Here is a 141,084-nt window from a genome sequence, read left to right as displayed (position 1 = left end):
TCCTGCTCCATAATAACCTCACAATGATAATGTTAACATATTGTATGTGCCATACAATAATCATTCTGAAAATACACAGCAGGGGGAAAGCAAAGACAATGTCTTTTAGCACTGATGCTCGCTTGCTGGTGAAAGGCCACACAATAGCAATTTTGTTTGCGTGATTGTACACGAGTGGAGCTTTGGAGCGGTGAGATTTCGGAGAGCCGCCGAGTCTCATTCTCACAGCCGGCAGGACTGCTGCTGCTGCTGCTCGCACACGTCCACCTCAACACCAGTGACCGTGTGGAACAACACGCTGAGCTCACGTCTGCTCTGTAACGATGCTATCAGGTCACTCCGTGAGCGTCGGACTGAAGGGATTTCTTTGGGGACTCAAAATTCAATTATGATTTGAGAGGTTTTATAGAATTAATTACTGGCCTTGAAAATATCATTTTTGTTAAATAAAAGAACCTGAGTTCATTAGTATATTTAAGGGGTCTGGCCTGCTCTCCATCCATCAACACTATGATAGAGATAATACCACTGCAGTTTGAAAATTAGTCTGTTTGTTTTGAAACGATTGTAGGCTACAACATACGTAACGTCTACCAATATGTAATCTGAAGCAATATGTACATTTTAGAAAAGGTTCGGAGGAAAGAAAGTCAGCATTGACTTTGTTTGCAATCAAGTTCCATGCGATTTCATTGTCTACACTTGTCATTTCTCTAATGTAGGCTAACACCTCTACCAGCAGCAACCCCCTGATTTTAATTCAGCAAATCTTATTTATAATTTGACATATCAGTATGTTAAGTTATTGTGTTCCTGGAAATACAACTTGCACAGTTTTGCAAAGAGGTTCAATTCTTCACTGTTTCTGTAGTTACTGCTGTCTGTCTTTTTAAGGCAGTATTATTTCAATTATTTAAAGTAATTGTATTTGTGTGAAATTCTTTGGGTTTGGACAAAAAAACAACACATCTAACAAAATAAGTTATTGTTGTTTCTTCAGCTCTTCCGTCCAGTTGAGTTGTTTTGATAAATTGATCTTAAAGCCACTAAAAAATATATAAAATATGTGATTTAAAGGAAGCTTACAACATTAAATCACACAAATTCCACTAAAGCAAAGGACTATTATGCTAAGATCAGCTAGTTAGCTTTTAGCAGGACTGGTTTATCTGGTACTTTGCTTCTCCATCAGGATTAGATTTTGTTTTTGTTTTGTCTTATTATATAATTTCTTTTTTGGAGTATTTAATACAGGAAAGAAGAAAACGTGACTAAATTAGCGTTCGGGTATCTCAGTCACTCTGTTTTCTAGTTCTTTAAAAATCGACATGCTGTTTTCGTGGTATTTTTGTCTTTTGAAAAATGACACTATGCAGAATAGTAGGCTGTTGCCTCTCAGACTGGCCATTCTCAGAGCATACGTGCTAAATCATGTGATCATCTGTTAGTTAGAGTAAGTCTCTTCATAAATGCCTCTTATTCTTCAATGTGTCTTTGATTGTGATGTTAGAATGAAGCTGTTAGCAAGTATCCCACTGCTGGACTGTTACCTGCCTCATGACGGGCATCACTGAATCAGGCTCATGTTCTGTTGATGCATTGGCTTCCCTGTTTGACTTACGTTATATCATTGACAGCGCATTGTCTTGTGTGGTATTGGTGTTTGGCTGATTGGCCTTTCAGTCTTTTCAGTTCCAGCTCTGTCCTCTGGCCCAGGATGTGATTACCCGTCGCAGAAGAACTGCGGTTTATCTGTTGGCGTAAGCCGAGCAGAATACTGTTTAAACCGGAATTCATGTGCAGCACTGTATCCTGATGTGGCAAACCGTGTGTGTGAGTGTGTGTGTGTGTGTGTGAGGTGGATGAGGGGGTTTGTGCAGGGTGGTGGACGGGTTGGGCCATGTGGTTGAGCTGTCATGGTCCCCCCCCACCCCTCAAGCATGGAGTTGATTATTATCTTCCTTTCCTGAGGTATAGTAAAGATGCAGAGTGTGTTCTTGCTTTATCTGCCAGAAAAATAATGAATATGCAAAAAGAATGTGGAGTCAAACTACGTATCAGTTGAAGGGGTAATCCACAAACCCCAGGCCTTGTGACGTGGTGGTGATTGATTACATTGAGGGCTCACCTGCAGTACTCTCCCTCTTAATCTTTCTTGCTCTGAAATACACACACACACACACACACACACACACACACACACACACACACACATACACAAAGAGAGAGGCAGAAGTCACCAGTCAGGGAACAATATCCTGCTCAGAAGACCCTTCACAGCACACTCTCATAAATCACTGAGACAGAGCCACCACCCTCACTGTCAGTGTGTTATTATGCACACACACACACCCACTGAGGTCCACGTTCCTCACGATATACATTCATTCAATTTCAGTCAATCCTGCTACCCAGCCATAAAAGGATGTCATCGAAAAGAAGAAATATGACTCGAATCTAAAGTCAAAACTTGCCCTCAAACACGCCTCACCTGCGCTGATTCCCTCTGGCTCTGCTTAAAACACACATCTTCACAACAGCAGCTCTGTGTCCCGCTCTGCCCCTTGGCCCTCTGCACCGGCCATTCCTCAGTGACAGGGTGCCGGGATGAGGGGATGAGAGGCTCTGAAGGGCGAGGTGAGGGATGGATGAAAGCCCCGCGGCTAAGGTCCCGGGGCCCTGCGTCCCGTGCAGGTGGCAGGTGTGATCTGGCCGGGTGCAGAAGCGTGAGGGCAAGGAAGAGAGGGACAATGAAGGCGTCTGTGGCCCTCGTCGCAGCTGCAGCGGACGGAGGGGGGGGAGCGGGGATGACAGATCAGACAGTCAGACGGACAGAAAGATGGAGGAAGGGAAGGACAGCGTAGGACGCGCAAAGATGGAGATGGGACTTCAAACGGAGGATTGGGCCCTGGGTGCAGAGAGATGCATTCTTGTCTGGCATGGAGGAGGTGGGGATGGAGGCAGAGCGGGGAAGATGGACGGCTCAGAAAAGGGCGAGCATCAAAGTCCACAGTCGTCCTCCTCTCGTGCAGATGTTTACATCGCGCACACTTTTGCTCAAAGCCCCCGTGCTCTGCCTATATCTGTGTGCATATTGATGTCAACCTCCCTCTCTGTATGGATTTGTATCGATGAGACAGTAATCCTCTTCCCTTGCCGCCCTTGTGTGCAACTGTCCACAGCTCCCACTAAGACCCACTGATCTCTGCCACATGGCGCTCCATCAAAGCACCGATGGTCATGCCTATCAGGGCAAGTTTTGCCAAAAAAATGCACCCGCATGGCTCATACATGTCCCTCCGTGCAGGGGATGAGTGGCAAATGAAGGTTTTTTTTAGACTTTGTATCGTCTTGGATCACATGAAGGCGAGTGAAACAAAGCTGCTCTCTGTTTTAAAAAAAGCACTCTTGTCTGAGCGTGTGCACGGACACTCGCACACGTTTCCTACTTTCTCTATCGGAGCTGATTAGAGTGACAGGGGCACTTCCCATTGGCTGTGAGAGTGGCCCTCTCCTTCCCAGGGCAGCCAATTTCCCCTACTCCAGAGCTGATAGGAAACTTTGATTGTCCACTGAGCTCAGGAGAGACAAAGAGATTTTTCCTCTTGCAATCCACATATCGCTCCATCACATCTCTACCTACAATCTCCCCACTTGCTCTCTCCTCCACCATCTCTCCCTCTTGAATGTTTCTTGCCTTAGTTCCATGATCACCACTGTTGTGGGCTGCTGAATGCGAGTCCATTAAACTGGCACCGACTGCTTTGATGGGCAGGAAGTTTCACTTCATACGGTGACATCTGCATCCTGTGACACAATCCTACCCTGCGTAGACGATCGGCTGTCCTGGCTCACCACTGTCCTCTAATAGCATTCCTATTATTTTATTCTGTGAGCAAATAAAGATGCTGCTGATCTATTTGCATACTGGTATGTACTCATGTTGGGTGTGAAGAGGATCAAGAAAGAGAGGGCGGGGGACAAAATAAGCAAGGCGTCTAAACATGTGGAGAGAGCCAACAGGAAACGGTTCTCCCTCTCTTTCTCTCTCTCCACCCCGGTGCTGGCCCTCCCTGAGAACACACTTCCTGTCAGAGCTCCTCTGACTTCCTGTCCAGCCACCAGGAATCCCAGCTGGAACATTCCAGCTGTGCAATAGTCTCCCTCCCTCTCCGGGCTGCTTGATTATTACAATGTCTTTCTTGCTCAATCCCTCAGAGTCACTCGTGCAAATATACAGTGAGCAGCGGCGCGCACGCGCGCACACACACACACACACACACACACACACACACACACAGAGAGGATTCAGAGGCTCTTGTAGCGCTACTGCATCCCCTCGTCGCCAGGGGTCGCTACATAACAGCACATTCTCTCCTGCGTGACTTCACTGCGTCTCTCTCCTGCAGTGTGCACGTCTCCGCCTCAGTGCTGGGGGAGACTGGGCTCTTCTATCTCCTCAGAAAGGCTCTGATTTATATTACTAGTTTTTGTGTGTGTGTGTGTGTGTGTGTGTGTGTGTGTGTGTGTGTGTGTGTGTGTGTGTGTGTGTGTGTTTTTAGCGCATAAAAATGCGCAGTGCCATTAGTCTAATGGCATTACATGAAATGACGCATGCATGTTTATAAATGTGCCTTCACGTGGGGATGGGGTGGAAAAAAAAAAAAGCAGGTTTGGTGACTTTGTGTATGACCTTTTGGGAGAGAGAGCTAATCCCGAGCTATAATAGACTCCGGGACCGATATGGAAAACTGCTGCACCGTTATCTCGGTTGTCTAGGAGACCATCAGAGCACCGGGGCCGGTGGAGATGCCACGGTATTAAAAGGGGAGTGTGTGTGTGTGTGTGTGTGTGCTGGAAAATGTTTTCTTTTTTTTCGTCATAAGTGTCACTCATAAATACTGCATTATAGACGCACGGATGATTTTTTTTTTTGCCACATGTGGCCAGCAGCATTATTATTGTTCGCATGTTGAAATTATAAATGAAATGTGAACACATATAGGAAAAGGTCAGTCGTGGAAAAAGTGTCTCGTTATTCGCTAAATTAAACTGCTCTCGCCTGACATTATAAAATGTAGCCCGGTGGGTCTTCTGTTTTCCAAATTATGGCAAACAAAGACTAACCAAACGCCACGGCAGTTTATTTAACCGATAACACGGGCCTAATGTGAGGCCCGTTTGCTCTGGAGACAAGTAGGCCCACTGACCAGACCAAACGAAATCAGAGAAAACCAACGGTGCATGTTAAGCGGCTTAGCTTGTTGTGAAACTGAATATAATGCTATCACGTTGCGATGTGTTTATTAGGAGGGAATCATTTCTCACAAGTATAATCATAGTTGGAAATTGAGCTCATCGCATTATCTGCATTGTATGCTGTTATCTAGGGACAGCCTAAAAATATCAAAATATTTAGCCTACATCTGAATCCACTGTGAGTTTTCTAAGATGGTAAATGTGTGACAAAATAGTCTTATTTTGTAAAAACTGATGAGCTGTAAATAGCTGAATTTCCAAAAGGTGGACTAAAATAAAAAAAATAAAAAAATAAAAGCTCCACATCCTCGAGCAGTAATGGGACTAATCAGACAGATAGGCATCATATCACAGTGATGTATGTTTAATACATGCTCGCATTGATATGTAAAGTGCCGTGTGTGTACCAATGGTCTCGCCAATAAACTCCCTCTAAAGCTATACAGAGCCTATATTGGCTGTACCGCTGCTGCGCGTAAATATGTCTCGCCTATCTGTCTCTATCAACCTGCGGGACCCCCCCCCCCCCCCCCACACACACACACACACACGCACACACACACTCTCTCTCTCGCTCTCTTTCACACACACACGCACGCACACAAATGATGCATTAGATGCATTGAATGTATTTGTTGTGCAAGTTTGAAAAGGCGGCGATAATCTGGGAGTGAGAGATAAGGAACACCAATTTATTCAGCAGCACTTTGGACCCCGCTTCCAGCCTCGGTCGGTGCTGACACCCCCAGCAGTTTGCTGATAACGATTAGGCCATTTATTATCTTCACAGAGAACAAAGATTGCGTGGTGCCGATGAAATATTACCCCTGGTAATAATCAGAAGGAGAAGGGCCCTGGCATCTAATGCAGTGTGCATATAATATCGTCCCTGACGAAAAACGCACGCACACGCACGCACACACACACACACGCACACAGGCGGTGTCTCGTGCAGAACATGCAGAAAATTGATTAACAATACAAGTGCAAGTACACACAAATATAACATTAGGCTATAATGTTGTGAAGTCGATTATTGATACAGATAATCGGTCTATTTTGAACGTGTAATAATAATAACAACAACAATAATAATAAGCCCAAATTTGGTGGTTATCATTTCAGGAGGGAATTCTTTTCTGACAGCGCTTAAAAAAATAGTTTATTTAACACTTGTATAAACTTTTAGTTCTCTATTTGACCATCTGCTTTAAACCTGACTGATAGCTCTTCATGGTGAATTGTTGTCTGAAAGATTCTATTGTAACAATTCTCAACTAATTCAATTCGAATTAGGCTAACTACAAACACTAAAAGGCATAATGTTGACTCAATTATATTGTTTGTATCGCCTAATTATATTACTATTGAATATAGACTATAGTCTACATGTTACAACAACACAATGTAGCTCATAAATATACCAAATAATCAAAAGTCAAACTAATAATGTTGTTTTTCAATATATATTTCTATCACAGTACAGATAATAACAATATACAGACACACTTTAAAAAGAGAGATTTTCATCTAAAGCCTCATAGGTTTTATGAGTCAAACATTTTGAGAAACCATGACGATCTTTATTATTGAACAAAGTTATATTTCTGTGGACGTCCATTGTGCCAAAACTGGATATTTGGAGTTCTCGTATCTTTGCTCTGGTGATTTTAAACATAGAAACAAATGTTATTTATTCAGTCAGACTTCACATTTCTTTTTCTTTTTTTTTTGTCTTTTCTTTTTGTGTGCGTGTGCACTCTTGGGAGCACGAGCCCCGAGTTGCAGAGGTCCTCGCGCCCCTTGCACCTGCCTGGCTCCAGCGCCGCGCACGAGCCCAGGTCGCGTGCAGGAGATTTCAGAGGCTTTGCATGTTTTACAAAGTTGTTGTTACTGTGTGGGATTTATAGCACAAAAAAAAAGAAAGGGGGGGGGGGGGGGTATCTTTCTTCTTTAACACATTTAACGGGGCGGGGGGGTCATGAAGCAGAATCTCAGTAAGTCAGACCAGCGAGGCTGTCAGTTTTAGTGACAACAAACATAAGAGTGACATATTAACAACATGTAGCCTTGCCTTATATTTTTACTGACGTACACGTGAACTACTGGACATTTAACAGCGCACATTTCGCATTCACGCGCAGTTGACCAAATTCACAGAAAACCTTTTTTTCTATTGGCTACAAGCTGCGAGAGTTGGTCGTTAACAACTTACTTCCTAACTCACAGAGATTGAGCACGTGTATCGTGTTGCACCTGGCTGGCACAGATGGGGGCCAGGGACATCCATTGGCCCTTGAAAGACCAAGGGAGTCCTCACCCAAATGCATTTATTCAGTTTAGAAGTGAAATAGCCTACTGTTCTTACGTCCCCACTTATATATCAGACCTGGGGTCCTTGAGATAAAACGATAAAATGCTGGGATCCCGAAAAAGGGGCAAGTTCAACGCTATTGATCGCCTCTTGGGAACAGGTATTGCTGCCAGTTTCTGTATTTAACCGGGACCCGGAAGACGGGGCTGCTGGCTGACGTGCCATTACGTTGCTGTTGCTCATACGGCCGCTGAAGTTTTTTGCTCATATTCAGAAAGGTTTGGATACAGCGAGAGAGGAGGGAGGGACTGAGCGCAGACACACACACACACACACACACACACACACACACACACCGCTCTCTGCCGGGTTGATGAGACAGCGAGCAGCGGCTCCAGGCCACCGGTTGTTCCATGTTGTCTCGACAGCGTCTTTAAAAAAGCAGGGTTCGCCCGGACAACCTTTCCTGGTCGGTCGGTTATTTTGCACATGTTATGTTGGAGTGAATCGGATAGACCCACTTTCTCTGGTTTGACTCCGAAAGCGCAGCCACTCTGCTCCCAGAAGACTGAATCGGTAAGTAAATTGCAAATATTTTTTTTTAATCTGGCATTTTTATTTCCTCTTTTAGGAAATGTTATTTCCATTTATATATTAAAATAGGCATATGCGTACGCAAATATATGGCTATAGAGGCTCGAAAAATTGGTAGAAATAAATGAATAAAAAAAACATCTCGTCGATCTTTATTAACATTATTGTAGCAAAAAAACAAACAGCTTATTTTTCTGCAGCATTGCTTGAGATGTAGCTTTAATGACTTTAGGGATGATTCTACTTTCACGCTTTGTGCAAAGGCCCTAATTCCAGTTTATATTTACCTTCACATTCAGCCTTAGTTTGTCACGGCTTTTAGCCGGTAAACCTCCATAACGTCTGAGAAGAAAGCAGCACAATATTGGATTAAACGCGTAAAGAATATAGACGTATGTATTACTACTTTTGTTATATTCACTAGTCTGCTTTCTTCCTCTTTTTTAGACAAGTAGCTCTATTATTTGTCTAAATGAGTGGACAATAAAAAAGAAAAGCAATGAGCCCAAACTGATAATTAATGCACCTATACCAATAATAATATTCCACCTAGCAGGTCGCGTAAATACTATCAATAATTCATTCTATTGTCGCCCACTTTATGTTGCCGTGGGCAAGGTGTTCTATTCCTGCAGGCAAAAAAAAAAAAAAAAACTCGATCACGAAATGGATTAGTGCATCATCAGCATGATGTTAGTGACCACAAAGGTATTCAATTGTCACGCTTTAAAATGCGTAATGACTGGAGCACTCATCTCTCATCAGCAGAGAGAGCAATCACATCCCTACAATGGTGGAGCAGAGACAGGGGCGGGCTGGGGTCTCCACAGGCATGCAGGAGCTGCACAATACATGGCACCTTTTACACCAACCAACCTCTCTCTCTCTCCACCCCCCTCCCCTCTCTCTCTCCCTCTTACCTGTGCTGTTGTGTGCATGATGCTTAATGGGCTTTTTGTGCATGAAAAAGAAAAAGAAAAGTTACTGTCTGAAGCTCTTTTATTGAGAACAGACTGTGTCGATTTGTAAGAAAGAAACCTCTTGTTATTTCTGAATGAATGAGTGACTGAATGAATGTTCATGATTATAGCACTGGTGTTGAGGAGCTGCATCTCTGACTCTTATTTTTATCAAACAGTTTCTACAAAACATCCCAGTAATGAGCTGTGGAGAACTTTTCCCAGAAAGAATTAAAGCTCCAGTAAGGGATGTCATTGACAAACCTAAGATTCATCTTCTGCTCCATAATCCCTTTTGTTACATGAGCAGTCTGTGTGTCGTGTCCTGCCCTATTCTGAAATGTTATTATTCTCTGCTCAAACTGCTTAAATGGGAGTGAGTGTGGCTCTCTTAGCAGCGTCCAGGCCCCTCTCCCAGCAGTTATATGGCCCTGTGTCCTGGTGCTTGTGTCCATAAAGCCCCCTAGTGCCCCAGCTCGATCTAATTAGCCGTGAGTAAAGGGGACAATAATGCTTCAGCTGGTTTGTGTCATTCTCTTCTCCCTGGCTCTGCTTATCTTCACAAGCACCACTGTGGCTCTTCACACTCCTCCCCCCTCCCCCCCACCCAAACACACACACATTCGCACAGTCACACACCTCCGCTCTGGATAATGATGGATGACCGTGCCCAATGGGAACAAACAGGTAGATAAAGCCAATCCCATTTAATAACAGCATGGATCGGAATGATAATCTTGTTGTTCATTAGCCGCTGTGGCTGCACAGCGACACAGTTGTTGCACCACACAGTTCTCACCCAGGAGGTGTTGTGGGAGGGATAGTGTTCTCCGGTCTAGGATAGCATCCCTGATGGGTGAAACAATACTGCTGTGTCCTTGAGAACGACAGAGGGAAAGCAAGAGCACCCCCCCACACACACACGCACACACACACCCTCTCACTAACCCTTCGTCACCCTCTCCCATCTTTTGTTCCAGCACAGATACAAATGGGATTAATGAAGGTATAAATTACAGAGGGCTAAATCCTGCTGAGTAATCCATTTGGCAAACATGAAAACAACAATGGGCATGCTGCAGCAGCTAGAGCCTTATAGCCGGACCAAGAATCCAGAAGCACAGTCTGACCACTGCAGGCTATAGTGACATGTTACAGTGCTCAGGGAAAAAAAGTGCTTTCACTATACTATAGCCTCAAGAACAAGAGCATCGCTGGTCATCCATTCATGCTTGAACAGAGGGAGTCGTTGTTGCTTCGGGTTCAAGCAGTGTGACAGCAATTATTCAATAGCAGCATAAAATAGCTTCTCTATTAGACACACACATTGTGTATATTTGATGATTGATCTTGTGTTGTGTGTATTATAGTACAATATCTATAAGCCGACTATGAATAACCATACAAAAGGTAAGTTCTCACTCCACCTGCCCACTTTTCACTGGAATGTCAGTTATTCAGGTAGCAGGCCCTCTGCTGCCCAACATGCACTAATTTGTTGATTTTAGGAGTTGACAAGCTCAAAGGGCTGAGCTCGTCAACTCACTGCCCCTGGCAACATGCCACTGATTTAACGACTGACGACTGACACACACGCACGCACACACACGCACACACACACACACACAGCAGGTATAGCAGCAGATCAGAGCATGATTGTAACCCTAATGACCTGCATCGTGGATACCGTGTCATCGGGGTTATGAGGGGTCTTTTACTCGGAGAATTTGTCCAGGTATCACAAGCTTCACGTGACTCTCCCGCAAACTCTGTGACGTCAGGGCCAGGCGTCAGCGTGGCGGCCAGTCTAGGCTCCGAGAACCCTCCAATTATTCCCTGTCAATCACACAAACACGCGCGCAGACGCAGACGCGCGCGCGCGCGCACACACACACACACACACACACACACACACACACACACACACACACACACACACACACACACACACACACACACACACACACACACACACACAGCAAGTAGGCCTATATCTTTATGGAAACAGGCATGGATCTGTGCGCACGTACTAATCATTTTACGCGCGCACCGTAATTCTAAAATTAGAATGGAATAGAATAACTTTGTGTTCGTAGTTTTATTTGGCCTATACAATCTTCACCATCATTTTCTCCCCTTAATTCAGACTGGCAGAAACTTGCTTGTGTATCTTAAAGGCAGCAAATAATAATAATAATGACGATACTGAAAATGAATGAATTAACACGCCTGTGTTTGCGGGTTTGATTTCGGTTTTGATTTGTATTGTTGAGTTCTGCATGACGGTGTCAAGAGACGCTGATGGTGACCAACTGGTTTTCGTAGGTGAGGCCTTACGCCCATCCCTGGTGCCATCAAGAGAAAAGAGGCGCCATTCGTATGCAAACTGCATCGTTTGATTGCTCTGTCCTCGAGACAAAAAACACTGTTTTCACAGGAGGAATGCCCTGCTACTAATTAAAGACAATTAGGCGCTCCCAACAATGGGGGCAATTTCGGGGTCATAAATCGACTGTGTTGCTTTTAGAGGTGCTGAAAACTCTGTTTATTTACATAACAGCAGCATGGAAAAACCAACTCCTACAATTATTGTCGGTGATGCGAGGCTCAATCAGCAACATTTTACAAGTGGGTGTGAAAAGTTAACGTCAGTCAAAAGTCTTCAAATATATTCAGATATTAATATATTTTATGAAGGCGATTTACATCCGATTACGCTTTCTGCACTATTATAATAGGCCTTGTAAGCCATATATTGTGCAGACTGAATTTCCCCTCATGTTAGATGTCTGTCTTTAGGCTTATAACTGGCGCTAAAAAAAAGCAGATTATCGGGGACCGATTGCTCATTCAGTGTGAGCTTCATGAGAGAGAAAGACCCCCGAGAAATTACACTGCTGATTGATAAGTCTTTTAGTTTTGTCGGAGCAGGGACATGGAAATTGAAAGGAGAGCAGAGCAGGGATGCAGCGAGCCAATTGTGGCAGGGCTGGTTGTGATTGGCTCAGACCGAAGCCCCGCCCCATGTGGCTTGATATGGGAATTTACTGGCGCCAGCCGCATCAGTCTGCGACACATCTCATTAATGAGCCCGAGCGCTGCATGGATCAAGAGGTTTACACAAGCTGTATTCGCAGTCAGCTGATCGGAATTGCAACAGGTATCTAAAGGAAACATTTGTGATTTTTTAAACTTTGTGCGGGGACGGGATGCAATGCTTCGACATTGAGACTGACGTTCTTTTTAGCCTTTAATCATTAGGAACCTAAAATGTGCAACGTTTATTTCACGTGTCAACTGCTATGATTCGATAAGAAACATGTATTTATAAAGGACGCCTCCTATTTGCATGGAAGGAGAGGTGGAGCGGCCACGGTGTTCATTGGCTAAATTAACATTTTGTTTTCGTCTCATTGCAGGTTAAACGGAGGAGAACGGAGACCGGGTTATTTAAGGATTCTATTTCTGAAGTAAATAAACACACAGCCGAGACTTTCACAGCTCAGGAACTATATTGTGAGGAGGATTTAACTTCCACTTGGAGGTAAACATAGCCTAAAAGTAGCCCGACGCACAGACCGACGCCTTCAAAGGAGAGGACCATGGAGGTCGCAGCGGCCGATCAGTCTCGGTGGATGGCGCATCATCACGCAGTGCTGAACGGCCAGCACCCGGACTCTCACCACCACAGTCTGAGCCACAACTACATGGAGCCCATGGCGCCTTTACTGCCCCAGGACGAAGTTGACATGTTTCTGAACCACTTGGACTCTCAAGGGAACCCCTACTACACCAACTCCCGGGCAAGGGTCACTTACAGCCAAGCACACGGTAAGATGCGCACAAGTTTACAATTAAGCTGACGAGTGTGATGAGAAAATAGGACTGGTTTGAAAAATGTACATGTTATTAATGCCTTATTTAAATGTTAGTATAATCCATCAAAGACTAAATAGAGCTTTATACATTATATGCTCATATGTGTGTGTGTGGCTCTGGAATATGTATATTAATTTAGTACGGAAACTTTAAATTGAACAATGCATGCAATGTGCAGTAATTTGCTTTAAAAAAAAAATCCATCTAGACTTCACGGGCCAATTCACCAACATAAAAGGAATTTCTAGCAAATGACAGCCAGAGGAAAGGGAAGTATGTCATTTAACCCCTCTCTGTTGGGGCAGGGGTTTCTGGAGGTAGAGAGAGAGAAAAAGAGAGAGAGGCACTTCCTGGATATAAAATAAAAACCGCAAATTTACTTATAACAATCTTTAGTCCGGGAGCTGCAGGCGATAAGATACAGTCCTGGCGAGAAGCTACTTGTATGTGTTGTCTGGTGTAAATAGGTATTTATCGATTCAATCTAAGATACGACGTGCAAGGCAACTGGAAACTAATTTTAATTGTGAGGGGGAAAAAAATCTAATTTCAAATTAACAAAAATATTTTTTTTATCTTCATCTGGATCTAAATGTCGGACTCAAGTAATTCTGTGTATTTAGCAGGTAAGATAAAGGTCTTTCTGTTTTGCAAACTAGTGACAAGAGTGTGTCAAAGAGGCGTTTTAAAAAAAAAAATCACATTAAATACTATATTTGGATTTCAGCTCGCCTCACTGGGAACCAGGTTTGTCGACCACACCTTATCCACAGCCCCGGTATTCCCTGGCTAGACCCCGGGAAAGCTGCCCTTTCCGCGGCCCACCACCACAACGCATGGGCGGTCAGCCACTTCAGCAAACCCGGCCTGCACCCCGCCAGCTCCGGCTACCCCTGCAGCAGCAGCACCGGCACGGCACCGGTCTCGTCGCTCACGGTGTCCCACTCCAACGCGCACCTCTACAGCTTCCCCCCTACCCCTCCGAAAGACGTGTCCCCGGACCCCGGCCCTACCTCTCCGACCTCCAGCTCGACCAGAATGGACGAGAAGGAGTCGATCAAGTACCAAGTGCAGCTGACGGACGGCATGAAGATGGAAAGCTGTAGTCCGCTCCGCAGCGGCCTGGCCTCGATGAACGGCCAGGGCCTTGCCACGCACCACCCGATCCCGACCTACCCTGCGTACCCTCTGCATACGCCCCACGAGTACAGCGGCAGTCTCTTCCACCCCGGCAGCCTGCTCGGCGGTTCCTCCTCCAGCTTTACGCCCAAATGCAAGAGCAAGGCTCGGTCGAGCTCAGGTGAGTCTCGTGCGTTTCTCCCTCGCGTCAGATGGCAGATCGAACTGATAAGGCCTAATTAAATGGTTATGGTGGATTCAGCCGAGCAGTGAAGCATTAGGCTACACACTATAGTTTACCCGATCAATCATCAGCAGATACGTGTTTGTCACCATGTAATAGGTATTCTGCTACTGTTGTACATTTCGTTTATATATACGTATGGGCCCCATATTGGAATATATGCGAGTGTTTAAAAAAAAAACTGTATTCATTTCATAATTATTATTGTTAATGCTGAAGCCACTTTAGACACCACTTGTTGATCCAGTGGGTCACTGACACAAAGAGAGATAATTTCCATATCGGACCCGTCTGTCCGTTTTAGAAACCGTCCTGGCAAGTCTTATCTTTTGTTCCATCGCACTCCTCGCCACTTACAAAGCCGCATCCACTTAAAAGGCGTCTCCTTAGTGGGGAATCAACCTCAAATGAAACTCATCAGATTAATCGGGGTCAACTATTTACCAGGCTACATGCTCAATATAGGGTCCTTGTGCGCATGATTAAAAGTTTCTGTGGGCAACTTCAAAGAAAGGAAAGTGGGATTACAGCTAATTAAATTAACCAATTATTCATATATATGTCTGACGTATAAAATAAAACGGAATGATTGTAGTTTCACCAGAGATTATACAATAACCCTTTCTTTATATGTATCGTTCACGAAGACTTTACATCGATTTAAATAGTTTTACGTTCATGTTCAGCAGTCGAATTGTCTTCTTCTTCGTGCCATAGACTTGTTTTCTTTTAAACGTGGCCTTTATTGCACTTAAAAAACGAAGGAGTCACGACGCCCTGGCTCCTGCCATATCCTGTATACCTCCAAGTGAACAAATCACGACCTCCACCCCCCGCCCACAGCTCTCATAGTCCTAACAAAGCACAGGCGACAGAGCCCTGCTGTTTGTGTTTTTAAGCATGGCCTTGGCCCAGAGCACCGACATGAAGTGGAGGCAACATGTCCACAGTAGACCTGTTTAGATAAAAGTGTAACTTAACAACACTTATATGCATAACTTCACAATTTGGAGAATATAGTGCATTGAGTATGCTGATTAAAATGTACATCATCAAAAAAAATATATATATATATATATAATTAATGCACCTGGTTCAATAGACTGCATGTGTTATTAATAGTAATATTAGATAGATAGAGGAATATTTAGACATTAGACATTAATGTGCAGACATTTTAAAAAACAAACTCAGTCTGGTAATGACTCTGTGATTTTCCTACATTGTTCCAGCTGTTGAAATAATGGACCAAAAAAATAATAATGGAGAAACATCATAGATTGTTTTAGGCTAACACGTCGCTCCAAATGTAGCTGTGTAATAATCGATATTGTCATCTCTTGCTTTTTAATACACCTGGGCGATGCTCGCCGGCTGATAATCTGAGTGAACGTGAGCTGTTGTAGCAAGAGAAACGTAACACTGTGACATTTAAAAGAAGCTGGCCAGACTGCGCCTGAATCGGCAACACAAACATTTCAGCTACGGCATTAAAAAGGCTCTTATCTATCAAAGTCGATGTCCATGTGCCAGTAATGGTGATGGATTGTTGCGCAAAATGCCACAATGACATTTCAGTAGTGTGGCTCTCTCTACACTACCTTTTCACACAGAGCTTCTCTTTTTTGCTTCTTATTTCAACACTAAACATTGCATAACACATAAATACATCAGTCATTGCTGATGCATATTTTAAGCGTTAATGAACCCGCTTTAATGTGGTTGCCTAACCTGCGAAACGCTTTAAGAGGAAGAGAAGGGAGGTACAAAACTAAAAGAAAGCGGCGAGATGCATTTCAAAAGGAACATAGCTTTTTGCTCAGGTCAGATTCCATTGTAGAGCGAGGGTGGGACTGTGGGTGTCGCTGGCATTATAACAGGAATAATGAGATGATGCTCTAGGGAGAGAGGGATACTTGAATTAAATGAATCGGTCGGTTTAGCAACAGGCTGTTTGAAGTCAGTCAAACCTGAAAGGGAGAGGAGAGCACGAGGGAATAACTAAAAAAACAGCTTTTTTATATAAAACCCAAGTATGCACAGGAGATCTAGTTCACATCCAGTCACTTTTTAAGAATAATAGAAACTTCATCAAAATGTTGGACTGAAAACAATTTCTATGTTATTAATTGCAGCCAACTGGTCCAAGTTTGCAACACTGCCCGCCACATCTAATACCATCACCACACACGTATGTTTCCTCTCATGGGTGCCCACTGAGCTCATGAATAACGTAGTCCTAATTTGATGGCGTTTCTCATTCTTCGTGTCGGACACCTCTGGACATGTTCTGGCGGTTTCTGGCCTCCCCACTCTGGATCGGTTTACATAGAGGTGTCTGTGTCCATGACAGCCGCGCACACTTGGTACACCTGCATATGGACATTGTCACCATCATGAGACAGATTTTGACTTCATATTACAGGGCCATCTAGGGTCCCACGGCACCATATTGTTGCCTGATTGGGTCTGGACAGCTGCTATGTGTTGCTTCTAATGGACAGTGAATTTTTTAATTATATAAAATTTCTTCTTTTCTCCTCCTTCTGAACTATATCCAGAGGGCCGTGAATGTGTAAACTGCGGTGCCACCTCCACCCCTCTGTGGCGAAGAGACGGCACCGGCCACTACCTGTGCAACGCCTGCGGACTGTACCACAAGATGAACGGCCAGAACCGACCACTCATCAAGCCCAAACGTAGACTGGTGAGTCCTATACTCCCCACGCCATCGCTTCACTCTGAGAGAGGGCACCCAAATATGAGGACAAAGCCGATGCCGGTAGCACAATTCCAGGAAAGTTATATTTTCCCTATGATCTTCCTGGAATTGTTTGTCCCTCTCGCCCCCCAATGATCCGCCTTCATGGCCTGTTACAATACTGCTACTATTGCATTGTTCCTGCTATCATTATTGCTGGTACTTCTGATACTGTTACTGATACCATTGCCCATGCTGCTTTAGTTAACACCAAGCTTGAGTAAATGAAAAGCAGCATGGACACATAACATTCTTGTAGTGGATGTACCACTGCACAGCCACTTCTGGCATTAACCCTACTGAAGCTGGACACATTTCTTTGCACCATAGTCAATTCATTTCGTGGCTTTCAATTCTCAATTTATAAACCCATGTATTTTAAATATCTTTTAAAACATTTACTCTCAAACAAGAGTGCACCATGGCTAAATATTTTAATAGGCTGTATTCTTATTTTACAGTAACTCCTGAATCCTTTATTGTTCAGCAGAATTTTCTTTTCTTTTATACTTAAGTGGTCGGTGCTTATTCAGTTGGTGTCTAAAAAATACAATAACAATACGTTTTTTACATTTTTAAACTGGCTCGTAGAAAAAAAGATACACATGCCATTTTTACATTTATAAGTATTGGTAAATAATATAAATTATCTGCAACATAGTCACAAATAATACTAAATCCCACTAATAATAATAATGGCTAAATTAGTAAAAATGAATTACTGGCTCTAAAATTGATATTTAAAATATAAATACAAACTTTACAGCTGGAACAACCTATAAACATTCATAAAAAGTGGTCTGGGCTAAGATTGCGTCTACGATAACGATCAGCAGATCATTTGACTCGCCAATAAATTGTCTACTTTTAAAACCTTATTATGGATCTAATATATATTTATATATTTCTTCGTGTTGTCCCCTTGACCAGCTCCATGTCGTTCCTGCTAATGTAAAAAAAGCCCATTACATTTTCCACTGGCTCGGCCCATATGGTTGTAGCTTTTGCATTTTCAGCTCAAGTGTTTTTCAGAGTTTGTGTTCAAAGGGGCATCCAGTTGTTTCCTATCCGGATATCTGTCCGGCCCAGATAAGGAAGTCAGGCTCCCGGCTGTTTCCGCCCTCAACCAGCGCGCTGCATTCTCTGTGGCCAGACTGACATATACTGTAAAGAGATTATCACAACACTGGAGGAGCCGCTTATGTGTGAAGAGACAGACCGTGAGGGGCGGGGATTGGAAAATAAATGGATTTATGTTCTTCCCTTGTTGATCATTCTCGATGCGCATGTGGAACGGTCTTAAAAGCGCAGCGGCTTTTTATTTAAAAAGATATAGGTTACATATTTTATTTCGCCTAAGAAAGACCAGGGGTTGTTGTTGCTGCTCTCCAGGTCAATAGCAACGAGTCCACCTGAAATTAATTAACAGGAAAAACCTGGATGCTGCCTGCAAAGCGAAGAGCCGGAGGCTGCTTGCATGTAAAGCTAATGTTTCTTATTATGTGTGAAGAATTGATCCGCAATGGACGCAGGAGCGCATTGCCAGGCAGGACACGGGTCTTATGCGACTTGTAGCCCAGTTTCCCTGGATCAGGATAGAGGGTTTACGCAAGTGCTTAATTTGAACCTGTTAATACCAGCATATTTATTTGTAATTTATTAGAAAATGATAATCAGCGGCAGGCGTGTACAGAATCAGGCATTCTGTTGGCCAACCAAAACTGTCCCCATGACTTATAGCGCAAATTAGAAAACGTGATCATGGTGTAGCGGTCTGCATACATGCAATTGATTCAACGGGAATTATGTGTTTTCGGTCTGCGTGTCGCTTCTTTTGATGCTATTTCTGCACATGGTTCTGCGGTCTCACGGAAACCCACAGTTTGATTTAAGAAAAAAACTTTCCGTCTCTTATTGATTTTGTGCTGAGGCAGAAAACACTAAATGCACTGCATGCGATTTCAGTGCAGTGGCTTTAATAACAATACATGTTAAATGATTCAACTTGTATGGGTGTCTAAAGAGCCGTGACATTTGGGCACCTACGTGTTGTTTGTGCTGCTCGGTGTCCGCGCTGACCTCCACGTGTGAATGGGTCAGTATTCACGATGTATATTTTTCTCTCTGCTTCCCTCAGTCCGCCGCTAGACGTGCAGGCACCTGCTGTGCAAACTGCCAGACCACCATCACCACCCTGTGGAGGCGCAACGGGAACGGCGACCCGGTGTGTAACGCCTGCGGCCTTTACTATAAACTGCACAATGTAAGTAGCCTTTAAAAAAAAAAAAACTTGCACTCAAGTGCAGGGTTTCGGGGGGGAGGAGGAGGAGGAAGAATAGGCCCGCTGGTCGTTAACTGGTCAAGTGGGCGGACAGCTCGTATCGATTTAGGAGCAGAGAAACTGTGAGAGTGTCGAGGCAAAGCCTGCTCACCCCGTGGAGCAGAACCCACCGGTTGTCTTTTTTTTTTTATTAATCCGTTGTTGTTTCAATGGGGGGCGTTACTCCCCGGAGAGGCTGCAGGGTGGGACTGTCATTCAGTGTAACGGCGTCGGTTACACTGATGAGGATTTGTCTGAGGCTGCTCCTTTCAGCTCCAGCCAGGCCCTCATCCCCATGTATTCATATTGACCAGGACTGTTCTGTTTGAAATTAGACAAAAGCCCCCAAGAAACGCCCCAGACTTGCAGCTATATATGCAAAACAGATGCTCATTATTAATAGCAGTTATTTAACACATGGTGTACTTCTTAGTATTGGGCTACTGTGAAACAAAGGCATGCAAATCCTAACAGGAAATGCAGTATGTGACATATTTTTCTGGTGACATTTTAAATTATGAGCCAGAGTTGGGCTGCAAAATAAACCTCCACCACTATAATGTATAGTATTCACACTGTCAGTGAGGCTTTTGTCTGGCGTGCCCTGAGCTAATGTGCGGTTCTCCACAGGTCAACAGACCCCTGACCATGAAGAAAGAAGGCATCCAGACACGCAACCGCAAGATGTCCAGCAAGTCCAAGCGGAACAAGCGAGCAGGGGACGGCTTTGACGAGCTATCGAAGTGCATGCAGGACAAGGTTTCCCACTTCGGCGGAGCACCCGGCCTCACCAGCCACATGACCCACATGGGTCACCTGCCCCCCTTCAGCCACACGGGACACATGCTGCCCACTCCCACGCCCATTCATCCTTCATTCGGTCACCCCCACCACTCCAATCGCTCGCCGGTCTGGGCTGAGCCCCTGAGTCACTGAGGCCCCTTCCAGGCCCCAAAACTCCTCCGCCTGTAGGAGCCACCACGCCGCCATTAACACTAAATGGCCTTCCACATCACGTCGTAAGCTGAGCAGACTACGTTGCATCGTGTACAGCGGTTGGAGGGGAGAGACTTTCAGTTGGACTTGATGACTGAATGTCGCGTCATTCCTGAGCTCACTGATGGGACGCTGCGAAGCAGGAATTTAGCGAACTCTGTGAAGAAGCTAATATGATGAGGGGTTTCTTGGTCCCTTGGTGACTGAAGCTTGCAGGAATGGAGTGAATGGAGACGCTTGTCATTCTATTTGCTTATTTTTACTAAGTCACTTTGGTACCCACCTCTCCATGACCCTGTAACAGGAGACTCACGAGAGGTCCTAAAAAGAAACGCTGTTTTCACCTCACGGCCTCATCTCATTATACACTGAGATACGTGCACCCTGTCCATCCCCAGGCTGTCGTCCATAACTGCCGTGAACAGACAAACCCTTCAGCGCTGGAGGTCCAGAGACTGGCTGACAGCGACAGCACCCGTGCACCTCTGTTACGGAACCAGTCAGACGCAGACTACAGTACCCACAAACCAGTGCTCCCCTCACATGCTGGATTGTACACCACCACATCGCTCACCACCTGTTTTTAATAATGGACTTTTATGGAAAAAATACACAGTAAATAGAGTGTTTATAAATGCTTGATTGCTATTATTGTTGTTATATTTGATGTTATAATTATTGCTACGATAATTTATTTTCCCTCTTTAAGCTTTCGTCAAAGACACATGGAAAACGATGATTTAAAAAGGTCCAGTGTGTCGGATTTCCGGGGATCATTTGGCCGAAATGGAATATCATATTCATAACTATGTTTTCATTAGTGTACAACTACCTGAAAGTAAGAATCGTTATTTTTTTCCTTGGCTTAGAATGAAGCATTTATATCTACATAGGGAGCAGGTCCTCTTCAAGGAGTCCGGCATGTTTCTACAGTAGCCCAGAACGGACAAACCGAACACTGGCTCTAGCATGAGCCTCTCATGTTTTTTTACCTAAAAGGTCACCGTAGCGTTCCGACACACTTGTAAAAGGAGGCGTGGGCGGAGGACGGGTATTCAGTTGGTTGCAGTCTGTGACCTCACCGCTAGATGCCACTTAATCCGACACACTGGTCCTTTAAATGTCATAGTTATTACGTAAAGAAAAACACTGACCTATCTTAGATGAAAAGTCCCTAAGCTGTACGTTTTTATCATTTTTTTCCATCTTACAAAAGTAAAGGAAATAAAGGAAAATAAAGTTTAATACTAAAGTAAGATCTGTCACTGCCTCGTAAGTTCAGTCTGTCTCCATCATTCTTCTACACACAAACATACAGGCATAAGACTAAACGCTGCTTTTAATGAAGAGTGCTTGATTATTAAAATCACAAGGGGATATCAGATGCATCAAGGGAAGCTCTGTGATCCCTTGAGCGTGGTAATGCTTTGGTCAGGCTCCTCCTCTATCTGTGATGGCGTGTTAAGAGAAGGCCTCTTTGTGGAGCTGAGGCCCCGGGCTGGACCATTGTACCCAGACAGCAGACTCCAGCGGAGTCACACACAGTCATACATATGCACACACCCACATGCTCATGCACACACACACACACACACACACACACACACACACACACACACTGGGGGAATAAAACAAACACAAACCCCAATTCACCAATTTTTAACCAATATATCCCATGCACGGTCTCTTTTTTGAAAAACATCTCTAACAGCCAATTTTTATTTTTGAATTTGTATGTGACAAACACTGAGTCATGAGTGCAGTCCTCGCCCTCGCTCCCTGTGTCTGCTGGAGTAGCCCTCTCTCTCTCTCTCTCTCTTGGCTGTGGTGATTGGAGTGAGAGGAAGGACAGCGGGTCTTTAGTGGGAGAGAGAGAGAGAGAGAGAGAGGAGGAAGGAAAGGCAATCAGGCGACCTGAGCAAACACGTGGGGGTCTGCTCAGACCCTTCTCACACAGATGTGCACGCAGCTGAGGCTGCCAGGAAGCAGGCTCTGTTACTCCCTCATCTCGTACTCTTTCGTTCTCCTTCCCTTTGTTTATCTTTTTTTTTTCTCTCTTTCTGATCTCCCATTTGTTCTGTTTGTCTTTCACTCTCCATTTTTCTCTCTCCACATTGCTCCATCTGTCTCGCCCTACCATTTGGACGATTACAGTAAAATAAAAAAAAGGGGCTGAAGAAACTTTGAACAGAGCCAGCCACTAATGAGTCTGCTCGATTAGGGCCAATTGGAGGTCATCATCACTGAGTTCGGCATACCCTCACACACCCACAACACAAACCATCCCATTAAAAAACGGTCCAAGCTAAAAGCGACAGCTACCCCTCCCTGAACTTTCCACCCTGCTCACATCTGCTGGACTGCTGTGGAGGTTCATCTGCTGGGGTTTCCCAGGGGTTGATCAAATTAGAAATAATATTTATCCAGGGACCTATATAGGTGCTGTTTTGTTATCCAGTGTAGCACTGCCTCGTCAGCTTATGCTACATCGTAGCACCCACAAAACTAACTGGCTGCACACACATGGAGACAGGACTGAGTGTCTGTTTTCAGAGAGAGGGGGTGGGATCCCCCCTGATCCACTTGCTGAACACCAGTGAAAATGTAACGCTTGACTGCCAATAAGCAGTCTAGCCATCTGTGTGCAGCACAGTGCTTGTGGGTGCTGGGCCGTGAGCTTCAGCGGGTTGCGTGCTGCTGCAGCCAGCAAGCCTGCTCGGCCCGGGCTTGGCCGGACTCCCGGAGCCTGAGAGGGGGAGACGGAGAGCGCCAGCGCTCTTCAATGAGGCCCTCCAGAGGGAAGGAGCAGGCCTCCCAAAAATAATACAGCAGTCTGCCAGACCAGCGACTCCCAGCGCTGCCCTCGCCTGAATACACACCCAAACACACAGACATGTACATGCATGTGTACAAACATACAAGGGGATGGTGCGTGGCGGCGTTTGTGGAAGGCAGGGTGACATTTGCTCTCCTAGGCCTGACCAGACATTTGGTAGCAGGCACATGACATGCTCTTGAAATGAATGCTTGGCTGTGTTTTGGTCTTCAGCATGAGCCACCGTTTTACCGCTTTCTTCATGGCTACATTTTTACAGACTTCGTCATGTGAGGGTTTTCCCAAACTGTTTACTCACCGAGTCTCACCAGACCAACGGCTACATTCAACAGGACATCCACCTCCTAACTCACATCATGAGTTATGTGACACGAAAAAGAGCAATAAAATAGGATGTTACTTATCTTCACTATCAAAGTGGCGTTCCATAGAGGAGATGAGGAGGAGAGATCTCGGATGCGTCGGCGGGGTGAACATGGTGGCCACCTAGATCAGAGCACGGAGAGGTTTACGACTTCAACCTGGAACTGGATGTTTCAACTCATCTCGACTCCCTACCTCCTTGTCTTTCTCCCCTCCGCTCTTCCGTTTGTCCTCACCAACCTCCCCCCCCCACCAACGCCGCCGCCACCACCACCGCTCATTCCCTCTGAGCTCCATGTAACTCTCCATTTCTTCATATTCCCCTTTCTCCATCCCCCTACAAACTCCCACTCTTTTCTCGTCTCCCACTCCCCCAGTGTATTTGTTTTTCCATCAAATTGAATTAGCGGAATCAAAAGGTATCTCGACCATCCCCTCGCAAAGTTGAGTTAGGGAGAGAGAGACACAGAAGATGAAAGGAAGTGGAGCACAGTTCAGATGCAGGTCTCTTAGTGTGTGTGTTGAAGTGGGGGTTGACCTTTGCCTGGGTCTAGCTAAAAAAGCATCCCTCCATCCTCAGACCCCTAGAAGGATATTAAGGCTGCAAGACGGGACAGTATTTAGATAATACAAACATGGGACATTTATTCCTGCTTGTATTTGCCGTAAAGTTCAGACACTGTGTGAGATGCTTGTTTGTCGATCTTGAGCAATAAGAGAACTTTCTTAAGTCACGATGGAGCATTGACTAAGCTCTAAACTGTAATGGCTACTGAGCCACAGTGATGTGTGCTATGATCAGACCCACACATGAACTTCCTCTTTTAATGCATCAAGAGAAATTCATAGAACTACCCTTCTGACAGGAAAAAGGTGGGTGCATTCAGTAAAACACCTGGTGAACACTATTTATGGGAACCGCCGCAGATAAACCATTTGACACTTGAACGGCTCTCACCACTTCTAAAATTAATCAACCGTACATCGTAACGATGATGTGATCCGCAAAGCTTCGACAGTAATAACCGTCACTCAGAGAGAGGCAGCGCTGACGGCAGATAAACACGGATGACCTCTGACGACAGGCAACAGCCGCAGCATCCTGACCCGTCAAATCTCACTGATGATATCTCCAAATGTCTTGAATTAGTCAGAAAAAGTCAAAAGTTTTTCGGTATTGCATCATTTTGTATGTCTCCTGCATGACCCACAGGGCCTTTCACGTCTTTCTTTTTGTTTTCACTTCAGGCCCAACATAGAAATGCTGCTATACTTGCTACAGCTGCATACCAAGCTTGACTGAGAAAACAGCTTTTCAAAGCAGTGAAAAAAAACAGGGAGTGAGAAGTTCAAACAGGAAATACTTACGTCGTACGATTAGGACCTATTAAGACCATAGAGGTCCGACAGAGACAGTGAAAAAGAGATTGATTACGAGGGGGACTATTTAAGTGTAATTCTCTGCAAGGTTTCATTCTGCAGGGTAACATCCTGTACAAGAGCACTCAATACTAAAAACACTGGCTTTGTTAATTTGTTCATTCTTTTTCCTTTATAAAAAGACTATGCTCGGACACATTAGCTAACAAAATAACAAAACGGACTGTGTTCAATGTATTTTTAGGCTTACTTGAGATGCATGGTTTACATGTTTGGTGCCTACGTGAAGCAAGCAAGCAAAAAAAAGAAAAAGAAAAAGGTTTATTAACAATCAATAGTCAAAACAAAATAATTTGTAAATGTCAAATAAAATGGCGACTTCCTTTGAAAACACCCCCATAACCCCCGAACCCATAGAAAGGTTGCGCTCTGAATTTTTCACCAGCATGTGATTTTGATATTAGAGAAGTGAAAGTGGGGAAAGACACAGGGAAAGTGTTTCATATCATTCATGGGTGGCTGGCTAGACCTTATTGCCACAGCTTGTGGTTTTGAAAAGGTTTCTGCATACAGCGTACTAATAATGAACGAGGTTTATGAGTGTACAGAGTTACAGGTCTTTGTGGCTGCTATGTCGTAGTCCCAGAGGACTATCCCACTTGGTATCCAGCTGCTGAGGGAGATGTTACTGCTATGCTAATGTGTCTGGTTCTTGTGTTTGCACACGATCCCAGCTGAAAATGAGGCGGATACAAAATTACCGGCACCATTATGAATTAGCATCAGTAATCTGACCGTTTTCCCATTCTGGTCACCTCACGCATTCTTTTCTGCGGCAGTCGAGTGTGTAATCTGCTCAAAAAGTAGCTGTCAGAAGCAGGGTGTGGACACGTAGAGCACCCCTCCCTGGACTCACCCTGAAAATGAGGTCAGTCTCCTCTCACCTGGGACAGGGCGCATTCAGGATGTTCACCTGGGACAGGTAGTGTTCGACTCTCATTCATGTCGTGTTCTGCTGCGCTGAGGCCCTCCTGCTCACCTGCTCCGACAGACAAATTCATCCCCACTGTCTGAGGACAAATGAGCCCATTCATCTGGAGGCTCCCATTGACAAACCGGGGGGCAAGTACAGTACTAATGCCTGGGAGGGCTCGGGGGAATGTGCGTCTGGACCTGCCATCCTCTTCCTCGCCCATATAATGTCCCCCGCCGTTCCCGCCCCCTGCCCCACTCCACTCGCTTTCACTAGCAGGTAACTGGAGAAAGGCGTGAGTGGGGGAGTCCGGGGCCACCTTGGCCCACAGCCAGGAGCGAGAGGACGGGACCCATGGTGCCTACCCCTGGATGGATCCTCTGGACACTCCCACAGGGACTGATGACCAGACAGAGAACAGGAGGACTGTGGAGGACAGTAGAAGCCCACAGAGACCTGCCGTGCCCTGCTCAGAATCCCAAGCTGTTCAGCTCGCTATTGTAGACTAACGATGGCTGCTTGTGTGGTGGATTAAGTGACAGAGCTGCTCTGTGGCTGCCCTGAATTTACCTCAAGCCTTCATTCTCATGGACCAAGTTGTCTTCACAACAAAGCACGGCTTCTTGCAATGTATTGAGGTGCCTCCAGACTGCTCATGACAGGTTTGCCTGCATACAGAGTTACACCAGAGAAACATAACATTTGTCCTCTAGGGGAAACTCTTCTTTTTCATCCTGTTGTTATATTATTAATTTACAGACACACAAGCACAGGCATCATTGTGGAGAGAATGATGAGTCATGCTTTCGGCACAGAGCCTCAAGCAGTTGGTGCCTTGCTCAAAGGTACCTCGGCAGTGCCCAGGAGGTAAACTGGCCCGTCTCCAGCTACCAGCGCCGCCACCACACTCCCGTTTTTGGTCCGGCTACCCTCCGGTTCCCAAGCCAAGTCCCCAAAATTGAGCTACTGCCAGACGCTGACACGATCGCTGAATCCCACGGAAGGAGACGGCCGGCCGGGTCTCATTTCAGTGCTGCTCATCTTGTCACTCATGCACGAACACTGCATGAGCTGAGGGCATTCCGAGACGACTGTTGTCAATGTTTATCTCAGTACGAGATTTTGTTGTGTCTATGGCTTTGTCTACCCAATACTTGTCAGATTAATACTGATAGACAACCACCAACGACACACTCACAGGCCAGTTTCTGCAAGCCTGTCTTTAGAAGATGGAACAATCAAAGAAACACTGTGTGCTTCATTTATGAAAAGCATGATCTGATTGAACTACTGAAGAGCCACAGGGATATTTTGGACAGAGATGAAAAAGATGTAAGTGTTATTTCTTAGTATGTATAAAGCTCTATTAGATCCAGCAGATAAAAAAGGAAGAAAGGAAGTTTTTGATATTTTTTTAATTTAAAGTTTTGCATTTTCTTATGGACGCCTATTTCATAAGCAAGGTCAGTAAGTCCACATCTGTAGCATCTCGATAACCTTAACATTCATGAATTGGACCGAACACCTGCTCTTCAGGACAGGAGACATGTGCAGACCTGAGACCATTAAACAGTGCATGCCGGAATTTATCAGTGGCATCACACGCACATAAAATCATACACACACACACACACACACACACACACACACACTGCAGGCCTATCTGCTGGAGATCGGTATGAAAAAGGCGGTGTGCTCACTCATTGGCGCAGTGGGATGTTGCAACCCCAGCGCCTAACTGGTCCTTATCTCCCCTGAGCAGACTGCACAGCTTGATATGCATCTGTCATATTTGTCGGAAAGAAAAGACACCGCGGCGAGAGCGCGATGAGTCAAATAAAACGGGCCAGCGACATTAAACTCACTTCCCTGCGGTTTCTGCATGACGGTGATCATTCGCTTGTCTGTGTCGACTCCCTGGTTGAAGAAGACAAACAAGTCCAACACAGTTCCGGCGTCACGGTAGTGAGCTCTTGTAATTACAAGTTTTCATGCATGTGGATATCGTAGTACAACATGGTCATGAGCCGCGCCCACATGCCTGCGCGGACGTACATTTTGGCAGTCATGCTGCGCCGTCAGAAAACACGAAGCCCAGAGCAGATTGTCATCATTCCATCATGGCCATTACCATGACGACAGATAAGGCCCTGTCCTCTTGTCGTCATAGCCGCCTTGCATCAGCTCCATCTGCTGCTGTGGCTAGCTGAGCCGCAAACTGTGCGGGTATGAGTGTCTATCGGAGGGCTATCTGGCCCGATAAGAGCTGGGAGAGAGACAGCAGAGCGTCACGTTTACAACCGAGCCGCTCACAGCACTCGAGGCCGCAAAGAATACAGACAGAAGTGATGGTGAGAGGGTTTGTGTGCACGCTGTTCCCGACACGAACACATCTGCATACAGGCGTGTATACAAGGGAACGACAAGAGATGCTCAAATTGATCCTCTCTTGGCATTTCACACATTCCATCTCCTCCCTCTGGGGGGGGGGTCAGGTTGTTGAAGGGGTCAGAAGGTCGTGTATGCAGGTATGATCCCTGTTCTCTTGCAAGTCCATTTCTCTGTGCCAGGTTTAGGCCTCCGGTTGCCTTTTAGCCTGTCAAGCCATCATTAATTGGCATCACACACATACAAACACATTATACACACACACACACACGGGCGCACTGATGCATGCACATGAATACAGAGCATCTAATCCAGCTAATCCACCCTGCCAGTTGAACAACTGGTAACATGGTTAATCGCCCATGTACAAAAATAAAGACAAGACCAAATTGAGTGATAGAATTATTCCATTTACCCGTCTGATTAAAACATTTCACCACTGCCATGGTTCACTGGAGATCATCTGGAGAAAAGAAGAAGAAGAAGAAAACAACACATGAAAATTAATTAGAAGTCAGTGATGTAAACGGCTTCATTCAATTATTATTATACAAGCTCTGTTGCATGATAACCGACACGTACAGACACATCGAATTAGCTTAGAAGAAAAATAGGGAATCGCGGGGGAACACTTTGAAACTCTCTAAAAAGGGCAGGAGAGACGTGAAACAGGAGACACTTTCTACAAACAAGGGAAGCACTCTCCTGAAAGGGAAGAAGGAGCAGTTTACGACTTTTAGATGGCAGAAATGCTCGCTGGACACGAGCTCGTTCAACCTCGGGTCACTTCCCAACAGCCCTTGCTCCTGGTGTGACATCATAGGCCACCGGGGGGATAGGGGGGGTCAAAGTGAAGTGTGCTGAGACAGTATGGGCGCAGACCGGACTGGAGGAGTGAGACAAAGGAAAAGTGTGGCGACTCAGAGAGGGCTCTCTGATTCGTTTCCTTGGCAGGATGACAAAACTGTGCGGAATGTGGCGGAGAGGGGAAAGAGAAGTGATCAAGAGCTCAAGAACGAAAAAGAGGGGAAAGAAATAGACGACAGACGAGGGGAAAGAGGCCTGCCGAATAAGCCAGGATGGCAGGGCCTTCCATTGATTCATTTCCCCTTTCCCACCCTATTACCATTCTCCATTTCTCTCTCCCACCCTCTTCTGGAACTACACAAACCATTAGCTTCACGGCCGCTGTTCCTTTCTGTATCAAAACGCCATTTTTCTGGCCTGGCGGGAGGAATAAAAGGAAAGTGAGTGGTTGCTCTCTTTACATCGACACATAAAGATACAGATCTTTATGTGTCAATGTAATGTATGTACATTAAAGACCGAAACTATCTGTAACTGTAACAATTAAAGTCAATGAAAACTATAATCAATACACACACATAAGCATGCATGCTCATGCACAGAGACAGCAGACTATATATACACACACACACACACACACACACACACAATTACAGTGGAGAGGGCAAAAGGCTGCCTTTGTCAGCCACATTTCACAGTGGCCTATCATGGCAGGGTGTACCAGGCCTGCGGCCAACCACTGCTTATGCACTGGGTAAACACTACCACCTCTGCCCCACGGAGTCTAGCAGACCGCCATCCAACATGCAACCCCAGTCACACATACAGGCATGTGATTAATGGAGTGCGAGCATTAGATATGACAGCATCCTTAAGCCCCTGTTAAAAAGAGCCACACACAACCTCTCTGTTTCTTTTTGGCTGGTATATTTGTGCCCATCGCTCGTGTCCGCGCTTTATCCGCTGCCTCTGGACTCCTGTCAAGGCATTTTGCTCAGAAAATACCACCTTGGCAAAAAATGTTTCGTTCTTAATTTGACAGTGATGAAATGCTCTGCCTTCGGTATAAAGTGTTCTTAATACCGCCATTATATATACAGGCTCTATACCGAATACTGGCAGCAGATCCAAGTTTCGAGGACACAGTGTTAAAGGACAGTGAGGATACTAACAAAGTCTGTGTCCAAGCTTCTCGGCGGACATTGAATCTTTACCGGGTGTAAATGTTAAGCTCACATCACCGTATTCTGTTCTCAGCGCTGACAGAAGCGCACCATGATGCGGCGGTTTATTCAGAAGACTGAACTTGAAGCCCCGTGTTTACACAGTGTTAAGTCAGGTCATGAGTCGTTTGCGCAGTCTTCCCCGGTTTGAATGTATTTTGGCTTCATTATATGCCCATCATGTGACAGTAGTCAGCCAGAGTGCCCCCCCCCCTCCCCCCTCCATGGCTCCATAGCTCCTCTTCCCTCCTCTGCTTCTTCTCATGCCCGTCTCTCCCCCCCCTCCCCACCTTCTACTGGCGCCTGCACGGTTAGTTAGGGATTGCCACAGGACATGTGACAAACAAGCAAACACACACATAAACACACTGCCGCTTGTGAGAGCGCGCACACACACACACACCAGCAGACGTACAAACATGTAAACCACAAGCACCAACACATTCATTGGTCACTCTCCCTTCCATTGACTTCTTTCATGTGGGCTGAGTTGAATGAGCGGTAGAGCTTCCAACAACAGAGTCCATTCTACTGCCAGTGTAGAGGCTGTGTGTCCATTCGCGTTAGTCCCGGCAGTGTCCAGACACACCTTGAGGCAAAATGTTATCTATCACTTACTGTAGTCGCTGCCCTGCCCAATCTGGGATTTGTTACTTGTTTTTTTACATGACAAATTCAGTTAAGCTCGTCGTGAATCAGATTATTTACATGGTTTGTCCTGAACGGCTCTGTTGCCATTAATATTTCTGAGAAAGAAGAGAGTTCAGGCTTCAAGCGCTGTAATTTATGAGGGGGGGATTTCTCCAGTTTGGGACTTATGGATGTCAGAACAACAGGAAATATTAATATCTTGAAAGGAAGCCATTATTAGGATAACACCCCGTTGATCCCCATACTCATTACTCGACCGCCCCCCCCCCCCTTACCTACAGCATCCAACCCGGCCTCGGCTCGCTTCAATCCCCCCTACTACCCCTCCTCACTTTCCCTCCTTGTCTGGCAGACCTCCAACGTCTGAAACTCTAGACAGCGCTGGTTCTGCCCTTTCCACAAAATTTAGGAAGCCATTAGCAAACATCAAATCATTACTTCAGGAAAAGGGAGAGAGAACGATGCGTGTGTGGGGGGGGGGGGGGGGGGGGGGGGGGGGGGGGTTGAAGCGACGACGAAAGAGAGGAAAAGAACAAGTGAAAGAACAAGACATAGAAAACAGAGAGAGGTATCAGATTTCTGCTGCTCTCAGTCACTCCATTACAATAATGTGCAGGGACCCATTTTACTAATACATAATGGAATGATACCCATAACAAACAGGCCGAGAAGGACACACACTCCCTGAAGGTAGGCCTTCAAAAATACAAGCCTCAAAGCTCAGAAATTGTATTTTTATGAGAGAAACTGCAGGAACAACATCCACAGCTTATGTCAGCACAACATAGATTAACTGAAATTAAAATAAACAAAAGACAAACTGGCACTACCAGATGTTACATTCACACTAATGGTGATTGATTCCTCTTTGCGCTCCAATACTTTCCCCGACTCTCACCCTCACTCTCTCGTTACTGCACTGTCACCCCAACACTAATCCAGTTCAAATGTAAACAGGCTTAGGTCTTCATTCCTCGCTTAGACCGTATCAAATGTATCAAAGCAGAGGCTCAGTGGTGTCCTTGGCTACAGAGGGGTCAGAGCGGGGCCACACGGGGCCACAAACTCTACTCAATTAGCTGAAGAGCCAGTTAGTCTGTCTGACCAACTCCGTGTGCGTTTCTGCCTGTGTCTGTGTGTGTGTGTGTGTGGCAGACGGGAACAGTGTGTGCACGTCATAGCACAATATGTGTCCCAGAGTGTGCGTGTGACTGAATGTACATGGGGCTGTGTACTGGGTTAATAGGTCAGTTCACGGTTGTAAGGGGCATGAGTGGATATAATCGAGTGTGTGTGTCTGTGTACATGCGTCTAGCAGAGACATGAAGTCTCAAAGCGCCACCAACCAGAAGGGGAAATATGTGGAAGGTTGTCTACAGGCTAAGGACAATAATACAGTCTGTGTCTGCAGCAACATTATTTCTCTGGCTCAGTCAGAAGCCCTGGAGGAGTCCTCGGTGGAATTGAGAGCGCATCGACCCCTTCTTCTGACAACCTTAAATACCGTTTTATTTACTTTTATATTTAACACAGAACACAATCCCCTCTTAGATGAGATACACATGAACTCTTGCAAGTTAATTAGAAAAAACCTTTCCAACCGGGGGGAACTTTAATTACAATCATTTTTTCCTTGTCAAGCTCCAATCTCATCAGTTACTAATATAGTATTGGTCACTTTCACAAGCTTGAAGCCGATTGGACACAATCAAACTAATTAGCAAAAGTTAAAGCATGAGTTCGGCTCCACAGTCAGGTAGAGAATCGGCGAGACACTGAAAGAATAATAATAATAATGTCTATTGTTTGTTTTTTTGTTGAAGTGTCACCGTTGATTTCTTTTTTACCCAGTCAAGCAATCTGTATCATTACGGTCAACATATTTTGTGGGCTCTTTGTGGTCCCTTAGGGGCCCTCCAGTATAAGGGATCCTCCTCCAAATCTCAATCCAAGCCCATCACTCTTCCTCAGGCACTCAACTGTCAATCTGACCCTGATCTGGGAACCAGGTCTTATCTGATCCCCCAGGGCTCCCTGGAGGGGTTGGAGGGGTAGAGGTGGGGCGTCCCAGCCAAGCCAAGCCAAGCCAAGCCATGTCTATACATACCGAAAACTCCCCATAAACAGATACCGCAACACTTAACACCCACTGACGTGCAACCCAACCGTGAGAATGTATGTTTTCATAGTTGGTATAGAAAAAAACCAATTGGGCCCAGGGTCCATAATAAGTAATGCATAAATTGATTTAACTGATGTAGAAACTCTATTGGCCATTTGCCAGTTATGTCTACTAATTATAGAATACCATAACAAACCTGTTTTAAGATTGCTCATACCATGAAGAGAAAAGAAGAATCAAAAGTGTATTTTCCAGTGGTCGAGTAAGTATACTTGTAATATAGTGTGAAGGAGAGGTACCGCAGGTCCTTCCTTCCTGCCGCTGTCAGGCTGCACAGCCAGCTCTGCTCCCAGTAGACCACCCAACACTACAAATCTGTCCAATATAAATACACTGTGCTACACTACAATTATTCTGTCTGTATATATAATATTGCAACACTACAATTGTTCTGTCTGTATGTATAATATTTGAGTTATTGTGGACTTTTTACTTATTTAATATTCTTTACTGTTTTATTACTTACTTATTCATAATACTTGTTTGTTCTTGTTTTTTTACTGTCTCTTGTTTGCACTATCCGCTATGCTGCTGTACTCCTGTAAATGTCCCCACTGCGGTACTAATAAAGGATTATCTTATCTTAGAGTACAAGTAAAAGTAAAATTGTACTCCATATAAATATTATTAGTAAGCATTGGTAAAGGCACTCATTCGGTCTCAAATTTTTTTTATTATTACTGATGAATGAGCGTGTGTGACTGAATGGCTAGATTTAATAAAATGATCAGACTGAATCCTTTGTACGTAAAACATTAATCTTAAGTACAACATAGACTGTCACTGATCAAATGATCCTGGTCTTATTTAAATTATATACATGGTTGATGAGAAGAGTTAAGACCATCTTTCAAGTCCTCATGTCTATAAACATCGACTCTAAAGCGGGTTCTAACACAAGGACCGGCATTTATCTGCTGCTACACAAGTAGAAATCTCAACGGTAAGAATAATTGTAACGATAAATGAAAAATATTCAATGACATTATGAAACAGGAAGTGCTGCGTCATTGCAGCAGTTATGTCTTATCTCGGCTGTCAGCTGCCAAATGAAGGAAAAAATGACCAAAAAAAGAATCATCTTAAACAAGGTGCACCGTCGTGTAACTAGCCCTGACCTTTGAAGTGACTGGAGATTATCTTTACAAATGTGATATCAGGAATCCTTTATAGCATTTAGTGTTTAAGTGAATGCTTCGTCAGTGTGTATGACATTGTATCGGTGTGTTGACTTTCTGTTATCGACAGATTCAATCATGCAGAAATAAGCTCCGTCAGGTCTTGTAGCCGGTCGTCCCGAGGCTCGTCCATCAGACACAGATTCAATTGGAGCCTTTTAATTAATAATGCCGTTTATCGGGGGGGAGGGGACACTGGGAGCTCGTCTTTGTAATTGGGACGCCTGATTAGGCTCCGGAGGAAGCTTTTAAGCCAGCAAGGTTATCAGTTCTCCTCCCTCCGCCTGTCATCATCTCCTCAATGTGGGCTCTCGTCTTCCTTGTCTGATCACTTCTGTTTTATTATCTTCCCCTGCTGGTTCCTCTGTCCTTCCCTTTTTGAATCTTCCCTTTGCTGCCTTCAACAGGTGTCTGGCATGCAATTCCTCCAGTGAGCTGCATTGCACAGTGTATTATTCATGTCAGGACTTCACATTTTTAAACATCTTTTCATCAACTCCCGGCAGTCTCAGTCTGAATCAGGCTTAATGCTGCAGAAAGTGAGGCTCAGCACTCAGAGAGCTGGACAGCTCCTGTCCAGCCCGATATGAAAGGGGACATATTGATCCCGGCAGGCCTCGTTTAAGGGGCCCTAATGCATTTACACCCTGCTGTAGTCCCTCTACACATTCCGTTTGTCCCTCTTAATTACAGCTACAGCATAACAGATCCATACAACTCCCCTGATACTCAGTGACTTTCTCTTGGCTCTCCTATTCTTCCCCCATTTTCTCCCCCACCTTCAGAGCCACTCCTCTGGGATCCCTGGGGCATTATCTCCAACGGCAGTGTTTGTCAGGCCAGTCTGGTGTTGGCATGGCTGATGTGTTTTTTTTTGTGTTCTTTCAAATTGATTCAAACTGACCAATAGCGCACGGCAACAATGAGGAAGCGCCCACAACTGAGGCTCCATGTTGTCATGGGCTGAGTTGCTCTTTACTTGGAAATATAGCAACAGCGTTAGATAATATAATACATATCATGGGATCTGATTCTGAGAACATCACACACATTACTGATTTTACCTGCTAAATAACCACAATGTAAGTGCAAGATAAGCTCAAGGGCACGGGGAGATTCATTTAGGTATCAAACTAGAATAAAAAGTCAGGGGAAGGAGATGAAACAGCATTTAATTTCATTGTTATGAATTACTGCGTCTCACAGATCAAACAACATTTTTGCTAGTGTTAGGACTATAACGTGTCTTCCTTCCTCCCTTCCTCCATCTTTGTCTTCCTCTCTCTTGGTATGCTGTGATCTCTGAGGAACATCCCGCCCCGTCTCAGTCTCAAACTCTTAACCCCACCTTTACTCCCTCAAAACGTTGTCTTATAAACTGCATTATTACATTTCTGTACAGCCCTGACCTTGTTTTAACTCCTTCCGTCTCATTCACTCAAAAAAGGACAATCAGAGGACTGTAGTGTAAAGCATCAAGTTCACTTAGTGGTCTGATAGTTTAAATGAGTTCTTCCTAAGAACCCTGCAGCACACGTTCAGATGACTAACAGCAATAACAAATGATTCACTGTGGATAAAAAAACAAATTTCTTTCCATGCAATAAAACATTTTAATGTCCCATGTGACTAATATCTAACAGGGAGATAATGGTGCTAGGGGTTGTTCTGGGGAGATCTGGGATTTTTGTCTGCCTGTTTAGAAAAGACATGTAAATCATCCGAGAACAGTCTTAAAACGTGACACAAGAGAGAGCCAGATAAGAGAGGTAGAGATGGGGGGGGGGGCTGCAGCGATGAGAAGAGTCTGTTTATGACAGTGATCATCCAAACACTTAACCCAACACTTTCAAACAGCAGCATTCCTGTGTAACAACTAAGTACATTATGTATTAATGTGATTTTCGTTACACGCTAAAACTGAATTATTTTGGACATAGAAATTTGATGAACAGAATGATCACTGTTGGAAACCTTAATTTAATTGAGTCAACATTGTGTTACTGTGTGTCGATGAGGGAGAACAATGTGAAGGAAAAAAATAGTACCGTGTAAGTCTTGTGTGGGGCAGGTGCTCATTTTGTGTTGAAGTGTGTGGTACTGTGTTCTTCATCTGTTCAGTCAGTAGATCAGACACTATATAAACCAACCCCCCCCCCCCCCCCCCCCAAAAAACAAACAAAAACGAAACAAAACTTAAAACGCTTGAGAAAATATGTCTGGAAACGGGGGGGTCGTCTGTGAATGTACAATGTTCTGCCAGATTTGGACCAGTTCTGTCTAATTCATATTTTCTTTATTTGTGTTTTTCTTTCTGTGCTCTTCTCGCTGGTTGGAAGTGGGCGGGCCCCAGTGGGAATGATGTCACATACGTTTGTGCAGCAATCAGCATTTAGCAACATTTACATCTAAATATGATGATGGTTGTGGGGTGTAGATAACATTTTATCAAACCAAACCCAGTCTAAATAAAGCAAATATGTATTCAGTGTCAAACTCTAAATCATAACTACAGAGATGAACTTTAATTATGCAGCATATTCAGTCATGAATATATATTGTAATGGAGAATATCTAAGAATCGAGAACACATTTTTTAGGAGGATCTACATTTTCTCCTTTATTAGTCAGTATGTATTCCTTAACATAGTTTCAGCTAATACAGATAACCATAGGACCGTAGTTTTTCTAACAGTAGCATTAATGGTATATTCTGTATTCAGTGGCTCATCCACTAACGTATCTATGAAATCTGAGAACCCCAGATATTACAACATTATCTGGCTTTTCTTTTCAGGTTGTACACAATCTTTTAACTCGGCAAACAAGCAGCCTTTTCTGATATCCACCTGACCCTCGTTGGCGGTCGTTCATCCTTCCAACACTGCACAATGCATTTGTTAGCTGTCGCAAGAGCTATTCTAATAAAAGTCTGACTGCAATAACACAGTAACACCCACCGTGGTTCAGCGGGGATGGTAAGTGAGATCACTAACGGCTTTAATTACACAATTCCAAAAGGACTTCAGGTATGGACAGGACCAAAACATAAGAATGTATTCTATGTAATATGTATGGGGTATAACAGACTCTGTAAATTAAATTGTATTGCATAAGAATATGTGTGCTACTGCGAGAAAAATCATGGCCATTAACGCAAATAGTGGCCCACTCTTCCTCATTCCTATTTTGACCAAAGTCTTCCTCACATTTTTCCTTAAATTTAAGGTCCTATGAACTTATAATCGGGTGGATACCAGAATATGTGCTATGAAGCCACAACCTTTTATTTTAAATTGAGAATAAATGATTGTATATAGCTTTTGACTGTAAGCCAGAGGAATTTTTACAAAAAGTCCTAGAAGATACCATTTCCATAAACTCCAGGGTGATGTTGGCGGTAACGTATTGTACAATACGGACTCACTTTCTTTTATGGAAATGAGTTACCAGTCCACCCACTGCTGCCCACTGGTCCCACTGCTCTGGGAGTTCTGTCCCGCGGCCCATCCGTTGGCTGGGCCCTAATCCAGTTAGGGCTGAGGAGGTCTGGCGTTTCCCGTTCGGCTGAGCAGGCCGCGCTAAATGTGTTTTTACTTGCCCCGGGGAGCCCAACTTTAATGGACCCTGGCAAATTAATGCATGAAGAAGAGAGTCAGGCCAGTGCAGGGAAGGGTGCTCGGACCAGAGGAGAAGGAAGGACAGTGACAGTAATTAACAGGTAAAGTGATCAGTCGATCCACTCATCAATGTGAATCGGTCCCTCGGATAATCAATGACGAAGTAGCATCACAAGGACACGAAACAAAAACAAATGTACTGATGTCTACCGGCAGCTACGGAGATCAAGCGAGTTAAATAAGGCAGTGGTAATGCCGCCAAGCTCTTAGCGACTCAACATGGAGGCGGCAGCGGTCTATACACTGCTCAGTGCACTTCCTCTCTCCCACTATTGGAAAGAAACTATTGTGTGAATGTATTTATAAGCTGTTGGAGCCCTTTGGTACAGTTAGAAAATAGCTCCATCTATGCCCCTGCACTCGTTGTCCCTCATGCATACGCAGACTCGCAAACAAACAGCCCTCCACCCTTTCCCACTGGGTCCATGGGATGGGCACTGGACTCAGGGGAAATGAGGTAACACACACACACACACACACACACACACACACACACGGAAAACATTGGCAGTGTGTAGCGCCATCCAGGCCTCTGCTCTGCTTTGTCCATCAAAGCTGTCAATCTCAGGGCATTTCTTATCCCCCCCCCCACCCCCCACAGACCTCAACGCACCTTTTAAGGCCTAGAATATTTGGTCCTGCCGGTTGCCATGGCAACCATCCAGATGTTGGCCTCTGATTAGCTGGCGACGGTCAAATGAAATCAGAAGAGGTGTGATAAGATCTCGGGGCGACAGAGACTGGGAGAGTGGTGGCCGCAAGCAGGAGAGGAGAGGGGGGGGGGGGGGGGGGGTAGGAAGTCATAGAAAAGGTGGGGAGGTGGTGCATTCACACACATTCACACACTTTTTTTTGCGATTCACTGGAGAGTGCTATTTTTCCACCCAAACACTTCCATTTTCAATCTGTGTAATCTTTTTGTCTTTCACGTAAAAATGGCAGCAATTTTCACTCGCTCAGAACCAAACAATCACGCTTCTCTGTTTGTTCTCTGAATGAGAATGTGGCAAGAACGTTTGTACAGAGTGACAACGGAGCACCTTTGACTCTTCCCCTTTCTCCTGAGAGAGTCAAAATAGAAGCAAACGGATGTAGCGGAGCAGCCCGTTAATCCCGCAGAGAGTTTGACGTTAAGTGACCTATGTGACTTTGAATTCCCAGTCAACGCCGCGCTTTCTCTCCGGCGAGGCCGATTCCGACGAGTGATACGAGGGCTACGAGCTGCACAATCAAATGGCTTTTATACAAACTCCAAACAGCACTTCTCTTCTCCCCTACCTGTCCCGCAAGTACCTAATCGCATCCAAAGTCCCATTTCCTGTCAATGAAATTACATTAAACATCTCCCTCTAGGTCCTTGTCCAAAGTGACCCCAAACTCACAGAGACTGATAAGGGTGCTAACTAGGTAAAGGCTGAGGCACTTCCCAGTGTTCGGCCAGTGAAAAGAGCCACAGCGGAGAGACCGCCGGGGAACTCGGCCCTGCCCCTGCTCACTCCATTTTCCAATAAACTCCGGCAATCAGATCAGCGCTGCTTTAAATGGACGACTTGATGGCAGCAGGCTGCATTAGCCGCTGGTGTTCTCCCAATTTGATTAGACGGAGACAGTGACAGTTTCCAGCCAAAAGAGGCAGGTAACGCACACACGCACGCACGCACGCACGCACGCACGCACGCACACGCACACACACACACAGCAAAGGCAACATTTACTGCTATTTACATACACAGATATGGATTTAAGTTTGCATAAAAAAAAGAAGGGCATGAACATGAATGGGGATCTCTCTCACACACACACACACACACACACACACACACATGCGCAGGACCTCTTGTGGCCATTTGTGGTGCTAATTGGATGGTCTGAGGCAGATGTCATTATTGTTGATCAGTCAGCCCCTTGACGTTTCCAAGTTGTTGGGCAGTCATTTGGGTGTATTAGCAGCTCCTTTAGGGCAGAGGTCGTGCCCCTAAGGCTATGTTATGTGTCTTTATGTTTACATGTGTGCGCTTGTTCAGATGTGTGTGTGCTTGTTTGTTTACGGGTGATTTATGAACGTGAAAACGACTCTCTCTCTCTCTCTCGGTCTCTAATGGCTCTGCTGCTTTGAGGGCCCGCCTTTTACGGTCCTATAATTACCCCAGATTGTTTTTATGTACGCAACGGGGTACTTTTCTGCCGTGCGCATGCTTGACATGAGAACCTGGTGACAAGCTGCTAAGTGCAACAAGGCAGTGTCATAAAAATGGTTTCCATACCTCAGATAGCTACGACCTCTTTTCTGGGCAGCAGCTCCTCCTGGGGACTTACGGCGGAGAGAATGGTCCCTCAGTGTTCTTATCAGGTAAAGCAAACCTCAATGATGCAAAGTAATGGCCGGGTCATATGAGACCGCACGTGTGAGGTGGAGACTGGAAAACTGGGCTCCTTATCACTGGGCTAGACAGAGAGGAGTGAGACTGTACTTAACAGATTTAGACGGTCAGTGAAGCCCAGCACCTGGACAGAGAGAAAGACGGGAGGAGAGTCGTATCTCAGGTTACAGTGCAGCCAGCCCAGCCTGAATCTTAAGAGATACAGAGGAAACCCGGACAGGTCAAGAGTGGGAAAACTTTCAGCGAGAAGGCGGACCGAACAAGCCGTTTTTACGATTCAGACAATTTATATGCTCCCTTTGCAATCTACAACTTAAGCAGTTCCACAGTTTTTGTAAAAGAAGTGCCGAATGGCAAAAAAAAAAAAAAAAAAAAAGGCTGGATGTAGATGGAAAGATTTTAAATGAGTTTACTCGTGCATAACTCTGTGAGCAGATAAAAGCCCACCAGCGGCTGTTTTTTAGTGTTTTATGTTGGAAACACATTTGTGCCGCGCTGCGCTACCTGACGCCTTCCGATCCCGTAGCTGATGACGGACTGCGGATCAGCCAGTTAATTTAGGCCAGATAAAAGCCTCTCATCTCTGCCGAGGTAGATTACTGTAATAGCAGCCATTCTCATCTTTTGATCTTTTTTTTTTTTTTACTGCTGCGTCGGTTCATTTGCATGTGTCAGAGATACAGCTTTATTTAGGGCGCTTATTAAATGGGAACAGGAGGGATTCTAGATACTAAAACCTGAGGCAGATTAGCACTGACCCCCCTGGATCTCACACGCCGTTTCTTCACTTACATTTTACGAGCATATCATCTGTGTGTGCAGGTACACGCTCACAACCTACAATACACACGTATGAGTAAGATGTAGACAGACACATGTGATCCAATAGCGCTGTGTGCGCACAAACAGCATGCGGAAAAGAACACAAATTCACAGAGTGATGCACAAACACAGAGACACACGCACACACACTTTAGACAAACACAAATATTCCTTCATGTCTGCCCCTCACTGACAGCTTGTTGGACTTCTAAGCGTTCTCTCAGGCCTCGGTCTGTCATCTTCCTGTCTCTCCCCGCCTGCTTCGCTCCAGCAGATATGGTCGATGTGGACGTGTACTTTGTCCAGATCAGCCGTGAGATGAGATGAGAGGAAGTGGGAGGTATTGTTCTTCCTGTGGCGCTAAGCCCCTGGGCGATTACCCTGTCAGGAGGGAGAACTCAGCGCCGGCGCCGACTGCCACGAACCAGCGCTAAATCCCAACTGATCGCAAAAGAGGCCGATTTTACACTTTAGATTCCTCCCATCTCTTAATGCGGCCGATGAGGCAGAGGATCTTCGCCTCTCCCTCATCTTATCCGCTGCCGCTATCCTCCGCAGACGGTGGCGTCAACCCCTAAGCTTGCGCTGCGGGGATAAGACTCAACGCCTTGTCAGGCCAGATCAATGTGATTTTACAATGCAGTCCGAGAGAGAGAGAGAGAGAGAGAGAGAGAGAGAGAGAGAGAGAGAGAGAGAGAGAGAGAGAGAGAGAGAGAGAGAGAGAGGGAGAGAGAGAGAGAGAGAGAGAGAGAGAGAGAGAGAGAGAGAGAGAGAGAGAGAGAGAGAGAGGCCCGTATAGCCGAGAGTGGCAAAACAACAGCACACAGCCCCTTCCACATGCTCAGGCACTGCCTCCAGAGTGACTCTTACCACCTCGGTGTATCTATAGCGTGCTCAAATAAGATAGCATAATCTCACAACAATGTTGTACACAAAAATCTGCCAACTGCATCTCCTAAATCTGACTACCTCACACATACCTGCACCCCCCCTCCCCCCTCCCCCCCTTTCCTCACACTATCGTTAAGTTTATCAGATGGGTTGATCTCTCTCAATGCCTCATTGAACTCCCCCATCGGTTTATCTTATCTATTTTCTCAGAAACACTCCTCGGGACAGTTCTTCAAATTCCACTTCAAGTCGTCAAAGCATTTCTTTAGCGAGATCACTCGAGGATACTTCCCTTAAAAATGACACGGCGACGCGTGAATGTGTGTGTGTGTGTGTGTGTGACAGAGGATGTGTATGTTAAAGAGAAAGGTTTTCCTCTAAGGTTTTTTTTTCTAATTAGGGGCAGGGGCAGATTGACTGAAGGTGAAACGAGAAATAACAGAAATATTGTTCCGCATCAAAGCATCCAGCTGCACGATGACATCCTCCTCTCTTCCAAGTCCTCCGACTGATTTCCTGTTTGGGTTTGATTATCATATAGGGCCGCGCCAGTATATCATCCCCTCCCTCTCTTCTCCTCTCCTCTCCTTTAGTTTTACGAGTGACAGTTGGGAATAAAGTAGAGCGTAAATCTCTGGCAGTAATAAAGCTGCTCAGGCCAATGTTCCTTCCTAATGCTGGTTCATCTCTCCCTCATCACAAATTTGTACTTTTAAAAAGACAAGCCCCGACTGCCTTTCATTGCTCCCACTAAGTCATCCTCCAAGTGTCAGCTCTCAATCCAGGTTTAAGAGCATTGGGAGATCCACAGTGGAGCACAAACACATCCTGGTGAGTAGCAACACAAATTATAAACACACATATATAAAGTCAAAGCGCGCTCACATGCTAAGCCCTACACACAAACTACTTGTAACAACTTTTGAACACACACACACACACACACACACACACACACACACACACACACACACACACACACACACACACACACACACACACACACACACACACACACACACACACACACACACACACACACACACTTCCCTCTGCCTGACCACATTCCTGTAAAGGGCGGTCATGAATCTTGGCCAGGAATCTGTGTCCTCTGCTGGTAACGCAGCCTGTGGCAGCACTCCTCCTATCCCCATTAAAGTCATCCCTGGGTGGGCAGGAGAGCCCCACACCACACTGACCTCCATCCATCAGCCAGGAGGGAGTGCTCCCCTCTGCTCCTAAATCCATCTCTCGAGCATGCCGTGCACACACACACACACACACACACGCACGCCCTTTAGCAGCATCTTACCTGTCCATTGCCCACAGGTGTCAAAACATGCACTAACAGCTCCAAACACACAAAGCCCACAACCATCTAATCAGTCAACCGTTAGATAACAGTGTCAAGTGGTCAGATATTCAACTTATCACTTACAAATCCATTTTCTACTCCTGCTTTGTAGCAACAAGAAGGACAGAATGCCATTAATTCAGGAAAGCTTGAGAATGATCACATGAGCTACATGTGACTTTATATAGCATGCACAACACGCACATTTATCACAGAAGGTCTGAATCTAGGCCCAAACGCCCGGGCGTGCTTCTGCATTCAGAAGCAGTTTCGGTTGGTCGACAACAAGAGATGTGGGTGAGTGCCCTCAGGTGGGCGTCAGGAGGCTAAAATAATTCCCCAAATCAATGCAGCATGTAATTCACAGAATACCACAGACAGATGGGTGCTAAACTGACTCACTGTGCTCAAGACACTTGATCTCTGTCACAGAAAACCTCAGTTTTATTAAACTAATCTCAAAGTGACGCTGCCAGAAAGCTAACCCAGTCAGATTTTGTGGTTTTCAGAATTCTGTTGATCAGTATGTTATGAATAAAATGTAGCTCAAGAAAAAGTGCACAAAAACGTACACATCTGTGTGTTTCATTCTGTGCTGCGGTGGCACAAAGTGAACTACTTTTGAAACACAACTTCTTGATATGACAAGTTACGCTACATCCACACTAAGCCATCTTAATCTGAAAATAATCGGAAGCTGCTTTTAAAAAACGGTCTCTAGGTCGGATAAATGAGGAAACTCTGTTTTTAAATGTGGACAGGGCAAATTTAGCTTTTGGTAAATGATCGCGGAAGCCTGGTCAAGGACCAAAGTTAGGAAGACAACTTCCTGTCGCCTCTTACAAACATTGTGATCATTAGAGCAGGCGATACTGTGCTCCTGAACAACAGACACTATCAAACTTGTCTGGCAAAAGAAAATGATATGAATGAGAACAGCTTATACTGTGAGTTCGGCAGTATTGAACAGACTATAAGGTGATCACAGAGAGAAGGAGGAGACAGAACGGAGGTTAAACCAGCTGAGAGTCAGCAGACTAACCAGGCTGTCTTCACCAGATGTTGAATGGGATGCACAATTGCGAAGTTTGGCTACCATTTAAAGAGGAAGAATAAGAGATATTTTAGATATTTCTATCATTAAGGCGTTCTAATTCCCTTCTTCATAGGCTCTAAAAGATGCTCCCACATTACCAAATCAACTGATGGACAGAGAAGTACCTCATTTCTGGCAGAACCCCTAAAAAGTATTTTTGTCAGTAAGTATTTCACTGACTATTTTTCTGACAGGAGCCTTTCAGTGAAAAATGAATCCCTGGAGTGTAAGCTTGAAAAATAAAGAGTCAGACGGCTATTTGGCCAGTTAGAGCATGTCAGGTCAGACAAACACAGACCCTGAGGCTGCCACAATGTCAGAGGCCAAAGGCTGAGAGCCTCAGCGGTGTGCAGGAAAACCCTCCCGCGTATAGTAAAAATGCAGTCTGTAAACAACAGATTAGTTCAGTAACGGGGAGGCATTTATTAGATATGGATGCGGATACCCAACGCACACATGAACACAGAGATGTCAGCACTCCCCCAGTCCATCGGTCCGCTTCTCACCGGGGTGGGACTGTGGGAACCATGCTGTCACTTCCTGTGCCCGCGGGCCTCAGCCAATCGCCATCAGATAAGAGCCACGGCTCTGCCAATCAGAGCTGTGGCCACAGCTTCACATGGTGGGACAGGGGACGCGATAAGGACATAACTTGCCAGGGAAAAACGTCTTGATCTCAATTGTACCCCCCTTCAGTCCGACCCTCTCCCCCCCCCCCCCACCCTTCCCACCAAAATAGTTGTTTGGAGACAAGGTTTCTTTTTGTCTTTTGCCCATAATTACGCTCCCTTTCATCTGCCCCCCTGTTCCCCTTGACCCCTACTCTGGGGTCAGTGGCCAGGATATCCCACTCTCCTCGGGGCCAATAATGTGCCTTTTAGGGTGGATGAAGAGGGGCATTCATGCCAGGCAGACAGGAGAGCAGCGCGGAGAGTAATCACTCCATCACACTCTGCCCCCGTCTGTCCCAGCTCCTGCCCAAAACACCCAAACAGCTCGCCTCGCTGCTCACATCAAAGAACTGGACCCGGACTGCAGGCCGAGCTTCAGCACTGCGCAGCACAGAAGGCGACTGTGTCACCAGCCAGGGGAAGAAAAAAAATCAAAAAATCATAGTGGTTCACCAATCCAGCTGTGATCACCGTGGAAAACCCCCCGCGAGAGTTTTCGCAATCTCATTTGATGATACAGCGAGGGAGATCGCTGAGATTTGAAGTCACACTCGCTTATAGGTGGAAGTAGCACGCACATACTGAGAGACAAACACGCAGACTGTGATCAAACAGACCTTTAATGAAGAGGGTCTGAACAGCCAGAGACCTGCGGAGTGAGTCATCAAGGAAGTGTGTGAATCTTGGGGAATTTTCCATTCGCCGGACCTTGGGCAGACACACAGACCGTACATGCATTAGCATTGTTCCTGAGCAGCTTTCACAGGAGGTGGTCTGGCTTGTAGTGAACTAGTCCCTGGACGCTGTCTGAGCAACACCAACTGTAGTCAGGTCACATTAACATTGTGGATGTATTTCAAAAAGTGGAGTATGTGAAAAGGAGTGTCACGGTAAATCTACAGCACGTCCATGTGTATCTTATGGTTTGACTTTAATGTAAAATGTTGGAGGGCCTCTCTTGACCCCGCATGCAAAGAACAATAAGCAAAGTGTGGAGCAGTATCTTAAAACATTCCACAAAAAAAAAAGAGTTTGAAGAATGACTGGAATTCTGCCAAAATCCTCCACACTGTGAAAAAGCCCCGCGTCCTCGCTGAACAGCAAACCCAACTCTCAGGTCTGACAAGTATACTGCAGGGCACCTGTACTAGCTGTAGCAGAGGACAAAGAAGTAGAGGGCTCGTCAGGAATAGGTCTGCAAGTTGTTTGTTTATTGGATTAAATCCAAAGCACTCGCACCATCGCCTTGTTCTCCGGCTGCCGGGAGTAGAGCTACCCCGGCACCGTGGGTCTGATCCGATAGAGACTGCTGGAGTTTGTGATGGCTGAATTTCAGTTGCTGTGGCTGCTGACTGGGCGTCCGTCTCCCGGAGCCGTTTGCAAGGTCAGGAAGTAGAGATGAAGATGCGGGTCATTCTTTTCGTTTTCTACCAAAGATTGTGCAGCCCGTACAGTCCGGGTTAGTGGCACAGAAACACCTAAACTAAAAAGGCCTATGCAACACACTTATTTAGATTGTGTGAAGCCTGTAGGTGAGGGGAAATGCTGAACCCTATTTGTTTGGAGCATGTGGCTGCATCTTACACATTGCACCTAAGAACGTCGGAAGTTTAAATAAAATATAACAGTGCAGTGAAGGCTGTGATGCTGTGGCTTCATCAGCAGCCACTGGCCTGAATAGACCTTAACCAGTCAGCCTGCAGCCTTTAGAGTTTCACTGTGATCAATAGCTGGATTAATTGCTGAAAGGGAAGGGGGAGGAGCAGAGCGAGGAGAGGGAGGAGGTCGTCAGAGCCTGGGGCAGGGGAGGGTTTCAGAAGGTGGGGGTTAAGATGGTGCTGACAGGCAGGGAAAGCCGAAGGGATTTAAAAGGCGAGGAGAGGGGAGCTGGAGTTGGAGCAGTAAGAACCGAAAGAACGCGCTTCAACCCCCTCCTCCACCCTCCACCCTACCCCACCCCAGGTCACCTGGCAGCGTGCGGGGCGGCGGGCCGTCAGATTAGGATCTGAGAGAGGGAGATAACGAGTTTATTGCCCCCTGGACGGGGCTGCTGGAGCCAGGGGAGGAGGAGGAGGAGGAGGAGGGCAGGCCAAGCAGGCCGGGGCAGGAGGCTGAATGGTGGTGGGCGTTTGTGTTTGTTTTAACCTGGGGAGCTAGATGCAGCCATGGAGTGTCTTTATAGAACAGCACCTCTGGCAGGGCAGTAAAACACACAGGCAGCAGGGTTAGAATACCAGCAACACCACACAGCAGCTCATCCATCACCCTAAAACACAAACACACACACAGAAACACACACACACACACACACACACACACACGTTTGATTGTACACAAACATACACAACCTTATCATCTCTGCGTGTAAGTCTGTGTTTCCACGGCTTCAGTAGCTACACAAATTGATCGTCAAGTGTTAAGTGAATAACCGACTGCAAATAATTACGACAGTTGCCATTTCTACCGCCCGCGTTTGTTGTGGAGGAAATTCATATCCCCGCATATCCTTTTAGGAATTCCACTTTCTCATTGATCAACAATGCGCACTTTCATGTTATCTCCTGAGTTATTGGAAATGGGATAAGGCCTGATCCTATTACAAGCAAACACAGAATAACGTATGAAATCTATATGTATTTCACACCGCTGTGATCTCTGCTCGCTGAATTCTGTGCACGTATCGGGGAGCCGGTATTAGCTTTGCGTGTCTGGCCCAGGCGCTGCAGGAGAGATAAGGGGAGCGGATATGAGAAATATGAAAAATAGCACTGTGATAGGATGATCAGTGAGAATGAGCAATACGGGCCGCGGTGACAAATGGGACAAGGGAGCCAAAGAGGAGAGCGATGCAAAATGGCATTAGAGCCAAGGACAGAATGATTTTCCAAGAGGAGCGGAAGCAAAACATACTTTCTTAGAACGAACAGGTCAATAATACCCTCCTGATATCAGTCATTTATTCTATTTTTTCAGTTTCTAGCCATCTGTGAGAGTCTATTTAACACTGAAACAGAAACACACTCACAAGCTCAGGTGCTGTGATGTCGCTGCGTGGACTACACCATACTCAGTAAGGACATTAACGGTCTACGATGTAATTTAGTTCTCACATTAGCAGAATATAAGCTACAAATACTGGCAGCATTCAGGAAAGACCTGCTTCAACTCTTGCTCTCGGTACATCTCGTCTTTACAGAGATAAGATTATATGACATGATATGTTTGGGTGTTTTTCAAAGAAACAATTCAACCAAACAATTGAAAAATGGACAGACATCCGCAGCATCAAGAGAAATAGGATGAATAGCACAGATCCTCCTCAAAACACACAAAACCCCCCCCCCACACTTTCTCTTCAACACTCACTCTCATACACACACTCAAAAGGGATTTTGGGGCCCTGTGGAGCGGCACGTGAGCAGCCCTCTGTCAGCTGTGTTTGCAGTGAGGCAGGCGAGGGGCGCCCTGCACCTCCGAAAGAAGAGTAGCGACCCGGGGAAATGGCAGAAAGGAGGGGTGCTGTGTGGAGAGGCCAAAGCCCAGAGTGGAGAGAAAAGATGGTCCACAAAACAGCTTTCCTCCAGAGAGAGAGAGGGAGACAGAGAGAGAGGAGGGGGCTGTTGGAACAATGCCCCCTGAGCTGCAGGTGCAATGGCTAAGACCGTGTGTATGTGTGTGTGTGTGTGTGTGTGTGTGTGTGTGGGTAGAGAGAGAGAGCACTTTCTTTTTTGTGTTAATTGAGCTGATCTGTTGTCTTTTCTCTGCTGCAAGTTTAAAGCACAGCTGATTAACATGTGGCTTTGTAGAGCTCCTGTGTGTGTGCAGAGTGTGTGTGTGTGTGTGTGTGTGTGTGCGCGTGTGCGTGCAGAATTACAGAGTGAGCTCCGCTGCCAGTGTGAGCAGAGTAATGACACAGGCACATGGTTTGTAGACACAGGCGGCCAGAGAGTGTTAACTTGATTTGCACTTGTATGGAGCGCAGAGCAATGGTTAACACATCTGAATAAAGGCTTTATGCGCAACATGTCGCACAATTGGAAGTGCACAGAGGCGTCACTCAGCCACTAGATTAAATAGCATAATCAGACGATTAAAGGCTTTATGCCTAAGAACAGTGTAACGGGGGCATTCAGCTCACCTACTGTATTTACTACCACAAAGTCATATCACTATCATAACACTGCGTCACTGCCAACACGGCGGAGTGACTTTGCACTTTTCTTCACACAAGCATCAACACTGTATCTTCGGGGACAGTTGTTGTGACCGCAGTAGGTTAAACAAAGAACACTTGAATATTGCTGAGTTTCACATCAAAACACTTTGGCGACTGAACTCATTAAAAAGGTCCGGGCTCCTGACGCCGACGGTCTGTCCCTGACAGCAGCCCCCATGGGGAGAGATCCTGATATTCAGACCCCACCAGACTGGACGGCCCTGTTTGGACAACTGGTTCCTATCCCCACACTCGCATGCGGCACCGCGGCCACAGGAGGACGGCCCTGCAGCCCGAGGCCACACCGTGGGACGGGCCTCAGCGCTAGCATGCTGGTAGAAAGGTACCTGTGTACCACCCACCGGCTTTAGAGGTGGTCCTCGCTTGTGGGAATGAACAGTGGATGTGTGCATGTCAGCTCTAACTCGCACACAAACTTAATGCACCTCAAAGGGAGAGCCCCAGGGCCATCGGCGGGGCGCTCAGACAGCCCCAGCGAGGCAGAAACACAGAAACATGTGTCAGGCCTTAAAAGAAGACACTCGCCTCGCTGAGGAGTGTGTCCCCCGTTCCTCCCCCATCCCACACCTCGGCCCGTCCCTTTCATAGGAGATTATTGGGAGAGAGAGAGGAGCAGAGGGTAAAGATGAGGAACCGTGATATGGAAGAGAGCGAGCGAGAAAGGATGAAGACAGAAACAGAGAGATTTTTGCTCTCTCCACCCCTCTCTGCAGATATTACTGCTTAATTAAAAGGGCAGCATGTGCTAAGTATTATTCCAGCTGAGATCTTTATCTTCAGCCTATGTAATAAGATCTTCAGCAGGCTTACAGCTACATTTTCGAGCAAATTTCCTTCCTATTCTTTGCCCTTATTTCCTCTTGGCCTACGTGTGTTTTGTGCCGTCGCTGCAATCTTTTTGCGTGCCTGCATTGTGTGTGTGTGTGTGTGTGTGTGTGTGTGTGTGTGCGTGCCTGAGCCGAGCAGGACTGTTTTGCATGTTAATTAATGTAATATTTTGTACACCACTCGGGAGCGTGTAAGTGTTCTCTTGAATGTGTTCCAATTAAGAAACAGCCCCGAGGCACAAATTGGTTTGGACACACTGAAAATGTTCCCTTATTTTTACATATTTGGGAGACGATGAAGAACGTGAACAAAATGCAGAGTTTACATGCAGTGCAAGTGTTAAAAAATGTTACTGTGGAGTCTTACAGAGTTCTTCCCAACTGTCTGACCCAAAGCAAGCTCTCCTCGTCTCCATCTGCTCAACATCTCGACAATGTTTCACGTCTGCTGCTTAACGCTGCAGCTACAGAGATGGTGGCTGGCTTGGGTGTCAGGCTGCGTGCCTTTAAATGAACATCTCCAAAACCTTAACAGTACAACAACCTTTTGAAGTATTAATAAAAAAAACATGTGCCCAACACTGCTGAACTACAACATGATGAGATACACCATGGATTCTGTCCACACAGACATCCCCTTCCAATCAGTTCATCAAGGAAAGCTGCAGATTTACATACAACACACACTCACATGTACACACACACACACACACACACACACAGTAGGCATGATTGCCAAGTCATTCATGTATCATGGCTACTGGAGGGGTGGCCGTGAGCCCCCTTTGCATTTTTTCCAAAAGAGTGGCTTTGGACTCACATTCAATCATCTGGTAAATTAGTTTAATCCTGCAGCAAATCTGTCCCTCTCCTGGGACGCTTCCAGAGGTGTCAATCGGAGATAAGGCCTGTGTGACAATAAAGCCACCAAAACCAGGGGGTGTGGGGGGGGGGGGGGGGGGGCACTGCTCTTTTACTCTTCCATACATTCGAAGCTATTTGATTTATGGGAGCAGAAAGAAAGAGAGACGTTTCCTTTGTCATTAAACTGTTCAACATATTGAAAGAAATGACGTGGACAGTCACTGTGCTGGACTGAAGTGTTACTTTTAAAAATATCACGATTGTGTAGCTTCTGCGTGCCAGATGAGGAAAAACACAGAATAAAACAGTTTATTAAAATCACTGTAATAGTGCTAGAATATACCTTCAGAAACATCTAGAGGGTCTTCACATGTATTTAATAATTGGTTTATAGGGGTCTTGATGTGCTTTTTCTTGCTGTTAATCTCTGACGGTAGAGCCACAGGGTGTTATATTTATATGACATCATTGTGTGTTAAGGGATCTTGAAACATTACCATCCACAGCAGCTGGACCAGTGATATACAGACATTCATCAAAGGCATAAACAAGCACACACACACACACACGTTACACATACATACAAACAGTCTCTGTATGTCTCTGTCTCCCTTCATATTGAGTCAAGCCCCTGCAGATCACTTCTGCCCTCTATTGACTATGAATGGGACGGCAGCTGCAGAGAGAGAGAGAGGGTGGAATTAAACAAGATGTGGGGATTAAGTTTTGATTTAGCGTGGCGTTATATATAGAATCCAGACAGTCAAAGTACGTTATTAGCTGCTTAATTAGTAATGGACAGCTGGCATTGGAAGCATTTGTAAAAGAGGAAGAGGAAGAGGAACATTGAAGCCCTCTGTTACTGTAAACAATAGGCATAAACTATGATTTATAGTATATTAAAACATGTACAATTATGCTTTTCTAAATTAACTGTCATCTTCATTTTATTTGATATATTTGTATTCGGACAACCAAATAATAAACTTGGAAACAACGACAGAGGGGCACTTTATAATTATCACAAATTAAATGTTTCTGACTACCAGGTTTTACATTAATTACAATAAAGATGTGAAATTTGAAGGACTCAATGACAAGCTCTAAATCCACTTTGGTTTTCCATCAGCACAAGAAATAACAATTTTCGTAGCAATGAAAAATACTGAGAGAAAAATATTCAAGTGATCCATCAGCCACTGCATTGTTTTTGTTTCTTGTAAAAAAAGAATTCAAATTTTAGGAAATTAGTATTCCTATTTTTCTGGGTAATCAAAAGGTGGATCCCATCAACTGATCTTTTATGTTACTCTATCTGCACAGTAAAAATATTCTAAACCTATAAAAGTTTCCAGAAACAGTGAGCAGAGATTAACGCGCTGCTGAATGGCAGAGCGGAGCGGGGGGGAAGGAGAGGCCGGGTGATTTAATGTGAGTCATTTTGAAATTAAAACAAGTGGGACACAGAGGAAACAAAAAGAGCAGAAGAGGAAAGGAAACTTCAAAATGCTCTTTGAGGAAAATGAGATCACAGGCTGCAATTATATAATTCTTGTCAAGTGATGGTGGCGATAGCCTAAGAGGAATGCATGCACGCGTGCACACACACACACACACACACACACACACACACAAACAGAAATAAACTCCAGCGGGATAATGGCCTCCTTGACTGCATTTTTAAATGTTGGAAAATGATGGGGGTCACATGGGGGTCAGGTACAGGAAGAGTACGTGTACATGTGTGTGAGGCCCGGAACACTTGGCCCCTAATAAAAGCACTTCTTCTGATTTCCTCTTTTGTTTTTTGTTTTTGTCCATTTGGTCCCTCTCTTTCTAGTTATGATGAAAGTCAAAAAAGCCAAGCGTTCCCAAGTGTTCCCTGATGCCAAGTGCAGATTTGAAGCGGGAGCATGACTTATGAAGTGTGTGTGTGTGTCTCAGGGCTTTGAGAAGCAGTCAATCTTGATATGGCTCCTTCACATGGACTACAACACGACCGCATGAATACAAACATACATAATGAAGAGTCAGTAATAGTATGGCGCGCGGCTTCCAGATGAACGCTCAGAATAAACCGAGCATTCATGCTGTAGCCTACATATCATGGACGCTACACATCTCTACATCTCCCAGTTTACAAAACCCATTTACAACACCGGGAGGGACTGGAACACAAAAGGTTCCAGTCTGAGCCCTCGTCATCCATCTCCACACACACACAAACACACACACACACACACACACACACACACACACAGGCCAATGGTGGGGCCAGTGGGTCTGCTGCTAGGTTCCCAGGGAGCCTCACTGGTCTGATGGAGGCACTTTGTCTGAAGCTGGGGCAGACTACAGCAGACTCCAGAGGAGATGCCTATCAGCTACTGGCTATGCTACGGCCTGGAGGAGAGAGAGGGAGGGAGAGAGAGCGAGAGGAGACTACAATACAAGATGCTGAATGAAAAAATAGTCAGCATCAACATAGAAATCAGAAAAAGGGAAGAAAAAAAAAAATCAGCCTGCACTTTTGAAAGCCATATGAGGCTACGGTAACTCAGGAAATAAACATTTCCTATGAGTCGTGTGTGCCAGATATTGACATCAGTGTTTTACTACGACGGTCGAATGATCGGGGCAAATCCCTCAACGGGTGAGTCAAGTTAAAGGAGGCCAATTGCTCTCCATTGCAGATAACAGTAGCGGTGGAGGCCATAGGCAAGTGTTGACATGCAGAGTGATGTATAGTGAAACTGAGGGGGAGTCAGGTCGGTGACACACTAAAAGGTCAACAAGGAGCGCGACCTCTCCAGGTGTGGCCTCCTCTCTCAGCTCCAACACAGCAGGCACTCGTCCATCTCTGACAGGTTTAAAATGATATGCAATGTACAGTTCATCTTTCCCCCTGGCAGGTATTGTAAGGTGCTGAGCAATGATAGGAACAACAAAAGGCGGATACGGGGATAAATGTAATTCCTTTCTGCTGTCCTGTTCTCTAATCTCTCTCTCTCTCTCTCTCTCTCTCTCTCATTTCTGAGGCAGTGCCGGGTTATGGATCGGGTGGGTTAGCCGATGTAGTGGTAGACAGATCTAATGTGTGCTGTCTGCTGCATGGCGACTTCTTAGTTAGAGCGTGAGGGCGCGGGGGGGGGGGGGGGGATGCCTGGAGGGACTCGCACCGTGACCCAAGGATCTCCACGGCCTCTGTCAGCGGAAAATTAGATTACAACAGTCGGACTAAGGGGGGGACTGAAGAGAGGGGCGTCAAGCAGTCTAAATATGGAGGGCTCAGTATGTCTATAATCACTTTATACAAGTTACATGAACCAACAGACTTATCGCCTCCTCGCTGTCCAGATTGCCAATGCTGGTGTTGAGCGTATGTGTGTGCGCGTGTGCGTGTGCGTGTGTGTGTGTGTGTGTGTGTGTGTGTGTGTGTGTGTGTGTGTGTGTGTGTGTGTGTGTTGTGAAACCTCTATGACACAAATCCTCTGCAGTCGTCGTACCTCTGCGGTGTCCGTTTACAGTGAATCAGACAAAAAGAAGTGTACAGTGCAGCAGGGATATGTCTGAATGGATGGTTTTGACACGGGAGCAGCCAAAACAGGCCAATTCAGCTGGTGCCATTCAGAATGTAGCCAGAAACGGGCACAAAGTACGTTCGCTTGACTAACACTCAACATAACAGCATGATCAACCCAAGGTGGAACATTTTTTACTTTTTTCATGAGATCTCAAAAGTCTTTTAAAACGTTTCTTTTTTCACACTAAGTCAGTTTATAGGACACACGCAATGTGACCGCTCATGTGTAGAAAGACAACTGACTTTTATCGGCAGTCAGGAGACAGACAGAGAAAAGGGAGAAAAAAAAGCAACAGGAAGGAGCAGTCTGGTGGACAGACGCTTGCAGCGACTGGATGGTGGCAACAGACGGCCGTGGTGACAAGAAAGGGGAGGAAAGGAGCGGGAGGGAGGGGAGGGGGGGGGGGGGGGGGGGGGTGACGGACAGAGACAGAGCAGAAAATTGAAGTACATGTAACATGACACAAATGGACAAAAGTATTTAGCTAATGATTTATTATTAAACAGAGCAGGCTGCCCTCCCCGGCCCGATCCCCCGGCCTATAGCCCAGGCCCCGGCCCTATTGTAGGGAGATGGAGAGGCAGATAAGCAGGGCTGTAATGGTAGTCAGATGGCAGGTGGGCCGGCCGAATCCGGGGTTAATCACTGCTAAGTGCTGTGGAGAGGGGAGGACACGGGGCCTGGCTGAAACACTGTATCCTGGGGGGCATTGGGAGGACAGGTAAGTCGGCCCAGGTAACTCACCTCGGTGGCTCAGAGAGACAGCTGGACTCTCGCACTGGCTGCCTAATGGTGTTAACTCAAGAGAGTCGCCACAATGATACGTTACATCGACGCACTCCCCTCCGTCTCACTCTCTTGTCTTGCTCTTTCAAACCATGTTAGGCTCTTTTGTGTGCGCGCTCCATCCAGCCTTATTGCTCCGAGCATTTCCGAGTAACACAAGTGATTTAATCTGCCTGAGAGGAAGGAGAGAACACTGTGTAACTGCAACAAAATGGAGAGCTCTCTGGACCTTTAGGTGGAACTCTTCTCAAGCAAAACAAAACTTTAAGTCATTTTAATCTCACAGTTGAAATGAAATGAAAGGCTAACGTAATGTGTGTTATAACATGATTATAATGAAGGTCTAAGATTTCAAATACTGTGAACCGACCAAAAACAACAACAAAACTGATATTACTATGAATCTCTAGTTTCAGTTCATTCACATTTCTATATAAGTAGCCCCCTATCGGTGGCTGATTTCCACACTCTGAGCTGCATTCGCCTGCAGGGGATATCCGACTACATCACTTAAAAAAAGAACAAGCGGCCTCTCCTGCCACAGCATGAAATGCGGGCCGCCGTGCGTTTCAACAGCGGATGACAAACCCATAATGAAAGCAGTAATTGGAACAACATTTCAGGTTGGCGGTGCACGTCCTGCTCTGGTATCCCTGCCGCCAACCCAAATCATTCCCAAACGTCCTGCAAATCAAAACAAAACACGGGGAAAGGAACACAACTTTACAGAGCAGTGACTTCTGATGGGCCATTTCTGCTGGAGACTCCAGTCTGCGAGGAGGCGGGCCTTTTTACTCAGCCCCTAACATGAAACAGCCCGCTACTCTGGGCTACATTCTGCTGGGGACAACGAAGGGTTCGGTGCACTGTTACTCCAAACACACATGAGCTGCTGTTGTGTTTGGAAATAAAAAAGCTGCACAAAAGGAGTCTGCACTGCACGCACTCTGCATTGCAATAACAGAAAATAAATGCACAGATACATGGACCTCCACTTAACACACACACACACACACACACACACACTCAGAAACACAACCACCAACCGTATAGCTAGTTTATTTCTCTGCCTGCTCCTATAAAATGGAGTCTTTGTAAACAACGGATGAAGTCATCTCGTTTTAGAAGACGAGGAGAGGTCAAGTTGAGCAGAGAGCCTTAGTTAAATCATCTGCTTGTAGTAAACAGTTGAGAGGAACATCCATCAGCCGGGCACGTGCCGCTGACAGTATAATAATAAGGTTGTGAGAGCCGGAGCGTTCCACTGAAAACAGATGAAGAGAGCCTCTCCAGAGACGGAGGGAGAGAGAGGGAGAGAGAGAGAGAGAACGAGGAAGGAGAGGACAAATAGAAATCGAAAAGTAGCTCATCACCTTTTCCATCAGCGTGGCGGGCGGCGCTGGTGTGACTGAACACAGTAACACTGTGGACCCTGTTCATAATCACAAGGTTACTGTTCATTGTTGGACGTGACCCGGCGGACATGAGTGACAAGGTGGGCAGCCGGGCTCTGTGCTACTGTGCGGATAATTACCTCATGACGACAAAGTGAACTTTGATGTACAGTCTCTCCCGCTGCAGCGCTTTAATGACCTTAGAGCTGGTATTTGTGCACGCCTGTGTATGTTTGTGCAGAAAATGCCTGCACACAGACACTTAAAAGAGCACACTCTCTCAAACACACACACACACACACACACACACACACACACACACACACACACACACACTCGGGCTGCAGCCAGCCAGTAAGCTTGATGTCAATCAAGCGGGTGTCTAATTAAAAGGAACAGGAGGAAGCTGCTAGGGACAGCAATCGCTATCGGACTCACATTTTCATATGAATGGCCTTTTTTAATTAAACTGAACAGCTAATAAGCCTCAGTATCCAGACCATGTAGCAGTTTAACAGACAAAGAGTCACAAAGAAAACACACACACACACACACACACACACACATGCATGCATGGAAAATAATGGGGGATGAGAGGTAAAGACAGAAGGATGAATAATGAAGAGTCAGAAGCAGAGTGATGCATTGCCTTTGAACCTGTTGGCTCTCCTTTGTTTGTGGAGGCGCTTTGCCAGAAGCTATTGTCAACAAAGTTTGTTTAGCGTTGATGGCATTAAAGAACACAGTCCAACAGAATTTGCCTTTGCCATGAGACAGGGGGAGAAATGAAAGAGAGGTAAAAGAAAGAGCACAGAGCGCTATCTCTTCCTCAGATGAAAAGGAGAGTCTACAAACCATTTTGGGCACGCGTGCGCTGGTTATTGTGTCCCACAGCTAAAAGGGAAATTATAAATGTGTTCGAGTTAGGGTGACTGGATCAAACACAAAACAACAATAAAATGAAACCAGCTGTCTTTATTTAGGCAAAGAAAGGCCACACAATAGGAGTATTCTCCACATGATTTGGGGTATCGTAGAATTAAACAGAAAAGTCAGTGTCAGTGTAAAATTCAATCTTATTTCCACCAATGGATTTAGCAGCTATTGAAATCTTTCATAAAAAGCATGACAGCATAATTCAGTCACATGAATTTAATGCTTAGCGGCACAGTTATGGGATGATCAGAGTTGTACTGCCAAGCTTTAACAATGACATTTAGCAGTTCCAAAAAAAAAAAAGAGCTTTGTTCGTGAGCCAGACATAATTAATGTGTTGATCCTCTTCTATGTGAAATTAGCAAGCCTCTCAAATCCCGAATATATGAAGAAAAAAAATTAAGAAAAAAGGAGAGATTTTCCTTCATCAACACCCCTTACTTCTCATATCAACAGTATGTCGGCACACAGACACGATCACACCAGGTTGTTAAGATGTGTGTGGAGAGAGAATGGGGACAAAAGGCTAATAAATAAAAGGGGACATTTGATTCCCATACTGCTAAGATTTCTCTGTGGAGGAGATTATGGTTCCGTTCTAACAAACACGACAAATCTCCATTTTCCCCCAACCTTTTACAGCAGATAAAGGGCCTTGGATCATTTTCCTACACTAAATCCCAGATCAACTTCTCCTTAGCTATTCAAACCACCCAGCAGGTTGTTTCTAAATGGCTTGAAAGTGAGCCTGGAGATAGCCGGCGCTGCCGTCTCAAATGAGCTCTCCGCGCCGCCGTGAACGCTCGCTCGACGCGCTAATTCTCCCCCTGTCTTACTTCTTCGGGAAACTTTTAACATCATGACCCAGAGAAACATTTGCAAAACTATAACAATAAAATTAACTTGTAATGAGCAAAATAATTGCACTTCAAACGCCGCTCGATGGTGGAGCGCGAGCTCGGAAGAAAGGGCCCAATTTACAGATTACATGGCTCATGACTACCGAAGTTCAAAACACAGAGAAATTGGTTGTGAAGTGAGAAAAAAGGGCCCTTCCAAAACGACTCCGAAGCGTACTTTAAACTTGTGTAATGGATACGCTGCGGGCAACTGGGCAAATTCACCATGCAAAGAATCTCCATTCTGCACGCAGCACTTCAAAGGCGAAAGCAACCGAGTTTCAGGGAGCCAGTGGGCACAGGGAGAGGGGGGGGGGGTGAACTCGAGATGCACATTTGTCTCCTGGAGTGACAGAAATTTGCGAGGGGGGGGGGGGGCGGGGGGTGTTCAAAATGAGAGATTTAGTTGATCTAGGGCAGAGTAGCAGTTCAGTCAACACCACAGTGCTTCCTCAATCTTCAAAAACAGAAGAAGAGCGTAATGTAGAGAGGAGAAATGCTGAGAAAGTTACATTTGGAAGACGAGACGCACATCAGAACTCGGAGAGGACTGGAGACGTTTTTCTCTCCTCTGCTGAGGAGCAACAGAAAGAAAGAGAGATATGAGATATGAGAGAGACGGCTGGAGCGACTAGTTGTTGTGTTACATGGTTCTGTATCAGGCAGCGGCCTTTTATGTCGTGCTGGTGGAGGAAGTAGAGAGGAGATTACATTAGCAATGATAAAGTGACCAGTGCCATGCCGTGTACCATCAGATACACACACACACACACACAAACACAGTAGATTACGCCAAAAAACACCTAAAACTTAGATACACTCTGGACTGCAGAGGACAGCTGATATCACAATGTGGGGGAAAATAAAAACCTGGTGTGACGGGCTCATGCTACATGGTCCTCTTTCTGTTCAGCAAGCAAATGGAGTCAAATGTATGATTTTCTTTTTTTATTCCTATATAACGCCTGTATTTTGTAAAGTTTTCCCTAAAGTTGCTATCAGTCGTAGGTAAAATACTGAAACAAGGTCATAGAATTTTTATGCTAAAACGGTCAAATAAAAAAGCCACAAAGTTTCCTCAGACAAATGTGTTGCTATTTCTTTAGCCGGCTCAAAATATTCAAAAGAGACATTTTGTTGGCCATGATGTTTTTAAGCTCATTTCTCAAATTGCCGCTGCTCCCCCCCCCCTCTCTCCCTCACTCTGCCTCTCTCTCCCCCTCTGTCTCTCACCCCTCTCTCCCTCACTAGGCAGTCTCCTTCTCCTGTTCTGGAGTCTTATCTGATGGGAGCTCTGCCACTGTTTGTATAAAACACTGTTTATAAGGAGTTGCATATGTTAAAACATTAAAACACACATTAGAGTGTGCACACACACACACACACACACACACACACACGCACACCAATGATGCATACACTGACAAGTTGAGCTGTTCTGACCTTGCTAAAAAGCTGTGTGCAGTGGATTTGTTTGAATAAGGTTTTTCCTTTTATATTGTCAAGAAAAAAGTATACCACAGACACATGCACAACATTTACATTGTTTAACTACAGTTAAACAACATGGCAGACACATTAATAACATTCATCCTAATACTTTAAAGGTTTTAAGTTGATTTACTCATTTATTTTAGAAAGAATAACACAACACTGTTTGTAATTAATGTAGGTCTGATGTACTTACAAGATAAAAGAATCAGCACAGCATTACAGTGACAGACGGACTTATGTGTCTGCTTTTTAAGTCCAATGAGCTTTGCAAGACAAAAGGCAAAAAAAGTCAATAAATGGTTGAAAAACACCCGTCACATGTTTCTACAGCTTAAAATGACGTCTTCAAATTTCCAAAGAAAATCGTCAAATCCTCACATTTGAGGATGTTTTGCTATTTTGCTTTATAAATGAATGAGAAGTGATTGGATGGTTTTCATAATAGTTATTTTTCCCTCGATCAACTAACTGGTTAATTATCATAGTTTCAACATCTGCCATTTCACTAAATGTTTTCAAACTGTAGCTTATTAACAGGCTCAGGACACACGCTACGGCGCTACGTCGCTACGTCGCTACGTTTTTGTATTTGCATATGCTTTCAAACATTAGTTTTAAGACACTTATCTAAAGCACACTACACAAGACCATTTTATTGAGTTTACTCTGCCCTCTCTTACAAAGTAAAGGGCAGTGATAATTGCTGTGGCAGCAGCCATTAGTCTTTCCATCAGTCTCGCTTCATTTTCCCCACTCTGCCTGGTGAGTTGACCGCTATTGTGCTCAATTAACATTCCGCCATTTGTTTTCTCAGACAATTAGGTTACCTCCGCAAATTTGCACTAATTCACTAAAGTTACGCAAACCTCAGGCTCCAGCCGCTGAAAAGGCCCCGTTGTTTGTTTAACATGCAACTTGAACTCTGTGACTTTTACGTCAACTCTTGCTCCACCCGTTGCCTCCCCTTCTCCGTCCCTCTCTATTCTTAGACCCTCAAATATTAATCAATGGTCCACGGGGTTCAAGCCAGAGACACCTATACCTGTCTGAGATAAAAATCTGTGCGATACATCAAGATGTGGTTTCGATTAGTCGACCGCAGCACTTCCTGGGGGAAGTTTTCCTCTCGGCTCACGCCCGTGGAATACGGCTCCTTCATATCCTAAACTGCCAACAATGGCTCTCTGTGCTCCGGTCGGTCACGTCAACGTGTCTTTTCCTGTGTGGACAGAGGCCTTTAAACCGAGCAGCCGGGGAGTACGGTTCCCAGGAGGTTGAGGAGTGAGAGTTGTGTATAGTTTGGAAAAGGGTGCTGTCAACAGAGACGAGCCTTCTTGCCCCCGACACATGACCCGACTACTTCCGGGTCATGTCGTGATAGCCTTCACGAAGGTTACGCAGAGTGCCAGCCGTGTTTCACATGACCTCCAACACATCGCATTCCTCAGCGCTAATATCATGTAGCCCTTTTTTGCTTTGCTCTCTCCATCTCCCACACACTTTCAGACACCGCGTGCCCACTCACGGTCTACTTATGTCACATCCGATCACGTCGGTCTAACCACACAGACCGCGAGTGTCGATCACGGCCGTTTGATGTGTGAACATTAGACCGGGGCGGGGGTTTTAGTGTCAACAGCTGAGTCATGGGGGTTAATGGAGACGATTGCGAGTGCAGGGTTCTTAAACGCAGCACCCTTTCTTCGGCCACGCGTGACTGAAGATCATCATCATTAGCGCCGAGGGGATGCGGCGATGAGCTCATCGTGAGGAGATGATGGTGCTCATTTGTCATGTCTATGAGGGGGAATAACTCATCCGCTCAAGCAAAAGTGTGAAATGCAGCATGCAGGCTGTACACATATTCTGTGTTTATTGCGTACATTATTTAGTTTGACAGAGAAAAGTTGAAATCTTAACGATGCAAGAAATGTCGGTTTCTTGTACATGCAAAGACAGAGGGGGGGGGGGGGGGGGGGGGCGGGTAATAATCTTAATCATGGTCTTTGTCATTTTGTATTAAAAATAGGAGTGTACGATATATCGGTAGTGATGATTACCGAGATATTAAGAAAATTAAATAGTGATATCATGTTAAAAATACACATATGATATATTGTAAATAATTCAGTGCCTCTTAAATATTTTTTATGGTTAAAGACACTTTCTACACCTCTCTACATATAGCACAATGCGAGTGTAATTAATTTGCCAAAAAAGAGACAAATTCCACAATAAACAACGTTTGACTGATAGTGGGGTTATAGATATCACGATAATATGGGAACATCTACTTTTGGCTAATTCTTTGAATTACATGGAAAGCACGATACTTCAGAACAATGATGCAAAATCCCTTTAAATACATTGCTAACCAACTAACCTATTAAAAAGTGCTAATTGATTTTTTCAACATTACCTGAATGGTCTAATCCATCCAAAAATAGAAAAACATAAAAATGGATATTAATCAATCAAGAGCTAAAACAATTAAGTGATTAATCTCTCAGTTGATTAGTCGATCTTTCTGTTTTTTTCCTTTCTGTTAATTTACAGTTTATGAAGTAATATTTGATCATATTACATTATATTATGGAACTCTTTCTGGCAACATGTGACAACACTGCGTCCAGCAAAGTGCCCGATCTCTGATAGTTTCAAACATTCGTTCAGAGCCTTTAAACCTCTGAATGAACCGCGACTCAATGCCCAACTCTTAGCGGATACACAGAGAGTTGTGTCGGGGTCCATTAAGGCCGGCTAGCGGAGCACCGAGGTCACGTGACGGGTTCCCACAGCTCAGAAAGCTCTGCTTCCCTAAAGCTACAACAGGAAGCAGAGTTTAGGGACAGACTAATGGACAATCATTATGCTTTCTGGCTCCGTTCACTCGCATTTGTTCGACTAGTGTGAGAACATAGAGCGTCCAGCCCCCCCGGCACAGAAAGGCAGTGGTATCTGCACTTTGTTCATTATGCTGCACAAGTGATAGCCCATTTTCCCATTTCTTGGCTTTTATTCATTTTAATTCATCCTCTAGTTGAGCCATTTCCCCGGCCGCCCTGCTCTGCTCAGTCTCCAGGTCTCTTCTCTATCTCTTCAATCCCCTCTGAAGGAAACACTGAAGAAATGAAAAAAAAACAGAACTGGTTCTACAAAGTTTCCTCTTTGAAGCATCACCCCCCCCCTGTCTTCCCTGTGTTTAAAAAGCGAACATGTGCAGAGGTGGCATTGATGGAGGCGGCTAATCAAAGCACAAGCCAACTTCTACTTCCTGTGTTCTCTTCAAAACTTAGATAACCCAATATTGTTTGTTAAAAACGTCTGACAGCATTCTGTCCTCCCGTCTCAGCACCTGTCCAGTCCAACTCAAACGGACCAGAATGGAAGGAAGAAAGGATGGACTCGAGGCAATATGGCGACAATTGTTAAAGTATGCTTGAGAGACAGCCAAAAGACACGGACCCACCAATGTGGGCCAAAAGAGAGCTCGCTGAATGGTGTGTGTGCATGATGTGTGTGTATTTAGGGGGCAGCGAGGATGGGCGATGTCAACATTTTGTCTCCGGAGTGCCCATCGCCATTTGCATAATTTCCATTCCCCACGAGCAACAAAGAAAAGGAAGGAGATGCTCGTACAAAAACCAAATTGACGAGGGAACAATGGTGGCCTGAAGGGTCACTTTGAGGGGGGCTAAAATTTCCTCAATCACGGTTTAATATTTTGTCAGGCTAGTTTTGGGAAAATGCTATTTTGCCAAAGCTCAGTCAGACTCCCGCTTTGTCTGATTTGACGAGCAAAATACATTCAACCTGAATAGTTCTCACATAATAAAAAAAAAAAGAAATAAAAAGAAAACAATGCCTTTCACTTCACTTGTCAGTACCCGTTGACTTTGCAGCAAACCAGAAATGAGCAGCAGCCGCAGATAAAAAGGCACAGAGGATGGTGGACACATCAGTGATTAATGCTCATCCTTCCAAAGTGGAGTTTGAGATGCATAATTCACTAAAGACCCGTGTCACATCAAAAGAGTGGAACAACTGCTAACAATCCAAGGAACTACGGCTCGGGTGGACGGTTGAATGAAAAGCACACACGCACTGTTTGAGTTAACGGGAAAAGTTTACAAACTAGGTCAATATATCTAGAGGGGTGATGAGAAACAGAAATGCAGATAGTGGCTGCTGTATTAAAAGTTTGGTGAGAGCTGTGAGGGGTAAAGGGACACACACACACACACACACACACACACACAGCTGGCAGAGAGGCAGGTGTGAGGAGTGAGAGGGCTGATGTAAGGGCGAATGAGCGGGCGAGCAGGCAAAGATGGATGATGGATGGTGTTGATACAGGAGGCAGCAGCCCTGCTTTATCTAGGCAGCACAAGCCAGACCTGCCGGGGTGATGGGTGGGCTGTCAGCCCTTTGTTTATGGACCACCGCCCATCTCCCATCTCCTATATGCCCCAAAAACCCCTAGATCACTCAAAAATAGCTCCTACCTCACCACTCTTTTGTCTCTCCATCTCCGACTGTCTTCGTTTTTCATTTTCTTTTGCTAACAAATGGCATTTTGTCTTCCCAAAAGTTTGTTTCAAATGTACAGTAGCAACGGAAGCACTCTATAAAAGTGCCCATTCAATAGTCCTCCATTGGTTTGCAAATATTACATTAATTGTAATAACTTCCAAGTGTTGATAATGAAGTGTGTCTTTGAGACATTTAGGTCCACAGAGGAGGAAGGAGGAGAAAGAGAGGATGGGAAGAAGTGAACCTAATCCAACCGTATCCCCACAAGTTGCACGCTTCCAATTAACGACTGGTTGGTTTATCAGTCCGCGACGGGTGATTGCTGTTTTTAATCATTTTCTTTCTCTACACGGTTTCTTCCACTCTATCAGTTCTTCCCACTCTTATCATCTAACCCCTCCTCGCGCCGTCTCGCTTCCCACCCCTTCTCTGTTCAACGCTGCCTCCGTTTCATCGGCTTTCTCATGGAGCCGCAGTCTCACGCTGTGTCCAGCGCTGGAGCTCGGTCTGTATGTTAAATTAAAAAAAAAAAAAAACTTTGATGTGCAAGTTTAAAATCTGACTACGGTTGTTCTTCGACCACCTTCCACAACGCATTATCCAGTTCAACGTACCATCGGAATGAAAACTCCAAACCGACTCTATGATCAAGCCTGAATAATAGAGACAAGAAATGGAATAATGGGACAAGAGATCAATGCATTGCCCCAGAGTGTTGGAAGTTAGATAAACTTTGAGTCTTTGGCTCAGGACAACAGAGGGTATTTTTAAGGCCTTTTCTCCTGACTCATCCAGACACAGAGCGGTAGTCCTCTGACAGAAATCAACAACCACCTCCTCTTTCACTTGCCTTTGTTAGTGTGATTGATTTGGAGGCCTGAAATGTGCCTGTCACGTTGATCGATCTGTCCACTTGACGGGGTTCTCCCCCCTCCCCGCCCGCCCGCCCTTGGCACGGTAATAAATGAGGGGCCCGGCGGTCCGTTGACGGCGCAGCAGTTATGGCTTCTCTAATTTACCCGACGCCTCACACTGACAGAGACTCATAACAAGGTGACACGGCGCTGTAATGGTTACGCTCAGTCACCTCTTTGTCGAGCGGAGAGAGGGAGCAGAGGTGGTAGTGCATGATGATGTGTGTGTGGCACAGAGCTTGTGTGTGTGCGTGTGTGTGTGTATATATATAGCGGCTCACTGATTCGAGGTTGCCTCTCCTCCCTCTGGTCAAGGTGTTATTGAGAGTGGGACCGTTATCTCTGTCCATGAAGATGCCTCACTAACGCGAGTACACCATCCCTACCAATCCCGGCGAGCCGAGCAGCAGCGTGTCCGGGTGGGTCGTTGCTAGCCACATCCTTCTGGGTGGGCTATAACTCATCTCCAGACGGGGATGGGGGGGGGGGGCCCTTATCTCGGTCCCACCCCTCCACAGGCCCGGTCCTCGCCTTCTCCGTCTTAGGGAAAAGATTTCCCGGTGCCCCGGTGTGTGAGTTATAGTCGGGGTTAAGGTGACTGAATAGGCTTGTCTGTTTGAGTTGTCTTCGTGAATTTATGTCTGTGTGGGCAGAGGAATGTGAAGGTGTACGTGTGTGTGTGTGTGTGCATTTATACAGTGTGTGCACATCTGTATTCACCACGTGAACAAGTTGCGCGTCTTCATGCATCCGATCCCATGAGGTGAAACACTATTGTCAGAGGTTATATATTACAGTGAAGGGCATCATTACAGTTGCATCCCCCCCCCCCCTCCTTCTTCCACACGCATAAACCCCCACCCCACCCATCCACCCATCCACCCAATCCACCTACCCAATCCACGCCGCCTTTCTCTGTCATCTCAGCCTATCAATCAAAAATGTATTAAGTCCGGAGTCGTGGCCGATCAAAGGCAGAATTCCTGGGAGGAGAGCAGATAAGGCCTATCTCATTAATAAGTGCTTTACCATCGTAGGGGCCCGCGCGCCTCGCCACACCCTGCCTGCCTCCCTTTGATATCTAATTATCCATCCGTTTCATTCTGTCAGAGAGGGAGGAGAGGGACGACTCAAAGTGTCATCGCAACCAAATACTGTTGCATGTGTGTCTGTGTGTATCAGGATCTGGGCAAAAGGGCTGCACCAAGACATCGTGACATGCGGCGAATCCAAATGTGCAGAGAGTGGCACGTGTAAACAAATGCAAATAAGATGTTCTCGCGAAGAGGCAAGCGGGCCCCGCGTTTGTATGGCACCCCTCCTGAAAAGCTGTCATGCATATAGTGTGAGCCTGAGATGGAGAGAGGGATCTATTTTACAGAGTGTAACACTAACAGTCAACTGCTGCCGAGGCTCGCAGGCGGCTTACAAATCCACCTTTTAACAATCTGTAGCAGCAATGAGCTCTAAGAGGGCTCCAAAGAGCTGACGACGGATAAGATAGCAGCGGGCGAGGAAAGAAACAAGATATTAAAACATCAAGTAAGATATTGAGGAAAGGGGGGGGGGGGACAATGGAGGGAGTGCAAGGGTTAAGAGGATTTTTAAGAAACGCCGGGTAAAGACTGATGGACAAAAGAAGAAGAAGAAATGAAGAGGGAAGGGAGAGGCAGACAGGAGAAATGAGAGAATGGGAAATGGGAGGCAGAGAAAGAGCAGGGCATTCTTTTCCCTTCTCTCCTTGGTTTTCTGTAAGAGTAGCTCAGGAAGATAAGGCTAAAAGGTCCGTCAGTCTGTTGTGGAACAATCCGTTCTGTGTCTCTCCCCCTTTTTCTCCCTCTCTCCCTCAAGATACTGCCTTTCTCTCCGTCTAATGGCACAACTCAGATTTCTAGTGATGCCTCTTGTGATATGGCTCATCTCTGGTGGCATGGTTTACTGACATCACTTGTCCAATACAATATACTCTCATCCCATAAAGAGCAAACCAGCCACAAGTCTATCACAACAGTAACATTCGGTGAACACTTTGGGCTATTTCTCTTTAAAGAACAAACTTTAAAATGTAGCTAATATTCAAACCAGTGTCACTTATTGATATAAAGAAAGACTATTCAAAGCCACAATAAAAAAAAAGGGCTGAAATGACGTCTTCATTTAACTGAGCTGTTCAAACCCTCGCCCCTAATCGCTCAAAGCAGAGCTGGGAGACAAACACAGACCGAGGAGGATTTAGAAGAACAAAACGGAGACAAAACACAGGCGCGCGTGCTTAACAAAGACTCCAAAGTCTTCCTCCCCGTCCCATGTCCTCTTTTAAAGACCTTCATCTCTTGGCGTTCCTGTTATGCAGAGACTTTCTCAAAGAGGAGAGAGGAGGTGTGTCAAAGACTTGGGTCACAATGTTTACAAAGACGACTTTTAATCCAATCACAGCATCCCCCTGCTTTTATTTCCTGTTTCATGGGATTAAAATTACATGAAACATATTAAAAAACAAAATTAATTTATGGCTGAATAACATTTTTTTCTGTTTTAAATGGATGGGTTTAAAGACTGAAAGGGAATCTACAAAGGGCAATAATTAAAGTCAAAGAAGCAAATTAGTTGCTTTGACTTTAAAATTCTATTTTGTATTTATACATTTCTAAAGGAAATGTAGATGTAAATCCAGCAAACAATGCGGTCTCTCTCTGTGTTTCTCTCTCTGACCTGTTGTGAAGCTGCCTGAGGGCTTGAATAACTGTCTGGTGCCATGCTGCCTCACCCCAAGGCCTTATGGGAGATGAAGAAGAGGTCAGAAGAGGTGTGTGTGTGCGTGTGCGTGTGCGTGTGCGTGTGCGTGTGCGTGTGCGTGTGCGTGTGCGTCCATGTGAAGGTGTACGCCCATGGCTGTTTATCGAGCCTGGACCGACGGATACACGGAAAGGCAGAGAAATGGGAAGAGTGTGTCAACGGAAAGACATGAGAATAAGTGGAAAGAGAAACGCGTGTATCGCAATCATGGGACCCAGAGCGCTACACAACAGAGCACAAACAGTAGCAGAAAGCCATGTGATAAACACACCAAATTAGCTATATTCAAGCCAATGGCAGATTCACAATAACAGAACTTATTTTAATCAAATCTGGACTCCATCCATACTGCTACCTCCTTAAATTCAAAAGTAGATATGATGATGATGATGATTACATAACACACACACACACACACACACACACACACACACACACACACACACACACACACACACACACACACACACACACACACACACACACACACACACACACACACACACACACACACACACACACACACAGGAGCGTAGCTGAAGTGGCCGTCAGCCAACCTCCAAGCTTAGCCAACACCTTTCTCTTGAAGCGGTACTGGGTGTGAGGGAACACATCAGACCCACGAGCAGATGAAAGAGAGGTCAACCCGCTGAGGTGAACCTCTTCTCGGGCTGACCAGGGCTGGAGGCGCCCGCCCGCCTGGGTGGCACTGCCGGCACCCCTTAGATCAACGGGTCTGGTTGTGATTTGGTGCTGCGGAACGCTAAGACACAGCAGAGGCTTCCTGCGTTTTCTTTTTTTATTTTTTCGTTCCCAGGATGGCTTGGCTAACGTGGGTGAGGAAGGGGTGATGGAGAGGTCAGGGGGGCTCCAGTCAACTGTGCCCTGAGGGGGAATCCTGGGGAGGGATAGCAGAGTGGTAGCTGAGAGGGGGGGGGGGGGGTATCCCTCAGGAGCCTGGCCCCTCCCAAATCAAAACAAACAAACAGAGTGGTCCTCTGATCTAATCTGGCTGGACTAAAGCCCTCCAAACAGACCGCCTGGAGCAGCTACTACACAGCAGCTTGTCCCGTCCCATCCAGCAACTTAGAAGTACTGTAACTACTATAACATCTTTTTATCAAGAGTTACCAGGTACAAAAGGAACGAAACTCATTTACATTAATACATTGGACGCATTAGGGGCTAGTTGCAATATTCTCCGCTTTGAACTGGAAGTAAGCGCTCACTTCTGAAGATTGAAGACACAGGGCGGGTTCAACTTATTTACAGATATTAACAATTACTTGAAGCGCTGCACTGAAACACTGCAGGGGAACAGTATTTCATCAGCTACTCGCCTGGGAAAGCCCAAGTGTTTCTGGCTCTTTGAATACCTAAACATTCCTCCTGTTTTTGTGTTTCGAAGCTTTGCTATGGTTTAGACAGTAGACTAAACTTCTCAGTGGCTAACTGTTACCACAACACAATGCTAAACAAATTCCTCTTCCCCGGCAGTGCACCCACCAATTGCAGCGCAGCGTTCCGTCAGCTGACCAGCGAGAGCAGATGAGGGTGAGATTAGCCCAATCAGGGGTCAGGCTGAGGTTATCACAACCACTCCAAAACTAAAACAGATGGAGAGCGGAGTGCAGCACGACTCAACATCTACTGTCGGCCTCATATCTTTGGGCCGTGTATCCTCCTGCTCCACTGGACTGGAAGAATGTCAAGACTTAGCTTTGGTTTTGGATTCTGGGTCAAGTTGCTTTAACAAAAATATAGTGCGGATCAGCAAGTCTGAGGCGTAAGATACGACTCGTGATAACACGAGACGCGTAAATCTCACACAGTGGTTAATGCTCTCTGTCCCTCAAGAGGGACAAACACAACATGGCAACAACAAAAGACGCCCGCACGCAAACACCTCTTTCTGGATATTCATGGTCACATAGAAACCTTTTTATATCATGAAGTGTATTATCACAAACACACACCTAAAATAAGTTCCTTTCGGGGAGCAGGGGCGGAGATCAGCCCACATTGGTGTTCGAAATATATAAAATACTGCCAAACAGAAAAACAAAGAGAAAAAGAAGAGAGAAAAAGTATTTTAAAGTATTTACTGTGGTTCTGAGGGTTTATGATAATAACAACAGGTATCCAGCTTTTTATGTATCAGTAGAATAGAGACCTGTACAATGCAGACTTGTCTTGAACTGGCCTCTTGGAAGTACAAATAAAAACGTGTCTAGTTTGTCCCAAACGTCATTCCCGTCGTCTGTCAGTCTGCTCGGGCTTTTCCCCCCCCCCACTTTGTCTATTTTTGCATAATTGTTTGCTTGTTCTTTTCATTATCTCTCCATCTGGAATTCAACTCCCTGCAGTGATAAACATAAGGCCCCTATCAGTCCACTTCTCCTTCTTTCTCTCTCCAACTCCTTGCACCTAGATGAGATGCAATTGTGATTAACAGCGCCATGACAAGACGACACAAGACTTTTGTCACGATGGAAAAAAACAAACAAACAAACAAAAACCGACGAGATAAAATGATGGAAATATGTACAACGTCTTATCACGGATGCTAATTGTTTCCGTGTGGGAGGGGAGGCCGGCCGTGGAGACGAGCGGTGCGCGTGAGGGAGGGAAAGAGGAACTTGAGAATATCCTCCCTGTGCGTTTGGCCTGCGCCTGACTTCAGAGCTAAGCCCTCTCTCAAGAGAAGGTCAACACCAGGTTCAACTTTTCACCTCGGCAGCCTGAGAGAACACACTAAATACCAAGGATTACGCCACGGTGCGCTGCAATATCGCCTGGCCTTCGCCGCATTTCAATTAGGTTGAAATCATTGTAGGTTCAATCTTTTGAGTTAGATTACTTCCAAACTGCATTTTGATGACATTTTGGTTATAAACATGAACTCACAAAGTCAACAGAACATCAAAGAGGACACTAAAGCCCCTAGCCAACCTTCTGTACTGTGGACTACAGTGGCGGAGAGTCGATGATGCGTCATTTAACTTTTGGGCACCATGTCAGGTGCAATGTATATGTGAGCGTGTGTGTGCACATTCTCTTACGTGTGTGTGTGTGTGTGTGTGTGTGTGTGTGTGTGTGTGTGTGTGTGTGTGTGTGTGTGTGTGTGTGTGTGTGTGTGGGCATGGCGATGTCAGCTTCGGTCAGGTGTAACTGAACAGACAGACAGACAGACAGGCAGGCGGCCGGCTGGCGTCAGCGGCCACACGCCTGTCACGACACACCACACGCCGAGGAGCCGCATACCGCAGCACCCACACTGCGTGCACACAATGAGCGCTCAGTCCCCCGCATCACGCACCAGCGGCAGCAGCAATGTGAAATATTCACACAAGGACAAAAGGTAGAGAGACGGGAGGGGGAGGGGGGGGGGGGACCTAGGAGGTGAGGACGGAGGAAAGGGTTGAAAAAGTGCAGTTGAAATGAAATAATATCACTTGAGACAAACTTGAGCGTTCAGACAAACGTGCACTGCACAGCTGTTTGAGAGTGGGCATGTTTGCATTTTCAAGTTTTGTACACAACAAGAATAAAGTTTATTTGGGATAGCTGGTTTTAAAATTACATTAATTTTTAGGTTTACTTTGACAAGAAAAAGTTGTTAAAATACTAGTAAAGGAGGATGTCCTTGGTAGTAAACCGCGTTTATTTTAGAATGATTATACAACTACTTTTACTTTCATTTAAACTATTGCAAAAATCATAACTAGGACTGAAACAATGAATAATTTGCACAATTACCCAAATGACAGTTATCACCAACAATTGTATTAATCAAATAATTGTTTAAGTCCTATATAAAAGCTGCTCTTCACCCTTTTGTAATGATTGCTAGTTGAATGTCTTTGGTTGTTGACTGTTAATCAGACAAAGTATTCAGTTTCATAATGTCACTTTGGGCTCCAGGAACTTATTTCCGTATTTTCTAACATTTTATAGAATAAAAAAAAAAAAAAAATAGATTGACCAAAAAAAATCATCAAGAGATGAATCAATATAGAAAATAATCCTTAGTTGCTGCACTAATCACTACTTTGATTCAGTAACTTTCTCAAAATATTTGTAAGTAAACTATTTATCTTGAAAATGTCATTTAAACACACGCAATACAAAAATACAATGTTCCTGTTTTTCAAAAGAACTGACAAACTGCAAAGATCCTTGAAAATAAATATGATCTCACAGGAGTCAAACCTGACTGTGGGACCTGGGTTGAGGCGCTACAGATGTTTTACAGCCCTCTCCCGCCCTCTAGTGGAGCAGCAGGAGAACTACATTAACCGCCTGCCTCTGCGGCACAACCTCCTTATTAAAACTCTTAGTCTGACCTGATGCTTCTAACCTTGTGGGGATCTGGGGGATGAAGAGCAAAGATATTAATGTCAGCCATGTGTGAAGAAGTCGCTCAAGAGTTTTCTTCAACCAGGGCCAGTGGAGCACAGTGGGGCCCTCTGACACCCTGAGCCCCGCACATCTGGTGTTAATCAGCAAAGCTTACACAAACACACACATACAAAGAGACAGACACACACAAGCAAACACTTCGGCAAAGATCCCCTTAAGAAAATCCCTCTCAACTCCTGAACTTCCGACATGACTGGGGTCAACACACTTGCCCTGGATCTATTAGTATAAACACCAGAGCCGTGTAATAAGAGCTGGTGAGTTGTAACAGTACGGCGTCCTCACACTCACAAACACACAAAATACATTTTAGACTCTAGGGCAAGTACAGCACATAACTAACCACGAATGTAAAAACACTGATAAATTCAAATGGCGGATATAAAGAGGGACAGAGACGAAGGTGTGTTTTGAGCTGCTGATGAAATAAAGATATATCACACCAGACACCACAGCACAATGAGAGTGACTATAGCATTCCAATACCTGTAGTATACTATTTAATATGCCAGATGACCCGAGTACATTTGGTCGCATTTTGCAGTTTGCAAGCCAGCCTGCTTTTCTGGCTATTCTGACCCACAATCCACTATTATGAGGAGCAGTATGTCCCAATTGACTGTATACTGCATGCAACAGTACATACTTTGTAAGGGCAACTGCAGAATTTACTAAAAGTACAAAAATAAAGTATGCGATTTAGAACGTAGCTTCAATGTCTGACAGCTCAAAAGGTAGAGGTCAAAAATGTCCAGAGGCAAGCAGGGGGGTTACATTTTGAGCCAAAATAACGTCTATTTAACAATAAAGCTTTGAACAATGACAACAACAAAAAACACACACCACTGTATGCCATTCAGAGACTTCAATGGAAATAGTGAAATAAAGACAAAAGAAGAGACTAATGATTGTGGATACTGAGAGCTAATGTAAACTTTCAACAATTACCTGACAATTAGATACTTATAACATTATAACAATGGCTGAGCTCTAGCTTCTCTAGCTTCAGGGTCCTGGTATTGTACATGCTGGCTCATTGTCACACTAATGTGGCTTACTGAGCCGTTATTAATGTTATTAGAAACACCTGTGATTTTCCTACTCTGACCAGTTAAAAAGTCTGCTGTGCAGTCCAGAGAGGACAACTAATTAGCTAGTCAATTGAAATCACCTGTGTGGGTGTACCATGGGCGTTCGGGGCCATTAACAAAGGCTTTATATAACAAAACACATTTGTAGATTTGTTGCTTGTTGTTAAAAATGAAACAAAGATAAACCTTGACCCTTTTTTTTTAATTATCATTAGAGTGCCACTTTTATATCCTAATGTCTTTTAGGAAAACAATACATATTCCTTGAAGCATGGCAATATATAGAAAGTGTTTCCTTTCATGACTACTTGCATGTAGCATCAGGAGTAAATGTGAGTACATAGCGGTCACATGTGACTTCATTTTGGATTACTGAATATGTCAACAATGATTGTTCCACCATAAATAATTTATAAAGCATACACGTAAAGGAACATTAATGAACATAATGCAAACAGCATCACTAAGGTTTCATATGTACTGACTGTGGAAACTTCTTTAGTCCTACACTGCTAGATAATATACTGTATGCAGTGTACTATAGCCTACCATACTGTAACAATATAAGTATGGGTTAGTGAGCACCTGGTGAACACATTTAGTTTGAGCACACACATAAAAGTCATACCTCCGTCCACACGTTTATTCAACACCTGCTTCTGGTCTTCTCTCTTCAGGTGAGGTTCAGTGGAGAAAGTCTCCTGTTGCTTCTACAGGGCTAGTATACATGCAGAAATGTTAGCAGGCTATAAGCACATTTTTGACATTTGATAACTTCGTCGGTTAGTATCGTTGTATTCTGTTCGTTTGTAGAAGTGAAACACAATATTTGAAAATACTTCCGATAAAGCACAAATCTCACCTTTTATGTGGCTTGTTTAATTGTGTTTTTAAGTGCGGCGTCTTCTTTACCTGCGGTTTGCGGCGGAATAAGCCGCAGTTTGAGCTCACTGCAGCCCCCTGTGGCCATAAAGCTACCCACAGGTTCCTCTCCACACCTGCTTTTTACTGATATTAGATAAATGAAAGGGCAAACATGCCCAATACATATTTGTAGTAATGTAAGGCGGGGAAATAAATGGCACTATAAAAATATTCCTTTAAATTCACTGCATTTAATGTTTACTAAAGTAAATGTACTACAGTTAACCATAGATTCCACACCTTGACCTCAAAGTACGTGCTCTCACCATGTTCTTGTCAACAGTGATGAGGTTGAGGAAATGAAGTGCTAGCTGTAGGCTACTTGTACCACTCCAACATCCCAGTGCAATATGTACTCACAGTGGACCAGCTACAAATGCTGAGGCAATCAAACAGAAACTGGTGTACATGTGTATTTATTGTAGACACTACAGTCACACAGTCGGTATATACCAAGTAGTGATTGTTAAGGGCAATAAGGCAAGGCAAGACAAGTTTATTTGGCACACATTAAAACACTAAAAAGCAGTGTAAGAAATAAAATACAGTAGTAAAATGCAGAAGTGCAGGAAATTCATTAATATCCTCGAATCTGGTTCAATTAAAGGCAGCAGCAAACAGAAAAGTCTTCAATCTTGATTTAAAGGAGCTGAGGATCTCAGCAGACCTGCAGCTTTCTGGGACTTTGCTCCAGATATGTGGAGCAGAAAAACTGAACACTGCTTCTCCATGTTTAGTTCTGACTCTGGGAACAGAAAGTAGACCAGTCCCAGACGACCTAAGGGGTCGGGATGGTTCATAAGGTAGCAGCAGATCAGAGATGTATTTTGGCCCTAAACCATTGAGTGCTTTATAAACCAACAGCAGGATTTGAAAGTAAATTCTTTGTTGGACAGGAAGCCAGTGCAAAGACCTCAGAACTGGAGTGATGTGATCCACTTTCTTGGTCTTAGTGAGGACTCGAGCTGCAGCGTTCTGAATCAGCTGCATCTTTCTGATTGACTTTTTACAGAGACCTGTAAACACACCGTTACAGTAGTCGAGTCTACTGAAGATAAATGCACGGACAAGTTTTTCCAAATCCTGTTGAGACATAAGTCCTCTAATCCTTGATGTATTCTTCAGGTGATAGTAGGCTGACTTTGTAATTGTCTTGATATGGCTGTTCAGGTTGAGGTCTGAATCCATAACTCCATAGACTTCTGGCTTGGTTTGTGGTTTTTAACATCAGTGATTGAAGCTGAGCGCTGACTTTCAATCGTTCGTCCTTGGTACCAAAAACAATTACTTTGTTTAATTGAAGAAAATGCTGCCACATCCAGTTGTTGATTTGTTCAATGCATTTACCCAGCCCTTGTATGGGATTATAGTCCTCTGGTGATATAGTTATGTAGATTTGTGTGTCGTCTACATAATTATGATAACACACTTTGTTGTTTTCCATAATCTGAGCCAGTGGAAGCATGTAGATGTTGAACAGAAGAGGCCCCAGTATTGAACCTTGGGGAACACCACATGTCATTTTAGTCAGCTCTGATGTGTAATTAGCTACAGACACAAAGTATTCTCTGTCCCAAGTATGATTCAAACCAGTTAAGTGCTGTGCTAGAAAGCCCCACCCACATTTGTAGTCTTTCTAGTAGTATGTCATGTCGAATGTATGTCGAATGCAGCACTGAGATCTAGTAATACTAAGACTGACATTCTGCCATTGCCTGTGTTTAAGTGGATGTCGTTGAAAACCTTAACAGGAGCAGTTTCAGTACTGTGGTGCTGTCGATGGCCTGACTGGAAGACATCAAAACAGTTATTTTACGGCCAAGAAGTTGTTCAGCTGTTGAAAAAATGCTTTTTCAACAGCTGTATTGTGAATCAAGGTTGCAGCTCCCAAAGCACAGAGTGAGGCACAACACAATTGGTACAGTTGTGGCCGAGGTCATGTACACACCCATGTTACCTTGAAGTGAACCCAAAGTGCAAATATGTTAAACCCAAATATGCTGGGCTGAGCAAGGTACAGGCAGTACTGCACTGACAGGAGGCTAAAAAAATGTACAGCAAAATATTGATTGGATTGCAAGGAAGTGTAGAGAAGTTAATTTGGTATGTGAAATACTCAGACTTATATAATCTATGACAGCCTAATATTTGAAAGCTTTATCTACCATATTATTTATGTCATCAGTAAATCCATCGGCCTGCGTTCTAACTTTCACAAACAGCACACATTATCAGTGTCACCATCAGTAACATTGTCATAGGGTCTCTAGCCAGGTTGCAAATGGTTCCTGGTTTGTCGTTGATGTTGAAGCACGTAGCGGCATCTTTCAGGTAAATATCGTAGCTCAATAAAAAATGATCATTTTCCCCTTCCGACGTGTAATCATAATCGCTCATTGCCATCGAGTAATCATCATAGTCTCCTGTCATACAGAAAGCATATATAACAGTCAAACTCAAGTGTGTTTGAAATACGTATATACATGTGTGGTGAATCAAAAGAGAACTGACGTAAAAAACTAAAACAAATGCTGGTAAAATAAAGATTAAATAAGATATTCCACATAATTAAGTTAAAAGAGTTTCTTACCACTGTGTCTCTCTGCTTTCTGTCGCTGGTCTGTGAAACAGGGCAACAATTAGAAAACACACAACACATAGCTGTTTTCTACGTACATATACTTATTTAAAAGGTTTCTACTAACAATATGCTATACATTTTAAAATAAATAATATACTGGTTTTACTGGTCAGTTTAGCAGATCGCTATTAATCATTTTTCCTACTCATCTGTAATAAACCTGGCCTGTTGCATTTCCCTCACCCTCGGTCAGTTTATCAGCGATGAGAGGGCCGACTGGTCCGTCCTCAGTTTCAGGCTTGGTGACCACCATGGAGGTGAGAGGGGTGACGAAGTTGTAACGCAGGGACAAGTCCAGGACCTTGGCTGTCACATCGTCTTTCTCTTGCTGAGTACCAATGTCACTGGGAGATCGAAGAGGAAGAGAGAGCAGAGCAGTTGATTGTTTAATAATGACATATAACGCACATGATGTGCTATTAAAAGCACATCTGTCACAGTTCATGCAGAAGCCTCCTTCAAATCTTGGTGCAGGTACAAACAAAGATGGCAGACACCATTCAGAAGAACAAACCGGTTCTCCAGTAGCTGTTGGATGGTGAGGTAGGCCCACAGACGCTCTGAGAAATCCCCAAAGATGTACTCCTGGTCTGGGTAGATCACATCCATGTTTACCACACTGGCCTTTCCCTGCACCTGGAAGTCTTCCTCCGGCTAATAAAAGAGCAGAAAGATGAGAGATTTAATTTCAAGTATTACTTACAGGGGACGAAATAATAGTATCATTTGATATCAAGGCTAAGAGTGTACTAAACTTTTTCAAAAGTTTACTTAATGTAGGAACATAGATACACTAACATTTGCTAATTAATACAAAGTACAGCTGAGGTTGATAGGAACACCAATAGTTTTGCAGGTATTTGGTCATAAATTTAAGTATTGGACAAATTAGAAATGTTGACCTGATGGTGAAGCCTGATGAAAAGTTAAGGGATCAAGTGAGTAGGATTCATCCTCTGGGGACTATGACTGTATAATTCCATGGCAATCCAACAAAATTGGTGTCAGTGATCATTTTTTTTTCATAACAGATTATTCAGTGATAATCCCTTAAGAGATGGAAGAGTAAAATAGGACAATCATGGCATCGTGATTTGATCCCTACTGAGGCCCTGAGATAGTATAGAAGAAACTGAAACTGCTTAAGTTATAATATGTAGACTGAGACAATCTACTAAAGTTCAATTTGTTTGTATTATCATTCTCACAATTCAATATTAAGTCACAGGAACTGTCTCGCATTTTGTCTATTCACCAAGATAGTGTAATACTAATGATTTAATTGACATATTGTTGTCCTTTTCTCACCCCCTGGGCAAACACCTCCACCAGGAATTTATCCATGTCACTGTCCATCAGCCGACCGGCCACCACGATCTCTGAGCCGTTAAACAACTGGCTGTAGTGGTTTTTGGTCACGAAAACCACTACTTCAGGATAACGCAGGTCTACCTCCAAGAGCAGAGGGCTGGACACCTCCTCATAGAAACCCTGGAACAAAGACACACTCCAAATCATACATTTTATTGGATAAGCACACACACACACACACACACACACACACACACACACACACACACACACACACACACACACACACACACACACACACACACACACACACACACACACACACACACACACACACACACACACACACACACACACACGTATATGTATATAATATGTATATATATACACATATATCTCCAAACAGGCGTGGACATTATGTTTGCTGTAAATACCTTACCTGGAGTTGAACGGCTGCATCTGAACCCTCAAAGATTCTGCGGGCAACTCCTTTGTTTTGTCTGGACATCACATCCAGGAAGGAGTAATCCACATCATTTCCAAATCCAAGAGAGAACAGAGTCATCTTCCCTCCGATAGCAGTGTGCACATTCTCCTGAATCTTCTTCAGGTTGGACTCCCCTACACGTACACAAGCAGGCACACAAGTGTTATGTATGAGCATATAATGACAGCATGCAGTTTAAACAAGACTTAAGTTACTCAACGTACTTCTAAGGTTTTTCAAGAGCTTGTCAACCTTTTGAAAAGTTTGAATTCTTTTGTGATTAAAATCGTTGACAAATCTGTAGGGGATTCAGCACACTAAAGTTTTGTCTTTATTCACAGACAACTTTTTAATCTTAAAAAGATCTTCCTCAGGTATTTCTTTGCAAACAGAAAGAAACCAGAAAGGATAAAACCCTTTTGACTATACTTTCTGAAACATCTACTTCTCAAAATGTTTGTTCACAGTGTACAGAACCACGTTTTAGAATGGAATATTAAAATCTTAAATTAAAATGAAGACATTTACCGCTGTTTGGCATCCCATCAGTCAGTAAAATAATCATGTCCGCACTCCTCTCTGGAAGGTTCTTATTTCGTCTTTCTCTCTCCAGCATGCTCACTGCCCTCAGTACAGCGTCATTGATATTGGTGCCTGAAAGGTAACAATACAATGATTAACATGGACCGTTGTTGAGAAACATCATCGAGGGCATAACTACAAAACATTTCCTCAATGTGTTCTTTAAAAGGAATCCGTTTTCTTGCGGCGCATTGGATGAGAAGTTCCATACCACACTCATTTCAGTCCACTAAATATGAAGCTACAGCCAGCAAGCAGTTTTTTGAGCTTAGCATAAGGACCGGAAGTATGGGGGAAGCCAGGCTGGATCCAAAAGTGAGAAATTACAATTATCTGCACTTCTAAAAAAATAATACATTGTATCTTGTTTGATTACTCAATACAAAAAAAAAGAGTAAATACGACAATTCAACTTCCTGAAGTCTCTGCTTGCTTCAGGGCACTCCTTCCTTTTTCAGAGTCTGCTTTAATCACCTCTTCCTTGCTCTGCATTCAGCTATTAACTTTAGTGACACAGGATGTATGTATCGTAGGTTTACAGTAGTGCGAATAGGCATTTGACATTAAGACTGAAATCAAATGAACCAATTAAAAGATGATAAATTGTAAAATTAGGAAGTGCACAAACAATATGGCATAAAAGTTGCTACCATTTGCTTTCCTCTTACCTCCATCGCCTCTTAGTTTCCTGATGTAGGCAATGGCTTTCTCCACATTTCCCTTTGTTGCTTTGGTAAGAGAGTTCTTCCAGGTGGTAATTTCGTCATCAAACAGAATCAGAGCAAAGTGGTCCTCTTCGTGGAGGTCTTTCAGAATGGCTGCCAGTGCATCGCGGGTCTGCAAAGGTTCCCAAATCCACACATGAAGATGTGCAGAGTGATGTATACAGTATGGGACTTACCGACACAAAAAGTATTTCACCTGTTCAATCTTTGTTCCACCCATTGATCCGCTCCTGTCAATCACAAACACCACATTCTTTGGGACTCTGGGCAGGTCAGGTGGAGCAAAGAAGTGCACAAAGTATCCGTTCACAATCTGAAGGGAAATAGAGAATATGATGAAGACTATTATGGAAATATAACACAAGGGCACAGCTATGCTCGCCTTTAAATGGCTCGGGAAGTAAAACGAAGATCAGAAATAAAATACTAAGCCAAGTCTTTGCTGGCCGCTGACCTGAAGTTCCCCAAGGCCCTCTCTTCGTTTCACATCGTACTTGATGATGAAATCTCTGTCAATTGCGGTTCCTTCACATCCTGGACATTTCATTTGCTGCTCCAGTGTTGGTGAGAAAGAGATGTGTGCCTGAGAGACAAAGAAATTAATTTCACTTGACATTATAGGACTCATCATTTATTCTAACAAAACCATCATAAAGTTCTTATAAGTCTCTAAACAGCAGGATAGAAATCTTTCTAACCCTTTACCTTTGTGTCTGTGACAGTTTTCTCCACCAGGGGAAGCAGCTCATTGGAGAGGAAGGTTGCAGTGGCCTCAACAAAAGCAATGCCCTGGGGCTCATAGATGTTTGTCACAATCTGTCACCACACACACACACACACACACACACACACACACACACACACACACACACACACACGCAAAAGTTATCCCTGAGGCAGATCAATTGTGGAGTCATTGTCATGTAAAGTCTCATTAATGTTGACACAAGTTCCTCCTGACTATTAGCATTCCTAACACTGGACACACATTTCAGCTCCTCCTGAACAGTATGTCATTATTGAGAAAACTGAATGAAGAAAGCGTGTCCCACCTGAAACTCCTGCACCGGTTGTTTGGGTTTAACACGAGTCAGAATCTCATACTGGCCCAGTTTCCTCTGAAGGAGCTCCTCGTAGGTCAGAATGAAAGTCACGTTGCTTTTGGCTGCGATGTTGACCGACACTGAAAACTTCTCCATCGTCCTCCCAGAGGCCCTGTGATGAAACACAGACACCAATGACAGCCTCTCATGTTAACATGATCTGCCCTAAGTCAGTGAAATGCTTTAATATGAATATGCTTTTTTGAATGCGTATTTCATACTGTGTTATGACTCACTTGACCAGTCCAGCAGTGTGTCCAGAGAAAACAGCCTTCTCATACTGTTTCTTGGCTTTCTCTTTCTCCTTCACCTCCCCAACATACAGCTCACCATCAATTTCCCTGTGAGGAACAAAGACACTTGTCAAAAGGTAAAGAAAGACAGGATCTAGTCTAATAGTCACAAGTACTATATTCTGACTGACATGCTGAAGTTGACGATGAAGGCCGTCTTCGGCAGGTCCACTTCGAAGAAGATTTCCTGGGAGGAGTTTGCCTTGTTCAGAGCCCTGGAGGTCATCACGGTGTGGGCGAAACGAAACATCACCGTGCAGTCCACTTTCACGCTGAACACCTCCACCATCTGAAAGGATGGACAGTTTAACATTCTGCCTCATTCATTGTCATTCTTCAACTGTCCACTAGATGCCCTCAGACTTTTCCACCACCCCCACCCACCTGTTTTCACTTTCCCTTCTCAGCCTCGAGATCATCGATGTCACAATGTTGCTTTCCATCTAAACCTGTACCTTCTTGTTAAGAAAGGTCGTACCTCTGTTTTAACTTTAGAATTTTATATGAATATCAAAATTGTTTCCTTACATTCACAGAGCTTGTGCTTCTTTTCTGTAGAAGAAAAAAAAGACAAGTTACGCAGTTTATTTTCAGCAGGATGAAATGAAAATCAGCGTAGGACTTAATTATGCATACCTTTAACAACCTGGGGCCCATAGCTTCTTCGGTCTCCTGGAACACAACATATGACTTAATGGTTATTGGGAAAGGAAAAGCAGGACTGGAGAGAGATGTGCAACAAACGAATAACGATTTGCCAACACTACACTTGATTGTACAATGTTGTACAAACACTGCTTCAGTAGTCTCTATCTGAGGCTTCCATGCTTTTGATATGATCATTAAAATTGCCTCTCTCTTTCACAAGACGTCTTTTAGAGCAAGTGTTTCGAGGAGATTGCGTAAGCAAGGTGTTGCCCCAGAATCAGACAAAATAATTTAGACAGGCGTGGGAAAAGTGTTTTGGAAGTCACGCATTTCATTCACGCTGGAAATACAGTATTTCCAGCGTGGACCAGAGGCGTAGCCAGGTCATTTTGCCAGGTCTTAAGCCTTGAATGTTTTGAGTGTAACTCTGAATACAATCATAAATGTAACCCTGTAAGATCGACAAAAAACTGAATGTGTGTGAAATTATGATATTAAAAGTCATAATTTCGACTTTCTATCTAATAATTATGACTTTCTATCTCATATTTTTGACTTTCTATCTCAGAATTTTTGACCATGGGGATATTTATTCTAACTTTATATATTTTTTTTAACTGGCAGATTCGCCGGCCACATAAAATGATGTGGCGGGCCTTGAGTTTGACACGTGGTTTTGATCAGATGACACATCTTGAAATCATCCTTTTCCCAGGAAAACAGATGTTGCTGCCAAACACGCTACGCACTTACTATATGACTTCACTGCAGATTCAGGCTGTTATAAAGTGCAAGTGCAAGCTGGCCACAGATAATAACAAAACAAGCATTGTCTACATGTAAACGCTGCACACGTTAAATACCTGTGAGAGAGCATTTCTGCGATGAACGAGCAGGGCTTTCCGGGCCTGAGCTGGAAGCCAGACGCAGACACAAATCCACAGTAACATGACTCTACACAGCGCAGGCATGGCTGGGAAACAGCTGTCGCCTCTGCCCTGGGGAAGGCTGAAAACAAGCGTGGAGGGAATTCGAGGCGAGGATCAAGTCTTCCCGTTCGGTCTTCCCGTAAGTGTTTTACTCCACCCACACTCTGCAGGAGGAGGGGCCCTCTGAAACTAATGGGTTTGTGGGAGTCAGTCCTCCAGTCAAACATTGTTCGTCTATTTGTTGATTTCAGGCTTTAGCTATGGAAGCCCATTTCTGCCACTGTGGTGAACAAATAAATATCCTGTAATTCATTGTATTGAGAAACTTTCTCAGAGTAATTATTATGAGATACTGAGTCTTAATTATGAGATACTAAGTCATAATTATGAGATACTGAGTCATAATTGATATATATATAATAATGAATCTTGGGTTTTTCTCTTTTATTAACATATTTATTTCTTCTCCACGGTTGATTAAAGCAATACAAAGTGTAAACCACCAATTAAGTGTTATATGATAATACTTCCTGTAGTAAAAACAATAATTATAAAGATTTGGTACACAGAGGACATTTCCTTTTGGACTGTTTAACAATGATGAAATACTGCAACAGTATGTACTTTGTAAGGGCAATGCAGTATTTACTAAAAGTAAAAAAATAAAGTATGTGATTTAGAACGCAGCTTGGATGTCTGATAGCTCAAAAGGTAGAGGTCAAACATTTCCAGAGGCAAGCAGAGGGGTTACATTTTGAGCCAAAAATGAGTCCATTTAACAATAAAGCTTTGAACAATGACAAAAAAACAAAAACACACACACCACTGTATGCCATTCAGGGACTTCAATAGAAATAGTGAAATAAAGACAGAAGAAGAGACTAATGATTGTGGATACTGAAAGCTAATATAAACTTTCAATAATTACCTGACAATTAGATACTTATAACATTAAAACAATGGCTGAGCTCTAGCTTCTCTATTTTCAGGGTCCTGGTATTGTACATGATGGCTCATTGTCACACTAATGTGGCTTACTGGGACACTTAGAGCGGAGCCTCAATTTATGTTGTTAGTAAGTGTTGAAAAGTCTGCTGTGAAAAAGGTCCGTCTCTTCAAACCCATGCAGTCCAGAGAGGACAACTAATTAGCTAGTCAATTTAAATCACCTGTGTGGGTGTACCATGGGCGTTCAGGGCCATTAACAAAGGCTTTATATAACAAAACACATTTGTAGATTTGTTGCTTGTTGTTAAAAATGAAACAAAGATAAATCATGACCCATTTTTATTATCATTAGAGTGCCACCTTTATATCCTAATGTCTTTTGGGAAAAAAATACATATTCCTTGAAGCATGGCAATATATAGAAAGTGTTTCCTTTCATGACTACTTGCATGTAGCATCAGGAGTAAATGTGAGTACATAGCGGTCACATGTGACTTCATTTTGGATTACTGAATCTGTCAACAATGATTGTTCCACCATAAATAATTTATAAAGCATACACGTAAAGGAACATTAATGAACATAATGCAAACAGCATCACCAAGGTTTCATAAGTACTGACGTGAATATTTTTTTCAACTTAGGGCAGAAATGACTGTAGTCCGACACTACTATGTGAGTGGGTTTTTACACCAGTGTAGAAGTATCCTCTTTTTTGAAGCAACATTTTTGTGAATCAAGGTGCAGCTCCCAAAGCACAGAGTGAGGCACAACACATACAGCTGTGGCCGAGGTCATGTACACACCCATGTTACCTTGAAGTGAACCCAGAGTGCAAAGATATTCAACCCAAATATGCTGGGCTGAGCAAGGTACAGGCCGTACTGCACTGACAGGAGGCTAAAAAAATGTACAGCAAAATATTGATTTGATTGCAAAGAAGTGTAGAAAAGTTAATTTGGTATTTGAAATATGCAGACTTATATAATTCTATGACAGCCTAATATTGGAAAGCTTTACCGACCGTATTATTTATGTCATCAGTAAATCCACACTGACTCTGTAATGTGCAATCTCTAACCATAATAATGTGGCCCCAGTGCATTGCCACTGAGATTTTGAATTTTCAAGATTCAAAAAGTAGCCTTAAAAAGCCCCGACACAATGTAGTCTGAGGCTCTTCCATCAACGAGGCCTGCTCCATCATTGTTAAAAAACCAACAGGGAATATTTTCCCCATTCTTCACATCCCTGCTGAAGTCCTTCTGCCAGTGTCTGTATAGGAGATAATTAAAAAAAACATGAGGTGAGAATATGCAAAAGGAAATGCTCTTTTATCTTGCATGCATTATGTGTGTGTGTGTGTGTGTGTGTGTGTGTGTGTGTGTGTGTGTGTGTGTGTGTGTGTGTGTGTGTGTGTGTGTGTGTGTGTGTGTGTGTTTAAAATTGATGAGGCATGTTCACCTGGTCACGTTGAGTATTTGTCCCTTCACGTACATGGTGGCATCTAATTTCTCCTGGACCTCACCTGGACGCAGGTCCGTCACCTCAAACCCAACCCCGTGGTAGAACTGACCTGGAGGAAGATATTTTTAGAGTTATTAAAAATTAGGAATCAGTTAAGCAATCAATGCATCATTATACGAAACTTTCTCGCAGTCCTTTACCTAGCAGACCATGAACAGAGGCAGACAGGTGGTGGCTGTCCAGGGTGTAGAAACCCAGGTAGTCTTGTTGGTCGTGGCGTCTCTTCCAAACCTTTGTGTGTCTGATGACCATAAATCTAACCGAGTGCCTCAGCGTCACAGTCAGTTCGCAGTTCTTAGTTAACCTGAAGTCCATACTGGAGAAAAAACAAAAAACGTTACCTATTAAATAATTTTGCAAATAATTTAGTTTAAGTCATGTGTCGTTGTCCAATGATATTTGCAAGGCAGTGTTACTTACTTTGTTTCTTTGATAGAGGCCGTATCAGACCACAGCAGCTTGATCTGTTTGCCCTCGTAGAAGACGATGATGTCCTGAGTGCTCACCTCGAGCCTCAGCCCCAGCTTCTGGTGGATGATACCAAAACGGCCAAAGTAGGTGTTGATGTTACCATCTTGAACGACTATCTTCTTGCCAATAATTTGGCCGTTCACCACAAAGCCTGAAAATAATGACAGGTTTGAGTTATTTTTCTTCCATTCTCAACATTTCTCACAAATAAAGAGTCTTGTATTTTAGTAAACTCAGGGCTGACCTGATTTTGGGTCTCGAACCAGGTTGAAAATGGTTCCTGGTTTGTCGTTGATGTTGAAGCACAGAGCGTCATCTCTATCTGGCAGCTCTATCATGAAGTGAGGATCTCCGTCCACTGCAAAAGCATCATTAAAATATAATGTCGGACAGAAACCATATGTAACAGTCAAACTCAAGTGGGTTTGCCCTGATTTCTTCAGTATTAAATACGAACATACATATGTGGTGAATCCAAAAACAACTGGTGTAAAAAAACAGAAGCAAAATAGAAAACAAACCAAAATAGAATAAATACATGCGACAGGTGTCATATCATTAGATCTTATATGGCTGATAAGGCTGAAATGATTTCATTTTAGATAGAATAAAACACATCATTCCTGTGTTCGTTGAGTCTGGTCTTGTATGGACCAAGAAGAGGATTTAAGTACAGTGACCTGAACGACGAACACATAAATACGTTACAATGATGTTATAGTTAAACTACTGCTGCATTAAAGGCTTACCATCTGATTGGCTACGGGAACTGCCACCATGGGAGCTGCCACCACGGGAACTGCTACCACGGGAACTGCTACTACGGGAACTGCTACTACGGGAACTGCTACTATGGGAACTGCTACTACGGGAACTGCTACTACGGGAACTGCTTCTATGGGAACTGGCGGCACTGGAAACACCGCCGCCGGAACCTGTTATCAAAAACAATAAAAGCATACTTCAGCAAAATTGTTCAACCCAAAAACGAGATTCATAAATGGGAATGTCCTGGTGATATAAAGGTTTAATAAGGTATTCCACATAATTAAGTTAAAAGAGAGTGTCGTACCACTGGTTCTCTCTGCTTTCTGTCGCTGGTCTGTGAAACAGGGCAACAATTAGAAAAACACACAACACATAGTTGTCTTTGGCATGTTCTACTTACTGATTCAACACGTTTTTAATTATGTGACAATATGCTATACATTTGAAAGAAATAATATAATCACTATCGACTATTCTTCTAATCAGCTTCTAACTAATTGAACGTGGCCTGTTGCATTTCCCTCACCCTCAGTCAGTTTATCAGCGATGAGAGGGCCGACTGGTCCGTCCTCAGTTTCAGGCTTGATGACCACCATGGAGGTGAGAGGGGTGACGAAGTTGTATCGCAGGGACAAGCCCAGTACCTTGGCTGTCACATTGTCTTTCTCTTGCTGAGTACCAATGTCACTGGGAGATCGAAGAGGAAGAGAGAGCAGAGCAGTTGATTGTTTAATCATGACATATAACGCACATGATGTGCTATAAAAAGCACATCTGTCACAGTTCATGCAGAAGCCTCCTTCAAATCTTGGTGCAGGTACAAACAAAGATGGCAGACACCATTCAGAAGAACAAACCGGTTCTCCAGTAGCTGTTGGATGGTGAGGTAGGCCCACAGACGCTCTGAGAAATCCCCAAAGATGTACTCCTGGTCTGGGTAGATCACATCCAAGTTTACCACACTGGCCTTTCCCTGCACCTGGAAGTCTTCCTCCGGCTAATAAAAGAGCAGAAAGATGAGCGATTTAGTTTATTAAATGTAGTATTACTGACGGGAGGAAATAACATAATTTGATAACAAGGCTAAGAGTCTAGTAAACCTTTTCAAAAGTTTACTTAATGTAGGAACATAGATACGCTCCCTTTAGTAGGTGTAATATTCACTATGTTTACCATCTTAGTTATGTTATCACACTAACATTTGAAAATTAGTAAGAAGTACGACTGAGGTTGATAGGAATATCAAATAGTTTTGCGGGTAATTGGGACAAATTTAAATTTTGACCTGATGATAGGTTAAGGGACCAAGTCAGGAGGATTAATCCTCTGGGGACCATGACTGCATAATTACATGGCAATCTTCTCAAATTGTTGTTGACATTTTTCAGTGACCATCCCTTAAGAGAAGGATCCGTAAAATAGGCCCATCATGGAATCGTGATTTGATCCCTACTCAGGCCCTGAGATAGTATAGAAGAAACTGAAACTGCTAAAGTAAAAATACGTAGACTGAGACAATCTACTAAAGTTCAATTGGCTCACAATATCATTCTCATCATTAAATATTAAGAAACAGGAAATGTCTAATATGAGAGCAAGTGCACATATTGTTTATTCATCACCATGACCAGATAGTGTCTTACTCATACTTTAATTGACATATTGTTGTCCTTTTCTCACCCCCTGGGCGAACACCTCCACCAGGAAGTTATCCATGTCACTGTCCGTCAGCCGACCGGCCACCACGATCTCTGAGCCGTTAAACAACTGGCTGTAGTTGTTTTTGGTCAAGAAGCCCACTGCTTGGTCAGGATAACGCAGGTCTACCTCCAAGAGCAGAGGGCTGGACACCTCCTCATAGAAACCCTGGAACAAAGACGCACTCCAAATTCTTCAACCAATCAGATCTTTAGTTTGACATGTTGGGCGTATTCTTTGACGTGCCAGAGCCTTCTAGCTGGCCTACAAGTACGTCAGCATTAACGTGCAGCTCAGTATCAAGGTGCAGCTCTGCTGTGAGGTGCATCGTACGCTGTGATTGGTCAGTGGGCGAGCACGTGACTATTGTGAAACAAAACTTACGGTAGCCATCAGAGCTTAGTTGGAGTAATACGAGTTCAAATTGAAAGATATGGAAGAAATTATGACATTTTTTGCATTTTGCTTGGTGTAGATTATTTTCTTTTTTACCTAGCTTTGTTTTTTTGTGGGATTAAACTCTTTGTCAACAAAGAAAGGAGGATGGACTTTGTCTTTAAGTGAACAGCATTTGGTAAGTGAACTGCTTTGTTGTTTTACATCTAATATCTAGCAGAATGCGTGTTCCGCTGCAGGTCTGCTGGATTGATTTGTCATGCTTTGTTGTCATATGAATATATGTGACTGGTTCTTGTGAGTTTGTTATATATATATATATATATATATATATATATATATACACATATCGTTCCAAACAGGCATGGACATTATGTTTGCTGTAAATACCTTACCTCGAGTTGAACGGCTGCATCTGAACCCTCAAAGATCCTGCGGGCAACTCCTTTGTTTTGTCTGGACATCACATCCAGGAAGGAGTAATCCACATTATTTCCAAATCCAAGAGAGAACAGAGTCATCTTCCCTCCAATAGCAGAGCCCACATTCTCCTGAATCTTATTCAGGTTGGACTCCCCTACATGTACACAAGCAGGCACACAAGTGTTATGTATGAGCATATAATGACAGCATGCAGTTTAAACAAGACTTAAGTTACTCAACTTACTTCTAAGAATTTTCAAACTTTGATTTCTATTGTGTATCAAATTGCTGCATTCACAAATCTGTAGGGGATTCAGCACACTAAAGGTTTGTCTTAATTCACAGACAACTTTTCAATCTTAAAAAGATCTTTCTTTACAAACAGAAAGAAACTAGAAAGGATAAAACCCTTTTGACTACATTCTGAAACATCTTCTTATCAAAGTGTTTATGCACAGTGTACAGACTCACCTCCTTTTTTATGTCAGAGTAAGCTACATGTCAGACTTGTTTGAATCTACATGTAGTGAACTCTTGACGTTTTAGAATGGAATATTAAAATCTTAAATTAAAATGAAGACATTTACCGCTGTTTGGCATCCCATCAGTCAGTAAAATAATCATGTCCGCACTCCTCTCTGGAAGGTTCTTATCTCGTCTTTGTCTCTCCAGCATGCGCACTGCCCTCAGTACAGCGCCATTGATATTGGTGCCTGAAAGGCAACAATACAATGAGCAGATTAACATGGACTTTTGTTGAGAAACATCATCATACATTATCGAAGAGGATATAACTACAAATAAACAACAAAATAATTCCTGCTGAGCATAAGATGAGAAGTTCCATACGCCTCTCATTTCAGTCCACTAAATGGAGCTACAGCCAGCAGGCAGTTTTCTTAGTTTAACATAAAGACAAAGAATGGGGGAAGCCTGGCTCAGTCCAAAAGTAACAAAATACACCCATCAGTTCCCGGATTCTTCAAGTCGACATTTGCTATTTTCTCTGCCGCCAGAGGAGAATCAGCTCGCTGTTTAACCCGTTGTTAGAGCGATAAGGTCCCTGGTTCTAGGCTTAGAGAAATTCAGCCTACAAATCCAAAGACAAATCCCGCTGTCATACAATTGCAGTTTGACCCCCCAATAGAGTGCAGTCAAGAGGTTCCCGATTCTAGGCTCAGAGAAATTAAGTCTACAAATCCGAAGGAACGCACTAACCGCTATGACGCGATATCAAGACACACCTGTTTAGACTGGCATTTGACTAGAAATTCATGTCCTAGGCCTGCTTTTAAACCATGATTTAATTTTGCTTTTAAACCATGTTTTAATGTTGTACTTTCTGTGTGTATGTCAATTATTGGCCCTTATATGGTCACATTGTGTTGTTTATGTTTGTAATTCTGCCCCTGTTAAGCACTTTGTGACTTATGTCTGTAAAAAGCGCTTTATAAATAAATCTTACTTACTTACTTACTTCCTTTGACTGTTTACATTTTGAACACCAATTTGGAGACTTAATCAGTAGTTTGGTTATTGGTCCCTGATCCCAGGATGGTGCCCGTTATCATTAATATGTTATTAATCTTATTTATATCAATCATTTTATTAATGTTATGAATTTAGTTTTCATGCTTGCTGATAACCAAACACGCTTCTGCCAGATCCCAATAAATTGCACAAAAAATATGGCATAAAAGTTGCTACCATTTGCTTTCCTCTTACTTCCATTGTCTCTTAGTTTCCTGATGTAGGCAATGGCTTCAGTCACATTTTCCTTTGTTGCTTTGGTAAGAGAGCTCTTCCAGGTGGTAATTTCGTCATCAAACAGGATCAGAGCAAAGTGGTCCTCTTCGTGGAGGTCTTTCAGGATGGCTGCCAGTGCATCGCGGGTCTGCAAAGGTTCCCAAATCCACACATGAAGATGTGCATAGTGATGTATACAGTATGGGGCTTAGCTACACAAAAAGTATTTCACCTGTGCAATCTTTGTTCCCCTCATTGATCCGCTCCTGTCAATCACAAATACCACATTCTTTGGGACTCTGGGCAGGTCAGGTGGAGCAAAGAAGTGCACAAAGTATCCGTTCACAATCTGAAGGGAAATACAGAATATGATTAAGACTATTATGGAAATATAACACAAGGGCACGGCTATGCTTTAAACGGCTAGGGAAGTAAAACGAAGATCAGAAGTAAAATACTAAGCCAAGTCTTTGCTGGCCGCTGACCTGAAGTTCCCCAAGGCCCTCTCTTCGTTTCACATCGTACTTGATGATGAAATCTCCATCAATTGCGGTGCCTTCACATCCTGGACATTTCATTTGCTGCTCCAGTGTTGGTGAGAAAGAGATGTGTGCCTGAGAGACAAAGAAATTAATTTCACTTGACATTATAGGACTCATCATTTATGCGAACAAAACCATCATAAAGTTCTTATAAGTCTCTAAACAGCAGGATAGAAATCTTTCTAACCCTTTACCTTTGTGTCTGTGACGGTTTTCTCCACCAGGGGAAGCAGCTCATTGGAGAGGAAGGTTGCAGTGGCCTCAACAAAAGCAATGCCCTGGGGCTCATAGATGTTTGTCACAATCTGCACACACACACACACACACACATACACACACACGCACAAGTTATCCCTGAGGCAGATCAATTGTGGAGTCATTGTCATGTAAAGTCTCATTAATGTTGACACAAGTTCCTCCTGACTATTAGCATTCCTAACACTGGACACACATTTCAGCTCCTCCTGAACAGCATGTCATTATTAAGAAAACTGAATGAGGAAAGCGTGTCCCACCTGAAACTCCTGCACCGGTTGTTTGGGTTTAACTCGAGTCAGAATCTCATACTGGCCCAGTTTCCTCTGAAGGAGCTCCTCGTAGGTCAGAATGAAAGTCACGTTGCTTTTGGCTGCGATGTTGACAGACACTGAAAACTTCTCCATCGTCCTTCCAGAAGCTCTGTAATAATGTTCATGTGTTACTTTAATGTGTTGTTCATGCCAACACAGGTTCAGAGCCTTCTGTAACATACTTCAGTCCGACTCACTTGACCAGTCCAGCAGTGTGTCCGGAGGAAACAGCCTTCTCATACTGTTTCTTGGCTTTCTCTTTCTCCTTCACCTCCCCAACATACAGCTCACCATCAATTTCCCTGTGAGGAACAAAGACACTTGTCAAAAGGTAAAAAAAGGACAGGATCTAGTCAAATAGTCAAAAGTGCTATATTCTGACTGACATGCTGAAGTTGACGATGAACGCCGTCTTGGGCAGGTCCACTTCGAAGAAGATTTCCTGGGAGGAGTTTGCCTTGTTCAGAGCCCTGGAGGTCATCACGGTGTGGGCGAAACGAGACATCACCGTGCAGTCCACTTTCACGCTGAACACCTCCACCATCTGAAAGGATGGACAGTTTAACATTCTGCCTCATTCATTGTCATTCTTCAACTGTCCACTAGATGCCCTCAGACTTTTCCACCACCCCCACCCACCTGTTTCCACTTTCCCTTCTCAGCCTCGAGATCATTGACGTCACAATGTTGCTTTCCGTCTAAACCTGTACCTGTCTGCTCCTTTCATGTTTCATGGACCCTCATTTGATTCTGTTCAGACTTGCCCCTCATGCCAGTAGGCATTTTCATCACCAAAACGTTCCTGTCTGACTGGTCTGTCTACGTTATCCTCCCCTTGTTGAGATAATTCACAATATGTGACACCGAAAGAGGAAAACTTGGCATTCTTGTTGAGTAAAATGCTTTCTAAAAGGTGTCATCAATAATAAATCAAACCCACAAAAAAATCTAAAACATCATATTATAGCAAGACCAGTGGCCAAGAGAACAGGCAGCTTGTTGTTGATGTGTCTCTACTGAATTGCAGATCAGAGGTCATGAGAAATGTTCCCGAAATATTCATGTCACAAAACCCAGAGAGGTCACTTTAATGTAAACATAACAAGTTGAAACGTTTAGAGAAAGGAATAAAGCACAGAGAGATAAATCACTTCCAGCATGTTTATTATCTCCAGCAAAGCAAAGAGAAGAGAGACATACATGGCAATAGACACTGCAGGGGCAGAGAGTGGAACAAGAGACATCTGGAGGCAATGAGGTTTATAGAAAATGTGGACTTCATTTTGCAAACAGTAACAATACCCCTACTGTGAGATAGAAGCTACCAGTCATCTTGACCATGGCCTTGTGTGTATTGAATTATTAAAGCCATGTTTCACTATTAATGTTTAATGATACGTTAACATGCATGTAGAAATGCCTTGTTGTTAAGAAAGGTCTTACCTCTGTTTTGACTTTAGAATTTTATATGAATATCAAAATTGTTTCCTTACCTCCACAGAGCTTGTGCTTCTTTTCTGTAGAAGAAAAAAACAAACAAGAATATGCAGTTCATTTCAGCAGAATGAAACGAACATTAGCGTGGTACTTTATACTTTTGTTGGGAGCTATTTAAATTGTGAGTACCTTCATTAACCTGGGGCCCATAGCTTCTTCAGTCTCCTGGAACACAACATATGACTTAATGGTTATTGGGAAAGGAAAGGCAGGACTGGAGAGAGATGTGCAACAAACGAATAACGATTTGCCAACACTACACTTGATTGTACAATGTTGTACAATCACTGCATCAGTAGTCTCTATCTGAGGCTTCCATGCTTTTGATATGATCATTAAAGTTGCCTCTCTCTTTCACAAGACGTCTTTGAGAGCAAGTGTTTCGAGTAGATTATGCAAGCAAGGTGTTGCCCCAAAATCAGACAACGAAATTGAGACAGGTGTGGGAAAAGAGTTTTGGATGTAAAGGTCACACAACAATCAAGCTGGCAGGAATAAACAGGTAGCGGCAGGCAGGCTGGTTGTAACGTGAACAAACTGGTGGACTGGTCTTAATGCAAACCGTGGAAGCATGTAGGCGGGCAGGTGGGAGAGGCAGAAAAACTCCATGGGGACAACTAATGGAGTTATGAGTTATGACAAGGTCTGAAATTACAGGACATTGTTAGTTAAAGAAACTGAAGTGTAGGTGGTCTGGAGGCCACAAGAAGAGAGGAAGAGGAGAAGAGCAGCAAGCATCACAATGACACACCTCCTTCTTACTCCTTCTTGGTCGAAATGCATTATTTCTTGCAGCTGCATTGCATTCTGGTCTATGAAGCCTTTAAGGAAAAAAACATGCATCTCTGCCGCGTCTTTAATGGATTTCTTATTACGAGATTGTCGATTAAATAGTTTTTCAGCCTCACCGATTACTTTTTAAACGCATGGGTTTAGACGGTGCTGTGATGTATTAACAATAGTATGAAAGGAGCCAATAACGCACTTCTTCCCTCGTCGACTCTTTGATTTGACATGCTCACGTTATTTACCCTCGGTCTTCACAGCAGCTTCGTTAGTAAAACAAGAAACATCTTTATTGATGGCCAGCGGGGACATTCCGTTGTTGCAGGATTATCACTATCCCTACAGTGCTCATTTACAGTAGCCTATAACTCGGGATATTTCTGGTCTAATAATGTCTATATTTATTTACGGTAAAGGATCAAATTGCAAATACCGGAAGTAGCTTATTTCAGTTTTTCACTCTGCAAAGTACTGCGAGGTGCGTGCCTCGGCCACAATGAAGAAAAGTTTTTCTCAAAAAATCTCTAAAACATAAGTTTGATAAGTTTTTACGTAGAACGTGAGGTCACTGCACACACTTGGCAGGGGAGCACCAAGTCATGCAGGAATAATTTTAAAGATGAGGCCTGCCAATGAAGCTGCTGTGACGACCAAGGCCACTAGAGCCAACTATGGATCAATAGCGTTATTGTATCCTCTCATACTACAGTGCATCACATGATCACTCTCTAAACTTTGATGTTTAAAAAAAGGGACAAAAAAATTGTTTCACCAACTTAATGAAGGAAACCTTATTGACGTGCACTTCTCTCAGACTAAGGTAATAGCAGGTCACAGTCCATCTGACATCAGTGATGAACCTGGTTATTATCTCAGATAAAATGTTGCTTTTTTTCCCCTTCTTCTTCTTCAGAGCAGCCTGCGCATGCGCAACGTGGATAAATGGTCCAAAACAAGATTCTCTTTGTTTCGTATTAAGTATTGAAATACCGATTTCAAGACAAAAAGAAAGAAACACGCAATCAATATCCTTTTTTAAAGACTACAACCCCCGAAATAAACCGCAATAGATAATTAAATAATAATAATGATTATATTGTATTCGTTTGCTGATTAAACTAAACAGCCTCATTGAATGATATACTTAAACAGTCTTTATTATAACACGTTCTGCTGGCAGACACGCTCTGCACTTCATTTGCGTGACTATTTAAATCAACTCTTACAACTGAAGTTATAGGGTCTTATAAACTGTGTATGGACTGATCGCTAGCTGACCATAGAAAATAACTAAACAGACATGTGTTTGCATGCAAACGCTGCATACGTTAAATACCTGTGAGAGAGCATTTCTGCGAGAAACGACCAGAGCTCCCCGGGCCTGAGCTGGAAGCCAGACGCAGACACAGATCCACAGCAGCATGATTCTCCACAGCGCAGGCATGGTTGAGAAACAGTGTCGCCTCTGCCCCGGGGAAGGCTGGATAAAAAATGTGTGGAGGGAATTCGAGGCATGTGGGGATAAAGTCTTCGGTCTTCCCGTAAGAGTTTTACTCCACCCACACTCTGCCGGAGGAGGGGCCCTCTGCAGCTCTTGTTTGAGTTAGTGTTTCCCGTAAACAAACTGAAATGATGCTCCTCCAGTCAGGAATTGTTCATCGTTGATTTCAGGATGTACCTGTGTGGGTGTGGGTGTTTAGCCGACCACATGTGTTTAATGCATGCTTTGACGTCACGTAAATCTAGGGGATTTGTCTTTCATAAATGTATTTATTCCTTATGCTGAGATCTAAATACGTTGGATTACAGCATCACAAAGTGTCAACCCACATTTAAGGTGTATTTCCTGCAGTAAAACAGCACTCAGTCATTTGGAATTTTCTTTTTGGACGTGAAGAACTGTTTAAATATTTTGTCACCACTAAGGTGACATTAAGCTACCTTTACTCTTACTCTTCTTTTCATTCAGTCTCTCCCTCTCGCTCCCTGTGATTACTCTATCAGCTCATTGTGGGCGTTCACTTTAAGTTAACCAACCAAATTCTGCACAGTTTGCTTAAAGCCAATCACATCGTAGCTGTAAAACTTTAAACATTGTTCTCCTCTCTGCTGCTGTCAGTTGTCATTTCAACTCATATCAGATGAGACCCTCCTCCACCCCAAGTCACCTCCAGTCAGCATCACAGTCATGCTCCTCATTCATCATCAGATTGCAGCAACTCCCCTCATCACCTTATATCACCTCAGCATCCCTACCCTCTGCTACTGTATATTACTTCAGGATGTAGTCCAATCGCCAAAGACTTTGCACTGTTCATATGTTATGCATGTATAATAAATCATTGTTAAATTCCAATGAAGTCTCTCCTGATTGAAATATATTTGGCATCACGGGGTTTAGGAGTCCTACAGTAGACCTCACACTCATCAGAGTTGCACTGCTTGGAAACAGTTTGGATCCCACTTTATATCTTAGCTTCTGACATTAGCAAACTCCTTAACTGTACCAATTCAGTAAAGCCAGATGTGCCAGCGCCATCATAAGGGTTTTTATTGGAAATTCTAAAAAAGGACAAACTTTAACAATCTTATCTGTTGTGCTGGACAATGTTTGGAACAATGAAACACAGATGAAATGAAGTCCAGCCTGAATCCATCGCAAAGAACTGTCACATTTATTTTAGTACAAGTGATTCTGCTCACTCTGTTTTGGAACAGTGTTGCTTAGCATTTTTTATAATTCTAGCAACTATACTGATAAACCGTGAAATTGTCTATACAATACTGTGAATAAAGCCTGAAGATGTCAGAGCATTCATGGTTGTAAGTACAGGCAGATTTGAATATTTATTGTATGAATTCAAGTTAATTACTTCTGTGGTAGACATGGATGCTTAACCTGTTTTTAAACTGTTTTAAAAAGGCCTGACACAACGTAGTCCGTTGCTTCTCCGTCGATGAGGCCTGTTCCATTGCTGTGAACGAACCAGCAGGGAACGTTTTCTCCGTTCTTCACATCCCTCCTGAAGTCTCTCTGCCAGCCTCTGTGGACCGAGACAGAAACGTCGCACAGACCAGTTATTCATTTAGGACACACATTGCATGCAAACTCTTCCAGGCTGAGATGGGGCACACGTATCCGTGTATGTAGGTATAGTATACCTGGTCACGTTGAGCTCCTGTCCTTTCACATACATGGTGGCGTCCGGTTTCTCTGGGACTTCACCTGGACGCAGGTCTGACACCTCATATTCAACCCCGTGGTAGAACTGACCTGTAGGACGAACCACCATTTAAAGTAAATATCATTTTAAAATCAAATCATTCAGGCCCTGCAATTCTCCACCAGTAAATGCCAACTACAGTAAACAATAATTTGAGCTTTATTATATTATGTATCCCTCTGTTTATACTATATGAAACATGAATAATGTAGACAATCGTTTGATTATGTCTTCGGTTTAGTAACTTCTTTAAACCATATCTTGTTTAGAAAATCCTTTAAAAAATCATAAAATCTGACAAATCCCAACGGGAAATTCCTCCTGTGAGTATTTGTAAAGTAAAGTAAATCTAGTCCTGTTTTGTACAATTTTAAGGTCTCACATAGGGAAACTGTCCAGTTTAATTTGAAGCCACAAATAAAAACAATGTTCTTATTTCTGTAAAGCAGAGGGGAGCTGCAGATTTAGATTGCAGATTCTTTCACTTTTCTTATTTCATATTTTTCCTAAGTGGGTGCACGATGAGGTGGACTTCTGCCTGGGCTGGGACCACAATGTGCAATTGTCAAATTTTCACTATTATGACTTGCCAAATTTACTATTTACAAAGCGAACTATGAAATGAAGTACCCCGCTTAGCCTCCAAGTAAGTCAACATCGGGCCAATCCCCAAACAAAGTGACAGATATAACGGCAATCCATCCATGGAATTCAGAAAAGCAATCCATATCACTTGTTTTGACCTGCTATTCAATTTTAAAACATGCAATCTGTGTGTGTCATGTTGTACCGAGCAGGCCGTGAACAGAGGGGGACAGGAGGTGGCTGTCCAGGGTGTAGAAACCCAAGTAGTCCCGGTGGTACGGGTGCTTCGCCCACACTTTGTGTAGCAGGATGACAAACTTGACCGAATCCTTTAGAGTTACAGTTAGGCTGCGATCCTTGGTCAAGAAAAGATCCATGCTGGAGGAGAAATAAGGGGAAGGAGATGACAACTATTCATCCTGAACTGGAATTTAGTTTTCACATGTAGAGAGATAGCTCTCTTTGACTTCCTTACTTGGGTCCTTTGACAGAAGCTGTTTCAGACCACAGCAATTTGACCCGTTTGCCGTCCTGGAGCACTGAGATGTCCTGAGTGCTCACCTCCAGCCTCACCCCCAGAGTCTGGTGGACGATGCCAAAACTGCAAAAGTAGGTGTTAACTTTACCATCAGGAGCAATCTTCTTGTCTCCGATGATTTGGCCATTGACCAAAATACCTGAGGAAACAACGTGGGATTCAGTCACTCACCGTTTAACTGCTTGGTATGATTTACCAACACGTATATGACAAGTGTCCAAAATCTCAGTCTACAAGGAGTCCACATGTGTCGTGAAAAGTCAAGGGGTAAAAAAGTCATGATGATAATCAGGACTCAAGGCTGACCTTGCGTTGGGTCTCTGACCAGGTTGAAAATGGTTCCTGGTTTATCGTTGATATTGAAACACAGTGCGTCCTCTCGGTTAGGGAGCTCTATCATGAAATGAGGATCTCCATCCACTGCGGGTGACATCAGTAGAACAAACACAATGGAGGTTACTTCGTTCTGCTAGTGACAGCATGTCAACAGTCTACAGTCATGTTAGCTGCTCTGTGAGGCTGCACACAGTGATGCTTCTTGCTAAAAAAAAACCCAGCATGTTAGCAAACATCAACATACTAATACGCGGATGTTTACCAGGTGTAATGTTTATCATGTTCACCATTTTAGTTTAGCGTGTTAGCATGCGCTAATCAGAAAATACAGTTGAATTTGATTGGAATGTCATTCGTTTCACAGGTGTTTGGTTATAAACTATGGTATTGGATCTATCAAGTATGAGATATTTCACTAGGTAAAGATTTTGACCCAGTGATGGCGCTAATTAAAAAGTCAGGGATCACCAAAGTCATCAGAACTCATGCTCTGAGGACCATGAACGTCAGCAATACATTTCTTGGCAATTAATCTGATGTTTGTGGCGATGGACTGACAGACATCGCCATCCCCAAGCAGAGCCATGCAGCTGCCATTGCTTAAAGTGTACTTACCTAAATATGTGGGTGTTGCCATGTAACCATGCCGGGGGGGTGCATACATGGGAGGTTGATATCGATGTGCTAGAAAAAGGAAGAATTAAATTTAAAATTGAAAGCAAGTACGGTGAATTGCTATATGCTATATGGTTAAAAGAAAACCTGTCTTACACACTCTCTCTGCCGCTTGTCTTTGCTCTGTCAAAAAACAACAACAGATGGACAAGTTCAATACATATAAATAATATGTTGAAAACATGAATAAAACAGTCAGTACTGCTTATGAATGTATTACAGTATTGCTTTTCAGAGAAAAAGCGTGACGGCAGCCATGATCAGGAAAGCCTGCAGAGTTATCACTTTTGAAACCCTCTCTTTCCTCCCTCACCCTCAGTCAGTTTATCAGCGATGAGAGGGCTGTCTGGTCCGTCCTCAGTATCAGGCTTGGTGACCACCATGGAGGTCAGGGGGGTGACGAAGCTGTAACGCAGAGACATGTCCAGGGCCTTGGCTGTGGCGTTGGCTTTCTCGTCTGGGGCTCCACTCTTGCTGCAAGAAGGAAAATGTACCGAAGTTGCCACATATGACACTGACATTCAGAAAAACCACAACGGAATTTATGAATCAACAATACAAGATTAATCATGGGCCCTCAGACGATGCCCGAAAAGTATCATTAACAAGGTGGTCACGCGACCAATGGGAAACAAAGATGTCAGGTGAATCCAGGTATCAGCTTAAGTGAAATTACTGAATTACAGACCTCTTCTCCAGTAGTTGCTGGATAGTGAGGTACGCCCATAGACGCTCTGTGAAATCCCCAAAGATGTACTCCTCATTTGGGTACATCACGTCCCAGTCCAAAGCACTGGCCTGGCTCTTCACCGTGAAGTCCTGCTCAAACTATAGGGGAGAAAAAAAAAAGGATTTCTAAATAAACAGAGTAATAAACACAGCATTGTCTCTAAATTTCTGCCATTTCCTTCTCCTCACCCCTTGGCCGAACACTTCCACCATGAAGTTGTCCAGGTTATTGTCAATCAGCCGACCGGCCACCACTATCTCTGAGCCGTTATACAACTGGGTGTAGTGGTTGGTAGTCAGGGAGTCCACTGTGTTTTCAGGATAACGCAGATCCACCTCTGAAAGTAGAGGACTGGCCACCTCCTGAAAGAAACCCTGGAACAAAATGCATACATACATTGAATTACATGTATTTGTAAAACATTTTTATATAACTAGTTATTATTATAATTGTATCTAAAATTGTTTTTTACACAATTGTAGAAGAATGTGACATTATAGACTGCTGCAAGGATGACATGTTGGCCAAGCAATGAAGTAAGCATCACATTGGTTCCCTTGACAAAAAGTCAATGTGATTTTTGGATTGCATTTTGGATTTTTGCAGAAAATAAGCTCAGTGGCAAAACCAAGTTCATGATACTTACACGCTTTGTTCAGCAAGATAACTTTCACAAATGAACCCAGTTTGTATGATTTTTGAAGGGTAAATACAATCAGCAGAAGTAAAAAGCTAACGTTAGCCTTTAAACAAACTACACCACGGCCGTATGATTTCGAGAATACATAACTTGGCTGTGAAGGAGGACTAGTCGGTCTGATAGTGTTTAGTAGTCCCATTTAGCCACCTGCAACTGCCTTTTTTATTACTTGTATTTTATTTCGCAGAACAAAACATTAAAATATCCTCAGCTTGTGTTGACCACAGACCTTATTTGAGGCTTCTAACCAAAAACCCATTAAAAAATAGAGAAGGTGAGGGAAAAGGAATTGCTGTAGGGTTTTAGGACACATTCCTGCAGCACTCTATCTCTATACATTAGCTGGTAGTATTTACATTTCACTAAAATCTTAAAGAATTGCTTTAAAAATATATTCATATCCTTGAGGCTCCACCTGAAGTTGAACGACTGCATCTGAACCCTCAAAGATTCTGCGGGCCACTCCCTTGTTTTGTTTGCTCATCACATCCAGGAAGGAGTAATCCACATCGTTTCCAAATCCAAGACAGAACAGAGACATGTTTCCTCCGATAGCAGTGTGCACATTCTCCTGAATCTTATTCAGGTTGGACTCCCCTACATGTACACAAGCAGGCACACAAATGTTATGTCTGAGCATATAATGACAGCATGCAGTTTAAACAAGACTTAAGTTACTCAACTTACTCAACTTACGGTTTTTCAAACTTTGATTTATATTGTGTATCAAATTGCTGCATTCACACATCTGTAGGGGATTCAGCACACTAAAGGTTTGTCTTAATTCTTTTTTTAAATCAACTTTTCAATCTTAAAAGGATCTTCCTCAGGTCCTCAGAATGAACATTTCTCTGGATGGAGGGGAGGGAAGTCTTTCCTTCAAACGCACAGATACTACATGCGGAAATTGAATGCTAAATAGAAAGTACATATATCAAATGTGCACTCACACAAATATACAGTGGGTCCTACAGTATGTACACACTCTGCATGCATGCTCACCAGAATTTGGCATTCCATCAGTCAGTAAAATAATCATATCGACGCTCCTCTCTGGAAGCTTCTCCTCCTGCCTGTCTTTGACCAGCATGGCCACGGCTCTCAACACTGCACTATTGATATCGGTTCCTTGAAGGAAAACACACAACAAATCATAAAATGTTTAGTATGAGAGTGTATTTCTATCATTTAAGGAGTTCAGATGACATTTAGCATTAAAGCTGTAAGACTTGTTTTTCTATTAACCTCCATGGTCGTGTATCCCTCTGGCGTAATCCATGCCTTCAGCCACCATTTCCTTTGTTGCTTTGGTAAGTGATTCCTTCCAACATTCAATGCTGTCATCAAACTTGATGAGGGCAAAGTGGTCCTCTTCGTGGAGTTCTAGGAGGATGGTCAGCAATGCCTGTCGTGTCTGCAAGGAAGGTCAGAGGTCAAAATGTGTGCATGCGGGCCTCAATAAATCAGTGACACATTAACTGTCGGACCGGTCTCTCACCTGTTCCATCTTTATTCCATTCATTGATCCGCTCCTGTCAATCACAAACGCCACATTCTTTGGGACTCTGGGCAGGTCAGGGGGAGCAAAGAAGTGCACAAAGTATCCGTTCACAATCTGAAGGGATGAGAATCAATGAAGAGCAGTAATGTACACGAAAGAATGAAAAGGCAAAAACTGCAAGAATTTCCCCCTCTAAAATGTTGTTGATTCATTTCACATTTGTCAATTTGTCAATTTTATTATACAACTCAGCCTCCAGAAAAACAACATTACAGTGACTCTGCATAGTTTTACATGTGAAGCCTGATTCAAATGTGCATTCATCAGCAGTTACTGAGTATTTATTGACAGCTGACCTGAACGTCCCCGAGCCTATTTGCTCGCTTCACGTCATACTTGATGACAAAATCTCCGTCGATGAGCGTTCCATCACAACCTGGACACTTCCTCTGCTGCTCCATAGTTGGCGAGAAAGAGATGTGTGCCTGACAAAGGGATAACGATACGACTAGTTTAGCTTTCTCTTGTTTATCGGATCAATCATTTTATTGAATGTGGAGAAAAATAAGTGAGGATCTGCGAGACGGATCAGAGTCAACTTCCTTATTAAAGCCTGTTGTATCGTGTACCTTGTTGTCTGAGACTGTTTTCTCCACCAGGGGGAGCAGCTCATTGGAGAGGAAGGTTGCAGTGGCATCCACATAAGAAATGCCCTGGGGCTCATAGATGTTTGCCACAATCTGTCTCCACACACACACACACACACACACACACACACAGAGAGCGAGGCAGAGATCATTTGTAAGGTAAACCATTAATTCAGAATATCTGAAATGACCAAGAGAGATTTGAACATGAACATGGATTCACCTGAAACTCCTGCACCGGTTGTTTGGGTTTAACACGAGTCAGAATCTCATACTGGCCCAGTTTCCTCTGAAGGAGCTCCTCGTAGGTCAGAATGAAAGTCACGTTACTTTTGGCTGCGATGTTGACCGACACTGAAAACTTCTCCATCGTCCTCCCAGAGGCCCTGTGATGAAACACAGACACCAATGACAGCCTCTCATGTTAACATGATCTGCCCTAAGTCAGTGAAATGCTTTAATATGAATATGCTTTTTTGAATGCGTATTTCATACTGTGTTATGACTCACTTGACCAGCCCAGCGGTCTGTCCAGAGGAAACAGCCTTCTCATACTGTTTCTTGGCTTTCTCTTTCTCCTTCACCTCCCCAACATACAGCTCACCATCAATTTCCCTGTGAGGAACAAAGACACTTGTCAAAAGGTAAAGAAAGACAGGATCTAGTCTAATAGTCACAAGTACTATATTCTGACTGACATGCTGAAGTTGACGATGAAGGCCGTCTTGGGCAGGTCCACTTCGAAGAAGATTTCCTGGGAGGAGTTTGCCTTGTTCAGAGCCCTGGAGGTCATCACGGTGTGGGCGAAACGAGACGTCACCGTGCAGTCCACTTTCACGCTGTACACCTCCACCTGAGACAGAAGGACAGGGAGCGATTGAAACACTAGTGAAAGCCTTCTACCACAAGCATTTCACATACAGCAGTTTTATACAATGAAGCACTGTAAGATCTGCTGTGGTTTGAAACTGAACTGCACCTGGGTCCAGTAAACGGCATGCTATCCTGACTGCTGCCAAAGAAAACCATAACACAAGTTTGACTTTATGTCACTGATTCCACTTTGGGAGTGTTGTGTGAGAGCGATTCGGTGAGTCAACCTGGGTGCTGTATCCAGGGATAGTGTGGGAATTTGAAAACTAAACTCCTTTTCAGTGAATTTAGTTATTCTCAATCGTTATATTGACAGTATTATGACCTGTTTATCAATCTGCCAGAAAAGGACCGATATATTGTTTAATAGAGTTTATAATTCCTCCCTTATCTTTTTCTGTTCTGCTCTGTTAATTTGCTGCTTTTTTTTATTTGCATACCATTACCCTTACATGATAAATAAAGTTGCATTGGACTGAATATTTCTAATCACCATCATCATCAATACATACAAACAATACTAACGGGTTATTTTCTTACCGTGGCCTCATCTGTACTTCTTTTCTGTAACAAAGAAAAAAGAAAAGGGAGATTCTTCTTGGAGTTGGAAAATCAAATCTGGCAATTTTATCGGCCACATCATTCTACCTAATAACATAAATGATCAACATAGCCTCGTTCATTTTTCACATATTTCACACTTTGGAACAACATTTATAGTTTAATGTAAAAGGACTGTCTGTCTTTAAATTGTTTCTCACAAGTACCTGCAGTGATTTGGCAGCTCCTCTTGTCTCCTGAAATACAAATACAGCAGATGCCAAGATACGCATTACATGAAGCAATTTATCACAAAAAACAGCGTTACATTCTGTGTCGTATACGTACAAAGAGGAGAAGTTAGAAGGCATAATGTGATAGTAAAACCAAGCAGTTCAAAACTAGTTTGTGCAGCGATCATTTGGTGAAATCAGGAACCACCAGAGAAAATTAATACTTTCGTATAAAACAATGTGGTTTCCAAATTAGGATCAGAAAAGGTCAGTGTGTGAAGTTACCTGCAGAGCTTCATGGCCCCCGGAGATGACCAGAGCCCCCCGGGCCAGGCCAGGCAGCCAGAGGCAGGCGCTGCCCCACAGCAGCAGCAGTCCAACACCCTGCAGTCCAGACATGACCAAACTTCTACTGAACAGAGTCTGACTTCAGTGCTGAGAAAAAAGCTCTCTGTCCAGGAGAAGGAGGAGGGACAAAAAGTGTGTTTGTGTGTGCATAGGCCTGGAGTATTGACCAACAGACCTGAGCTTAAAGTGCAGGAGGCCCTGAAGTGCAAACATTGGTGAAAATATCTGTGCCTGGGCTGAAAAGTGTGTGAACGTTAGTTGGATTGACACTAAACTTAAACCTAACAAGACATTTGGCAACATGCAAGCACCGAGAGCGTTAGCATCAGTATATATTAGTTATATTATTTAGTTTAGGCAAATACAAACACAGTACAATACATCACAGCAGTCGGTTCATATTGCAGCAAGACATCTGTGTTGCTGTATCTGTATTTACAATATATGTTATTTTGTATATTGTATATGTATATTTCTATTTGTTTCAATAACTCTGTCAGTTACGAAATATAGGTTTATACACGTATCACAATGTCTTTTGCTGTTTATGAACGTTGTTGAATAATCAGCAGATAGATACATGTGCTGGACTCTCTCACTCAACTTTCCCTGCTTCACTTGATGTGGGTGTTTATGTTATTTCCCAATTGCCGGGGAGCAAACAGTAGAGGACTGTAAGTAAATCAGACAGACTCTTGTGTGTTTTCTGAAGTTAAATTATCCACCTCCCCAAAAAAATGTAAACTGATTAGTGGTAGATTTGGCCCACAGGTAGAGTGCATGCAGATGAATCAGACCATTGTGATGTAATACTGGGACGAATAAACCTTTCAAGGAAATCTGTGCCATGGCGACCACACTGATTTCACTTGAGCAGACATATTTTTGACGACTTTGAACCTTTTGAACAACAACCTTTTTTAAGTGGGCGAGCTGTACTTTGCTCTCCATTTTGGCGAGTCATCGTCCTCAGGTGGCACTGCGTTTGGCTCACGTTGTCAAAGGTTACCAGATTGGCACTGGGCAAAACTGACCCGCTCATTTTGTGCCGTATTTCTTAAACTTGATAATTCAGGGTTAGTGATAGATTCAGAGCTCATCTCACAACAGCAGGTGATTTGGGGCTTTGTTGTTAACCAGGTTGCTTTGAGTATTGGTTTAAACACTTCAATCATCTCAGCCAGGGCTGGATTAACCCACCAGGGGGCCAGGGGTGCAAAAATGAGCTGTGTGCCTCGCCCTGTGCATGTATTGGTTAGTGATCAGTATTTGTGGTAACTTGATTAAGCTAAACTTAAAATGGTACAATGCACCATGTAAGCATAATATAAACTGAAACATTAAAGGCCTTTGTGTTTCCTTAAGGCCCATCATTTAAGTTTATACCACGATTTAAGTGGTTTAAACAGTAATAACAATCCAATTAAAACCAGCAATAACAAATAGTTTGGCCACTTGGGTAGAGGTGCTGACTTTGTCCGAACATAACGAATAACATTAATACCTACACTGAGACTGAGATAAATCTTCCGTTTCACTCAACCCATTTGCTTGTACGTGTATATGAATGCAAACGCTCTGTGCTTTTAGGCCTTATTGTGTTTGTAATAATAATTTCAGCACGGTCATGCATCGACATTGAGATCTTCAAGTTGACAAGTTTACTTGATGGGGTTTTACCATTTCCATAGAAATTAACATATGTTTGTAGTTTAGTACCAATACAAAAAAGCACAACTTTAAATTTCAATACAGGGGAAATCATTTATTTAGGAAAGGTCAGTAAAAAAAAAGAACAAATAATCAGACAATCTTTGTCAACACTGATAATAAATCTCACATCTCATTTACAGTTCATCAGCCACATTACAATCCAACCCACTACATCCGTCTGCAGCACAATATGTTGGCATAAAACTATACAATGTATCTCTCTTAAATCATCATCTCTTCATTAAGAAAATGTTTGCAATCCATCACAAACAGCATCACCAAGACTGGAGCGTGCTTCTTCAAGTGTTTTCTTGTATCCTGTGTCTACTTGCCGAACACACTGGCTCCAGGAGCTTTGGCGGCAGCAGGCGTCCCCAGAGCCGTCTCTGTGCCCGTCCTCACGCCGCTGAACACAGACGGAGCCACTTTGCCCATACGCTCTGAACGCAGAGGGAGACACAGACAGTCTCGTCAGAAAATAGAACAATAGTGACAATCATTAAGACAAAAACGGGACAAAAAGAAGATGTTTCTGTTTCATCATCTTCTGTTTTAGGATGCAGCTCTCTCGCCAACTGGCTCATTCCCAGTTGAAAAAAATTGGGATTTTCATGCCTTTACAGTAAACACTGCATGCCTCTCAGTTCCTGATCACATGATCTCTTTCAATCATTCAAACCAAGCAACATTTAAACATTTTCTGAACTGTCTCTTATGTTGGACAAAGTACAGGTAATGTTGGCTTTTTATCTTGATTCTGACCCCTCACACACACACACACACACACACACACACACCCACACACCCACACACACATACACAGTATTTGTATGGCTGGGTAAAGTTTAAAGGGCAGAAAAAGAGAAATATTCTATGCAAGTGCAGCAGTGGTGTGCATGAATGGTGTTAGCATCTGTCAGCAAGAGCACATTGTTAAAGGCAGCTGCAGATTACTTTGGCAATAAGTTAATCAAGAAATAATAAAATATAAAAGCCTAGCACAGGAAACATTTTTCATTAGTCAGCTACTGGATTATGTGGAGAAAACGCTGCAAAAATGCCCGCTGTGTTTCCAGCTTAATTTGTTTTAACAATTTGACAAATTCCATAACCGGCATTATAGCATTAACACAGCAGTCAGCAACAATAAATCCCACCTGGCAGAGTAAAGAAAGAGCTGCACAGTATTTAGACATCGTCACATATCGGTGTGTCTCTAAGATGGTCCTACTTGTAAAATATGAGGATGTGAAGTAACTCAAAATTAACGTAATTTTTGCTGTCAAATAAATGTAAGTGGAGCATTAGGCGAACAGTCTGTCGAGGTATTTCACTTGAGCAAAAGTAATTAATTCCACAAGTGATTGTGTAACACATCTCCACATCCCGCCTCCTGTTGCAGGGTGCCAGATGTAAAATGCAAGTGCACTGCTGTGGGTATAGTCTCGGTAACATCAGCTAGTTTATAGGAAACTGAAGCTACATGTGCTAAACGCCCAGACTCCAACGGTCTTTTACTGACGATAATGTCTTCACTCGAAGAAAGCCGATAAGCGTATCCTCTTCTTGATGTTTTTTAAATTTCTGCTGCAATATAACATGTAGACTTCCCTGGTGGTCTAGTGGTTAGGATTCGGCGCTCTCACCGCCGCGGCCCGGGTTCGATTCCCGGTCAGGGAACGCTTTTGTGACGAACTTACATAAAGTCAAGCTAACACGCATGAGCCAATGCACCAACGGGAAACTAAACAAATGCTGAAATTCATACAGAAATGCTTTATTAACCCTCCTGTTATGTTGCGGGTCAAATTGACCCGTTTCAAAGTTTGAAAATCTAGAAAAAATATTTACAATTTTTTTTTCTGTATGAAACTTCTTCTGCTTGCCTTAATTAGGGTAATCTACGTGAAAAAAATAAATAAAAAATATCATGTATTTGCAACCCCCCCCTGCAGGTTTATATAACAGAGATGATGTTCGGGGTCAATTTGACCCGGCAGTGAAGTGGAGGCTATAAGGGATCAGAGGGGTCAAGTTTAGACCATTTCTTTCTTTGAAAATGTGAGACAAAGTATCTCTTACTCCTCCCAACATGTTTCACCCGATTTCACACACACACACACACACACACACACACACACACACACACACACAGCACCTGTGCGAGAAAGGAAAGGGAAACCTTTTTTTTTCTCGCGGGAAAACTCCACCCACACTTAGCAGGAGAGGGGAGAAACATACGAAAGGGTTGCTTGGGAGTCCTACCCAATCATGTATTTGCAACCCCCCCCTGCATGTTTATATAACAGAGATGATGTTCGGGGTCAATTTGACCCGGCAGTGAAGTGGAGGCTATAAGGGATCAAAGGGGTCAAGTTTAGACCATTTCTTTCTTTGAAAATGTGAGACAAAGTATCTCTTACTCCTCCCAACATGTTTCACCCCATTTCACACACACACACACACACACACACACACACACACACACACACACACACACACACACCTCGTTCATTGTGTTGATATCTTGTTCATTTTTGTAAATGTGTGTTTCTTAACACTATAAATAAACATAAATACAGTTTACTTTCAATACAAATCCTTATGACTCATTTGGCTTGATTTTGAGTGAGCGGGTCAATATGACCCTGAACAGCAGAGGTGTCTCTTCATTTATCTACATCACCCCATGAAAAAAAGAAAGTTTCAAAATGTAAAAAAAATTTAGAAGAAAATACATGTTATGGTAGACTAATGCAATTTACATCTAGGTTTTTCCAATGTACCTAAAAAATTGTTTTAACATGTATTTTTCATTAAAACGAGTGAGTTACCCTCATTGAACTATGATCTATGGAGGGGGGAATAACTCCATTCCACTAAAAACTGATTGAATTGTTAGTAAGGGTGTTGGTGATGAGGTACAAACTATATTTATTAGGATTTTTTGGTTTCTGACAACTTTTGGATGATTAAACCTGCACCGGGTCATATTGACCCGCGAACATCATGGCTGTACCTAAAAAACGAACATAACAGGAGGGTTAAATACAGAATAGCATGAATAAATAAATGTTGTTAATCATTTGGAACATAGATATCTTTAATCCATTTCTACATTGCTATAAATCTACATTTATTTATTTCTGTATTTCTAATCATTTCCAACGTTTATTTATTAATTTAATGGTGCATCTAAGTATTTATATATGTATTAATTTCAACTTCTATTTATTTATTTAGCTTTTTATTTACATCTGACATGGTGTTACACCACATGTCTTGTTTTCCAGAGTCAGAGGGAACGGCATTAACGAAAGGCCTTACTCACCACACTCCACCATGACCTCATAGGTCTTACTCTTGACCTCGCCCTTCAGTCCCAGTTTACTGCGGGCTCCTTTCAGGTCCTCCACCTTCATCGGGGGACGCTTCTTCTTCTTCATCTCGGCTGGCTGGAGTGAATAACAAAGATGGGAAGGTTATGACTGTTAAGGGTGAAAGGGGGTCTGCCTCAAAGCACTGTGTTCAGTTTCTGTAAATATGAAAACACCATATTAAACCTAACGTACCTGTGACATGGTGATTGAAGTTGTCGTATTGATTCCACAGACACCTCTAGATAGATTCGCTGGTTGTTTTCCTAGTGCGTGTCTTTGTCTCCCAGCAAGCCCGACCTTATATATAGTCCTGCTCCAGACCAGTGAGTCAGTCAGGCCCCCTACCCCTGTTCCCCACTCTGTCTGTTGTCAGAGTGTATTATTAGGTGTGACGTGAGGGATGGTACAGCTGCAATGGGTCTCCCACCTTTTAACGACAAGCTTACAGGCCAACAGCTGATAATTCAGGACACAACATAAGTGGCTGTTTGCCCCCCCCACCCCCCTGGCAGAGATACCCTCGTTTTTTAAATGTTGTTGTGGGACTTGTATCCACAACCTCCCTGCAGCTCCAAAGATGGGACTCTGCCTGTCCATTGCTACAACTTGATTCAAGTCTTTTTTGGGGGTCTTGTAAAAAGCATTTCCACATGATTCAACAAAAACCAGGAGAGCTGAGAAAAGTGTCTGGTTTGAGTTGCATGAGGTTCATCAATGCTTTTCTAATATGAGTTACAGTCCTCAGCTCAGCTGTGGCCCCAGAGTAGCTTTTAAAGATATGTATATAAATATGTATAAAGACAAGTAGGGAAGACCAAGTAACCTAGATATTATTTTGAAATGTATTTACTAAATTATCACATTATCATACCATAGCAGATGATAAATATAAACATTAAGGGTTCAGTTGTTGTGAACACGTTGTTTCGCTCAATTCATAATATTACATCATTCTCTTCTTAAAACATCTACTTCATAATGTGTGTGACAGATGTATTTTGAGCCAAGTCGAGTTTTTTCCCTTATTAGATTAAAGTAAAGCAGACAGTTAAAGCAATACTGAGACATTGAGGCGTTACTGTTAACTGTGCGATGACGGACAAACTGACTCACTATTTTAAAAACGACAAACTGGGCGACGCAGAGAGAATCTGAAAGATACATTCAAGTAGCATCACAGTCCCAGGATAGTCTTTCAGTCGGAGAGTACTGCCTCCACAGATTTCAAAACTCAACACACAATCTCACGCGCATGTGATTATTCCTGATTAATCTCCTCAAAGTTCCCATCACTGCATGTCTCACAATGTAATACACGTTTGTGGCCATAGTAGCTACAACCTGTACTTCAAAATCGTGACGCTAGTGTTACTGGGATATGATGACGTTGATGCCATTTATTTTTAAGAGCTTCTGGAAGACAATGACGCCTGATGCTAAATGTGTGTCTTCTCTTCGCTGTTTGTAAGAAGTTACCAGCTGGATGTATTTTTGGACATAGAATCATTCATGACTGAAGGTCGGATGGCTCCAGTGGCGACTGCACTTCTAACCAAATCTGTGGTGTGTGTGTGTGTGTGTGTCAAAGCGCTGCCTCAAGTGGTAAAGAACAGCAATGCATACAATTATTTGTGCCCACTCGCAGATATCCTGCATTAATTGGATGGCGCTACGTTTTTTATGTACTGACACGAGAAATAATCTCTAACTCTCATACAAGCTGTAGGAGAAATTAACCAGCTTTCATGACAGTGTACGTCATTCTTTATTGGAAAAAGCATTTAGAATGATAACTTACCTCCGTCACTTGCCATTATAACCATCATCTAGTAGTTTCACTTTGCCAAATACTTAAAGCCCTCTTTGTCCTGGCTGAGCAGAGAGTGACCAGAACTGCTGCAAGATGCTCCTTTAAAATGTCATTTATTCCCTGCCAACGTGCCAAAAACATCAAAATGAAATCATCACCATCACTGAACTTGCCACAGTCACAGTGTATGTCACTCTGTGTTTACTTTAAAGAGGACCAGCAGTCACGCCCACCACGCACACGTGAACACATGCATCCAGCACACGCCAGTACATGCAGTTATACTGTATATATACACTGGCATAGGCTCTCTCTCTCTCACACACACACACACACACACACACACACGCACACGCACACGCACACGCACACGCACACGCACACGCACACGCACACGCACACACACTTTCTCCCGACTGTCTGGTCCACAGTCACGTAACAGTTTCGAGGTCTTTGCATGTCACATTCTTAACATCAGAGCCAGCTGAATGCTGCTTCATGCCTGAACATCTGGAGCTCTGGATAAAACAGTCCCAAAAATATATATCAAACCAAGAAAAAAAACAAAAAAAAAAACACCTGCTGGTAATTTCACTCAGGCACATTATTGTAACAAAAATAAAATCACACAAACACAAAAGGAAAGGTGAAAAGCTGTGATGAATTGGAACTTGTGCATATCTACTCTCCCGGTTCGAGTTAAGGAATAAAGAACACTTTTGGAAGAAGCATAGTCACCTTTTTGGCCCCCCAAAAAAAACACACTATTAAAAAAAAAAAAAAAAACGACAACTTAAAATTGAGACAAAAGACATTCAGAGACAAAGAACACACGATCAGAGCACATCAGTAAAACGGTCACCAACAAACGGAGACTGCAGTCTTGAGTCTACAGACGAGACGACACATGCTGAGCTGATATTAGACGGATGTTGCATTGTGGTACTTGTAGTCCTGCGGGTTTAACAGTTGAAAGGACAGGAGATACAAATGGAAGGTTGCTGCAGGCGTTAATGTGCTCCCTTTGACACGAGCAACAGTACACACAAGATATGTAGCAGTTAGGTGTGTAACTGGAAAGTGTTCGGAGTTGCATCAATACAGTGATTCAAGCACTCTGACGTGATGCCCATCTAAATTAGAGGTGTGTCTGTAAACACCCTCTCTCTCTCACACTCTCTCACACACACACACACACACACACACACACACACACACACACACTCACACACTCACACACTCACACACTCACACACTCACACACTCATACAGGCATCACAGGCCATGGTGGTACAGCTATATGGCAAAACAAAGGACAAAGTTTAAATGGAATCTACATCAGGAATACAATCACTTTAGAGGACACGTTAGACTATCACATGTAACAACCCCATTCAACAGTTTTGTTTGCATGCCGTTTGGTTCTGTTGTGGCCATTCAGATTCGTCACTGATCCTGGACCATCGCCCCGGTACACACTGCCACCAAGAGTCCAAACAGTAGTAGACCAGTGTTAAGGTTTTTCCTATTATGCATACATGAAGGATTTAACAATGTCCGTTTGTTCATGGTGGGATTCTCTTTCCCATTCTTTTAAAACACTCAACCAAGGAGTGCCACGTCAAGTTGCGACAGTGATCCGATATAACCTGGTTAACCAAAAAAAACATCTCCCAGCGTGTTAAATAAATTCCCACGTTAGACTCTAGTTTATGCAGACGCTCTCCAGGAGTCAACAATAAAAGGACTTCTTCTGTCAAAGGGCATCCTATGTCTGAAAAGATTGGGTCAACTCCCAACGCTGACTCTGGATCTGTGGAGGTGCGGGGAACGTTTGTGTGGGAGGACGACGACAGCTACCGGAGGAAATGTGAACGTAGCAGTTCAGCGAGGCACACGGGTCAAACAGGGATCCCCATGCGAAGCTTCTTCTTCTTCACCGTCTTCAGGCCGGTGAGCCGTCGAACATCGTCTTCATCGGACTCGTCCATCTCATCGTCTGCTGAGAAAAGGATCTGCAAAACATGAGAGAGAAGCGGACAAATAGTAGCAGACAGGTTCATGGTACCACTAGAAAGGCAGACTGCATTTCACAAAAATAGACCTAATAGGCCTAATCTTTGCAAAATTGTGGTTGGCAAAAATATTCAGCTTTAAATGTCTGAATGTTGTAACACGAATCACAGGTACATCCTTAATCCTCAGATACTGGATTATAATGGGGGAAGGAGAAGCGGCGCAGAGGAGCTTCTGTAAGACACATCGCCTGATTTTCTCCACTTGCACTGAGGATGCGACGTCAAACTACAGGACTTTGCTGTGATTAATAAAAGCAGCTATTTAGTTTTGCCCCTCCATTAAGTCGAGGGTCTCCAGAAATTCATAGCAGTGATACAATGTGAGCGGGCATTGGATGAGTATTATTGTGATTGTTTAATGTTTTTCTTCTTTAGGAGAACCAAACCTATGGGAGTGGTAAATGGATGCACATATATATATATATATATATATTTTAGCGATCACTCAAAGCACTTTGTATTCACCCATTCACACACACACCTTCACACCCGTGTGGCAGAGGCTTCCATACATACTGCTTCGTGTGGGTTGACATGAAAAGTGACGTGTCTCTGTTCATCTTTTCTCTACATGACCTGTTATATGCATAACCTATAAGCTTGTTCTGTATATATACACAGTGAGTGCTGCCGTGTGTGCTGCTGTCTCAGACAAATGTAATCATTGTAAAAATTCAAAACAGGTTTTAATCTTACACAATATCCTGCTTCAACCCATATTTGTTGGCGTTCAGCCTCTCAAAACCACATTAAAAACCTGCCATCGCAGACACACACAGGAGAGGCTCGCCACACAATAAACAGACTTTCAAAGCTTCATTCAAAAAACCTCAATAGAAGCCCTGAATATAAAAATAGAACATGACATTTGGCATACATTTAGTCATCTATAAATAACAGTAATTTTCTGTCCCCCATGACATTAGCTAATGAAACATTTCAGGATAATAAGCACATACGAGCAAAAAATTCGAGCTAGCCAGGAGTCGAACCTAGAATCTTCTGATCCGTAGTCAGACGCGTTATCCATTGCGCCACTAGCCCGGCCTCTGATCACACACTGCTGCTGAATAGAAAAACATCTGTCTCAGCACAGCTCGCCCATCCCCCACCGCTCAGCGCTCTGCTGAAAGCATGCTCCCCAGGGTTAGCTGCATAACACAAGCGGCTCGTGAAACAGACCATGAAGCTGGCTTTTGTGTGCACTGCTTTGACCATTGACACGGTAAAAAGCCCCGTAAAGCAGCTTTACATTTCCTTTCACGATCTGAAAAAGTGTACTAACATCTGGCCCACTGAGAAGAAATGCAACTAGTATTCATAACAGAAACAACACTGTGTTTGTTTAAATCACTTTGCACAATTTCACAAATATCAGAAAACTCAAACCTGCACACGTGATTACTTCCTCTTGACTTCTGTCTGACCTGTACTTCTTATCTCGGCCTCATTATCCGACCACAGAAGGAACAATACCACCATGTGTAACAGCCCGTTCAACAGCAGTTAAAAAGAGAAGTGACGCATGTTTGAGTTATAAATCAACATCACTCGTAACAAATGAGGAGACAATTCATTACGAGCTGCTGTTAACTCGAACAAGAAGGAAGTGACGGGTTCTTTTTATATCTGTATTGTTAAACCGGTCATAACAGAGTGTCCTACTTAAGTCTCACATAAAGGGACTCATCTGTTCAAATTAATATTAGATATGACAGATTCAGTTGGTGGTCATGGTGTAACAAAGGCCCTCACAGCTCCCTGGTGATAAGGTGCCTATGATTCAGCGCTCTCGCCGCTGTGGCCCAGGGTTCGATTCTCAGTCTGGGAACAAATCTTTCAAGGGTTTCACAGCTAATGCATTATATCAGCAGCCTGCTCTTTACTAGCCTTCTGGTCTCACAAATAGACAAGAAAGAGCTTAATTGCAGTTTAGATATAGATATATTAAGATATAGAGCCGCAAGAGTGGCCAGAGCTTGTGACTATGATGAATTAGTGGTTGAAATCTATTTGTATGAAATCATCGGTATAAGAGGTATAATTGTGTCCTTCCACCTTCACCCGTTGTTGCTATTACCGTTAGGTGCTGGACTTCTCTGTGATAGAAGTTCTGACTGACAACTTGTGGTGCAACGGCTCAGAGACACAGATCGGATCAGCACAACAGAAAAAAAGGGAGCAAATATAACTTTTAAAGATCCTCGTTCAAGTCTGTAAACCATCAAAAAGTCTAAATGTGTTTTTTTAAACACTATTTAAATGATAAGGAAATAAAAGATTATATTTTGGGGAATTAAAAAAAATCTTGTAATTAGTGGTTTTAATGATGTATTATAAGCTGCTTAGAGATTTTGTTAACAGGTCATAATTCATCTCTAATATCTATTTATGTTGCTGTGAAAATGTCTCAGTATCAGATATCACAAAGTTCCACAGGAACACCACTAGAGGCCGTATGCGATACTCCGACCACTGTTTGACTCCATCAAAGGCCAGAGATTACACAGTACATTCCTGATATAAAGTTATTATTATTAATAAGAACACACACAGACGTCCCTGGGGGTCTAGTGGTGAGAATTCATCGCTCTCACTGCCGCGGCCTGGATTCGATTCCCGGTCAGGGAACATCATATTATGTGTCGGGAATGCGTGATCAGAAACAGTGTTGTAGTTCATCATTCATACATGCGGCCTTTGAAGAAACCTACGGTCGAAAAGTCTCGAGGTAGAGGAAAGATATGACGGAGAATTCATAAGGATTCAGGAAGAGACAACTGCTGTGCTCAGGGAAGCCGACTCCACTAAATATGATACGATGTGTCATTATGATTTGTTACATGTTCAAAATAAATAAATATGAATACAAAACAAAATGGCTGTTGGTTATGAGTCACTGTGACTCATATTTATCAACATAAGTCTCATTAGAATATAACTTTATGAAAATAATTTCTAAATCAGTGCAAAAAACGCATAGTTTGTTTTCATGGCCGGCTGAATGGTGCGTCACTTCAAAAGGCATTATCTCCTTTATCTTTCGTAAAGGATGGACCAGTGTTCCCTAAGCTAAAGGAGATATGAAAGGAAGCAATGAAGCATCTTTCCTTAGCATTTAGATAATTCGACATAGTTGGTAGTGTGTCGAGAGCAAGCTTTCCAAGCTTATGAAATAACTGGGAAACCATAATCTAGGCAACCGAGAACACGTTCCTCCTCAGACTGAGTGAGTGCAGAACTAGTACCAAGCAAGTTCTTTTCTCGTCACCAATGAGTCTGCATTACTAGTGAGACTTACCTCTGACTCGGAGTCGTCATGGGACAGAGCTCGTCTGTAGCGCACCTTGCTGTTCCCCCGTGAGTCCTCCTCTCTCTCCTCCTGCTTTGCTTTTGTCCTGTGCTTCTTCATTAGGAAATTATCTACCACCCAGAACATGAGGGCCTAAAGGAAAACACAGAAAATACTGTGAATGGTATTAAAAGAGCGGATTTTTCTTATATTAGACACTGAAACTCAGACAATGTTTTTTACATTTACACACAATAGAGTGGCCAGCGGAAAACGAACAAACTCTAGACACGGTGCAGTATTGGTGTAACCGGAGCTGTAAAATCAGGGTGCAAAAGAAAAACAACACACGGTAACAGCAGACTTACGTTGATGAAGAACGGAACGATGAGCATGACGATGGCCAATTCCAGGTCAGGATTCTCTATGGGGTTGAGGAGAGTCAGCTGCGACAAAAACACAAACATATACAACACACACACACACATAAGCATACTGTATACACAGAAACACAGACAGCACTCCAGACCTCAGACTAAAAGTTCAAAGCTCAGTCGGAGCAATAATAAAGTAGAAGGAGGGTCTACTGGAACACACACCACAACTTGGAACATCATCATCATATGTCGTTATATTCTGATTACTAGAGAAAAAAAACCCCGATATGTATATGCAATAAACTCAATAAAAGATGAACTTGTTTAATTGTAATGATGTCCTTCGACCTTTACAAAAGAAAAGCTGAATGCCTTGCAGGCTACCAAAATGCAAACATTTCTGCATGTGCACGGTAGACGGTGCTAAATAGGACTTAATATCAAGTTTAAAATAACTACTGTGATATCACATTTATAGTTATTGGTGCCGTTTCTACAGACCACTAGTAGGACATGTTATGAAGCTTCAACAGAGGTCCCTGGTGGTCTCGTAGTGGTTAGGATTCGATGGGTTCAACCCAATAATGTCTTTCTCAATTGTAATATTACGTTCAGAACTCTGGATGTCACACTGTGTAATATCCAAGAACTACACATAACTACATGGACAGGTGTAGCGATACACACTAATGCTCCACACTGGTCTACAGGTGGAGGAAAACAAAGAAACACATTAGCGCTAAGAAAGGCAGCTGGAAAATGACGGCATGTAAATATGGATGCAAACGATACAGTAATCTGCTTTTGCATATTGTTTTGGGGGGGGAGGGGTTAAGCATTAAACACCTCTGTTGATAAGATTGAAGAGGGTTATCTGGAGACTTTCGTGTTCGGGACCACTTGATCACCTCGCCATTCATGTGCGAAGACAAACAGGCCACTTATGCTCCTACTACATTCACATTGAAATAGCAGGAGCGATGGCACATTTACACCAGCGATTCCAGAGAGAATGCCCTGAAAAGGCTGAACAATCATCCCCAAAGTAAAAGCACTTATCTTTGACTTCAAGAAAAGGTGTGCACACATGAAACCAGCTTAATGTGTGAAATCTTAAACATAAGTGTCAATTCCAATTGTTTTCCCAAATTCATCAAGTGTTTTAGTTATCACCCTTTGTTGACTGTAGGTGCTGTCCTGTTTTTCTGATCACTTTGTAAGACTCTGTATCAATGAGCATACTTTAGAGTATTTAAAAAACTATTTGTTTTACCTAAAACTATCTCAATACTCATCTTCAGCAAGTTAATGCAAAACCCGCCAAGTATTTTCAAATGGCGCAAACAGCACAAGTGATGAGAGCCGACGGAGCAACATGGGTAGTGAGAGCTGCTGCTGTATAGTGTCTGTATAGTCTTTATTATAGTGTAAATTAAGGGTATTTTTCCTTGACAAATCCCTCTGATGGGGTCAAAATCAGGCTAATAATAACAGTGAGAGTGCTGCAACACTTCTGGAGACTCTTGTTTTCAAATGGGTTTAACTCCTTTATTTTTCTGACCTTCTTCCACTGGGGGATGAGGAGGACCAGCATGATAAGGACTTTCTCAAACACCATGATGAGGATGTAGAGGATACACTGGCCCAACCACGCTGTGCACTGCACTGGCTCTCCTGCGCGCGCGCACACAACCACACACACACACACACACACACAAACACACACACACACACACAAACACACACACACACACACACACACACACACACACACACACACACACACAGGAAAAGAGAGACAGATTTCTGTCAAAAAAAAATCTGCTTAGGTATGTGTACAGTTTATGCAGCACAGATTGTTTACACGTTTTCTGCTTCTGTGAGCCACAAAGTGTTTCAGGGACAAAAGAGGCAATGTAAGAAAGGACATTGCAGCAGCACTGCATTACTGAGGGCAGCAAGCTGCCACTTTACAACTCACACACACTGGTCCTCACCATATTCACCGAAACGCAGAGAGTCCCACTGCCGCCACTCTACAATCGCACTGACGGCTCTCACCCCAGCGTAGATCAGCAACATGCCCAGAGAAGCGTCCAACAGGAAGTTAATGAGGTATCTGAGACAAGAGGAGGGAATGTCATTTTAAATCAGCAGTCAGAGCTTTCCTACCGAACAACCTGATGATTCACGGTGTCTAGAACATTCAAATACAGGATCGACTCACAGAGAGCAAGGATCCTCCTCTGTGAGGTCTGACAGGTAGACGTTAGCAAAGTGGATAAACAGCATCCCAATGGCCTGTTTTGATGTGTCCAGGAACCTGCCGATAGAGAGAGACAGGACGGTTCATATGCTCCAGAGGATTCATTTGATGCCTTAGCAGAGACATGATGTTAAGTCGGCTCAGCCTTACCAGATCCTCCAGGGTCTCCGCTCATGTTTTGGCTCCCTGAAGCGTTTCACTGTGGAGGAAAGAGATGGTGGGATTTTAACACAGATCACTCATGAACACAGTGGAACACAGAATCAATCAAACAGGATATCTTTTGTTGGTATTTAACCGAGTTACAACCCTCAGGCGAGCGGTTATGGGTCCAATGAGCATTTTGTTGGTTTTATAGGAGGCTGTTTGTTTGGTTCCACTGAAAATCTTACCTTCACCTGACATATTTATGCTTTGGAAATGAGGGCTGACGTTCCCCTCTGTGCAGTTTAACCATCACACAACATCAACATTCTCCCATTGAACCTACGTGAAAGTGAATTGCATCTATTTGTGAGACAGACTGCACAAAAACAGGCTAAATGGTAATATGTTGTTGGTCACAGAGGAAGCAGAACTAACGGCACCGAGATCAGAACCCGCAGCACATGACCTACTACGCTGTGCAGCAGCTGTGAAATGATTAATCTGATCCCCGTATTTTCAGTTCACTGCTAAGTTTACAGGAAACAGAGACACGTTTCTTTTTTAAAGATGGCCAAAGTTGAGAAGTGGATCAGACTCTAAATACTTCAGTGTTACATCACAACCGGACCAAGTTAAGAAACATAGTAGTAATAAAATTACGAAGATTGTTTGTGCAGACCTGTTTGTGTAACAAAGATAACAAACTCTACAATTTACTAAGTGCATATGTATGAATGTGGTGCCTAAATTATGGGCTTTTTAGAAGACCTCACTTTAATGAATCCCTGTGTGTAAAGGAATAACAAGGCTTTAAAGCGAGAAGGCTCACAGTGTAACAATAGCGGCTTGTTTTTCATGACACTACCATCTCCTTTTATCTCCTATTACACACAAAGGTGCATAATGAGAGTACATTTTCTAACATCAGACACATCGTCATTAGAACGTCGCTGCGATACCTCAGCTGGACCATTACCTTCTACACAAGCCCCTTACTTCACAAAGAGAACAATCTCCCCTCTCACTATATACTGTGGCGTTGCCCCAACCGTTTACTCAAGGCTTTTTGTGTGTTCATGCAGGCGAGCTACACTGTGTGACCTCAGTTTCTGCTTTGAGCTCAAGTATGACTTCAGACTAAACACACCCTGTGTTCAGCTGGGTGTGATGTGAATGGAGGCAGAGGCCTCCTCCCTTCTGCTCAGAGAGCTGAAGAGAGAGAGAGAGGAAAAAAAATATTGAAAGTCTAAAATGCTGAACATTCCTCATACCTGTGAAGCTGCTGGGACACACACTGAAGGTGCTCTCATGAGGTCACACAGCTGTCAGTGCTGTCCGGATTTAACCTAGTTTTAAGCCAGAGTGTGATTTTTCTGTGTGTGCAATGCAGTATGTTCTTGAAATGCAGACTTACCAATTCTTCCATAACACTCCCAGTAAAGAGAGGATAATGATGTTTTTTTACAGTGAAGCAGCTGGTAATGTATCTTCCTTCGTAAAAAGTTATTCTACATCTACAATGGGACAGTTGGTTGTCTGCAAATCAGTATTACACAAGTGAATTGTTACTGCATCAAGGTAAGAAACTGACATTGCTCCCTTGACTTCATTACTTTTTAACTCTGACTGCCACCTGCAAAACAAGACTCCTAATGTGGTGTAAACACCTCTCAATTTAACCTGAGAGACGCACATATGTAGCAGGGAAGTTAAAAAAAATGTGTAGAGAGTATAGGCAGCTTATATTAAACCCACAGCCAATAACTTCAACAACAGAAGAAGTCTCGTGCACTGAGCCTGTTGTATCTCTGTCTATCGTGTCATTGTTGTTCTCCTGTAACAGACTCGGGCAAGAGCCTCGCAGCTGATATCAATAACCGAGTTTGATTAACCGATGCTAATTGCCCGGTCACGTCAGTAGCTGTGTGTGTCAGGTATGTGGTTGTCATACTCACACATCAGCGTGCTGAAAGCCACCACAGCCAGAAGTCCTTGCAGGAAAATCCCAAACGAGTCCATCAAGGCGCCGTTCTCGCACCCCCGGTTCTCGGTACCGGGCGTCGGAGTGGCGGACACCGACGTGTTGGCGATGGACACTGGTCCTGGACCCGCCAGCGCCACCTCTCCGAGCTGGGACAGCATGTTGACTCCAGCCATGGGACTGAAGAGGTGGAGGACGGGAACTAGCTGATTTAAAGCCGAGAGCAGTAGCTTTATCACGGACTCCTTGTGTGCTTCGCCCAGTCCTCTCCGGCGACTGTTGGTCAGCTAATCGATATGTTAAGCTGGACAGTCTTCGGTGAAATATGGTGGCATCCTCTCCCTTCCAGGCGCACACTCATCCTCCTGCTTCAGTCATAGCGGGTGTTGTGATTAAAGTAAAGTCACTAAAGGTTACTAGAAGTTGCAGTAACTGTTAAGCCTACTCGTCCACACACTGCAACATTAACAAATCAGTTGCTAATGTAGAAGGTCCGTGCAGCAGTGACCTGGACTATGATAGCTAACAGTGTTAGACACGCCGCATACACGTGTCATGCAGCTACTTAAACAGACAAAACCAATGCTGTCACTTATGTAAACTGTAATGCACAATGCAGGTCAACCAGAAGGGACATTTTGCAGTTCCAGTGTGGGAAGAAAAGGAGCTCCATCGGCTGATGCTATCATTGCTCACCTAGCTAGCTTCGAGCTAAACACTCAGCTGCATTAAGCTAACGCAAGGCTAACAAACACATTCAGTCTCTGGCGCTACAAACTACGGTTGCAGCGGTTTTTATTTTGACTTTAACGCTCGAAAAAAAATAGCTCGTCTTAATATACTTTAAAGAGGAATAATTGCAGGTCACGGCTTGCGTACATCCAGTTGCTCCCCTGCCCGACCGTGCCCACTCATGTTGACAGACGTCGGGTCACGTGGCCTGCGTCACTACGAATTGCATGCTGGAAAATGTATGACAAACTGTACTGAACAAAAAAGTTATGTCACATTTTCCCCTGATGCCTGTCTGTTAATAGTTGTGTGTGTGTGTGTATATATATATATATTTGTGTGCAACATAACGGTCCTTAAATCTTGTTTTAGTGTGTATTTTACTTCCTACATGTGTGCTGCAAATGTTTGTTTGCCAATAAACACCGAGTCTGCTACAATTCATTGTTCACAGTTTTAATTGCAGTCTTTTTTTTTTAAATAGCAGTTATAATTTTCAAATATGAATAAAAAGTTGTTCCACAAGCAAGTTAGTAAACAAAGACACTACAAACTTTGTTTTTGTCACTCACAAAAAAATGAAGCACGTTACAGTAAATCACACTACAACTGGTAAAAAGAGGAACATTTACAGAAGCAGTTTGAGAATATTGTCTTTCTTTAAAACTGCACATGTATCATTAAGGTAATTCTTAAAAATGAAATGGTTCAAATAATCAACTGTTGCCTGATTAGTTTTAACAATACACCCCATATGAGAAAGTGCAGGTGTATTCTGTGCAAATATACTGTAGCCTATATTTAAGGGATTTACACATTGCTTATGCAGAAAGTTAATTGCTCCATAGTTTTTTTTTCTTTCTTTCTAATCACCCTGTTGCACTAAAAGATTTGACTATATACACTATATACAAACATGCACTGTCATATTTGCATACTACCAGTACATGGTTTTGCTTGTGCTTGCATTGGAGTCCTTACAATGTAAACTGCTCTTACATACTGTAGAAGCTAGAACAATAAAGCAATTTGATCTCTTGAGATGAAGGCCCCCTTTATATCCGTTGTTGACCAGAGTGTATCTTAACTCAGTTGGATAACATTTACAAATGTTAGTACAGTATACATGCCTGGTGTTCATACTAAAATCAAATTCATTTCCTGGCAATGGGACACTAAGACTGTTTTTCCAAAACTACTACGTATATATCTAGTAGAATATTACCTCTGGCTTTCAAGAAACTTGAAAACTGTATTCTAGGCAACTTGTAGTTCTTTCAGTGTGTAAACAGTTATTTTTGTGATTGCTTAATTAATGGGCCAAACTATCTATAGAATAGATAAAAGGATACACGCAAGTCTCATTTTAAAACTAGAAAGCATAAAGCCAAAGCAGCAAGATACAGCTTGGAGCTTTTTGAGTTTAATTGATTCTGTAAAAAACAACGTTTGTTTTTAAGTGTTTCAATAAAAGTAGGCTGTCATACACTGCGTTTAGCCTCATCCACACCAGAAATGTTAAGCATATTTTCCACGAAATTAGACTTCAGTGTGAAAAACACCAGATTACGAGGCAAGACCACCTCATTTCTGACTGGAGCAGACATTAGCAAGTGTTGACAAGCAGACACCAAATATTTTAGGCCTTAGTATGACAAGTAAAAGCTGTGATTCAGTGGTATCCACTTTCAGGGACAGCAGGGCAGGCTGGAAATCACGAATGGCAATGGACAGAGAAAGTTGTAGCACTGGCACTCATTCATCCGCATAAATAAAAGAGGAGAATCGGAGACACTCTGAAGACACAATAAATTAAGAAGCCTTCATTAGGACAGAGCTAAAAACTTGGAACTAATTTCTTGATGGGTTTTTTTTTGTAAAACGTGCTGAAGTCAATAAAGGCTTTTAGATTTATTTATGATATCAAAGTGTCTCTTCTGTCTTTCAGTCCACCCCTGTGTCTTTCCTAATGACCTTTTTGACCTTTTGTAGCTCTTCTTCTTTGTTCTGTTTTCAATGATCACAAGATGTTGCTTCGTTCACCTCACGTCCGTGCTTTTATGACACAATGTGGTATATTTCAGGATTCTTAAGGATGTCCAGTGTTGGAAAAGTAAGAATTGGAAAATACAGTGTTTTCCACGGAATTAACACACAGAACAGTATGTAGTCACGTCCATGTTCATTCCCCGTCCGCTACGTTGCAAACTGCTGATAAAAAGCCAGCTTGACCCTCTCAATGTGGTGGCACAGCTTGATGGCTGGTCCCAGCTTCAGGTCCATACACTCCTGCACTGTTGGGAGGTTCAGCAGCAGCAGTGCCTGTCCGTCAATCTCCTATGAAAACATTAATTCACATCAGATGCAGTTTCTTGAATTAGTTTTGACTGGTGAAGTGGTATTTTGTATTTGTGACCATGGACACAATACAAGTGCGTGATGCCCTTATTGCAGTCGCATGGAGTGAGCTCTCATCCTGAGCGGCCATTAAGTCTGTGAGTATTTCTTACCTGATCCAAGAAAATCCGCGCAAGAGGTGCACAGTCAGTGGTCCTGATGAAGCGAACCACATCAGCGACGCTCCACTCCAGGGGGCTGGTGTCCAAACACAACTTCTGAGGAGGCTCGATCTTTGAAGTCTGCAAACGCACAAACAGGGTGAGTCAGACAGAGATCTCCCAGCTGAAGTGGAGAGGCTCACATCTTATGCTGATGAGAAGGGTATCAAACCTGAACATTTCATAAAAGAAACACTGGCTGTTTCAGTTTCACTGATTTCCTCAATTCCTCATCAGCTGTTTAGAGCAAGTTCTGGTCACAGTGAAAACATAATTTAAAATGTTTTTGAAATGGCTTAGTCGGGCAGAAGAAAGGCAGTTGTATTTAATGGGAGGGGCAAAAGAGATGGCATTGTGCATAAAATCTTTAATTTTGTACTTTAGGGAATTTTTATTTTACGCCTAGTGATACACATTAGAGTTTTCATTAAAGACACATTGTCTGGAAAGTAAACTTTGATATAAAAATACCAGAATATTAACATTTTCAAAGTATTTCCACATTTATTGATAGCTAGTCACTTCAAAAGTGTTGGTGACTTTCGTTACCTTTGGTGAAGGAGGTCGGTTCTCATCATCAGAGAATGAGGGCGAGCGGGGTTTCCGTCTTCGGCGTGTGGGCCTGGGTGTCGCTGGAGGGGAGGGGGACGGCGTGGTGGGCTGAGACTTCCCAAACGACTGTTCAGAATCCTCCTGGAGATCGTCCTGCAGCTCAGAGCCAGAGTCACTCAGGGAGTCATCTTCATCCAGATCTTCTTCCTCTCCGCTGCCCTGTGAGCCAAAGACAAGGACAACAAACAAAAGTCGTTTAGGACAGATTCAAGTGAAGTGTGAGGAAGAATCAAAGTTAACAGTGTTGGTTTAACAGTGATACAACTTATGCTTCCTTTAAAAAAAATGCTTAATGAAGGAAATATGAGTGTGCGAGTGTGTGTTACCTGTGGAGACCCGGCAGGTGTGTTGTCCACTGAGGCTGAGGAGCGTCTCTTCTTGTGTACAAAGAGCTGCTTCCTCCTCTTCCTCCTCCTGCCTCTTCGCTTCACTCCACCCTCCAGGTTGGAGTGGCCCCCGGGTGGACGGCCAACGCGTTTACTCTTCTTTTTTCCATAGTAATATGCTTGCGACAAGACAAAAGGCTTATTGTGAAATGACGCATTTCGCATGTCTGTAAGATTCTAATACGTCATTTAGACAGATGGATATTAATCGATCAAACTGACGTTATATAGGATGTAAAAGCGTGTCAGTGGAGGATATATGCTGTCTGGAGCAAAATGAAAACCTAAGTGTCTGTTGCTGTCAAATTGCATCACTTTCTTAACCCCAACACTGCAGTGCAGCATCGAGTAAAAATACCAACAAATCTGTGGCTTTGTGCCGTCAAAAAATAGTTCAGCAGAAGACAAAAGAGGCGAATTCTAACACATATTTTCAGCAAACCATACATTCACTGCCTATTATTGCAAATCACAAATTCCATCCCTCTGCTCGGCAGACTTTCTCTATTCATTAAGAGTGCAGTTCTGTACTCGTTGATCATTTCTATTCATAAGGTTTCTGAAAAAAGAGAAATTAATGAGCTGTGTGTTGAATTTGAAGACGTTTGAATAACGTTGTGAACTCAGGTCACAGCTGACAAGCATGTATAGAGATTTCAAAGCCATTATAATCACGGCAATTAGAGGTTAGGTTCATTGTCTGCCACCACAGATCATCTAATTAATCATTTGAAGTCTCGACAATCAGCAGCCTGTAGTTCTGTAAATCACCTACTGTATTTGGTCTTGGTGAGGACAGAGCAGTTCTCCGAGCAGTGCTCCAGAACCATGCGAGGTCCAAACAGGTTCGGGCAGCACTCTAGCTTGATGCAGGTTTTCCTGCAGAAGTCCGCCACACGGTCTACAGTGCGGACGATTTCCACAGTGGCCCGGTAACTCTTTCCCTTGTACCTGATATAAAAAAGCAAGGTTGAACAATGAATAATTAGTGAAAACCCTTTCGGATTTCCACAGAATATTAGCTTAAAAAGGTATATTTTCAAAAACAAAAAGTAAAACGTATTGGACTCGTCCCACTCTCTAAACCTCCAATTATGTTCATGTTTGATCTAAAAAGGTTGCACGGGCTCTCTTAAAAGTAACTCAGAGGCTGTCGTCGGCTAAATCACTGCTTTAATGAAGTGTCTTGTGCTGGGTTCTGCTGTGAAGATATTTATTTCCACTTGTGAATTCAAGTACATGTTTAATCCAGTAGCACATGTCCTCTAAAAGGCCAGCTGTGAACACTACAACTATTCCTGCAGGTTCTTTACAGAGTGGAGTATTTTGAGCTACGGATTAAACGGTGCTTCCCCTCACTTGGCTTTGAGCGTTTCTCCGTGGCCTTGCCAGCGACTCTCCTGGTCCAGCTGCAGCTCCCTCAGCACACGGCTGGGCTTGTATGCAGAGTTTATCAGCTGAGACAAAACCTGGATACAGGACATGGAGAGAATTACAACAGGTTACAGGTTATCTGCAGGTCCGAGGGTTGTCTTTTAATCTTTAATCAGTGCTATGTGTAGTGTTTTAAAATCACAACTGACTTTGACTGACACAGTATAACATGCGTAAAGAAACAATAAATGGGAATAAGTAGCAAGAGATGGCTGACACTGGCCAACACACACACATGTGAAAAAGGGGCGGACTGGCTCTTATTTATTTTCTCCAACATGATTTCATTTGAGTATTTAAAACAAATAAACAAAGGAATCACAACTAGTTGAACAATTATAAGACTAAGTCTACAGCCATGCTAGGAGCTCTGTCTTTGTCACACACGTGCTATAAAAACATGCTGATGTTCAGTAGATGTAATGTTTTATCATGTTCACCATCTTAGTTTAGCGTGTTAGCATGCTAACATGAACACAAAGGACAGCTGAGGCTGATGGGAACGACATTAGTTTTGTACGACATAAACCAAAGAATTGGACAAATTATAAATTGCCTTGATGCTATATGGAAAGTTAAGGATCCTTCGAAGCAATTAACGCATCCTCTGGGAACCATGAAGGGCCAAAACTTTGTGACAATCCATTCAATAGTGGCAGGCCCATGAAGAGACCGACAGACCGGCAGAAACCCGGCGCTTGCGTAGCGTTATTCATACAGTCAGCAGCTGGACTAGCCACACTCACCTCTTTGAGCACGAGGACACAGTTTCCGGGACCAATGAACTGAGGAAGCTCTGCAATGCGTCCCTTGTTAAGGTAAGGCCCAGAGAAACAGCGGTGGTTGAAGTAGATCTTGGGGCAGCAGTATTTCCTGTTGCCCTGTCCTGCTGGTGGACACAAAATGAGATACAGATTCTGGAACAACCACAGACTAGACAGAGAGTCAGTAGACGGGACACATCGCTGTTTGGAATCCTTAAATGGGACCTGCGACATAGCACGCACCTGTCTCTGACTGGTTGGACATCTGCTGCTTGACAGTCTCAGGTGACGATGACTTCGGTGGAATTCGGCTGTAAAGTGATGAAAAATTCAAGTCAGGTGTGGAAAGGCAACAGGACACGAACCATTCAAATCAATAAACCAGTCAACACCCCCACCCTTCCTCTTATACTCACTGTTTCTCAGGCTGCACCACAGCAATCTTCCTCTCTTTTTCAACTGGGAAAACAAGGACAGACTAATGTGTTCCCAGTCACACTATTACATTATGCCAATTAGTCAGGATAAGAAAAAAAACTGTATTGTGTTTGTTGCAGCATTAGTAACAGTCTCGTAACGGCAGATGTGTGAAGATCATTAGAGTCCACGATGATGAGTCATGTTGTATACCTGAGGGTTTGATTGGGTAGATGAGTGGATAGCCGTTTGTCTCACACCAGCTGACGGGGAAGATGTCGAAGGAGTCCACATGAACTATCAGTTCTGGCATGGGCTGCTTCAGTCCTGCACAAACAGACACACACAGCTATTAGACAAGAGCAGCAGTTCAGATAACTCAGACCACACCCTTCACCTGGCATTATTACCAAATTCAGCTGGAGCAACTGGAATGACGATACAAACGATCATATTAAGACGGCCAGATAGCAATATCCAATAGCACGGCTATGGTGCATGCATAAGCGCGTACATCTGCACAAGCATGAACATGCGGTACACTTAAGGGTCCACGTTCAGGGGTTTGAAAATATGGTCACCCTATCCTCCATACTGCATCTGTAAAGACTTTAAGGTGCTTGAAATAGCAGAAAATGTTGATGTTCTCTGAAGTGTGCAACACTAGTTAATGCATAATCTCAGAAGAAGTCATCTAGTGTGCGAACTCGTGTGAAATACTGTCACCTATGTCTCGCAAATTCTAGCGTTAAAAATAAAAATGTAGCTACTCAACTATGGGAGCCAGGAAATTCGGATTACATCTCCATACATTACATGTAAAGCATTAACCTGTGCTGTGGGACTGCACAGAAATTACACATGCACAGTTTCTACTTCCATCCACCTAAAATAAACACATTCTTTAAGTCCTGCTTTTCACCTTCCAGGCTGAGCCAAAGGTACTGCCCTTTGACCCTGGTGACAGTGGCCACGTGAATGTTCTCAGGTGACAGCAGGTTGATAGCCTCCAGTTTCATGGCCTCTTTGAAGCTGTGCTCACACTGCTCCTGGTAGGTAAACAGAGAGGGAAAACACTGGGTGTGAGAGGGTTATGCTAGGCTATTATGCCTTCTTTCAAATGGGTTAAATCTCATCTCCAACATCCTGTCATATTCTGACTGTATGGGATACAGTTTAATTGTTTCAATTGCTGCAAACAGTACTGACAATATGCTCACTTGTCTGCTTCAGAGTCATTGATCTGAGCAATGTTAAACCTCTGTCCCCAAACAGGATCTTTTCAGCGCGAAGCCCACACATGTGACAAGCAGTTTACACAAGTGGGCATGAGATACAGTAGGTATCACACTTTATAGGCTGCTACGGTGTAATGCTTTCAGAGGAATGCGGTCAATTTCAGTCTCTCATTTTTAAAACCACATACAAACTGAACCTGTAAATATTGCATTTTGTTTAAATTCAAATACTACAGTAGTTTCCTACAGTAGCCTGAGTTACTGCTTGGATATTACAACCCACGTAATAAGAAGGAGGCTTTATCTCCGACAGCTTGTTAATAGTGATAAACATTGTATTCATTCATAGCACAGATGTCATGCAGCTTTCATGCAACAGCAGTATAATAACAGCAGCCTACAATTTCACATTTAATTGTCATTTTGGCAATGACGAATGTAGAGGACTCCGCTGGGAGCCAATTTTAGCTCATCTCACATTAACCCTTTCACTGAACAACAAGTGTTACAAATCAGCATCTGGTGGAAGGTTTGTACACGAGTCTCTCTACACTGAAGCCCGACCAGTGTAAACTCTGTGTAAAAGCCTTTAAAACGGAGGTTGACTTACAGTCGGGAAGCAATGTTGAGGAGCTGCCTCGGCTTCGCACTGTTTCAGGTAATCTGCCCAGTCAAAGTCCGCACCCTGGTATCCTGCACAGGATAAAAGAAAGAAAGAATGGAGAGAGAGAGAGAGAGAGAGAGAGAGAAGCAGATAATGGAAACAAATAAAGACAGGGAGAGAGAGAGAGATGGGGAAAGAAAGCAAGAGAGATCTAATCACTGCCATTCCTTACTTTCTGATATCACTGATAACCGATTAAGTCAGCGGTTATAAAAAAGGGACAACGTTTGTCAAAGCAGACCTGGTGGAGGGCTGAGTGTTAGTCCATTTTTTAGGCTCCACTGAGCAGGGAAGATCCCTGGACTGTCTCTGTGACACAGAAAGGACCTCCCGGCACCCTCTGACTCCTCAATACCACACAGGTCGTCCATCTTCACAAGGAAGTTCTGCTCATCGAACACCTGAAGTGGAGAGGAGGTCATTTTAGGAAACTTTACGACACTCTTTCTTGACAGCTGTCAAGTTTTTAAACACCTGTGTCCTTTCACAGAGTCACACTAAAGACCGTGTCAAGCTCAATTATATAGCAATGTTCAAAAAGACGTAGTTTCAGCCTGGGGGGGGGGGGGTCATTTGCATTTTAGCGAGTAAAGACAGTGTGGTAATGAAGTCGGGAAGCATAAACAACTAAGGCCAATAAGCAGCAAAGAAAGAGATAAACATTGCAGCATTGGAGAGACAGATTTGATAGGAAAGTCTGTTACCTTGGTGACAGTGGCAGGTCTGATGGAAATAGGAGCCGCGGGGTCGACAGCCTCCAGTTTCATTCCTTCTTTGAAACAATGAGCAGCGATGGCCGGCTGATCCTGAGACAAACAACACACACGTCATTTTCAAAAGCTCAGCTCTCAGCTTCAGCATCCAGTTTAGTGGAGATCGTCACGACTCTTTGCTTAATGCACACTTGTCAAATCTTAAGGGACGTGTTCGGGGGCCGGTGGGAACGAATGAGAGCATGGTTGGCAGTACCTTACTGAACTCTGCAGTCAGAGCTTCATCCTGAGGCAGGTCACTGATCCTCTGTCTCACCTCCTCCCACTCTGCCTCGGTCCGCAGGGCCAACAGGTCTGAAACAAACAAATACACACAAATCAGAGAGAATGGTAAAACATACATCTGATTGAATTTCACACGGCACACTTTTCGTTATGTAAATAACTGAACCTGTATGCGTTGCTTGTTCCCGGACCTTAAATTAGGTCGCTCATAATTAATAAAACAAGCAAACACCCGGCATGAGGTCCCAGACGGCCTTATAAACAAGATGGTGAGCAAAATAAATAAGGCTGAACTTCGGTTGTTACCCTTAATTACATATAAGAAATACATTATGTCTCCTCTATTCTTTTATGAAACAATAAAATACAAGTAATGCAAAAGGCTATGATTACTTCTACCACTATAAGATGTTCCAAATCCGTTAAATGCACCACTACTGCTCACTACATTAACTACATTTTGCAAAAGCAAGGCATCCAGGAGTAGTAAAAGCCTGGCATTAAATATCAACAAAGCTGAGCTGTAGTGGAACCAGAAGGTAGATCAGCTGTGTCAGGAGAGCGATATAGCCTCCGGGGCTTCTCACATCTTGCATATTAACAAACTTTATTCACTTGAAGAGCATCATGGCCCTGAAAACAATAATCTATTTAATCCTGCATGGAAAATCAATTTCAAGGCGTACTGATACCATCACACTTTGAATATTGGTTCAGAGTATTGGAAAACGCTGATATATGTCACAAAATAGGTAGTAATTACACATTCATTCTGATGTAGCGATTCTATACAAATGAAACAGTGTCATAGGTAATCACAGGATTATACTATAATTAGACATCCAGTGTTTGATTTCTTAATGCGTCCTTCCGTCATTACTCATGCCCGCTTTGGCAGTAAACATCAAGATCAAGACATTTGTTTTTCCCTTTCTTCCTTTTGTTTCTAAATATAAATCCGACCCGTGTCAGTGGCACTGACCTGAAGGAGGCCTGAGGGTGCAGCCGTGCTCTTTGGCCCAGCCGGGTGGGTGGAGGCGTGGGTGGAGGTAAAAGAGCCAGAGGGTTGCGGGCGTGTCTGGGAGGCCCTCGGTGCCTAGCAGGCGCAGCTTCAGCCTCCCTCCGACGTTCTCCTCCACCTCAGCAGCCCAGACGAGCCCCAGATCGACACCGTCCTGGAGCTCCACGTAGCAGCCCGCAGACAGGAGCTCCACTGGGTCTCGACCACGCTGGGACTGTGGAGGGGGGTGGGGGGTGGGGAGGGGAGGTACATGAGAAGCTGATAGCACACACATGTACGCAAACACAAATGAACACACGCCTAGGCAAGGTGAGGAATTTGCTCTTGGAGAGAATGCACTGCATGACTAAGTGGCAGAACTGAAGCACAGTCACTGAAAGCTAACTAATGGCTCTAAAGAATGTCACAGGCTGTTCCGACAGCAAGTTTGCTTTCAGCAGCACAACCGTGGTGCTGTAAACAAAAGCTCGCGGCCTTGTGATTTTTGTAGCTTTGGGACTTCACTCAGGGCACGCACGCAAGACTTCAAAATTGCTACAAAATCATATTTAGTTCAAGATCAACTTTATTTAAAAGGACATATTAAGTGTGAAGGTTTTGCTCTGTGTTTATATCACATCAAAATGGGCACAAACATACCTTGGATTTTTAAATCTACGCTACAAAAGTCTCAAATAACAGTAAAACAAAACATAGCAGTTGAACAGTCACAGTTCTGATCACCTGAGAGTATAAACAAGTCAACTTGGTGTTTTTCTAATGTCAGATGTATTTACAAGTGATATTAAAACAGTAAAGGGGAAAGTCTGAATATATTATGACAACCAGTTCTATTTACTGCATTATGCGTTTTTAAAGTCGTCCGATTAATTAAATCAGCACCGACAAAGGAGAATTCTTGTCATTCTTGGCAATGACAAACTTGAGACAGAGACAAAAGACAACGCCCCGCACGTGGTGTGTGAGGAGTTCCTGAGCACAGCTGCTGTGTTCCTCTGTCTTACCAATTCCAGCAGGTTGGCAGGAGCGCTGCACTCCTCGCCCAGTGCCTTTTCCAGCAGAGCCTCCCAGTCCTGGTGCTTCTCACGCACACCTGGGTGGACCATACACATACAGCGTTCAGTTCATTAAGCAAACAAGGCGGTGGGCTCAGGATCACACATACACACACATATACACTCCTGTGCTCTCTTAGTCATCAGCTATAAAATAAGAATAAATACTGGAATTGATTAAAAATGATTAGATCCTTACATCTATTAGGACTTTTTCATCCCAATCTGTACGGGCAAAGTATTACAGTTGCTCTGCTATTTTGCTACATAATATTTCTTCAACAAGTTAACATCAGTGCTAATTAGGTCGTATTAACTGAAGATGAACAGAAGAAAAACAGTGAAAATGCTTCAGCGCCATTTCCCAGAGAAAGCTATTTATCATGAAACCAGAACATTAGAGAGACAAAACAACGGTGGTAATACTTTATGAGAGACAGAAATAAGCATTATTTCCTAGTTGAGTTCCACCGTAAAATAGAATTTTTGTATAAACAGTACAAAAAACTGCTCGTCTGTCCCCGAAGCACTCACAGAAAAACAAAGAAAAAAGAAAAACATCTTAAAGTGGTAGTGCTGAAGTTACACTAGAGATGTATAAACATCTGCAAGTTATCATCAGAACTAACTGTGAGAGAATTCCACTTCACTTTCATGTCACATCTCTCATAACTAACACCAGCAGAGGCCTCACCCTCGGGGGCCCTGACTGTCTTCCCATGCTGGCGGCTCCAGCCCAGCGGGTGGAGGTCCGCCGTCATTAAGTCACACCAGAAGTCGGCACGCCGGTCTTCCTCGTATCCCTCGTAGCGTAGCAGCAGCAGCTGGCCACATGTGGTGATGATGTTGGCCACCCAGTAAGGACGATCGGCCTCCGAGCGCACACACACCTCCAGCTTCATGCCTGGAGTCAGCCCTGTCTGCAGGTCCTGGTCCACCTGAGACCAGGACAGAAGAACAGAGATACGTGGAGTCATTAACCTGTATTGGCACAATCTCAGTTAGACAGCAGTTATTTGTATTTTCTGCAGCTGGTTACATAAAAACAACGTACAAAAGTGGACAAAGAATATAAAAGAAGAGAAGGGACGGCTTCTATTTTATTGTGCCATTGGATTTTATTCCTATTAAACCTACCTGCCAGCACACAGCTGAGTATCAGGTGTTAAAATCAGTATTTATAGAAGCTTTGTTACTACTGGTGATAACACAGTGACTTCTGTGTTCATGCTGTTGATTGCTTTATGACTTCGACAGACGTTTCTAGGGGCTTTACCAGCTGACACCTTTCACAAATTTGAGTCAGACTTTCAGATTTAAAACATAGTGTTTTACTTGCGGTTTCTTCAGAACTTTGCACAGATGTTTAGTAATTGATAATGAATAACTGGCACAAGCTTATCCTGTGATGCGTGTTAAGCTGTGGGAGTTGTCAGCACCCACATGTTTGAAGGCGTGATGGGGTACGGACGCGGCTCCAGTCTCCTCCAGGTAGTCATCCCAGTTAAAGTCAGATGCATCCTGAGCAGAGTCTCTGTCTGGAAAACACACACACACACACACACACACACACACACACACAACACATTTTATCTTTTCCAACCTGCTTTCCAACATTTGATCTTACTCATTTCACGCAGCTGTTCACAGAGTACGTCTTACCAGACTCCAGCAACTCCTGACTCATGCTGGTGCCCCCTCAAGGCCGAGACTAGGAGCTCTGAGGAGGAACAGAGGAGAAGGATTATTATCCAGCGAGTAAATGAACGAGCACCGGTCCAAAACTCCCGGCGGCCAAGAGAAGAAAACGTAGTCTGCAGCACAATGCGCCGTGACTTAATCAAACCACACTCACGCAGATCTCCACGTCAGTAAATAGTCCGTGAACTCGCTACTGTTTTCAATGAGATTAATGAGACAGGTTATACCGTTTTGCTTGTAACAGCCCGCTCAGCAGTTCACAAGCCAAACTGTATCAGCAAAAAGTTACACAAACGAGCTGGAAACAGAGATTGAGACGTACTAGAGCGGGCTACTGCATTTACAACGACAAGACACATCTATCGGCACGCAGTGTGTCAGCCAAACAGCTATGGATACAAAAAATATTATTAATACCAGCAACCACGACACACACAAGGTCATGAAAGACAAAATTCAACCGCCTTAATTTAAAAAAAAAAACAGTTTCAAAGCCAAAATGAAATGAATTATCATTTGTATTTTTCCAGCTCTAAAATCAAGGCCTAGGAGACCTTGATTTTAGAGCTGGTTAAGTTACTACATCAATATGCAAGTGCTTCTATCTGGTCCTGGACTCATCAATACAAAACAGGAGAGCGGTGGTGATGAATAAAATCACAAATTATATGCCGCACATTTGCCTTTCATTGCGGCGGCCCAGGCTAACACCTAAGCAGCACACCAGATGGTAGGCTACGTGATGGCAGGGAAATATATTAAAAACTATGCTAATCTCATCTAACTCCACCTCTTCTTGTGAAACTCATTTGGGCTCGTCTTGTAATCGTACACCTCTTTTTCCTGCCCCGATGTGAAGATCCCAAACAGGGCCTTGACGTGAATGTGGACACACGCATCAAGCTTTGACACATCGAACTGACGGAGGGCATTGTGCAAAGCAGATGAAATAAGTCAATACAACAAGAGCGACGGCATGAATGAGACAGAAGGGAGCGCTGGGCGTGACGAAGGTGGAGAGAGCGGTGTATGGGACAGCCGAGGATAGCCGCTCTGTCACCGCAGCTCCATTCAGCCGGCCTGTCAGGCCCGTCTTTGTCATGTCTGACGTCTCTATTAAAACCAGGGCCGCCATCAGAAACCATGCCCCCCCCACTCCCTCCACCCCTCCCGTCGACCGGACTGCCACCGCGACCCCCGTGCTCCACCGGGATCAGCGCCACCTTTCACCCGCGACCCTGCCCCAGACTCCCTCTGTCTTTCTCTCCCCCCCTCCCTCTGACACACACACACAGACACACACACACCAGAGGGCCTTATTGTCCCCGGGGGTCACACTCCTGACATAGGAGTGGGAGAAAAAAGAAGAGCGGAGTAGAAATACAGGCCTAAAGTTAAGAAGCAGTATTCTAACATCTGATACTGAGCTTGCATACTAATAAGAGCATTTATGAGTTGATGGCGGTATTTTAAACTGATTCTGTTTGGTGCTTCGGATGGGTCTACCTCCTGGGGCCTTTCCTCTACAATCACTTTTGTGGCTTTTCTTTGTGTGTGTGAACTGAATCCTTAATTCTTAAAAAAAATAAATAAAATGAAACAGTGTCTGCATACACTCTCTGAGAAGTACATCGATTAAAACTACCGTTTCAAATTTCCACAGACGAGCTTTCGGTATTTGCTCTGCCGAAGCTGTGGGTTTCTGCAGCATTTAACTTCGCAGAGCAGCAGAGGCCTCAGCGTGTACTTGCAGACAGGAAGAAAGGCAACTTCCCCCGTTTCATTATACAGCAAGTGGTCCGTGTGGACGACAGCTAGCAGCAGTCTGTCTGAATCTTTCTGCACCACCCGAGACTGACTGAACCTGAAAGATAAAGGGCCAAAAGTGCACACACCCACGCAAACACACACGTACAAACAAGCGCACACACACACACACACACACACAACCGAGAGCCACACTACATCCTCTTTACAAGCACTCGCTGAATCATATTCTCATCTGCACTTAGCATGCAATGCCAATGAGCCTTCCTGAACCTCGGAGGTCCCCGGGTGGGAAATGCAAACTAACAAAATACACATTCACACACAGTGGACGGCTTCTACTGGAAATAAAATCAAAGTCAACTTTCAATAAAAATCAAATTAGCTGTTGAAACATTTCCCCCAAACACGATTTAATGGCCTCTGCTGATTACCAGTATGACATAAGAAGCAATGTGGCAGAACATTAGTATGTCCTCCGGTTTGATCCTCCAACATTAACTAAACCTATTTTCAGAAGAGCACTTTTTTTGTTTTTCTAATTATTATTTGCATTGGTTTCATACCATGGTGTATGTGAGGCTTAAAAGTTCATTTCAAGCAAAGTACAAAAACAACGTTTTCTTACCCGTAGTACTATCAAGCCATGCAGTTAGTTTTGGTTTCGTGGTGGAAGGTGTTGGGGAAACTTCTGCTTTCACCCTTATGAAACGGAATGGATCGCAATTTTGTTGGTTGAGCTCAAAGCAAAAGTTGCAGTAAAAACAGAAACGCCTCTTTCTAAATAATAAACACTGTGGACAGTTTTCATAGGAACTATTTATGTGGTATAAAGTAGTTCTAATGAAAACTCTTTACAGTGAAGCATGATCTTGTTTCACAGCAATGTTGTGAGCCCCACAAATACTGTATTGGACTGGTGGCAGAAATCTCATTGACCGACGTCTCATGACTTGACACCATAAGACCAAAAACATCTGTCTGAAGACAGGTCAATAGCACCAAGTGAGAAAATATGTTTGTTTGTTTTTTGTAATGTAGATGAAATTACCCTTTAAAAAAGGACTGGGAAATAAAGTGGAGACATGTTTACACTCCATGGCAGCCCAAATAATAATATATATTGTGCATTTTTATATTTTTACTCTGTTATTTTTATTGTATATATTCTGCATTTTTATATTTTTACTCTGTTATTTCTATTGTATATATTGTGCATTTTCATTCTTATATTTGCATTTTTATACTGTGTTTTCTTTATTGCTTTACCTGTACCATAAATGCTGCTGTAGCGAAACATTTTTATTAATAAAGTATATCTATATCTATATCTATCTAACTGCTATAACTGCAGACCAAAATAATCCACCTTTCCAGCACACAGCACGCATAAATAACGAGACGGTTTTCATTCAGTTGCAAATGCAATCACGCTGCTCGTTTCCATTGCATAGCGGCACGTCAGCCGGGGCAGCGCTGCCAGCGGATCACTCAAGTTGCACAATAGGGGAAGTTAAGCGGCCAGAAGAGGAAAAACAATAAAAAAAATTAAAAAAATAGGTTGCAATAACGACCAAAACGACAACCTTCAGAGCAGCCTTCCTGTCCACCCGCTGTTGAAAGCACGCCGGAGCTAAAGGCATTTATAAACAAATGAGTTTATTTAGGTGAGAGCTGCACACAAACACTAATCGGCTGAGGCCGTGCGACCGTCATTATGTAAGGCTTTCCACATAATAAATACACTGACACACAAGCGCAAAATCACTGGAGGAGACCCGCACAGTCTGAACTGAAACTAGCGTAAGATTGCACCGCTTGTACAGACTAACCGCCGCATTGATGGGCCACTAACGCAGAGAGAGAGAGAGGGAGAGAGAGAGAGAGACTACAGCGCCGACGGTCTAACTTTCACAATGAGGAGAACATCACATACCGATTCGAGGGATTTATTAAATTGCTGTCTAATAAATAAACACGCGGTCGTGAATGCACAGCGGCCGTGTGGGACTCATTTGACACATGGTACAACAACAAAAAAATCGCCCGTGTGTCCGAGTCAAGTTACTGAACGTCACACAGCTCGAGCAATAAGAGCAGGCTGACGAGCAATAAGGGCGCTTACACTCGACCGAGCCCGACTCATCTTTTTGAGAGACGGGAAAAAAGACGAATGCGCAGACATAATGCGAAACACCGCGAGGGATGTGTGACTGACAACACAGAGTACGTGAATAATTAGTCGCAAAATTCGCCCCTTACCGCTAAGTAGTTTTTCCAAGTCGGTTTTTTAGATGCCGTTCCTCTCTCGCCTGCTCGCTCGCTTCGCTCGCAGCAACGTTTGAGAGCTAACGCGAATGAAAACCGAGAGCTCCCGGTGAGGCTTTTCAAAATAAGATGGCTTACGCGAGCGGAAGTCGCAGGTCGTCGTCAGAGCAACGGCGGCCCTTTTTGTGTCGAGGGTTATAAATCGCGACACTTCCGGTGTCGCTCCGGCAGCGTGCCGCTAGCTTGACGCAGTTCTCGTTCACGACCTCGTTCCCAATATGGCACAAATGGCCACTGCGCATGTTCTGCCGCCTATATGCCTCTGAGCCCGGCTACATCACAACGACTTCCATCTTCACACACACACACACACACACATACACACA

The 141,084-nt window shown here is 43.6% G+C and overlaps 7 protein-coding genes across 8 annotated transcripts; 1 reads left to right on the top strand and 6 right to left on the bottom strand.

Moving 5' to 3' along the window:
• Positions 1 to 12,728: 12,728 nt before the first annotated feature.
• Positions 12,729 to 20,385, top strand: gata2a (GATA binding protein 2a; the record flags this gene model as incomplete). Its single annotated transcript, XM_079186106.1, has 5 exons — positions 12,729 to 12,957; positions 13,733 to 14,305; positions 16,930 to 17,075; positions 19,267 to 19,392; positions 20,080 to 20,385. 5 exons carry the CDS (start codon positions 12,729 to 12,731, stop codon positions 20,383 to 20,385), a joined length of 1,380 nt encoding a protein of 459 aa, XP_079042232.1.
• A 55,034-nt stretch (positions 20,386 to 75,419) lies between these two features.
• LOC306694234 (inter-alpha-trypsin inhibitor heavy chain H3-like) lies at positions 75,420 to 83,856 on the bottom strand. The gene is made up of 17 exons (XM_079157000.1): positions 83,673 to 83,856; positions 82,798 to 82,833; positions 82,690 to 82,713; positions 82,293 to 82,450; positions 82,105 to 82,209; positions 81,818 to 81,980; positions 81,471 to 81,581; positions 81,220 to 81,348; positions 80,962 to 81,078; positions 80,709 to 80,877; positions 79,987 to 80,112; positions 79,411 to 79,592; positions 78,969 to 79,151; positions 78,175 to 78,314; positions 77,844 to 78,004; positions 77,610 to 77,639; positions 75,420 to 77,442 (listed from the first exon to the last, which is right to left on the bottom strand). The coding sequence occupies exons 1-17, from the start codon at positions 83,778 to 83,780 to the stop codon at positions 77,225 to 77,227; spliced, it is 2,160 nt and encodes a 719-aa protein (XP_079013126.1). The 5' UTR covers positions 83,781 to 83,856; the 3' UTR covers positions 75,420 to 77,224.
• A 330-nt stretch (positions 83,857 to 84,186) lies between these two features.
• On the bottom strand, positions 84,187 to 96,577 carry LOC306694231 (inter-alpha-trypsin inhibitor heavy chain H3-like). Its single transcript, XM_079156997.1, has 22 exons — positions 96,446 to 96,577; positions 94,453 to 94,488; positions 94,320 to 94,343; positions 93,213 to 93,370; positions 93,024 to 93,128; positions 92,773 to 92,935; positions 92,452 to 92,562; positions 92,201 to 92,329; positions 91,948 to 92,064; positions 91,695 to 91,863; positions 90,557 to 90,682; positions 89,942 to 90,123; positions 89,133 to 89,318; positions 88,310 to 88,449; positions 87,979 to 88,139; positions 87,757 to 87,786; positions 87,434 to 87,619; positions 86,929 to 87,042; positions 86,634 to 86,835; positions 86,354 to 86,529; positions 86,151 to 86,262; positions 84,187 to 85,961 (listed from the first exon to the last, which is right to left on the bottom strand). Exons 1-22 carry the CDS (start codon positions 96,551 to 96,553, stop codon positions 85,820 to 85,822), a joined length of 2,877 nt encoding a protein of 958 aa, XP_079013123.1. The 5' UTR covers positions 96,554 to 96,577; the 3' UTR covers positions 84,187 to 85,819.
• A 1,312-nt stretch (positions 96,578 to 97,889) lies between these two features.
• LOC306694329 (inter-alpha-trypsin inhibitor heavy chain H3-like) lies at positions 97,890 to 106,090 on the bottom strand (the record flags this gene model as incomplete). The annotated part of the gene is made up of 22 exons (XM_079157119.1): positions 97,890 to 98,153; positions 98,272 to 98,383; positions 99,124 to 99,296; positions 99,394 to 99,595; positions 99,763 to 99,876; positions 100,408 to 100,476; positions 100,564 to 100,590; positions 100,781 to 100,941; positions 101,156 to 101,295; positions 101,386 to 101,571; positions 102,313 to 102,494; positions 102,900 to 103,025; positions 103,143 to 103,311; positions 103,396 to 103,512; positions 103,755 to 103,883; positions 104,028 to 104,138; positions 104,269 to 104,431; positions 104,556 to 104,660; positions 104,744 to 104,898; positions 105,459 to 105,482; positions 105,686 to 105,715; positions 105,977 to 106,090. 22 exons carry the CDS (start codon positions 106,088 to 106,090, stop codon positions 98,015 to 98,017), a joined length of 2,748 nt encoding a protein of 915 aa, XP_079013245.1. The 3' UTR covers positions 97,890 to 98,014.
• Positions 106,091 to 107,783: 1,693 nt separating this feature from the next.
• Positions 107,784 to 111,458, bottom strand: mustn1b (musculoskeletal, embryonic nuclear protein 1b). Its single transcript, XM_079157058.1, has 3 exons — positions 111,325 to 111,458; positions 111,084 to 111,207; positions 107,784 to 108,192 (listed from the first exon to the last, which is right to left on the bottom strand). Exons 1-3 carry the CDS (start codon positions 111,331 to 111,333, stop codon positions 108,077 to 108,079), a joined length of 249 nt encoding a protein of 82 aa, XP_079013184.1. The 5' UTR covers positions 111,334 to 111,458; the 3' UTR covers positions 107,784 to 108,076.
• Positions 111,459 to 113,046: 1,588 nt separating this feature from the next.
• Positions 113,047 to 123,858, bottom strand: stimate (STIM activating enhance). Its single transcript, XM_079157057.1, has 8 exons — positions 123,058 to 123,858; positions 121,106 to 121,154; positions 120,917 to 121,012; positions 120,687 to 120,808; positions 120,251 to 120,363; positions 118,681 to 118,758; positions 118,322 to 118,465; positions 113,047 to 114,957 (listed from the first exon to the last, which is right to left on the bottom strand). The coding sequence occupies exons 1-8, from the start codon at positions 123,257 to 123,259 to the stop codon at positions 114,844 to 114,846; spliced, it is 918 nt and encodes a 305-aa protein (XP_079013183.1). The 5' UTR covers positions 123,260 to 123,858; the 3' UTR covers positions 113,047 to 114,843.
• Positions 123,859 to 124,265: 407 nt separating this feature from the next.
• Positions 124,266 to 140,784, bottom strand: sfmbt1 (Scm like with four mbt domains 1). 2 transcript variants are annotated; one of them, XM_079183528.1, is made up of 21 exons: positions 140,693 to 140,784; positions 136,625 to 136,682; positions 136,406 to 136,500; positions 135,657 to 135,900; positions 134,912 to 135,000; positions 133,869 to 134,121; positions 132,858 to 132,955; positions 132,593 to 132,694; positions 132,130 to 132,289; positions 131,835 to 131,917; positions 130,909 to 131,035; positions 130,200 to 130,313; positions 129,986 to 130,028; positions 129,813 to 129,880; positions 129,552 to 129,694; positions 128,731 to 128,840; positions 128,147 to 128,322; positions 127,312 to 127,490; positions 126,923 to 127,144; positions 126,326 to 126,454; positions 124,266 to 126,152 (listed from the first exon to the last, which is right to left on the bottom strand). In XM_079183528.1, the coding sequence occupies exons 2-21, from the start codon at positions 136,647 to 136,649 to the stop codon at positions 126,012 to 126,014; spliced, it is 2,601 nt and encodes an 866-aa protein (XP_079039654.1). In that variant the 5' UTR covers positions 136,650 to 136,682; positions 140,693 to 140,784; the 3' UTR covers positions 124,266 to 126,011. The 2 variants fall into 2 exon arrangements, with proteins under 2 accessions (XP_079039654.1, XP_079039655.1); XM_079183529.1 differs by having other exon boundaries at positions 129,552 to 129,691.
• Between the last annotated feature and the right edge of the window lie 300 nt (positions 140,785 to 141,084).

This window comes from Pholis gunnellus (assembly GCF_910591455.1).
Source record: "Pholis gunnellus genome assembly, chromosome: 3".
Lineage (NCBI taxonomy): Eukaryota > Metazoa > Chordata > Actinopteri > Perciformes > Pholidae > Pholis > Pholis gunnellus.
The sequence above is the reverse complement of the archived record's forward strand: the minus strand, read 5'-3'. Positions and strand labels throughout refer to the sequence as shown.

Excerpts from the sequence above, each read along its gene's own strand:
- LOC306694234 (XM_079157000.1), bottom strand. The coding sequence starts at position 83,780 with ATGCCTGCGCTGTGTAGAGTCATGTTACTGTGGATTTGTGTCTGCGTC. Across the intron at positions 81,582-81,817 it reads AACCGGTGCAGGAGTTTCAG|ATTGTGACAAACATCTATGA; the intron begins GTGGGACACGCT and ends GTGTGGTGACAG. Across the intron at positions 78,005-78,174 it reads CAACAGCTACTGGAGAACCG|TGACATTGGTACTCAGCAAG; the intron begins GTTTGTTCTTCT and ends TCGATCTCCCAG.
- LOC306694231 (XM_079156997.1), bottom strand. The coding sequence starts at position 96,553 with ATGCCTGCGCTGTGGAGAATCATGCTGCTGTGGATCTGTGTCTGCGTC. Across the intron at positions 92,330-92,451 it reads AAACCGTCACAGACACAAAG|GCACACATCTCTTTCTCACC; the intron begins GTAAAGGGTTAG and ends TTTGTCTCTCAG. Across the intron at positions 86,263-86,353 it reads CTCTGTTCATGGTCTGCTAG|GTCAGTTCTACCACGGGGTT; the intron begins GTAAAGGACTGC and ends ATCTTCCTCCAG.
- mustn1b (XM_079157058.1), bottom strand. Across the intron at positions 108,193-111,083 it reads TGAGGTCATGGTGGAGTGTG|AGCGTATGGGCAAAGTGGCT; the intron begins GTGAGTAAGGCC and ends CTCTGCGTTCAG.
- stimate (XM_079157057.1), bottom strand. The coding sequence starts at position 123,259 with ATGGCTGGAGTCAACATGCTGTCCCAGCTCGGAGAGGTGGCGCTGGCG. Across the intron at positions 118,759-120,250 it reads TCATCCCCCAGTGGAAGAAG|CTGACTCTCCTCAACCCCAT; the intron begins GTCAGAAAAATA and ends TTTTTGTCGCAG. Across the intron at positions 118,466-118,680 it reads TCGTTCCGTTCTTCATCAAC|GCCCTCATGTTCTGGGTGGT; the intron begins GTAAGTCTGCTG and ends GTTTTCCTTTAG.
- sfmbt1 (XM_079183528.1), bottom strand. The coding sequence starts at position 136,649 with ATGAGTCAGGAGTTGCTGGAGTCTG. Across the intron at positions 132,695-132,857 it reads TGACTGCAGAGTTCAGTAAG|GATCAGCCGGCCATCGCTGC; the intron begins GTACTGCCAACC and ends TGTTTGTCTCAG. Across the intron at positions 126,153-126,325 it reads CGCGGATTTTCTTGGATCAG|GAGATTGACGGACAGGCACT; the intron begins GTAAGAAATACT and ends ATGTTTTCATAG.